This window comes from Boleophthalmus pectinirostris, unplaced genomic scaffold (assembly GCF_026225935.1).
Source record: "Boleophthalmus pectinirostris isolate CB_2022bp ecotype Guang Dong unplaced genomic scaffold, ASM2622593v1 HiC_scaffold_12, whole genome shotgun sequence".
NCBI classification, from domain to species: domain Eukaryota; kingdom Metazoa; phylum Chordata; class Actinopteri; order Gobiiformes; family Gobiidae; genus Boleophthalmus; species Boleophthalmus pectinirostris.
The window spans coordinates 16,545,239-16,660,232 of record NW_026571018.1 but is presented as its reverse complement, the minus strand read 5'-3'; the positions used below and the strand labels follow the sequence as shown (position 1 = coordinate 16,660,232).

General features: G+C 38.3%; 3 protein-coding genes across 4 annotated transcripts; 1 reads left to right on the top strand and 2 right to left on the bottom strand.

Moving 5' to 3' along the window:
* The first annotated feature begins 8,947 nt into the window (after positions 1 to 8,947).
* Positions 8,948 to 10,892, top strand: crx (cone-rod homeobox). Its single transcript, XM_055148586.1, has 3 exons — positions 8,948 to 9,044; positions 9,817 to 9,970; positions 10,259 to 10,892. The coding sequence occupies exons 1-3, from the start codon at positions 8,948 to 8,950 to the stop codon at positions 10,890 to 10,892; spliced, it is 885 nt and encodes a 294-aa protein (XP_055004561.1).
* A 2,718-nt stretch (positions 10,893 to 13,610) lies between these two features.
* On the bottom strand, positions 13,611 to 17,766 carry h3f3c (H3 histone, family 3C). Its single transcript, XM_020934609.2, has 4 exons — positions 17,623 to 17,766; positions 16,215 to 16,357; positions 15,649 to 15,802; positions 13,611 to 14,868 (listed from the first exon to the last, which is right to left on the bottom strand). The coding sequence occupies exons 2-4, from the start codon at positions 16,340 to 16,342 to the stop codon at positions 14,740 to 14,742; spliced, it is 411 nt and encodes a 136-aa protein (XP_020790268.1). The 5' UTR covers positions 16,343 to 16,357; positions 17,623 to 17,766; the 3' UTR covers positions 13,611 to 14,739.
* A 340-nt stretch (positions 17,767 to 18,106) lies between these two features.
* Positions 18,107 to 97,501, bottom strand: arhgap32b (Rho GTPase activating protein 32b). Of its 2 annotated transcripts, XM_055148583.1 has the most exons (24): positions 97,364 to 97,501; positions 84,832 to 84,937; positions 80,626 to 80,720; positions 79,632 to 79,716; positions 57,659 to 57,745; positions 53,524 to 53,661; positions 52,350 to 52,442; positions 52,096 to 52,218; positions 51,710 to 51,787; positions 49,829 to 49,910; positions 47,933 to 47,983; positions 46,824 to 46,898; positions 32,277 to 32,426; positions 29,985 to 30,087; positions 28,206 to 28,350; positions 26,796 to 26,878; positions 25,991 to 26,098; positions 25,747 to 25,892; positions 25,029 to 25,230; positions 24,655 to 24,800; positions 24,478 to 24,552; positions 23,408 to 24,208; positions 22,432 to 23,069; positions 18,107 to 22,104 (listed from the first exon to the last, which is right to left on the bottom strand). In XM_055148583.1, the coding sequence occupies exons 1-24, from the start codon at positions 97,456 to 97,458 to the stop codon at positions 19,900 to 19,902; spliced, it is 5,910 nt and encodes a 1,969-aa protein (XP_055004558.1). In that variant the 5' UTR covers positions 97,459 to 97,501; the 3' UTR covers positions 18,107 to 19,899. The 2 variants fall into 2 exon arrangements, with proteins under 2 accessions (XP_055004558.1, XP_055004559.1); XM_055148584.1 differs by lacking the exons at positions 46,824 to 46,898; positions 47,933 to 47,983; positions 49,829 to 49,910; ... (7 more) ...; positions 84,832 to 84,937; positions 97,364 to 97,501 and adding an exon at positions 40,579 to 40,825.
* Between the last annotated feature and the right edge of the window lie 17,493 nt (positions 97,502 to 114,994).

Genomic DNA, 114,994 nt, shown 5'->3' with positions numbered 1-114,994 from the left:
CGTTTGTTGCTGCAGACACAACCCACTACAAGCACAAGTCTGCCACCTACTGGTAAACTATCATACATCAATAATCAAGCAGAGGTTAACGTTGAATTAATTTACAGGAGTTAGTCATTTGAAAACAGTCATGTGAAAAGAAAATGGTAGGCTAGTAATGAAATCAAAATCTTTTTTATTTTAATGGGGAATAAATTGGCTGCCAGGCTCATGTTGATTGGACACTCGTTGTAATGATGCCACGTGTCCTCCAGGTGTCAGTAAAAATGCGTGTAGTGGCCAAACGGTCAGAAAACTCATTTGTGGACAAACGGAAAGATCTAAATAAATGCACTGCTTAAATACACATTTTCTTGTGGTATTTTTTATGCTGTCAGAGTGGTCTTGTAATTTGGAACAGTATTGGGCAATATGTACTACATATTTTATTTAAATTATTCAATCATTTATGTTAACCGTTAATGACTTCATATTTTTATTAGACGTAGTCCTTTTGTAGGACAGAATAATCTTAATCTTGTTTCTTGCTGTTGTAAAGTGTTTTGTATATTGGGGCTTACTGTTTGACTTCATTTGACTTGACTTGACTAAATGCTTTTTCATTTAAAATTTACACAACAATTTATGTGGGATTGCTCACATCTTTAAGAACAGACTTCGGTGTAGGCCTATAGCCTCAATAGGTTTTGCTTTTTGTAAAACCATTCATATGGAGTTGCAACCCAATCTTAGATTCTTTTTAAAGGGCCTACATTACTCAAAATTGAGCTTTAAGACATATTATTATATTGTTTTCTCCTCAAAAAACATACCTGGAGTTGTGTTTTGTTTCATTCACACTTGTTTGACTCTTAGTATTAGTAGTCTGTCCACATCTCCAAAGTTTAAAATGCTCTGTTCCACCTTGTGATGTCATGAAGTGGTAGTTTTTAACATCTACCTTTTGCTTTTAGTTTAGTAGAGATTGGCAATTCCAAAGCTGAAATTATCCAAATGATTCTAGTGAAGGTGTAAGAAGTTTAAAATCACACAGTGGAGCACTTCCTGTATTAACACTTGACATCACAAGGTGGAACGGAGAGTTTTCCATTTGAAAGAAGAACTCAGCCAAAATATGCAGGGTTTGTGAATGTGTGAATGAAACAAGATATGTTTTTGATGAGGAAACAACATTATAACATGGATCAGAAAATAGTGTGAATCCCCCATTTCAAAACAGAAATAAGATAATATATTCACGTTGTGTCACGTTGGCTATACACTGAAATCCTGACCTCCTGGGTGGTACCGTGAGTTTGACCCCTGTGTGAGTGTGTACCGGTTTGCTCCATATTGCGCGGGGTCAGAGGTGCTCTGTGTACACCCCCTCTTCTCCTAATACCACCTGATAATCCATTTGCAGGATTAGTGTCCACTGTAATCAGGCATCCTTCACCGTGACACACCTTACCGCAAACTCACCCCAACTCCTGACTCACACACAAGCACTACAGCCAGGAGAAAATACTCTACCAGTTAAAAGTTTGGACTCATATAGTGTTTTTTTTTTTTGTTTGTTTGTTTGTTTTTTTTCCCCCTTTAATTCTACTACTTTTTAACATACTTTTTAAATACCTCAGATACATGAAGTAAGATTTAAGGAAATATGTATCAAAGAGAGAAAAATAACTATATAACGCTACTCATTTTTATTATTTTTTTTATATTAAAGCCACCCTTTGCTTTGTCAAAACTTGTTTAGTAAAGTTGTTTAACTTTTTTTCTTTGCGCCAGAATTCCATATATCTTGCTTTCATATATTGTATGTATGTCTGTATGTATACAAAATGTAGAAAGTAGTAAAAATAAAGAAAATAAAACATTGAATGAGATGGTATGTCCAGACTTTTGACTGATGTGGTTTAAGCATGAACTCAATTGCAACAGAAAACGCACACCCAAGTTCTTGTAGAGGTGCAAATGCTAGGAACAGCAAGATAAAAGTGAAAAAATGCATAGCACACTCAGATGGCTGATGTCCAAAATCTTTTTTATTTTTAGTTGACTTACTTTTATGTTTAAGCACACTACCAGTCAAAAATTTGGAGTAGCCATCCTTTACTTTGGTGAAAAATATTTAGCAGAATTATCAAACTTTTTTCTTTGCTACATAATTTCATATTTGTTACTTCATATAACTGATGTCCACTGTAGTTAGAAAAACACTGAATGAGATGGTGTGTCCAAACTTTTGTCTGGTATTGTACTAGTATGTAAAAAATATAAGTTTGCCAGCTGCTAAACTTAAAGGTAAATATCTGGACACTGCCCACTTCACCTGTCAGGTTACTCCGATGGTGTAAAAGGATGGGTCAAATCTCGCTGTAGGACAATAACGTGTACCTTCGAATGTTCTGTAAAACCTAGAGTTTAAAACAACAAGCCCAGAGATTCTATTGACCCTTTAAACTCTTATGTTATTAAAATGTTCAAAATTCTGAAATGAAGGAAAATGGAGCCAAAGTGAAGCTGATATAATATACAGTATTTTCAGACATTAACAGATTTGAACAGATCTAAGTGCTGATGGTTTTACAGTTTGTTTTTGTGTTAAAATGTGTTCAAGAGTCTATATTGTCAGAGTATTTATTGCATCTTGTCAAAGTGTGCACCATGACAGCACAAAAACAAAATCGTTCTCTGTGGAGTTTGCATGTTCTGACTGTGCCTGAGTACGCTATGGGTTCTTTTGTTTGCCTGACCATTTTTCGGTAGCCAGGCTGGTGCCACCTAGCGCCTCCGCTCAATTTCATTTCTCTCCAGCGACTCGGTCAGGAATCGGAATACACTATACGGTTTGCAAGAACCCCGGAAGTGCGAGTCCGGGCTCTATCCAATCAGTGAAGAGCCATACATTCTGTGTTGGCAACGATTAACGAGATTGAGGATTTAAAGCTGGAACTATGAAAATGTTTGGTGAATTTTATCAAGGGGAAAGACGTTATTGCACTTCTTCCTATGGGATTTGGGAAAAGCTTAATATACCAGTTAGCCCCGTTAGCGGCGCATTACATACGTCACGACCAAATAGCAACAATTGGTTATGTGTCGAAGGACATAATATATTTCTGCTGGGTGTTTGATTGACAGATATTGTAACAATCAGATGTTATCATGTTTTAAGCTTGGTTAACAGAGCTATGTGTTTTAGTTGTTTTCAGTGCGTCGTGCGGAGCTCGTGGGTGCAAAATTTCATGTGCGTATTAAAGAAGTTGGTAGTGGTTTAAAGAAAGGCACACATATACATGAACCTGTTTACAGAGTGTTTTGAAGTTCTTAGCAGTAGATGATTATAGAAAATGTGTGTTCAAGGGCCAATTATATGTTTCAAGGAAATGCTAAGTGCTAGATGCTAAGTGCTGGCAAACAGCCTACTATTATTATGAGACGTGTTTGTTTAGCTACTTTATATAGTATATAAATATATATATATATATATATATATATATATATATATATATATATATATATATATATATATATATATTTGTTTCAGGACACAAGTTCAACATTATTAATAAAAGTCATAAAACTTCATCATCTCTCATCGTGCATTCTTACCGATGCCCCCTGGTGGTCACAACACTTATAAGCCACAGAACTAGTTTTCCCCATAACAGGTTAAATAAAAAAAGTACCCGCCGACCGTCAAGCGAACAAATCCTAACGCTGTGAGGTCAGACGATTTCCACAAAGTGAAACCGGCTGATCAATCAGACAAATTTTTGGACCATGTTGATTTATATAAAAAAATATATATATATATATATATATATATATATATATACATATATATATATATATATATACAGTATATATATAATGATTTCCTGGTGATACACAGAGACAAATCTATTGATACTTTGCAACTGATGTCATCAACTTTCCCTGGGAGTGTGGTGCTAACTGTAGGCACTTTTCTGTCTGGGGCTTTGTTACACTTTAATCTGAGTTTTATTTTAGCACAATCTGACCAGAAAAAACTGACTTAGCTCTAAGTACAACAGGTGAGATGATTTGTGCTGATATACACGTCCATCTCCAAATAACATTACAGTCACAAGCTAGTTAGTATTAGCCAACAGTTTTTCATTTAGTCACTCTCACATTTTGGTTAAAAATCAAACTCTCCTAAACAATGAACACTCGTATTACTCGTATCACAGACTCCTGAAATTCTGTTGTTCAAATCCATTTTGTATTTTATTTCTTGAGTTTTCAGATCTTAAAACTTATTTGGCATTGATTGCTAATGTGTGCATTGTGTCACCATGGTAAATTGTGAACATTCTGCCATACACATACATGTAGAACACTCCCAGGATGATGTCACTGGAAATAATGAATTCATGATTGGGGGGTTCGGGGTTATTATTTTGGGTTGGGTTTCATTAGTCACTTTAGACTAAGTTTAGCTCTAATAAAGTCCAGGATTAGATCTGGTGATACTTGGAAAGCCAAATATTATTTTAGGCGCCTCTTGGTGTGAAAGGTTTGAGAACCACTGATATTATATTTTATGCCAAGATTAGCCTTAGTTGCCATGCTCCATATCTCTACCAGCTGAGATAACCTTTTAAAACACCTTAAAGTGCGAATGACCGGTTTGTGTGAGTCTTTCATTTTAACTTAATTTGGTGGGATCATAACTATTGTAAATATAAATTATAGTTTTACACAAGTTCGGTACAGTGTATACGCAAGAAATACATTTTGTTTGATACTTTAAACCTGATTTCAATTAAATAAAGGTGTTTTTTCTCATATTTGTAATAGATCATTTCTCTGAACATTAGCAGTCTTTTGCTTGGTAACACTTCATAGAAACCGTCTGACCTCACAGTGCTAGAATTCATTCGCTCGATGGTAGGCAGGTAAATTTTTTATTTAACCAGTCGCTGCTATTTGGTCGTGACGTATGTAATGCACCAAATCCCACAGGAAGAAGGGCGATAACGTCTTTCCCCTTGATAAAATTCACCAAACATTCTCTTTCTTCTGGCTTTAAATCCTCAATCTCGGGAATCGTTTCCGACTCAGAATGTATGACCTCGTCGACATCTATCTCGACCTCTTTGTTTATACTGTTGTGCTGTTCCACAAAAGGGACCCAGTCATGGCTTCACAAGCTCTTCGCTGATTGGCCAGTGCACGGGCTACAACTTCCGGGGTTGTTGCAAAACGTCTAGTGTATTCTGATTCCTGACCTAGTCGTTGAAGAGAAATTAACTTGAGCAGAGGCACAAGGTGGCACCAGCCTGGCTAATGATTTCAAACCAGGAAGTAACATTTTTAAATCAAGAAAAATGGCCAAACTGGGGAAACAAGTGTGAATGTTTTTGCAAAAATCTTAAATATAACGATCTTAACTGTGTTTTAGTAAAAATAGTAGTTGAACCTGTCATAGACACTTTAAATTAAATTGTATTTTTTGTTAGACCAGTGCTCAAGAATCTAAAATCCACAGTAATGTAATGTACAGTTGTATGTTTGGTTATCCAGATTATTCAATAAAGAAACTTCTATAGCAGACTTGAATGATGTGAAGGATGGGTCTGGTAGCAGAACTGGTCGGAGGGCAGTTGTAGAGGGCGGGTGGCACCTGGTCTCACATATGAGATTATTATTGTGTGTGTGGGCATGTATTTATCACACTATGGGGACTAAAATCTGCACACATGCTGCATTCTTTGTAATTAGATCAACAACATGATTTAAAGTTCAGACATAAGTTAAAATTTAATGTTTGGGTAGGACTTTTTTGATGGAGCGTCTGAAGAGATTTTAGGATTTATTTCCGGACAAAATAGAGAAACACCAAGATCATAGCGCGGGTTAATACAAACATTTTAAGAGCCAAATGACATGTCGCGATGCAGCAGTTACAGAGAGAAGGATGACGATTTTTCAGTGTAAAATCAAGTGGAGCTAGAGTCGATGGAGCCAGAAGTGCGTTCATGCTCACTTCCTATTTGCAACGTGGCATGTATACAGTCTATACATGTCGTAAACTATGATTTATGTTAGATCAGTGTTCAGAAAATGAATGTAAGTTAAGGCAATGTCCGGAAGAAACATGGAAAAGCAACATGTGCATATAAATGTGTATGTGCACGTGTGTGTTAATGCATTTGTGTGTGTGTATAAATATGTGCGTTAGTGCATGTTTGTGTGCGTACTGAGTGATTGGGCCTGACAGCAGCCTCTGTGTTGCTGGCTGGTCTGCAGATTTAGTCGACCTGTTTTAGACGCTCTAATCTGGATTAACAGCAACAGTGTGTCAGTGGGGACGAGCGCCGAAGCCACCCCCACACCCTCTGCCCCTTCACCTGTCTCTCTTACCATTATTCCAACAAAATTCTGCAATTATTCCTGGAAATCTATATACTTTAGTGCACCAGATACTTTATTTGAGGTTCACGATTTAGTTTGTTGATAAAAGAAGTCGCGAGAACCTGGAATAAAAAGCAGTTTTTCTGTCACCGCCTGTTCATGGGGGAAGGGCATCTGGACGGGGATTACGCCAGATCAGTCCTCTTGCCTACTTCCCTATATGCTGTTGCACTATTTGACGAAGATAACATCTACTTTGTGAACCTTTTACGGTTAAAGATGGAGCTAGCAGCAATACTTTTAATGTACTTTTACACTGCTCATAGTAACTGATCGTAAAAATAAAAATATAATACAATATAATATAGATTTGTAAAGTAATTCAAGATGAAAGAAACAAATTAAAGCAATTACAGCTAAATTACACAAATGATTTTCAAACGCAAATTAACCTGTGATCTGAAAATGCAAACAGAATAGTCCAAAAAATCCAGAAACATCTCCAAGTATTCCTCATTGTTTTGCAGTTTAAATCACGTGAATGTTCCATAGTGTCCATGAGCTGAGGCAGTCCCGTATCCATGACCCTCTCCTTTCTTATAATATTATTTGTATTTTTTTTCTTCTTTCTGCCCTTTGGTCCTGTTGTAAAAGTCTATACTGGCCTGGCTTCCCACAGTTGCCTTTCCTAGTGCACTACTGAACGGATCTGTGGGTCTTTCCTCCCTTTATCTGGAGATAAGATACTTACTTTTCAGATAAAGCATATTATGATAAATCAAATGAGCTTGTCTGGTTTTGTGCATCTGTGTTTGGGTGTGTGCTTGTGGGTTTACAGCATGTGTGAATAAAGCTGTTTGGGTTTGAACGGGTCACTGTCCTGTATGAGAATAATTAGACCTCAAACTTTGAAGAGGGGTATCAGAGGAGGCTTTGGTTTTATTTAAAGGTCCTGCATTACACAAAATTGACTCCTGTGAGCATCAAGACACATTATAATGCTGTACCTGTGTTTTGTTTCATTCACAGATATTTGAGTTATTTTGGTTTATTAGTCTGTCTATAGCTCCAGAGCTCAAAATGCTCTGTTCCACCTTGTGATGTCGTATAGTGACAGTTTTCAAGTTAACAGCTCCTTTTACCTTTTGTACAGTAGAGATGGGAAATTCCAATGCTGAAATAATCCAAATGATTCTAGTGAAGGTGTGTGAAGTTTAAAAACAGAGTGGAGCACTTCCTGTATTATAAAATGATTTCACCAGAGACGAACTCAACCTAACTATGCAGGATTTGTGTGTTAAACATGTATGAATGAAACAAAACAAAACAGGTATTTTTTTTGATGAGGAAACAGAATTATAACATTGATCAGACAATATCATAATATGTTCTGTTAAACTATAAGTGTTATAGTGTTCATACAGAGAGGTAGTCTAATGAAAAGTCATAGTTGTGACTCAGGGTACATTCACACTTCATGTAACTTGGTCCTATTGGTCCCATTTTCATTTTAGTCCTTATGAGGACTTAGTTTGGAAAAGCTGAAGTTCTTGTTTAGTCATGATTTAGGTTTAAATTGGTTTAGAGCAGAGATCGTTAACCTTTTGCAACTGGTGAGCTACTTTTATAAAATGAAAATGCCAGAGAGCTTCTCATTTTAGCAGAGTCAATATAAGAGGGCAAACCTTAGATGTACCGATAGATGCCTTTAAAACCTAAACCCATTATCCATTTATTAAAGCACAATGTCCAGAACAACATATTTACAATGGTAATTAATCAAATTTGAGTTATTTAGTACAATATAATTCAGAAATCCCTTGGCGAGCTACCTGTAAGAGGGTGGAGAGCTACAGGTTGGAGACCCCTGGTCAGTCATTTTGATGACTGCACCCCTACAGCAACATGAAGACCATTTCCTGAATAAAACACAAATCTGTCAAAGGGATAAACTGATCGACCTTATTGTCTCAACTTAACTACAACATTACTAACATTAACAACCAAAGTAAACACAAAGTACACTGTACATTAAGTACATTATATTTTTATACTCACCATACCAATACACAGACCTACAGACATAACTAAAATGTTTATTAAAATGTTACTGTCACCTTATCAAATATTTTTCTTCAGAACTCCTTTTCTTCAAAAGTGTTATAAACTTGTAGTGACTGTAGCCTGTTGCGCACCTCCCAGGAGGCTGTGCGCCGGTGTGTGTAAAGTGGGAGGGGTTTGTGGAGTCACTTGCCTCTAATTAGCCGCGTGCGCCGGTAAAGGAACTCAGAGGTGACTTGAGACAGGCGCGCGGACATCCCACTGGACTTCACCTGTGGGATGAGTTAACAGAGAGACATTCACAGTGAGTAAGGGAGCATTCAGCAGCGTGGCGTGCGTGAGGAGGCATAGTTGATCCTCAGTAAAAGCTTTAATTGCACTTTTAGAACAAACTCCAGAGGTTTGCGCAGAGACACGACAGAGGCGCACAGACAGTTTGGGGGCTCACGACTGGAGCGTGGCGCGTCCGACAAAACAAGTCAGCGACAGGACTTAGCAGACAGCCGCTGTGAGGATGATGTCCTATATAAAGCAACCCCATTACACCATGAACGGGTTAAATTTGCCTGCGCCCGGGATGGATGTGCTGCACACGACCGTCGCGTATCCCTGTAAGTACAAATAGAAAAATATACTTATTAAATTGTTATTAGTAAAACTTTGCTGTATGTATTTTTGATAGTAGAAATGTTTGACCTAATCTAAGGCTAAGCAAAACTACGCACAAAGATACTACGAGGTACTTCTGTGTAGATCTGTGAAACAAGGAGCGTTTTCTGTGCTGTTCTAAAGTTATCGTCTGCCCAAACAAATTCTAGTCTAGTCTTACTGAACAATATGTTATAATCACAGCGATACATGTCTTTTCTGTGTAGCCTGTTCGTTTATTAAAAAAAGATCGCTCAGTCATTGTCCTAAGTAAATGCTCCCCTATATTCATGTACAAATTAAACTTTACGCGCGTGGATATTTCCTCTGAAAACCCGAATTCTTCTCACTTTTTCCCCCTTTCCCGTATCATCAGCTCTAGTGTATTGCGTAATAGTGCCATCTTGCTTTTATTTATTTGATGACTTTATTTTTGAGTAGATATAGGCCTAACTTTATATGTTTACGACGATACAATGAGCGACAACATTTGATTTTGTTATGCTGATAACAAAAACGCTGGATTGATTATTGTTGTTGATGGTGTGATGTTTGTTACATACATTCATACATTCAGCCTTTATTTATATTGGCTAAGTAGGCTATATAAAATAAATAGCATCGAATTTTAATCATGGTTACTGGAAGTACTAATCTGGACCTTGGATACAACTAGACCCCCAAAATACCCTGAAATAGACCAATGAAACTAACGCGTTTGTCTCGGATGTGCAGCCACTCCGCGGAAGCAGCGGAGGGAGCGCACCACTTTCACCAGGACTCAGCTGGACATCCTGGAGGCCCTCTTCTCCAAAACACGGTACCCTGACATCTTCATGAGGGAAGAGGTGGCCCTGAAGATCAACCTGCCAGAGTCACGTGTGCAGGTACAACACAGTGGAACTGTGGAACCACTTACATCAGAATCAGAGAGAAGAACATAGGCCTTTCCTCTCCTACTGCCTCACTGCCTACTGCCTCCTAAAGCTTCATGTACTCATAATGCAGACCAGTTAATTAAAGCCACCATGAGGGCTAGAGCCAAACATGAGCACCCACAAATTTGGATAACCTCTGACTACCTTTACACCTTGTTACATACTGTATATATATGTGTGTGTGTGAGTGTATATCTATACTCTTGGGACCTGATATATCTTGTGTTTTCTGATGCCAGGTGGTTTAAAAACCGTCGTGCCAAGTGCCGTCAGCAGCAGCAGCAGAGCACGGGACAGTCCAAGCCGCGCCCCCCTAAAAAGAAGTCATCTCCACCTCAGGAGCCCAGTGTCCCGGAGCCCCTCCAGAACCCGGCAGGTTCCTACAGTCCCACCTCTGCTCAGTCGGGGCCCACCCTGGCCCCCAGCTCCAGCACTGGCAACACCTCAGTGTCCATCTGGAGCCCGGCCATCTCGCCCCTCCCAGACCCCCTGGCCTCGGGAGCTCCGTGCATGCAGAGGCCCTCTCCTTACCCCATGAGCTACGGACAGCCCTCGGCCTATGGCCAGGGCTACGCCAGCACCACCTCCTACTTCACAGGCCTGGACTGCAGCGCCTACCTGTCGCCCATGCACTCACAGCTGTCAGGCACCGGGGGAGCCCTCAGTCCCATCACGGTGCCCTCTATGGGGGGGTCCCTGAGCCAGTCTCCAGCCTCTCTCTCCTCACAGGGTTACAGCACTGCCTCTTCTCTGGGCTTCACCTCCGTCGACTGTCTGGACTACAAAGACCAGCAGGCCTGGAAACTGGGCTTCACCACCATGGACTGTCTGGACCACAAAGATCAGAACTCCTGGAAGTTCCAAGTCCTGTAGAGCCAAAACTAAGTGTCAACATTTTTCTGAAACAGCCCTTTGCCAGCAGTGTGATCTTGCATTATTATTTTCATGTAGTATTAATTTATTGAAATTTTTTTTTTTTTAGTTTTTTTGTATCTGTTCCTCTGTAGAGATGAATTTAGTTAAAATGGTTTGAAGATGAAGGGACCAATGACTGCCTACATCCTGACCCTCTATTATAGACACAAACGCCTTTAAAAGTTTGTACAGACTGAAACGCACCAAACCCTCTCTTCTTTGACTGTGACAGAACAACAGTGTACTTATGTACTTCAACATAATGTTTAAACTCTTTGTCTCAATGGAGCGCTGCGGTAACAGGAAGGAGCCCTGACATTCCATCAGCCTCCTCTTTCCTTTTACTCTAGATATTTATTATGATTTGTGCTCATTTAAGTTTGTCATTTTGACTTGTGTTTCTTTGACAGTCAGTAGTTTTACATCTCTCATCCTTCTTTAAATGTGTAGTTGAGTGTCATATTTATATTGTTTCTAACTTATTGATAGTTTATTGATAGTTCTGATCAGGTTGTGTGTAGTAGTGTGAACATGGATAAGTCTACTATAAGTCTATGGGTGGTACTGTCAGTATTGAGCTGGTACAGAGAGGATGTGAGGTGGCCCGGTGGTCAGTCTGGACCCTCATGTCACACAAACTCAAGGCTCTCACTGCTCCATCTTGGTTATTTTAGCTCATCTGTTTCTGGGAGTGCTCCAATCCTCTTAACCTCCCTTCAGCAATGCACTAAGTGAATTAGTTAGGATTATTGCCCTCTCCCCTATGTCTCTATAACTAGAACCCATCTCTTCTGTCGTCCTTATATCTTTACAGTTTTCTTCATAGCATTTTCTATTTTTATTCTCTTTTCCTACCTCCTCCTTTTTCTGCTTCTGATATCATTTTGGTTGCCTTTCGCTTTATTTGGCGAGTACTGGATGTATCTTGTATTCACCAGGCTTCTCTGCTAATTTCTTTTAACCTTAATAGTACTTTAGCAATACCAATTGTTTCATATCTCCTTCTGTATCACCACTATATCTATTTATCTGACTCCTAATCCTAATATGACCTGATTACTGTCACGCAAACTTGACAATGACAATAAAATGTGAAAAAATATGTGTTTAAATGTTATGAAACCAGGAAGAATAATAGAGCAATAATGGACAATTTTGGATTATATAAGAGATTTGTTAAATGACCTATGTTTTCCATGTTAGAAAGTGATAGGTTTTAATTGTACTATTCATTTTTGTGTTATCTAATTTAAATAAATGATCAGCACTGAGGCATCTGTTTTGTATTAGTATATAATAATAAATACAAATGCGATTTTCTTGCTGTTTTAATGTTAAGATGTAGTCCACATAGAGGAACGGCTGGCAGAGACATTTCAAAGCATTTTTCCACACTCATCACAGGCCTAATCCCAGTGTGTTTAATCCCCCAGATGCCCTCCCTCTCTGTCGTATGATTGGTTAATCCCTGTGTCCGTGAGCACTGATTGGTTAACCTGGCGGAGAGAACACTGCGGTGTAATCTTACCCAGAGCAGCATAGAGTTTGAGACAGACATTTGGGCGGTAATCCCAGGCAGCAGCAGATGTGATGGGGGATGGACAGGACCTGCAGACCTTGAGGAAGGTGAACCACTAAACAAGAACCTGTGTGGACAATAGGGCTGTTAAAAGTAATGAAAAACAAATAAAAGATATTAAAACTAGTATCGAAACTAGATACTAATTTGTGTTGGTATCGGTTTAATTCACTAAAACTTCCCTTAATAGCTTGAGAATGATTTTATGCTGTATCAGAACAAGCATAAGAACACATAAACTAGTATAGGCCCATAAACCAGTGTGGAGTCTACTGGGACGACTGAGGGATTGCACAGATATAAAACCACATGGTAAATACAAGAAAGCATTATTATTTAAAGTTTAAAATCACATTCTATTGTCTAAAGAAAGAGTGTTTATTATTATCATCATGATATCGGAAATAGTATTGAGTATTGAGTCTATTCTTAAGTACTGAAATCAAGTTTGAAATTTTTGTGTCATGACAGCTACACTGTGTGAAGAAAAGGGTCAGACAGGAGAAAAGGCCCATCTATAAAGCTACATGAGCTTTTCTCCTAAATTATTTTATAATTATATTATAATAATGTTACAAAGTACATTTTCAAAGTATCATATAATATTATTATGAACAATATAGCTCTAATACCTCTGGCATTGTCATTTAAAGCACAATACAATTTAAGAAAAATACAGTTAATGACACTTAAAAAAAAACAAAAAACAATAGGCCTCTAGATCTAGCTGTCTGACTCTGGCCAGTCTGGTTACAATATTTCTAGATGGTTAAGTTTGACAGTCATATAGGACCTACAGTAGGTCAACTTGATATGAGGTATGGAGTAAGTTTTGGATTGACAAATAACAGCAAAGGTGATGTTCTAACAGTAGGGCTTGCATCTAGAGCAGTATTAGACAAGCTCCACTAGGGGGAGATTGGAAACGATATCCGTACTTGACCCAATCTATAAGCAATATAAAAAGAGTTCTAATATCTGCAAATAATCTTTGTTGTTTTTGTTGTTATTGTGCGTCAGCCTCCATCTCATGACTCCTCACTAAGAGTGGGGTCGCTCAGGTTCAAGATGAGAGCATTAAAAAAATAGATCACAAGTTTATTTTAACATCTATTTGTTTATTACCACCATCATATGAGAAATTTGGAAAATACAAAGATCAGCTTTTAAACGTCTGACATTTCTGAGGAAGTAAAAATATAGAAGAAATTAAATGAGGTTATTTTGTGTATCACAAATTGGACTGGTTATTTCTCCTCAGATGTACAGATGTAGGAGGGACATACAAACCCACATGCAGTATGTGCTGTCATTATGAACGTCATAACTACTCAGATGAACAATGAGAAGCAGGCAAAAGTATAGCTCATGGACAGAGAGGGTTTTATCTGAAAAAATGTTACACAGCGCCCCTGTGTGGCTGCAAATGGAAAATTGCGAAGCTTCCTCAAACTGGAAAGCTAGTCACTCTGGGGGAAAAAAAAAAAAATCAAACTAAAAGCAATTTTGACATCCTCAATAATTTTGCACTTATTCATTACTGTTTAAGAAGAAAACAAAAGTTTGTCATTAATCATGTGTAAAAAATAATAACATAAACACCATATCCACATCAATAATCAAGTCTTGAGCAACCAAGAGATTCGTGTGTGATGAGTACAAGAAGTTAGACAAATCAAAGCTCACATGTTCACGAGTGGAAACAGTGAACCAGCTCCTCCTGCTCCCCCAGAGGTCAGAGGTCACAGGGGGGACTGGAGGTGAGGACAGGGGAGTCGGGGTGAGGGGGAGAGGGGAGGAAGGTTCAGCTGGTCTGAGGCCTTGGGACTAGTTTTATTAGCACCCTGCTGTGGAAGTTGTAGCTCCCCTTAAGCAGACTAGTCTCTTAGCCACGTCCCAGACTGGGCTGTTTCTCACACAAATATCTCTTCATGGTCTTTTACCTACAACAGCCTGCCTCCTTTAGACCATTAAGAGACACATGTGACCATGTTTACATGTAAGTCTGATCTGAAAAACTCTTAACATGCACAAAGAAGGTATCCTAAAACATTTGGTAAAGACAACAAAACTAGCAGAGACTAGACTTTCACAAGAATCTATCTCTTTAACGTGATTACTCTAATGTTTACAGAGAAGCCAGGCGATTTGGGGTGAGGGGTGAGGGAGGGGCAGAATACAGGAGCGAGGGGGGCAGGAGAGGTAAAGAAAACAGAGGAGGGGCATCTAAGCGCGCTCTCCACGGATACGACGGGCCAGCTGGATGTCTTTGGGCATGATGGTGACACGCTTGGCATGGATGGCACACAGGTTAGTGTCCTCAAAGAGACCCACCAGGTACGCCTCACTGGCCTCCTGCAGAAAGAGGACAGAGGACAGAGCAAAAGGTTAAAAAAAGGATGATTCAACGTAACCCAATAACTCAAAATAACAGTGAAGCATGATTTGAGGAGAGGGATGGGATAAGGCACAATTTCACAAGACAGGACACAAGATTGGATCCATGGAAAGACAAGATTTTTAACTTTTTTAAACATTTTTACATAATTTCAATTTATATCTTTAATCTGTAAATGTTTCACTGTCTTATGTCACAATTCATTGTTTCATGTTAAGACTGATGAGTGAGTGTGAGAAGGTGTTCTTAATTGACTTCCTTGGTAAAACATTGAATAAAAAAATTACAAAAAAATTTATTCTGTGTTCCAGTTCATAATTTTGGTCTCATATTTCTTAAAATTCAATATTTTTATTGTCAGTGTACCACTTCCTTTTCCAAATTACAGGTTCTCAAGAGGTGTAACTCACAATCATTCAACTTTTTATAATAATAATAATAATAATAATAATGATAATAATACTTCGACATCAAACTTTTATAGAGCTTTTTGGACACTCAAAGATGCTTTACAAACAAGAAATAAACGAAATACAAGTTAAATGTTCAGATGTGATGTTCTATGATGAGTCTGAGTTCCTGAGTGGTTGTGTGTTGTTTTGTCCAATCCAAATATAACACAAGGAAAAGAAAATCTCAAGTATTTTGTGTGCACAATGTAGTGTAATTTTAATCCCGTGAGATTTTATGGCACCAGATCTTGCCCCACCTCGTTCCATGGTCACACACACACAGACCTGCAGGGCTCCAATGGCGGCGCTCTGGAAACGCAGGTCGGTCTTGAAGTCCTGAGCGATCTCCCTGACGAGGCGCTGGAACGGCAGCTTACGGATCAGCAACTCCGTCGACTTCTGGTACCGACGAATCTCTCTCAGAGCAACAGTACCAGGCCTGGAGCAGAGAAATCACATTTAAGACAACCACGATAAGAGGTGTGGTACATATGGTAATTAAGGCAGTGATACTTTTAGTTGGTAAGTCGAATGATTGGTTTATTATTATTGGTTACAATTTTACTAATCACTTTATTAAGATTAGGAGGAGAAAGCATGGCGGGAGTTGGAGTTTTACGAGTGACAAGATAGGGAAAGGTTCTCCCAAAACCCCTCAAATCAGGAAGCAATAATGTGATTGAAATATATGACTGAAAAAGTTTTTGCACAAGATTTTAAGAATTTTTACAGCTTTTGCCAGTACCGCATTTCTAGTTAAATGTCTTTAATCAGCCAATGACTTCTTTAGTTGACTACAGCCCTAATAGTAATAGAGTTTTGTAAAAGATGACTTGATCTGTATAGTTTACCTGTAACGATGAGGCTTCTTCACACCACCAGTGGAGGGTGCACTCTTCCTTGCAGCCTTTGTGGCGAGCTGCTTACGGGGAGCCTTTCCTCCAGTGGACTTACGGGCGGTCTGCTTGGTACGAGCCATGGCGACAAAGGATCACTACACAAGAAAGAAAAGGAACATTACATTATATGAGAATGCACCAATGTTTAATGGGCATTAAAGAATTGTGCAATGTTTGAAATCAATAACTCAGAATACACAGATTACAAAAAGTGTATGAGGGTCTATATATCTGCTGTATTGCTGGTGGAGATGTTATTACTTTACCTAGAATGTTTGACACATTATGTATAACACAATTTTTCAATTGCAGGTGTTTGTACTGCTCGAAAATATAGTGAAAAACATTGTTACTGTAAGAGGCTTCACATTTCCACAAATCTGTCCTGCAACTTTGCCAGATGCGATGCATGCTTTCCTTCAAGGAGATACATTTAAAGTCATACTTTGGAACATTCCAGGCAAAACAATATCACCATATAGCCGGTAAATACCAGATAAGCCACACAGTACACCTTACGTAACTTTCTGGAGGTGGCGCATCATCTGCGTGATTCCTTGGAAATAGATAAAGTTTTCTGCCATATTGTGGAATATTATAGCCAAAATGAAAAAACGTTTAGTCTGTTTATTTGGTTAAAAAAAAGTTTCATACTGTGGCTAAGAGGCATTTATACTTCACAAATTGCATAAGAAAAATATGAATCTAAAAAATATCTCCACCACTATAATCTGAAGGGACGCTGTATTATTGTTTACACTTTTTTTTTGTGAGTCGCCGCTAAAAACTTTTGCTTTGGTCTCACAGCCGCTGCACTTGGTCAGACCAATGCGCCGTGACTCCATAAAAACACCAATCAGATTAGAGAGCTGGAAACGAACCTGAGATTTCAACCAATGAGAGCGCGTCTTGTACGATTTCAGGGCGGGATTTAGAGCACAGGCCCCGCCTCTTACCGCAAGGATTATGGCCGCAGACCCAAACCAATGTACCGATATACAGACACAAACCAGGACGGAAACTTTGACATTTTTCTCAAAAATTACACCACGTTAACACATGAAATAATAACAAAGGATAATAGACAAGTGTCACTATCAGTTAAGCTTCAGGGATCTTTAAAATACGATCAAATTAAAGCGAACCAGCGTGGTAAAGATAGCCATTGAATGTGGAGCACATATTTCGGTAGTGGAGAGCCGCGTTTCTCTCCGCTTGTGCATCGGAGCTTTTCTTCTCTCTCCAGCGTCGAGAAAAGACGCTATTTCAACACTAAAAGCACACCACTTTTGACAATTTCTATATTTAACAGTGCCTAGAGTGACTGAGCTAAAATATTATGATAAAAAATGTGACTTACCGAGGGTGATTTGGGTCTTTTTCTCGAAGCGAAACTAGTGTGTTGTGGTTGTGTGTCAGTGTCAGATATTTACTATCTCCACACAATGGAGCAGAGCTGGAGCAAAATGGCGGCGGTGTCAATCATCTGTCTCCAACAAGCATCCGCCAACTTTTGTAAACACTGAAGTGTACTTTGCATTATCGCAACATTTTGACACTATTAAACGCCTAGACAATAAATAAAGCCATAAAAATCTCTATTGTTGAAAAAATACTGCTTCCAGTGGAAATAAAACAAAACTTAACAAACCTTAGAATGTGGGAAAAATATCAAGAATTTACAAGTATTAATTTCCAATGTGTTGTACTTTATTATCATTTTTAAATAGCCATTTGTATATTATATACGATTTCTGCTCGTCACCTGCACATGTATAAAAAAATACGTAAATCTTACCCATGCAACGACGTGGCAGAAAAATATATGAAATGAATCATTGATATTGTATTTTCATTTTTTAAAATGCTTTATTTATCAGCAAAAAGACAATTTACCACACAGTAAATAGTCCATTATTTTACTTTTAAAATGCACTTACTGTTTTACCTAACGCTGGAAAAAAAAAGTAGCCTATGGTATATTATTACTATACATTTGTATGCTGTATTTTATTTATTATGTTCAAAACAAAAGTAAAAACACGCCATAATGTGTAAAAAAAACCGTTGTTCCAGTGTTACCTCACTTCTGATCTGCAATGAGCAATTCCCCTTGCTAAGTGCCTTCTTACCCCCAGGGGTCCCCAAACCTTTGGCTGACTTTGTGTTGTGAGTTACTCATTTATTACAGCGCGTTAAAGGAACAGTAACTTCCAGCTACACAAAATGTGTGATGTGAATAACTTGTTAAAACAGCATCGGAGAGTAAAAACAGTCCTAAAATGAAATTTATTTCTGAAGAGATTGCTTTATTTTCAACGTGACCTTAGATACTATGAGTTTTCACATTCAAGTACATGATTGAACCTTATGTCCTTGCCCCATTTGAGGCAGTAAATAAGGCAAGAGGAGCAACACCCGAGAGAGGTTAGGGACAGCCATTTAACCTGGATAATTACATAGTCTATTGTTTCTGATCAGCCAAAAGTTATGTTTGTTTAAGTACTAAGCACAAGTTAGAGCTATGTCTGTACCCAACAATGTCTTAGTATTAGCATAGTACTGTATAATGAGTTGTAATACCATGTGACACCCCAAACTGAGGAAGCAACAAAAGTATTTTAATGTTTGTGCATTGGAACAAATAGTTAACAGCAGTCAACATATACTTCTGAAAATATTTAAGGCTCACTGAGTTGTTTTTGATGGACAAAGCAGCATCTTTACCCTGCACTTTTAGGGTACACATTTTCAGCTTTATTCTTGTATTAGTCCATGCTACCAGAGTACCACCATCTAATGAGAAATGAAAAACAAAAACAAAAAACAAAAAAAGATCTTGCCACATGTAATAGTCTATCTCTCCCTCCTGTAGCGCTGTGCAAGTGGAGCTGAGACTGTGCCAAACTATTGGTCCCTCTTCCGCAGAAGAACAGACAAGCACCAAAACATCCCCCAGGAAAAACAACTCATTTTATAGCACACATACAAGTACAGAAATGGCACAGTCACAGAAGAAAAAAAAAACAAAAAACAACTGAAATCAAATAACTGCAGCTTGTTTCAATACTAAACCTGGATACTTGGAGAGAAACAAGTACAATATTTACTGTTTAACTGTATAACTGTTTAACCGTTTTATCAGGTAAAAGATCATTTATGTAGGTTTGCTCCTTCAATAAGTTGTGCTCTAACATCCAGCAAGAACGCAATAGATAGTGAAGTCCACAGAACTTTTCTGTAAGAGTGCATGCATTTCTAAAATGCAATCTGTAATCCCACTGATCCTCGCTCCAAACCTTTAAACAAACTGAAATACAATCCACCCCTTTACTAGTGTTTCTATCCATATACAGATCTCTATATAGTTTATTTATATTTTACATTTCTGTAGTGCCTAATCACTGTACCGTACATTTTTCATATACAATTAGGACATGTCGCAATAAATCACAATAAATTCAGGTACATCCAGGACTCTGTAAAAAGTCTTACAATGTTCTGTACAATTTATTAAAAATACAGAGGAGCAAAAAGTTTGGTGATTCAACAGTCCACTGTCCTGCAGAGGCTGCTCACCTATGGCTCCGTTCAGTCTTTTTACACAGATAAAGACCACACATGTCCTTAAAGCGCTTCACTCTGTTCTGATCTCAGTCTCTGGCCTCTGCAGGCCCAGCTCAGTCTGAATGAACGCGCCCTGCCCCAGTGCGGTGGAGTAGGCTCTGTTGAGGCTCACTGTAAAGCCTGGACCGGGATAGGAACCCGGGGCCCCACGTTTCTGAGCAGGGGCCTGAGGTGCGGGGTGATAGTCGTCCAGGTTATCATAGTGGGACTGTGAAGTCTTCACACTGTGTTTCTGATAAGCATATTCCCGTTCCAAGTCAGGCTTGCTCTGGCTGTAGTGCTCTCGGACACTGTGGGAGCGCTCCGGTTTGCGGGGGGCTTCTCGGGGTTGGTCTTCTGAGCTGTGGTAGCCACTGGCTGTTTTAGCTTTGCTCTGGGGGAGGTCTGGATCAGGGCAGTCGTAGCGTGACTGGAGGCTCCTCTTGTTGGGATACTCCTGCTGCCAATGTTTGGACCTCTCTTGGAGCTTGTCCTCTGGATGACGAGAGTCCTGATGTGAAACACTGTGACTCAGCGCTCCAGGGTGGGATTGCGAGGATGGGACTTTCTTGGTCCCACTTGGTTTAGTGAGACCATCAGACTTGTCCCCTACACTGTTTCCCTGTTTGTCGGTCTCCATATACATGAGAGCCTCAGGGTCGGACATAATGTGTCTTGGGAGGTAGCGTCCATCTTTGCTCTCGGCTGTAACCAGCACAGCCTTCCCTGGGTCTGACTTACTGCGCAGGTGCAGGGTCTCGTAGCCTGATAGGTCTGAGGGGGTGAAGAGGCCCACGTTGTCGTACTGGGAGAGCACAGGGCCTTTGATCTTCTGTCGCGCTCTGCTCTCTCTCCTTATTGAGTGCATGCGGTACCGCTCAGACTCCTCTGCGTCCCATGTGTGGTAGGCGGACTCCTTGGGCCCGTGGTTTGGCGGAATGTCCCTGCTGACGAAGCTGTGCTCTTTGGCAGGAGGCCCAGCGTGATGCGAGAGGTAGTGGTATCCTGTGGTCTTTGCTCTGGGTCGCCCTGGCCCTGGCTCTCTGAAGGAGTGGAAGTGACGCACACGAATAGTGCCATAAGGGTCTATGTCATAGAACGGGGTGTCCACAGGCCCTGAGCCTGAGTACGGGCTGTAGCGGTACTGGACACGGCCATTCTCAAAGTATGGTTGCAGCTGTGTGACATGGTAGTCTGCCTGTGAGGAGGACTGCTGCTGCTGCTGCTGCTGCTGATAGGCTTTACAGGGATACACAGGGCGCTGGCAGAAGTACAGCTCATCGTCTGGAGGGACCTCTGTCCTCTGGATGGGCACAGAGCGAATGGTGGAGGGCACGTGCATGGAGTGCACTCTGCGGATGGTGGCGTAGCTGTGGGTACGGTCGTGGCCGTAACCCTGATGCCCTGTCGTCATGTACACAGTCCTGGGGTTCCCTCTGGACTTGATGGAGTGGTGGTAAGAGCGTGGGCCTAAAGTGCTGTACCGGTCTAGTCGGGCGCTGTAGGGGATCTGAGGCTCAGACTTAGACACATAGGAGGGGTGAGGGGTCATGTTCTCTGCTCTGTAGTGGTGAGGCATTGGCTGAGGGCCCATTGGAGCAGGCCTCTGGTGGTAGTAGGCAGACCCGGGGGGCTCCATTAGTGGTTCTGCTTTGGTGTGGTACATGTAGGGGGGCTGGTGAGGGCCCGATTTACGTGGGGAAAGAGGATGGTGGGGCGCTGGCTCCTCTGGATGCCCCTCGGCAAGAACATGAAATGGGGCTTCGCTTTGGCTAAGTGCAGCTGTTGCTAGTTTGCTCTCCATGGTACGGACCGGAGGAGCTGGAGGTTTAGAGGCATGAGACTCAGTGCTGGGTTGGACTGGTTTAATGGCCTCCCAGGGCTTTTCCACAGGCTCCGCTGCAGTGGGGGCTATGCGAGCACTGGCCTTGGAGGTAAGCTGAGGTTGGGGCACATTTTGGGGCACATTTTGGGGCAAATGTTGGGGTACAGCTTGAGGGACTGGTTGGGGAAGCAGAGTCTCTGGGAGTGTTTGAGGAGCTGGGGTCTTCTCAGATTGTGCAGGAGGGGTGGGTTTGGTCTGAGGCTGGGGGGAGTTCTGGTTTTGACTCTGCATTGCCGTGGAAGTGAGTGGTGGTGGTAGAGACACAGGTGCCTTTTTGGGCAGTGAAGCAGGAGGAGGGCGAACATCTGTTGGTTTTGGAAGTGTTGGCGGTGGAACAGGCTCTGGTTTAACCTGAAAAGAAAACATTGAGTTATAGTATAATATATATTACATAGAAGTACCCAACATTTTTCCTGTTAAATGAATACATTCTGTTTTCCTGAAAAAAATCTTAAGTCTATCTAATGAGAAAACATTTTCTCTACTGCAAATTTGTAAGAAAGAGCTATGAGAAAGAGATATGACGTTTTGGGATGGAAAGTGGGGACTGCTGTGAGTCTACCCTGCTTTACTTTTCTGTCTGAGCAAGCTGAGAACAAATTAGATTTAAAATCTACTTCCTTCTTTCACTGTACTGTAAATAATTGTCTTTATAAGTTGCAAAAGTGCAGTAGTTACCTTGATGACCTCAGGAGTGGGCTGTGACGGCAAAGCCTTAAAGCTGCCACTAGGGGTCGTAGCTGGAGTGGTACTGGACGATGTGCAAAGTTGAGATGCCTGCAGCCTCTCTGGACTTTTGATGTTGGTGGAGGTTTCAAGCAACAGAGGGGAACATTTGTACACAGGTGTATCTGGGGGGCTTGTGTCCATTTGGGGTGGGATGGTGGAGGTCTCTGTGACGGTGCTGTTGACTGTGGGCTTTTCTGAGACAGGGGTGGAGGGACGGGGTTGAGATGATGGGACTGTGTTCGCCATAGCAGCACTGTTTGTTAGTGGAGAGGTTTCCTGTTCAGGTTTTCTCTCTGAGGCAGGTTGTGGTGGTTGGACCAAAGTGGGGCAGTCCTGAGGCGATGGGGTAAGTGGCGTCACTGGTGTCACTGGTGTTAGGGGCTCTGAGTGGGACTGGACTGACACTGGTTGTAAAGATTCAGATAGCGCCAGGGTCAACATCCGGGTTGTGTTTTTGGGAGGAGGAGGAGGGGCGGAGGCAGGGGCGGAGGCAGGGGCAGAGGCAGGGGCAGAGGCAGGGGCGGAGGCAGGGGCAGTGCTGAGGGAATGAGAGGGGAGCTCCTTTGAAGAGTCCAAAGACACAGCCCCTGGAAACAACACACAAATGAGGGATTCAGTTTATATGATTAAACACAGTCACGCTGGAAAGTGCTTTTTTAATTTTTAGGATTTAATTTACTGAAATACAGAATAATATGGAATCCAATAATCCAACAGTGGCTTTGTTTATATGTACACCAGAATCTATTTATTATCTGATTTATGTACCTTCCAAGATGATTTAAATGAAATGCAAAATTTGATGTGAGTAGTCAGAGGGACCATGGTCAGAATGACATATCTTTCGTATAATATTTAAGTGTGCATGTAACCACAGACACTGTTCTTTTTAGCGTTAGACAACGTTAAAGGCACTATACGGTACCTTCTTTGGTGCAGACAGGTGCAGACAGTGAGCCACTCTCTCCCTTCATATCTCCTCTGTCTTCACTGTCAAAGGCTGCCAGTTTGGACTGCAGTTCCATTTGAAAAGCTTCACTCAGCGAAGGCTCCACTGGCCTCAGCAGCACAGAGCCCATCAGAGGAGAGGAGTCTGTGGGCAGTGATGGAGGGGATAATGGTTGAGAAGAGACACACTGTCCAGATGCAGTTTTGTCAGCAGCTGCAGGAGAGAGAAGCTCTGAAGTGGCAAAGCCTGTCACACTCGTACTCTTCGCACTTTTGATCGGAGACACTGCCTGTGTTGGTTTGTCCATATATGAATAGGAGATCGTCATCTTCTTGTTTTCGCGCTTTTCCCCGGCAGTGGGCCTGTAGTCAACAACAGGAGTGCTCATATTCCCCAGAAATGAGGCAGAGAGCACTTCGGACACGTTAGTTTTGCTCCTCTTTAGTGTAGAGGCCTCTGCTCCCGTGGGTGACTCCTCTAAAGGAAAGGCGTAGGATGTGTCAGGCGCGCTGCACTGGAACGACATGGGGTCAAAGTCCAGGGAGGCCATTCCGATGTCCGGAGGGCTCAGGTCCACGTCCTCTCCAGCCGAGCGCGGGGGAGAGATGAGAGCAGGGACACAGATGGGCCCCTCGTCTCCGTCGCTGTCCTCTGTCCCATCCAGATTATCATAGGAGTTACAGTGCTGCCGAGTGTCCAGCAGGTCCCCGTTAAAGGAGGCGGAGAGTGCGTCACTGCTGGACCGAGGGCGCCTGGGACGGTACACTTTGGACTCTCCTTTAAGAACAAATGTATTATAAGAAATAGGATTTTTATACAAGATTACACAACACAGAGAAAGCAGTGTTTCCGACAGGTTTATACTGAGACTACAAGCGAACCATATTTGAATCATACAGTTAACAATTTATCTTTTATACAATTTACAATCAATATATTCTTTTATAAACTGTTCAGCCTTGACTATGGCAAAAGCTTTGACTATGCAGGCAAAAATGGGGACCACCATAGTCTCTCCTCTATTGATGGGAAAAGAAAATAATTACCTTCAACATTGTGCAAAGAACTCAAACTCTCTTCACTTTTGGCTGATCTTAAAGTGGCTGTATCTCCTCTACCTCCTGTAATAACAACATAAAATGCCAAAATAGCGTATTAATAATAACATACAATTAGTCTGACCATATTTCATGTTTTTATCTTGTTTCAGTCTCATGTCTTACCAGCCAGTGCCATTGCCTTCAGCTCATTGGGCTCACTGGGATTGCGATGTAACTTGCGCTTTGACATGGAGGACGATTTGCCCAGGTTGAAGAAGGAACGCCAGCTCCCGACTGGAGACTTTTTGGTCTTACTAGGGGGTCTCTTCCTGTTGAATGAAAGAGATACATCATTTAATACATTGGTTAGGTGCTAGTCTATCTGTCAATCCTGGTTTATGGTTAATATCTCAACAAACTCTCCCAAAAAAATTATGATATGGTTCAAAATGTGTCATGAGTCATGAGTCAGGTTATGTATTTCAAAAAAAGAAAATTTCCCATAGAGTTATACAGACCCAATCAAAATCTACAACATGTACAGGGATTGTACAAACCTTTCTGTTGGGAACTCGATGACAGTGTGAAACTTTCCCTGTAGAGCAGCCGGGCCCTCGCCCACCTCAATGTACTTGCTGTCTTCAGTGACAGGAGAGTTGATCTGGGCCTGGGTCCGAGCCTGCGCCTCCTCCAAGCTCAGCAGTTTAGTGGAGGGTGAAGAGACCAGCAGGGACTTTGGGCGCGACAGAGAGTTATGACCTGATAAGAAAGAGCAGATTATCAGAGGGGATTGAGCCAAGCGGCAATGTGGGTTTGTGTGTGTTGGCAGGTTTTTATCATATTAAATTTATCTGTGTACACCTCCCTGTCTCTGTCCCTGCCTCCCTTATGGGGATAAAACCAGGTCCCTATGACATAAATATTTTATTACATCAGATACACGATATAAAGGTAAGATTAGGGTTAAAATAGAAAAAAAAAAATCATGGTTAGTGTAGGATAAAGTCAGGCATGTAGTGACTATGTTATGTGTCAAGTACCGTATATAAAAGTTAGGACCAGTCTCCAGGAAATTAATACAAATTAATGTAATGTCTCAACAAATTATAGAAATATAACATGCAAGTGTAAGGACAGTTTTTATTGGGGAATCTGAATCCCTTATGGAGAAAAAAATCAGGTCCTCATTACAAATAAATCCTTTATTATTGATCAACAAAATGATTTAAAGTTGAGATAAGGGTTATAATGAAAACCCAAGGTGTGTGCATGTACCTGCTCCTTCTCGTATGAGTGAGCTGAGTTTGGGGCTGAAGAGAACATCCACATGATTCAGAATGAACTCCACCACCACAGACTGTATCCGGACCTCCATGAAAGCAGCAGTCCCACTGAAACAGGCCGACTCGATCTGTTTAGACCTGAGCAAAACCACAACAAAACCACAAGAACCACATATAAGGATATTGCACTGTTTGATAGCAAATTTTCATTCTATGGGAAAATCACAACATTGTACCTCAGTAGATTCGGAGCCCAGACGATGGCCAGGTTTTTGCTGTGCATGTTAGTGACATAGCTGAATGTCGCCAGGCGAGAAAGATGTCTCATCAAGAACTCCAAAGTCCTAGAATTCAAACATTTATTTAAATACAATTTGTTTACAGTTGTATTGACATATTTTTCTTATTTATGTGAAATACAGAAGTAGGATTGACAAAAATATATCTGTATCTTGATATATTTCTTTTTACTAGATCTCAATAACAATATTCAGACAATATTTTAACAATACAGCAGAAATTTGCCAAAAGTTGTCTGTTAAAGTCAGGGTGTTGTCACATCAAGTACTGCACAAAATGTGATCACACTGTAATAGTAAACACAAAATGTAGAGATATCACTTTATATCCTTTTTGAGATCATTAACATACAATAGACTCTAGACAATAGACTTCTAATTTAGCATATCTCGAGAACAGCTGTCCATTCATTTATTTACTGATCAATTTTTTTAACCAGGAAAACCTACGCAGACACAGAAGAACATGCAAACTCCATATAGAAAGGCCCATGTCTACCACTACCGTATATATTTATATATCGCTCTCAATAGAAGAATTCCAACGTTCAAACATCAAAACTAAGACAAAAGGGAGACTAAAAACAAAACTAAACCTGAACTAGATCAGGACTAAACAAGGACTTGAACATGACCAAACCAAGCCTACATCAGGACTAAAATGGGCTCACTTTAGGACCAAAAAACGTGAGCATGAAGTACATTAAATGACCAGAAGATGGCAGTGTGGCGCCTCCGTTACCTGTAATGCGGTGGAGGAAGCTGCTGGATGACATCATGGATCTTGATGAGCCTTTCCTCGTCAGTTGCCGCGGATACAGCCTCCTTCAGGGCCAGAGGAAATTGGGAGATGTTGAGGTTTAAGCAGCAGATAAACACAGATCAGTTGGTTCACTTTTGGGGCTGTTTAAAAGATCACTGAGAATACATCTGTCGAGGACCACAACCACAGCCCACCGCCCTCGCCGCTGCCATGACAACCACCAAACATTTACTTTGCACCAGAGACCAGACCGATGTGTGGACATTACAGAAAAGTGGCTTGTTGCATTGTAATCACAGGGTGTGGTAAAACATGCTCTATTATTTTTAAATGTTTGTGGCATAAATTCAGCCGATAACATTTGGAGAATTTGCATAACCAGTAGTTATGAAAAACAAACAAACTTCAACATAAAAAATGATTGGTTGAAGTACTGTTCTAGCACACAGTGTAACAAATGAGAAATGTTGAATATAAAGTTAATGATGCACTATGTAACTCCTAAGGTGGAGAGCCAGCTACTTGCTCCATGGAGATGTTATTTGTTTGCATGGAATGTTCCACAGTACAGCATTAAACTTATCTGCTTAGTACATATTTGACTGCAGGTGTTTTATAGCTCAAAAATACCTTCTCCAGAAATCTGACCAGTAACTTTATTGTGATAACCAAGTATATTTCCATACTGTGTATAACATTCAAGACAAGCAATGACATTGACCGAACAAATCCAACAAATTTTTCATTCTCAGCACTGATATTTGATACCAGTATTGATTATGGGTACTATTTCTTTGTACTAGTGAGGAATTTTTGCATTTTTCTGTTTTACAATAAGATTTGAGCTCTATAGAGTTTCATTATTGATGAACTAGCTACTAAAGCGTTTCATTCTGCTATTGATTCACTGTAGCTCATTCTTTTTAATGATATTGTACATTTAGTGTTTTTTCAGCACCGGTATTTGATATTCAACAATGTTTAAATCCACACAAGGCTTTTATTCTGCAATCTTCTCTTTTAAAGTTAATTTTATATTTTATTTGTTTGTATTGTGATTTTTATGTCTTTCTTATTTTGTAAAGCACTTTGAATTACTTAAATACATACTTTGTGTATGTATCGTGCTAAATAAATAAACTTGCCTTGCCTTTCTTGGATAATCAAGTTTTAATAGTGTTGTTTATCGTCTCTATTTTCTTCAGCAGTATATCACACTTCAAATTGTGTTATTGTGACAGGCCTACTTAGTGCTTTTCACAGAGGTCAAGGCAGACAAAAACGCCAATGAAACTAGAAGGTGCAGTTAAAGGTTGTTTGAGAGGATCACGTGTTGGTAGTAGAGACTAAGGTGAGAGTTTTATGAGTGTGCGTAGTGCAGTGACTTACGGAGAATTTCTCGTAGAGCTGGTAGGTGAGGAGGGGGTTGGGCAGCTCTCTGAAGTACAGTTTACACAGAGAGCCCACACAGTGAATGTCCTGGATGTAAATGTCTTTGGTCAAGTCGGGGATCTGCTCCGAGTCAAATTCATGTCTGAGGAGAAAATTACAAAGAAAATGTGTTGGTTTTATGGGACTATTAACATTTAAACAAAGTAGAATCCACATCAAAACAATCCCAATTTCAAATTAAGTGATAATATTTTAAATGATACACAGAATTATACTCCCCGATCCCGAAGGAAATTCTAAGTTTTAAAACCAAAATTTTCCCATGCCTTTTAGCAAAAAAAAAAAAAAAAAAAAAAAAAGAGTCTTTGACCCAGGGATATATTGTTAAAACAGCTCTTAAGGTTAAGGTTGCTGTGTACTGTCTGGACATAATTATAAAGAGTTTTATTGTCCTAGACTCAGGAAGTGTGGGGTTAGCATTGTAGTTAGGGTTAGCATTACTGTGACAACAAAACTTCGCTCTGGTCTCTGAAAGCTGTGAAAAGTGCTTGTAAACTCATCACATAGAATAATTAGGATGCTCGGAATGCTTAAGCCAAATCAGGAATAACTTTGGACCTCTGCTGTTTCACACTATTTAAAATGTTAAATAAGTTCTGTTTATTATATTTTAAGACAGTAAAAATAAGGTACAGCGCCTTTAAGTTAAATAATAAATAAAACAAAACACGCATTCATAAATTACTAATTTTAAAGAGAAAAACATGATGTCAACACTTAATGGCTGCCTCTCACAATAAAAACCAAATAACTGCAGGACTGAAGGGAGTGAGAGTTTCTTTGTAGTGGCTCTACAGACATTTGAAAACATATCTAACCATATCTTATCTTTTTAATGCGTGTTCACACATAAAGAGATGCAGATGAAAAGTGGCAGTAGCTAAATCTGGTACAAATTATCTTTTCTTTTGTAAGATTAATGAATTTGTTCATGGTCCCTGACAAAAAAAAAAGAATAAAGAAAAGAAATGTTTATTACATTTGCTACTTTCACTTAATGTTGAGAAACTAACTTTCTACTATAACCTATGTTTTTGTTCTAAATACCACACAAAATGGTTAAGTTATCTATCCATTTATTTGAAATGACAGCAAGACAGGTTTTCTACACAAGCCATAATTCAAGGTGGAATTTCTGCATTCACACTTGAAATGTTGTTTATGTTTCAATTAGATTTATGAGCCTCTGCTGCAGCCACACCAAATCTCTGAAGGCGATAAACAGATGGAATACTACAACACAAAACTATCCATTGGTTTCAGAATAGTGAATAATAACAACAGTAGCCATAGTGATTGACAATAAAAGCCTAAATCTATCTCCTATCTGTCCATCTGTCTGGCACTGTCCATATTTTTCTTAAAAACATGAAAAAAGCAGTTCATTTTAATTGGTTTGCTGTGGTCCAAAGTTATTCCTCACTTACCTCATACATTCAGGGCATCCTTATTCACCACGAGAAATTGATTGTAAGAATATTTTACAACTTTCACAAACCATAGTTGAAGATTCACCGTCATGTTAAAGCAACAACTACCATGTTAATGTGCACTTTCAGCTAATTGGGCGAAGACAGCATGCAGTGGATATATTTTGACCCCAAGAGCAGATTATACAATAAATCTGTACTGGTAAGACATACTTTAAAATAATCAAATACATGAAAATTCTGTTTTTTAATTTAAGTTTTTACTTTCAATAGTTTTTTAACATACCGTAGTTTCTGGATGTTCGATGCGATTCCAGAGAGCCGGTACATCCCATCCACCACGCCATGTTTCTCAATGAACTCAGTGCAGCTCTTGAGAACTTGGGGAACTGGGAAGAGATAGAGAGAGAGAGAGACGGAGAGAGCGTGAGAGAAAGAGAGATAGAGGAAGAAATAGAGCAGAGTGAGAGAAAGGGGAGAGAGATAATGTGTCATCATGCAACACACTCAGTTTGACAGTTCATGTCCATTTGTCTTTGAGCCGAGCACAGTGAGGTCAAGAAGAGGAAAGAAGACTTGTGTTTTTGAAGTGAGTTCTCGAGGAGATCAGACAGAGCTGAGAGAGGGAGACACCAGGCCCTGAACAAATTACAGACTTTGGAGGTTTGGGCAGAAATGTGGTTTTATGTTGATGGAGCAAAGTCAAATGAAAAGAATATGCATGTTTTTCTTTAAAGCTGCACTATGTAACTTTTCTGTGATGGATCCACTACCTGATAGTCTCCATGAAGGTGTTACTGCTTTGCCTGAAATGTTACACAGTATGATATTAAACTAAAGCAGGTTATGCCACATAGTAAGGTTACAAAGCAGATTTGTGGAGAGGCACTCACAGTAAAAATGCATGTTTTTCAAGTTATTTTCTTCTACTAACGAACAAAAACAAAGCAAAACATCTCCATGAAGTGCGTGTTTGTGTGGAGATTCCCAGGCCTCCTCCCACACCTCACGCTTCACTCAGAATGGACAGAAAATGGGAATACCACCGGAGCAGCTGTTCAGATGGATTCCACACATTCTGAGGAACAAACAAGGCCAGATCAGATCGGAAAAAAGTCGTGGGCTCTTTTTCTGTGGCTGAGGCGATTTGCTCCCACTCACTGCTCTGAACTGGAGATGTGTTTTGATCTCAAAACCACATGGTCAAATCAGAGCTGGCACCGAAGAATGTGTCCTTACAGAGACTAGTCAAAATATTAGAAGTCCTCATATTTTTTAAGCAGTCCTTCATTGACCTTGTTTAAGTTACGATTTGAAAGTGGTGACTGAAGCTTCAGTAGAGAATAAATATGTACTGAAAAAGTGTATTATTGATTAAATAAAATAAAAATAACATTAATTTCCCTTGTGAATCAATAAAGTTGGTCTAAGTCTAATCTTCCACAGTATGGCATAAAACATAACGATCACCATGGAGAATGTTCCAAAGTATGGTTCGTTTTAGGAAAGGGTATTAAATATTATTATATATCTTACCAATAAGGTATAAAGGCAGGATCCATGTTGGAATGGACCTGCTACTGAAGCAGCCACTGCTATCAGTAGTAGGTTGAGTAAACTAAAAGCAGTGTGAAAGCTGTTGCTGATGTGATCTGAATGTTATTTGATGAAGACAAAAGAGAGAATGTTTATTGCTGTTGTGACTAAACAGCCTTATCTGGGCTCCATTACAGTCCAGTGCTGCAGGTGCCATGGAAAAATCAATAGGTATTCCCGAGCTTTAATTAAGGTATGGACTTTGGCCCCAATAACAGACAAGAACAAAGAGCTGTGTTTATTCATCACTCTTTTCAGATCGCACATGAAACACGTGTTTCAAGTTGCATCAATGCTACACTTAAAAGACTTAAAAGCCCACGCATACAATACCAGCCAAAAGTTAGGACACACCGTCTCATTAAATGTTTTTTCCTATACATTCACTACTGTTTACATTTTGTATACATACAGAACACATCAAATATATGAAGGACGATTTCTGGAATGATTTAATAAAGAAAAAAAACATTAAATAAGATCAAAGCAGAATGAGGATTTTCTTAAAACGATATAAAAAAAATATATTTATTAGAGTTATTTTCTTTCTTTGCTACATAATTACATACATCTAACTTCATATATTTTGATGTCTTCTGTATGTATATAAAATGTAAAAGTAGTAAACATATAGAAAAAACATTGAATCAGAGATCAGAGGGCGAGTCCAAACTTTTGACTGGTAGTGTAACAATATATCAATAACTTGTCCCCCCGATATGCAGACCAGCACAGACCTTAGCCTGTCAGACTGTCTTTTTAACACTCAGTATTGCAGTGACCCTCCGCACAACTTGTTTTATTTCACTGTCTAATGTTTTGCTTTTTTTTATATCGTATTGATTTTAATGTGAAGCATTTTGGTCACCCTGAGTGTTGTAAAGTAAATATAGTTTGATTTACTGATTCAACTTGCCATAACAACCGTAGATACACGGTGAACTGAAAAGTGAATGTGATGTAAATATCTGTTTTTCCTCACCATCGTGTCCTGAGTTGAGAAGGTGCTCGCCGAGATCACAGCCGAACACCCTCTCTCTCAGGATTCCCCTTTGCTTCAGCTTCTGTTTGGTGGGTCTGGACTTCATGAAGGAGCGCAGGAACGTGATCAGCTTTCCGTGCTTCTTAGACACTGGGAGATGGAGAGAGGAGAGAGGAGAGGGACCTGTGTTAGATACAGATGTTCACTCAGTCACTACTGCTTTATACACAGAGCCATTTCTCACTGGAATAAGCTGCCTCAAGAAATGATGCTTACACATAATCATCTTGCTTTTAAAAACATCTCAAGAAATGAATGCGAAGCCAAGCACTGCGATTAACTCATGTGCGTCTCCCTTATTATAGAAGCTGCTGTTATGTATTGACTATTAATGTGATATACTGGTAATGTACTGTTAATGGGGATCCTTACATAAACAAAAAACATGCAAAAACTCTGCTCTGTAACCTCATAGCAGTTTGCTCCATTGTGTACCACCGCTTTATTCTAATGCAAACCTCTCCTTTATGCATGTGTAGTTTCCTTGAAGCGAAAGGCTGCCTCTTAAATACCACCTCCCGGGCAACTACAAAGGAATCCACCACATCCAATACCAGTATCCTCTGCTCCGCTTCAAAACAGGACAAAAAAGAGACTTAAAACCCAAAGCGCTTTAATCAGATAGTGGGTCTGGGAAAGGCGCATATAAGCTCTTTACTATACTTGTTTTTGCAGGAGGGAATATCAAATGGATCTGGGGAAATGGGACAATGGAGTAGGGCTAGACAACAACAAATATTTGCTCAAAATTCTCCACTGGGAATCAAAGAGGATCAGCTTGATGGTTCACTGACAGTAGCTGGTTTTTTTCACAACTGGGAAACTATTCACTCAAATTCCCAAGCATCCACTGCATATTAAAGGTGCACAGTGTAACGTTTTTTGGTCCAGGATGTGCCACCTGCTTGTCTCAAGTGGAGTAATAAAAGTAATAAAAACTAGAGCTGTAACAATAACCGAAATATTGTGATATCGTATCGTCAAAGTTCTCACAATAATATCGTGGACCATGACAATATATTGACTCATAAGTCTCTTTGCATAAAGTAAGAGTTATGGTGCAGTAATTGCAAAAAATAGACAGAGGGAACTACACAGACCACAATACTTTGCTCCATTTCAGTGCAGACTACAAGAAGACATAAAGGTTTTAAGCATTTTTAAGTCTTAGTTCTTTGGATTAAGTCTTGTCAAGGCATTTTAAGAGGAAAAAGTAGCATATTAACAGTTTTGTTAGCTCCACAAAATATCGCAATAAATTTCAAACCATGAGATGTATATTGTGAAAATATCGTACAGAGAGATTTGGATATTGTTACATCTCTAATCGTGAGCCTCCCCACCATATCGTGAGTTTTCCCATGATATCGCAATAAATATCATACCGTAAGGTTCATACCGTGACGATATCGTACCGTGAGACTTGGATACTGTAACACCCCAAATAAAAACACCTCTCAAGATAGATAAGTTCATAGATAATACTGTGGAACATTCTAGGGACAGAATCTCCATTGAGAACAGTGGATAGCAGATGCTCCACCAGAAAAGTTACATGGGGCTGCATCCTAAGCATTTACAAAACACTACCATGGTAATAGTCATTTTAAGAATGAAGAATGATTCATCAAATACAACACACAAACCCAGAGCAAGTTTAAAAATTTCACAGATGAAGCGCAATCAATTTCTTCTCATTTTCTCGAGTCTCATCACAACACTCTCCTAATTGTTTCATATTTATTTTAATTAATAGAATCGCAGTAATTTCTTTCATCTTGCCCAATCTAACATAATTTTACAGACATTATAAATCATTTCGCCCTGAGCCCTCCCTGTCTGATGTGGTTTGATACAGTTGTTCGCGGTTTTTCAATCTAAACATATACGAGCTTCAGTTAATCTTTATCAAAGCAACGTGTCCTCGTCGAGTTATCCCTCTGTGAAAAAAACACCGTTGTAAGCGAATTCCTCTGACTGATTATAAACAGTTAGGATTCCACCGAGCCTCCCTGTTCTCGGCCTTCACTGATTTACAAACATCACATTCATTTTCAGCTCTCAGAGTCGAGCTGCACAATATTCACCTGCACCATTTCAAATCAATGACGACAGCGACTTTGAAATGACATTTTTCTGGAGAGTGGGACTTTAGCTTTGCCAAGTTATTTCTAAGGCAACACAATGATAGGCTTCTGCATACTAAACAAACACATTAAAAGGACATGTGTTTTGGGAGACAATAAAAAGTAAATTAGTATAAATATAGACAGAGCTTGTACTTCACTACATACAGTTTGCTGTTCAAACAGTTCGTTTAAAAACAAGGATGTTTGACTTAATAGATGCATGTACTTGAAAGGCACATCATGTTAGCCAGGCTGGCGCCACCTAGTGCTTCCCCTCAATTTAATTTCTCTCCAACGACTAGTTTAGGAATTGGAATACACTAGACGGTTTGCAAAAACCCCGGAAGTGCGAGTTCGGGCACCAGCCAATCAGCAAAGAGCCATACATTCTGTGTTGGCAACGATTCCAGACATTGAGGATTTAAAGCCGGAACAAAGAGAATGTTTGGTGAATTTTATCAAGGAGAAAGATGTTATTGTCCTTCTTCCTATGGGATTTTGGGAGCTTAATATACCAGTTAGCCTCGTTAGTCGTGCATTACATATGTCACGACCAAATGGCAGAGATTGGTTAAATGAAAAACTAACAAATCCTTATTCTGCGAGGTCAGAATCAGGCTAGCATCATGTAACTTTTCAGGGAGAAAGTTTTCATCATTATCTACTTGTCTCCACGGAAATGTGACTGCTTTGCCTAGAGTGCCCCACAGTCCGACATTAAACTTGTCTATCCACATGAAGACCAGCAGGTGATGTCCCCAGGCCAAGTAAAACATTTTACTCCTGAACGCAGGTTTTTCAATTATGTAATAAAAACTTTAATACTTAAGAACTTTCCAGGCAATGCAATAACATCTCCATGGAGACAAGCAGATGGTAGACCCATTAGAAAAGTTACATATCGCCCCTTTAACTTCCAAATTCACAGTCACAAAACTTAAACCTATATCACAATAATCAGACAATGCAATTTTCACAATCAGAAACCATTACTTTAACTATATAATGTGCATTTCTTAAAATATTTTTATCTTTCTGATTCAAAAGATCAGACCAACAGTGAAAGAAACACAAGAAAACGGAAAGAAATCTGTTAAGCAGGAGAAAATGTTTTGTCCTTGGTGGAAGTAAAATTAATGCTGCTGCCTATTCCACAAATTATTGGCAACAGATTTCATTGACAGTCCAATAAGGGCTTAGGCGTAGACAAGGGGATTGGGGCTGTACTAATGAGCTGGTGAGAAACATATTCAGCTCTCTGTTGCTTCCAGGATGACACACAATGAATAAGCAAACTGCAAGACTATAATGTTCACATAGGAGTGGTGCTACAAAGGACTCACTGAGAAAATACGCCATTCTCGCAACAATATGAAATTTGGCACCTATGATTTGAGCCCAGTCCACGTCTAGAGTTTGTCTTGTTTATATGTTATAGTTTTATATGATACACTCTGAGGTTCAAAAAACGCTGGCAGCCTGCAGGACTGGGATGGTCTGACTAAGAGGAGGTGTGAGGTTTTGCTGTGAATGTTAACAATAACTCGCATGCTAACGTACACTTCCTGATTATTGGACAGTAAAGCACTCTATAATTACTAGTAGATAATTACAGCAAAACAACAGTCACAAGGAGCTTACTGTTGGTGCCAAATAACAATTAAAACAGAGTGTAAGCATCACCTGACATACATATGATAAAACATAAATATAAATAAACACAAAGATATATTTTAAAAGGATTTTTCCATGTGACTTGCTGAAAAAATTATACAATATATCTGTACGAGAGCAAGACATACTTTTCTCAAATATATGAGAAAGAATCATGCACAGAATCATTAAGACAATCGAAACACTTTCAGTCTGTACCGATCTACTCCAAAGTAATCCACTGGAAACAAGACCAGTCATTTAAGAAGCGGTGACCTTTGTAACTGTACGAGCATCTGTAAACAAGAGCCATCACTACATTTTAGAGTAAAGTAGACTCCACTGAACCCTGAGGGAGAAATTCCTTTGGTGCCCACAGACAAATGTGCTGATGCAGCTTTGTTTACTCACTGTGGAGGCATCTGACAGGGCCCTCGTCTCATAAGAGCTGGAGAGGGAGAGGGCTGTGCAATAGTACTATCTGCTGTACCACATTGCTTTTACAGAGTTTCTTGTAGGCTTTATAGAGACTATTTCATCTTATACAATCTGTGGCATATAAACAAATATTATATTATTATAATTATTGGCTACATTTAATCTTAAAGGTTGTTGTTATGTTATTGTTTTGCCTGGAATGTGCTAAAATATGGAATTAGCCTTGTCTAAGCTAAATTACAGGCCAGATCTATGGAGAGGTGAGCCTACTAACAGTACGAAGGCCTGTATGTCAAGGTCATTTTGAGCAATAAAAACAACTTCAATGTGGAATATTCCAGACAAAGCAATAAGATAATCACAGAGACAAGCAGGTGGCAGATCCTCCCCAAGGAAAGCTACACAGTGCTTCTTTAACGCAGTCCTCTTAGCTCAGTATAGTTACTTTTAAATGTTTAGAATAAGACAGCAGCAAAGTGTGACTTTGTGCTGCCAGTGTATAGTCCAGGTTGTTTTTAGACAGTGGGAGTGACTTTTAGACTATGGGGACACTATAGTCTCCTTTATTAAAGAACACTGCTTTTATTTATTAAGCAGGGCTGACAGGAGGAAGTGGGGAAGAGGAGGGTGGCAGATACTCCCATCTGCTCATGGTCAGTGTGATAAAGGCTCAGGGGCACAGATCTTGACTGAGCAAAGCATCACAAGAGCCAGAGGAGCCAGATCAGACCTGCTGCTGTGGAAAGGACAGAGGGGGGAGAGCCTGGATACAGATACAGCTGTGACTGGACAGTGATGACAGTGCTCAAAGCTACATGACAGCCATTTAAACAACAGTCTGGACTGTGTTATCACTTTTGTTTTGTATGAGCTACTTAATATATATGCCATGTATCGCATTTTTAACTTTCAGTCTGGGTTAATGAAATTATTCATTGGTTTCAGTTCCTGTTTAAAGGCAACTTTGAGAGGACTTCACACCATTTAAAATATATATATTATGTTTTATATAATTAATTATTATAACAACAGTGCTAGATTTCCATAATTTATAAATAAAAAAAATCAGATAGTGAATCGATTCTAAATTTTAGTAGTATTATAGTATTGAACTAGATACTCATTTGAACAAGTGTGTGTATGATTCTAAAATAAAAAACACAGAAAGGAAAAAATGTGACCTTTCTTGAATCGTTTTAGAAATATCACGATCTTATACTCAATCTTTGTTTAAAAAAAGAAGAGAAATCAAGTTTTACATTATAGTAATTTGACAACACTCGAAGCAAACAAACAAAAAACGTTATATATTATGTTAATTCAGTTAAGTACTACAGTTGTGGTAACGAGCAATGGTATCTATGTCATGTGGATAACAGCTGCTCTATCGTTCAAAACAACAGAACCACACATTTCAGGCCAAAATAACAGATATTTCTGACTGCAAAATAAGATGACCGCGATAATTAAACTATAGAGTAATTTTCATGTAGTACACTAAATACTTTTTGGTTGCTGTGACACAATAGACTCTCTCTTACATGAGGCCTTTTCAACAGGAGAGATTCAGTACTTGACAAACACTTGACAAGGCTTTTCCATTTGCAAAATGAAGCCAGGTAGTGACGAGACACAAGGCCAAACAAGCAAAGGAACAATTACAGGCATAATTGGAAACATCATGCCCTCTCTTCTGTGCTCCAGCTCTGTACTTGTATTCAATTAGTGAGACAGATCCCAAAGCCAAGAGACAGCTTCAAATATAGGGCTCAACGATTTTGGCAAAATGTCCAATAAAGATTTTTCTGACAAGCATTGTGATTGCGATTCAATTAGTGACTTTAATTAATACATCAATCCCATCTTTGTAATAGTAGGGAGATATTTTCCATTTATATCTAATAATGCATGATTTGAGCTGTAGATTGCAGAAAAAATTACATCTAACGCTCAATATTAGTTAATTCTGCTATTTATTTGTTACAGCGTATTATCGTTTATCACAATATTTTTCTATAACAATATATCATGCTTCTAAATTTGTTATTGTGACAGGCCTAACCAACAGCAGCAGTGATCCAACCTCCAAAAGTAGAGCAGTGAAACTGACAGTCTGTAGGCAGAGATATTTGATACAAGCTCTGTGTCTCTCATTTACTCCAAATAGTCCAGGGCCTGAGGAGCCGAGACCAGACCCAACTTCATCTGGGCTTTACAATAGTCTCTGCTCCCCCCTCCCCCCCCTGAGCCTCTGCACTGTCTCAGTGTGTAGGTGGAGAGGGGCGGTAAATTCAAAATGCCTTCCCCTGAGCTGTAGCAAAACCACCAAATTGTCATGTAAATAGACAGGATACAGTTACCACAACCACATCTGTTATAAAGACTTGCTTAGGCCTGAGGAAAACTTTTATGGGGAAGTAAAATCTAGGCCATTTTGTATGAACTTAATGCAAGTTAATGTGATTTGAAGTGGGATGGAGTCATTATTTTAATTGTCAATGATCTGCTTGGTCTTTTTAATAGAGGGATTAACAGTCATTTTTTGTGGTAGCATGTGGTTTGGAGCTGTATTCAGACTCAAGAAGAAAAAAATACTACTTTTGTGTTAAATGGCAATGATTAAAATCTGTATTATTAAAGTTAATATTGAAAAACAATTTGATTTTTGTTTAATAAGGCAAAACTAAATCAAGTAGAGGAAAAAAGAAGTGATTTATTTTGTCGTAATTCAATTTCAAAAGAGTTTCATCTGACTGGACCTGTACTGACATGGGCAGTCAGCACATGGTGGCAGGCCTTAGATGTTTTTGTTTGCCATGTAAACACCAGAACTGTGTGTGCTAAATGGAAGTCATAAGAGACAGTGACCTCTGTTCATAGCAATCACCAAAGTGTGTCCTCAGATAAGAGGAACAAAACGCCTTATTGTCCCATGTTTGACTGCATCACTGACCACAGATATAACAGGGAAGCACAGAGGAACAGGCACTTAAGAATTAAGGCTTAAGCTATTACACATTTATAACAAACCATCAAAGGACTAGAATTAATCCATATAGCTGTATCTAAAGTGCATTTTTCAACACAGGGTTTGTACAATTCAAAGGCTGATGACTGGTATACAGCTGAAACTAGGAAAAGTCTATCACACCAAAATATAAAGTGTAGATATGGAACTTTCCAAAAATCACTGACTCCAATATGTCAAATTTTGGGGTCTGGCCCATGGCCTACTGGTCTATGTAACCTAATTTTTGGTATTTTGTACCTGAATTGGGGCTGCAACATTCACTGGAATAATTGTGACTAGTGGATTATTAAAATATAGTACTTGTATATAATACTTTTTGTTGATATTTGTAATTGTCTGGACTACACAGATTGTAAAACACATGCCAAAAACTCTTTATAACAAAGACAGGGGAAGCACTATTAATAAGTTCAGATTTGTATCAATAATACAAATTATCAGCAAATATTCTGTATAAGTCAGCATTTTTAACCATTATTTTATTAATAATGAATCAAATCTCAATGTACAACAGTCAGAAATATCCCAACTGTTTGACTACCCGACTAATAAAAATAAATCGCTGACTACTCAATTACTAAAAGAATCGTCAGTCAAAATCAACTATGACCACACCAGTCACACTCAGATGTAGTCTACGCGTGTCAAATCAAACTTTGGGAGCTATAATTAATCTCTTGTCCTGCATACGTAGGCTACACATGATATTCCCCACAAATGAAAGAAAAATGGATACAGTCTCCATATGTGTGGAACTGGAAAGAACCTTCCCTTAATCTGGAAATAAATTGGTCATACAGTCACAGAGGGAACAATATTTTCCAGACTTCTTTAGACCAAAGTTTCGCATATAAAATAGGCTACCACGCTTAGCCTATCTAGCTATTTTTTTCCTGAAACCACCACGTGAACTGTGCAGTAAATTAAAGTCATAATTAACAGTCCATTTTCTAATTTCACAACTTGATCTGTTCTCATGCCGCTTTCTTACCTTGGCTCCATAGCGCGAGATAGGACTCAATGACAAGACTTAGTTAGAAAAAAAATCCAAGAGGAGCTAACTTCATATCTTTGTCGCTATCCCTCGAAGAGCACGTGGAAAAGTTAGTGATACAAAGTTTGACTTGACTTTATAAAGTATTTCGCGTCAGTTTAGTGAAGTTTATAGAGAGCGTGCGGCGCGCTGCCTCTCCTCTTTGGTGAGTCAGCTCAGCTCCGCTACGGCGCACTCTGCTGCCTTCAGGTGCTCCCGGAAATATGGGAATCCACCACGAGTTACCACAATAAATGCGAAACGGTGAGCTAATTTGTGTGCAGCGTAAACATCGTCGAAGTAATGCGAAATTAACTTATTCTGAACGTTTTGTGCTACTGATTGAATGAGAAAACACAAACTAGTCTCGTACATAGACGCATTCTTGTCCTACAAACTGGAATTTGGCAAGACAGCATTAATGTTTCAAACAAAGTGACAGTTCAATAGTTCACAAAACGCTACAAACTAATGAAATCTAGTAAAAGCTCAACTTCAATTGTAAATCATATTAAAGTTTTATTCTATTATAGTGGTGTTTTAACCTTCTCTGGTCTATGTTATAATGTTGTTTCCTCATCACAAACATACCTGCAGTTGTGTTTTGTTTCATTCATATATGTTAAACACACAAACCCTGCAAATTAGTTATTTTCTCAAACTCTTTTCTCAGAAAACACTCTGCTCCACCTTGTGATGTCACGTGGTAATGCCAGAAGTGCTCCACTGTGTTTTTAAACTCTATACAACTTCACTAGAATCATTTTTGATAATTTCAGACCTTACAAAACTAAAGCAAAAAGTATCTGTTAACTTGAAAACTAGCGTGAATCAGAGCATTTTGACATTTGGTGATGTAGCCAGACTAATAATAAAGGATTACTCAAACGTGCGAATGAAACAAAACAAAAGTCATGTTATAATGACATTACCTCATCAAAAACATAGTCGGTGCTGTACCGAGTATGTTTTTGATGAGGTAATGTCAAAGCTCATAAGAGTCATTCTACATAATATAGGACATTTATTACTTAACCTTAACTATTTGAGTGCTGTGTCAACCCATCTCCATTAATGTTTGTCTAAACTTGTCATTAGAAATTAGCAGGTGGAGTAGTAAAAGCCCACTCACTTGTACATAGGTGATTGCACTAGAGGAGCTGTTATTTTATCAAGACAGCATATGCATTAATACGTCAAACACAGTGACAGTTCAACTTCAATTGTACAATATATTATAGTATTATAATGGAGTAGTATAATAGCATTTAATTAACTTCAATCAAAACAGTTGTACAACCACTTAAAAACAAGACTGCCTTAATACGGATTAATCACAAATAGTATCTAGACTAAAAAGGAGATTTAAAACTATTGTGTGGTTATACAATTACAAAACATGTATGTTACATCCTATTCAAATATAAATGTACTGTTGCCCTGGGAACAAAATGCATGCAACTCTCAGCCCTTTCACCCCTCGGTCCCCTCTAAAGCATTATCTCATTAATTCTGTATCTAGCCTGAGCCCTGAGAGCACACAGTGAGTCAAAATAAAGTCAGACTAATTGAAAGTCCAGAATCACAAGACCAAAGTCAGGACTCTTCCTCTGTTGCATGTGACTGCTTCAACGGACATGTAGTTTACTTTAGTTTATTACTTCCACAGCGGCACACACTTGGTTACTGTATGAAACAAAACAAGCTCACAAACTATGAAAAACATCTATGAGGAATGGAAGGGTTATGTTGTAAAGAGGCTGGAAATAGGCAGTTATATGTGAAACTCTTAAATCTGAACTTTCACCTTGTGCTGCTTGAGCCATAGGTTTTGAGACGCTACAATAACACAGCTGTCGTGAGTTTAAGATGTTTAAGTAACATAGCACCGTTCAGATGATCTTGAATCATTTCACAATCTAGGTCAATGTAACTGCAGAATACATTTACGATACTTAAGGGAAAGATTAGGACTGCAAAATTACTCACAATAAAATTTTAATCGAAGCTATTAGCAAATCACAAAGGCTGCAGTTTTGAAGTACTATGATTTCTTCCACAAATAACAAAATAGCCCGTCTTCTTCTGCATAAAATGTGTTTAAATTAATTGTGAAGTGTCCCCAATGTGTTTAAAATGTGAACTTTGAACAGAATCCTATTATTAAAACATAAATCACGAAACAAATCGCAATGCTTGTTAGAAAAATCACAATTAAATATTTCCTCCAAAATGTTTAGCCTTAAAAAAATTACAGAAGAAGCTTGTAGTCTTAATAATGAGACAGCATGCTGATGTCAAATGTCCCCAAAACAAAGGTGTGGTCTACAACAACAGTCTGAAGTGAAGCCCTTGAGCATTACACAGGGGCCTTGCATAGTTTCACCGTACCAGGAAATGATCTGAAATCCTCTGAAAAAAGTCAAATCTTCGGCTGTCCCACAAACTCTCTCACCATTTCCCTTCCTCTCGCTCAAATAACCAGCTGTCTTGGCTCATATAGTGTGCAGCTGCCCAAATGACCGGTCCCCAGACATGCTCCGAACAGGCCGCGGAGGCTCTAGACATCTGGCTGCGGGTCACTAACTGATGGCTCTGTCTGAAGAAAGGAGTGAGCAAACTCTTTATTCAAATCTCAATATCTTTAATTTGATGTATGCCTGTCATAATTACTGTATCAATTTCAGTAAATGAGAGATGGGATAATTATTTGTGGAACTCATTTATCATGGGTACTTTTTATATGTACTAGATCCAAGCTGTAGAAGGTTGAATCAATAACTTTTATGACTCATAAATACAGACTTCAAGTGTTTTATTTTGCTATTAATCTCTGACAACTTATGTTTTTCATCATATTGTACATTCAAAGTATTTTTTTTCTGGGGATAATAGTGCTTTATGGAGTTATTTACCATTTGCACTAAACCTACATAAGAAACTGACTTTTATTAGTGCTGCTAATACTCAATCTGACCTGAACTGCACTGTACTTTACACTAGACTTTTTAGCTTTAATTTATTTATCTATGGTCACTGTCATGGTTAGAGATGATGTTATTTGTTGTGTCTGCGTGTGTAAATGTTTGTCCTGTCTTGTCTACACATGGGATAGAGAGAAATGTAATTTAGATTTCTTTGTATCCCTGGTACATTGTTTCTTAAAGACTGGAGAGCGACACTCAGGTGGATCGCAAGAGATTTTTTTTGGGTCGCCTTGTCACGATCTGCATGTACGTCTGCAATATACAGCTGTATAGACGGATCTGTGACCTTATCGTCATTCTAGATAAAAATTTTGTCAGAATATCCTGTCCTCAGTAGGGCCAGTATTTCTGTGTTTATTCCTTTCACTACTACATACTGTATATGTGTGAATAGGAGTTTTCTGTGCTCACAAAAATGCACACAGGCGCACTTATCTTATTAGAAATGTTGAAATGTTAAGACATGTTTTGTATAATATTTTATGGACTTTTTTGTTCCAGTATTGCTGGTTCAATTGAATGTTGAAAAGAAAAAGAAATGGGCCACATTTAATGTCCAAATAGGTGGTTTAACTTTATGGATCCTTTTATTGCTGGTCCAATTACTGTTTTTCATTGTTTAAAACTTGAGGAATACTAATTGTTCAGAGAGACACGATCAACAATAAAACATCCTCATTCATGTTCAATAATGGTCAAATCCACTTTTATTTTGTGATTTATGAATAATGTCTATTGACTTGAGTCACGACGGATTGTGACTTTTAAAATATGGGTCCCCAGAAAAAAAGTTTGGGAAACATTGGTCTAGTACATGTGAAGAAATTTAAAGCTAACTTTGAACTTTATTTTGTCAGTGGCATAAATTTGTTTCATTTCTTTTATTGTCTATATTTTCTTCACACTTCAATGTCGTTATTGTGAGAGGCCTAAGTGTATATGAACAAATCCTGCTTCTGTTGTTAATAGCATTCAACACTGCGCTAACAAGCCCATGGAGTGAAACCCGCCTTCCCTCGGTTCTTGTGGCCTTCTTTAAAGCGGGAACACTGAATGCAGCATGCTAACAGTTTCCATCACCATCAGTTAGCCATGAAGCGGTTAGCATTAGCGGTAAGAATGGAGGGTCTGAGCGGCGAAGGCAGATTTTTCCGATGCTGTGTGGCTCCCTGCAGGAATGTGCTCTTTCAGTCGCCATGGAGAGGAGACAGGGATTCTTACTGTTGCAGGACAAAGCTTAGCGCTCAATGGATGGGTTTACAGGCCCCTCATTGTAGAAGGATTAAATAAATCAAGGGCAGTTCAAACCTAGCACTAGCTCCCCTGCAGTGGTCTTTGAGCGGGCCCCAAACAGACACAAACACAAACCCAAGTCACCCCCAAAATCATTAGCATACACCTTAAGGAGGGGGCTGAACAGATGTGCGGTACACTTGGCAAATCTAGAGTATTATTTTTCCTCTCAATAGAAAACAAATACAGCGATTTAAAAGGTGAACTATGTAACCTTTCAGGAGGATCTGCCACCTGTTTGTCTCCATGGAGCTGTTATTGCATATATTGTATCAACATATCAAACTTATTTATCCTGCTTTAAACAATTATTGGCGTTTTTATTTATCAAAAATATCTTGAAACACTTGCAGTAACCAGTAACTTGGCCTTGTGGTGTCACTTGCTTGTCTCCTTGCTTTAAAGCTATACTGTGGGACATTACAGAAAAAGCAATAACTTTTTTGTTGTTTCACTTTTGTTTCGTAAGAGGAATAACCCCTTGAGAAGTTAAATTTTTATGCAGACACTACATCAGAAAAGTTACGCAGTGCTTACTTAATGTTTGCTATATTTGTTCTAGTGCTTCTTTTACTTTTCTCTTCATTCACGGTTTATTGTCAGAGTTTCGAGATGACCTTAATGTTCCAACACACTTGAGGGACCAAATCTTGGGACTGGCAATATTACATTATACACATACTTAGGCAATTCACAATGGGTAACAAATACACACAATTACAAACTAGAACACATTAATTACATGTTAAAAGTTTTAGTGGTATTAGAGAAAGATGTTACTTAAAGGGCCCATGTTAAGCTGTTTTCTGATCTATGTTATAATGTTTCCTCATCATAAACATACTCAGAGTTGTGTTTTGTTTCATTCACACATGTTTAACACACAAATCCTGCATAATTTAGACTGAGTTCTTCTCACAAACATAAAAGACTTGTGATGTTATAATACAGGAAGAGATCAACTATGTTTTTAAACCTTCACTTGAATCATTTGGATGATTTTAGCCCTGAAACTGCCAAACTCTACTCAAAAAAAAAAAAAGGTAAAAGGTGGCTGTTCATTTGAAAACTACTTCTTCATGACAAGGTTGATTAGAGCATTTTGAGCTTTGGAGATGATGACAGCCTAATAATGCAGGATTACTCAAACATGCGCAAATGAAAGAAAACACAACTCTGGATATGTTTTCGATGAAGTAATGACATTATAACATGGCTTAAAGATCACAAAAGTCAACTTTAAGGACCTTTAAATAAATATGTATTTCTATGCAAGTATTTATAGGTTTACAAACTACAAATGTTAGGCCTCAAACACTGGATGCATCACCTCACCATCATGAACTGTCACAGAACATTTCCCTTTTCAGTTTCCTTTGCGTGAGATGCTAAACTCCACAGAGAAATGATTTGTGAATCAGTTCACAATATAACAATGGGTACTTTTACATGGCCAGTAAAAATCAGATAACGAGAATAACCAGACAATCCAATAATTAGATCTGATTATTGCTGTGTGTTCACATACACAAAAGAAACCTGATCATCAAAAACATCTGGAGGCGTGTTCCAGTTTATCAATGCATTTTTAGAGTAACTGTAACTCAATTTAATTTTTTTTTTCTCATCTTTGCCACATGAGTTTGTGTCTCCTGCACAGGTGTGAACAATCCGAAACAAATGCGATAGCTCACATCAGATGTTAGTGTTTACGTGACATTAACATAATCTGATAACTCCACTAATCAGATAACAATCACATTTTTGGTGTGCACGTGACAGAGCTCATTGTTGCCTGCTGCTCGTCAGATCTCACACTGAGGTGGAGCCGTGGTGCATCCAGTGTGTAGGAGGCCTCAGACACAGAGTGGAGTTAGGTTTTGGTTAGGGGCAAATGAAACCACAATGTTTATTTTGCTCTACCTGAACTTATGCTGTAGTGGTTTAGCGGGTCGGCCACCCATGTACTGTCCTGTGTAACACTCTCCATCTCCAAGTCTGTGCACAGCGCCATGGACAACAGACACGAATGGAGCGATGGATGAGGATGGATGAAGACATAGAAAATCAAGAGAAAAAACAGTTGACGTTACAAACTAAAAATGTAACAGTGATTCAAATGTTAAAAACACAGTTTTGTTTAGGTCAAATTTGTTTTAAGGTTTAAAGGCGTTGTACCTGATTTTTACTATGTTAAAAATTTAGAAAAAACAAAACTGGAATTTCACCCTTGTGGGATAAATAAAACGTTCTCTTATTTTACGTATCCCTCACTTTCCCATAATTAGCGTCTTAATTTATTGCAGGGATGAGTTACGAGCATGGTAAGTTAAATGCAGACAGCACACAGCGGTTTCAAGAGATGGTTTTACAATATCTGTACTGGGCCTAGACAAACTTCGCTTAACTACACTACTGGTGAAAAGTTTTAGAACACCACACTTTCTCCAGTTTTTTACTGTTTACTGTTGACCAAAACATATTCTAAACTTTTGATTCAAGAAAGTGTCCACCTTTGGCAGATATAACAGCTAAACACACTTGTGGCTTGCCTTTTTACAACAAAAATCAAATATTCTTCAGAAAGTTCTTCCCAAGTCTATTGCAGAAGTTCCTATAAATGTGTGGCAATTGTAGGTTGTTTCACTCTTCTGTCCTGTTCATCCCAAAAACCAGCTCGATGGGGTTTAAGTCTGGAGACTGTGCTGGACACTCCATGTTTTCAAGCTTTACCATCTTGTTCTTTTTTTCTGAGGTAGTTTTGGCAGAGCTTGGACTTTTATCTTTTTTTTTTTTTAAACTTCTGGCTGTTTAGTACTTATCTTTGTACTATTTCAAGCTGTTTATTGGATGTTGGATGTTGCAATAAATAACTGGAAAAATTAGGGTGTTCTAAAACTTTTGACCGGTAGTGTACATGGACAAAAATCAGGTACAGCAACTTTAATAGAGTAAGTCAAAGACTGAAGCATTATAGCACAGTGTATATGTGTTAGTGGGCGGGTGAATGATGTGTGTATACCAACACGCACACGGAGGGAAGAGACTCCAAGAAGCAGGCTGCAGGCCAGAGCAGGGGTTGGCTGAGGCAGAGGAGTCACAGTCAGATGCAACAATCAAAGACATGTGAAAACTGTGTGCGAGTTAAACATGCACAGAGCCACTGGACACTAGCACATATTATTCATCAGTGCGCCTTTACAAACAATAAACCTTTAGTGATGTTAGTCATAAAGGCAACAAAGCAATGTTAATTTCATCACTATCATCTTTTTGCTGACTAAAAACAAAAGAAAAAATAATTGTAATGAATGATAAAAACTCTGAGTACAAGGTAATATTTTATCCAGTGAACATATTAGTACCAAATGAACCTTGAATAAATGAAAGGAACAAGTGGAGACCAGATCCAAGTTCCATTTTTCAATTCCAATTTCCAGAGCCCCAAACCAGACCATAAAAATGTCCAAGTAACACGTCTGTAATGGAATTTATCATAACTAAAATGCAAAAATATATTATTTAGTTAACTAAAACTATTATGGAGTTGATCGACTAAATTAGCATGGCATTTTCATCAACTAAAACTAGACTCGTTAAAACATGTTCTATTTTCAATGGTTAAAATTAACACTGCAACAGGGAATCTGAAGATTTACAACAAATTCGAATTAAACCATGTTTAGTCTAGTGCGAAAAGATGAAACTCTACCTGCTTTCTTTCTGTGTAATTGTATAACATGCAAAACAGTGGCAAACCCAAGCACTTTGAAAGCAAAATGGACAGGCAGGGCAGGATGACACAGGGCTTTGGTCAGGAGAGTGCTTTACTGAATTACGTGCTGTGAGCTACACAAAGGGAACCCAGCATCCTACAGACTGTTATTAATCTGGTCTTAAGTTTTAGTAATTTTCTTCACTACAAAACACATTTCAGTGCCTGAAAGTGAGTGGTATAAAGTGAGTCATATTGGATGAATCATGTTTTGGATGTGAAGGAAAATGACGTGGTCTGATTGATCTACAGTCTGGGGTTATTTCTGCACACGTGGTATTTCATCTGGATTGCACTATGCCGTTCAGTGTCAGTTCAAAGTTCAAACACACCTCATCTTTAGCTCATAGCCATAAAAGACGCACAAATATTTAACTATACGTGTCCCTAACACTCTGGGTCTGTGTCGTCTTTGAGTCATTTGCATAGTTAGCCAGTCAAGTATTAAACAGCACTTCAAAAGGAAAAGGATGACGATTACTTTTAAATACTAGGCTAGTTAAGTTTATGACATAACCTGTATGCAAATAACGAGAAATGAAGGGAAGATAGGAAAGAGAAATGCCAGTGCTACTTTCAATGTCTAAAATAAAAGCAGGAAAAGCAGAATTTCCAACTTCCATAAGTTATTTTGACCACTATTGCTACAACTAAGGTGACCACCTCAAATAGTTGATAAAGTTGAGCAGTGTGTTAAGACATGGTGGGATGGGCACAATGTTTTCTTATAAATACTATGAATAATAATATGATGTAATAAAAACGTATGATTTTTCAAAATCCTTTACAACACTGTTAGTTTGTAATATCAATAGATTACATCAGATTACAACCAGAAGGACTGGTTTTCTATGTAAATAACACAGTTTTACACCTTTCATGTGGCACTAGTGAAAAGGTGGGACATTACCTAAGGGTGCGCTCACACTTGTCCTTGTTGGGTCCAGTTGAGTCCAGCTTAGTCTTGCATTGGCTTAGTCCTGTCCTAGTCCTGGTTTAGTTCTGAATTTCATAGTCTAGTCCCAGTTTTGATATGTACAAGTGGGACAAGGGACAGGTGGTCACCACAGCTACAATTAGTAAAGATGATAAACCTCCATCTGTGATCCTGTCCTTAACACATTTCCTGATTCTGATCGAGGAGCAGTCGTACCTGGTTTTGGCACAGAGTTGGTCATAGACTGTGGCACTTTGTCATTTATGAGCTCCACACACTCACTGGGAAAGAAGCCAACCTGCGAGAAGAGAGGGAGGGACAGGCAAACAGGCAATAAGAATTCAACTTCACACCTCTTATATAGCCTAGATGTATAAAATATAGTAAATATAAAATATAACTTATACATATACACATCAGTTTAATTGTATACTCAAGGTAAGCATTTTTTGCGGCCTTGATTATTTAGATTTATATTTTTTAGATATCTTGATTACTTTTCGCAGTTTATTTTTTTGCTGTTATTATAGTTTGTACTTACATTATTAAGACTTTAATTAAGTTTTAAGGTGCAATATGTAACTTTTCTGGTGTAGGTTTTGTCACCTGTTGAAAACATTATAGGCAAGGCAATATCATCTCAATGGAGACAAAGTATGGTATTTATTTATGTATTTTGATGGAGACTAGCAGGTGAAACCTGTAGGCCAAGTTACAGGTCAGATCTGTGAAGAGGTGACCCTTCTTACAGTAATAATGTCTGTTTTTCGAGGTGTTTCTGAGTAACAAATGCAAGATAGACAGACGTTTAATGCCACACTTGGACACAAGCCAGAAAAGTTACGTAGAGCAGCTTTAAACATTGAAACTCTATTCACACTCCCTGTTGCTCCCCCATGTGAGGCCCACTATCCCAACAGTTAAACTTGATAGTACACTCATGACAGTAAACGCAGCCAGATGTTGCCCAGTCCACCCCTGCACACTACATACTACCCCCAACTGGCCAGTGGTGGTTCTGCAGTTTTAAAACAATAATATGTGCAGTGGTTAATATGATGAAAAGCTTATAGTGCATTTGTGTAATGTCTAAATAAAAGACTGCATAAAAGGGCATTTCTTGCTCGTGTGAAACAGTAGGGCACAGAGAGAGAGAGCTGTTAGTACCAGCACACTGCTCTGCGTGGGCAACAGGCCAAAACAAACACAGGGGCTGCTGCCTGTGAAACCTACTACAGAGGTCACATGGGGGTCACACCATTTCAGCGTATTGTCTGTGTTCAATAAAACCTGTATATGGGTCATTCCACATCAGTGCATTTTATGTCCCAAAGAAATTAATCATAACATTTCCATCAAAGCTAATTTTTAGAAGGTGAAAAGAGAATTTAGGCAGTTTTGTTTTATATCCAATAATTTAAAACCCCTTTAAATAATAGTCAAGCAATTAAAATATAATTTGTTTTTGAGCTTGTCCCTAAACAGTGGCTTTGAACTACCTAACATGGATAAGTAATTTTTGTTGACTACCGATTTTGAAAGTCAATCCTATTAAAAAATTAAACAGGGAAGTTAGAGGTGGTTAGAAAAAAGAATTTTAATATGCAAATTAAATATGCAAAATTAAATTTTTCATAGCTGAAAAGGCATCAGTTTTGTGGAATGACCTACATACTTGTCTGTATAGTGACGTAAGGATCCCATTCCACTTTATTGGCTAAAGGGAGAATATCTAGGCAGGCACTATATTATGAAAGTTAAGTTATAATGTATGTTTATTATATTTTCAACACGGGTTTAACTGATTAAAAATACTTGATTTTTGTTTTACTGTAACTCTTCTGCTGGTCGACTGCACATCTGTACCAAAAATATTTTAAAAGCAATTCTGATTCTGATAAAATCCCCACTGGAATCCTCAAAGAGGGAACTGCTGCTGCTACAAAGTTCAGCCCTTTAAGTGTGAGACAGTAAAACTACTTTCCACAGTAGGTGAAGGCATTCATGTTTGATGTGCTCAAAAACACTGTGACTCAGAAAGAGAGAAGATTTGTTTTAGAGTTTATCTTTGTCATTGAAGTTTTCTAAAGCGCACACCTGAAATCCATGTTTGCCCCTCCACCATGTGGTGTCTTCCTTCGGAGGCATGTCAATCACAGACACGATGTCGCCCACCTGCAGAGCCACACGGGGGAGAAAGATGAGTTAACAGAGCCACAGTTTCTATTGGGAGCACTGATTGCAGAAACTGGGGCACTTTCTAGTAAGGGTTGGCAGCCCCAGTGATTTGCATAGAGTTCTAGTGTAAAAAAATCCCTATTCAGCTGCTGAGCTGTTCACAGTCGACATTTGTATCGGAAAAACAGATCTCAGCGTTTCCGCTCATCACTTATCACTGCCTGAGTCTCCTGAATCCTTTACATTCTTTTGTATTTAGCACAAGAGAAAAGTAGGAATAGAGAGTGTGATGTAATCTTTCTGACCTCAAAGGACAGTTCATCAGAGGCCTGGGCGATGTATCGTTTAATGACATGAGCAGCAGCTATAGCTGGAACATTGATGGATGACTCTTCATGGACCAATAGATGGTTCCCTTTATTGTCGACCTGGGAAATAGACCAATAAACATATTTCACCCTCTGGTTTTCATCATCTTTTATTCTGACATAAATATGCAAAAGAGAATAATAAAGTGCTCATATAGTGAAATAGAGGACTATTCCCAATCCCGCCTCACCTCCATCCATGTGAGCGCTGGCCCACAGTTGATTTTGTTGTCAGCGATGGCTGAGAGCCGCGAGAGGTACGCCAACAACATCTGGGAAACTGACTAAAGAGAAGACAGCACATAGGGTCTTTACATTAGCCAAGAGCCATATGAGCCATACAGTACAGAGTGTATGCAGTCCTCCTGTGGTCATGTTGACAGACTATTTTAAACTGTCAATAAGCAGAGAAATGGTGATTCCAGGCATATTTGAGATCAGATTACTTTTCAGCCACAGCAGTTGGTGAAGCTTTTATTCCCCAACACAATAGTCCCAAGAGACAAACAGGTTTCACCAGTTCACTTTATACCTCGACATTCTTTTAGTCTCATTTGGACATAAAGGTTTGGGCCACTCCAGTTTTCATTTCACACACTCAACAACAATATCAGGTTTGCATTCTACAAACATCCCTTTGACAGACCTAGTGCAACCTGAACTGAGGTCATCAGGGGTGAAAAATGTGTAGCATTGTTTTGTACTCATTATAATATTACTACAATATGAACTTGATGACTGTGATGGTATCATCCTCTCAAAAAGGGGAAGGTAAGAGACAGTTTCCTCAGTTAATAACATGGTATTCTCATGAGAAATATCTAAAATTCAAACATGTTGAAATTGACCATTTCTATTCTGGACACTTGAGCTCACTGTATTACAAAAAAACTCAGCATTTTATTTTAACTGCCCCCATCTGTATTACATATTATTAGCATTTAGTATTTTGATGTTGGGCTGTTCTTGGTCAACTAAAGACATGTCCTGCCGATCGATTAGAAGAGTAAAATGTTTAGAAAAGTGCTACATAAATAAAATGATTTATTATTGATAGAAAGGGGCATGTTAAAACTATTACACATCTTTACACTCACAAAATGCACTCAGAAAGCTACAACTGCATGGGACGTCATGCAAAAACAATGATTTAAACTGAAAAGTTAATAGGAAACAAAGTATTCATAAGCAGATTCACTTACAAATCTTCAAGTAACTCGATCCATAGCTTCTTCTTTCTAATGTCCCACATAAATTCTTATAGTCTAAACACAATAACTAGTTGACTAATACAAATAATCAAATAAACGACTAAACTACTACAGTCCTCTTGTGTTGTGAAGCAATGACAGATTCAGAGCTTACTTCTGATTGGTCGGTCAGACTGTCCACTCGGGGTAACTCAGGCAGCTGGGAGAAGCGGCGGTCGTAGATACAGAGGTGCAGATGTTTATCCAGGACTCGGAAATCCTCATAGCTGCGCTTCACAATCCAGCTCCGACCCTACGAATATGACAAATACATAAATGAATGTAGCACTTTGCGATACTCCAACAATAATTCAAACAGAGCACCAGTGTAAAACTAGAGCAAATAAATGAGCACTTTAAATAACTCGCACAACAAATCTCTATGAGAACTGCTTTGCACTGTTGTAGGGCTGCAAAATGAATCACAATTGAGTTGAAATAGCAATTTGAATGGACGCAGTTAGCAAATGACAAAGGCTGCAACTTTGAAGGACCATAATTTCCTCTACAAAAACTAAATATTGTGTCATACTCTGCATAAAACTGGTATCCCTGTAGTTTAGTTTAATTCATACTTCCCTCTTTTTGTCAATTCTTCTGGACAGATTTAAATTGTTCTCTTTAAACCAAATCCTCTTATTAAAACATAATCTAATACTTATATACTATCTAATATTGCAATTAGATATTTTTCCCAAATCTTTCATTAAGTCTTAAACTGTTCTTGCTCATATTGTAGAAATTATATATACTACACTGTTTTTTCTTCTATTTATAATGTTTCTTCACAAAAAACATACCTGGAGTTGTGTTTCATTCACACATTAACACACAAATCCTGCATATTTAGTCTGAGTTTTTCTCTCAAACGGTAAGCACTGTGTTCCACCTTGTGATGTCATGTGGTAATACAGTAAGTGCTGCACTGTGTTTTTAAACTCAGTAGAATCATTTAGATAATTTCAGCCCTGCAACTGCCAGTCTCTACTTAACAAATGGCAAAAGATGGAGAGATGTACACAGAATAATAATAAAAGATTACGGAAATGTGTGAATGAAACAAAACATAACCCCAGATATGTTTGAGGGGGTAACAACATTCTAACATGACTTAAAACACACAAGAGTCAGTTCTGTGAAATGTAGGCCCTTTAAATTCATCCAGCCATCCATCTATTTTCTTTCAATTATCTGACCTTTAAATTTATCCATTCTATTTCTATCAAACACCTTACTGAGCGCATATACATGCACATCAGTATCCTGGTTATTAGCCATATCCCGGTAATAGTAGTATTCGGGATACTGTGTATACATGCCACAGTATCCCGGTTACCATCAGAATATACCAGCTAGAGTATCCCAGTTTCTCATAACCAGGATACTGCTTTATTCAGGATACTGAAACTGGAATACTGCGTATACCCGATCGGGATACTGATGTGCATGTATATGCACTCATTATTTGCATGCCTTTATTTTATGTTATCATTCTTTATGTTCACTATTACTATTCCTTGTTTTATGTTGTACCATATCACCAAAGCAAGTACCTAGTTTGTAAATTGTGTTCACTGGCAATGACAATAAAACTTCTGGCCTTGTCCCAGGCTTTAGATGTGCTATGGCCTTCAAATTTTTATAGACACATTCATTATATATTTGGTGCACCTCAGTGAATACAGTGTCACCTTCAAACTATTGCAGAAGCCTATTTCTGATTATGTGTACATCATTCTACTGTGAACCCACATGTTTTCAGTGTTTATACAAGACACGTCCCACTTTTACAGGATGTTTATTATGGCATAAATTCAAACAATGGGCAAATAAAAGAATGCGGTCTCTCTGTGAAGTTAGAGTTGTGCTGAATGATTTGGGGAAAAATATCCAATAGTGATTTTTTATTTTTTTTTACAAGCATTGCCACAAGACTTGTGATTTCTTTTGATACTAGAGTGCTGTTCAAGTTCACATTTTAAATCAAGAAGAACTGACAAAAAGACAAACCAAAAATTCAACACGTTTTGGAGAGATCAAACTACAGGGTTAGCAATTTTTTGTTTGTGGAAGTGAATTGATTTGCCAATGCAGTTATTCCTTCGTTGTGAAGTTGGAGTTGACGTTCATTCATTGCAGTAATTACTATTTTAAGTTTACTTTGCAGCAACTGCTAATAAAAAGTGATATATAAATAAAGGGGAATGGACTGGAGTATTTCAAATAGTACTTCAGTGTATTATCAGAGACACCGCTGGGAGAACTGTGTAGACATGGGGAACTCTCTGCCTCCCTGCCCCACTTTAAAATCATGTCTCTAGTTGTGGTCCCTCTGAGCCAGTGGAAATGATTCAATCTTTCTGTGCTACTTTCTGTGTTTAATAGTCAAAAATCTCTCCCCTTAAAAGACAATTTTTTGGACCGGTTAAACAAGAAAGGGTTTGAATTTAGCAATTTTCCAGTGGTTACGAGACAGAGGTGCTGCCAAGTGCGGAGAGGGAGAGAACTCAGGCGTTGCCAAGGTCACTCAAAGGAAACAGGATCTTTGCAGAGGAATGCATGAAACCCCATCAAAAATGCCACTGGAGGAGATTAGGCTTCACCAGCTGAGGAGCATGTACAGGCTGGCTACGGAAAATCTGACAAATCTACAACATGTAAACATAATATCTAATTACGTTTTCTTTTTGGATAAACATTTGCGATTTATGTTTTAATAATAGGATTCTGTATAAAGTTCATATTTTAAACATGTCCAGAAGAATTGATGAAAGGCTGAAATATGAACTGACAAACTAATACAAAAATCACATTTCAGAGAATGTTTGTACAGATCTAAATTACAGATTTAGCAGCTTTTATGCAGAATATGACAAGATGTTTTGTAGTTTATTAAGGAAATTATGGTCATTTAAATATTTGATAATTGCCTCCAGTCAAATCGCGATTTCGATTCAGTCACAATTAATCTTGCAGTACTAGTAAACATATTGTACAGTTGAGGTATTTTAAAGGTACACTAAGTAACTTTTTTGGTGGAGGGTTCTGCCACCTGCTTGTCTCCATAGAATAGCATTTAAGAATAGCATTTAACTTATCTATCTAGCATTTATTCAATTACAGGTGTTTTATTGTTTATGAGAAATATGCATTATTTCAGTATTTCCATTTCACCTCTCCACAGATCTGACTTTAAATTGGCCTGATGGTGTCACCTGCTTCTCACAATAGTTTAAAACTGTACTGTGGAGCATTCCAGGCAAAGTAATAAAAGTTACACCTTTAAGATAGCCAAGAAAACTACATCATAAATGCAAACATCTATTTACTCTGAAATTACTTCATAATCCCAGAAACAAATAACTTACTGCCAGCGAAGCCTAATATCATAAATTGCTTTGTTCAGCTCAATATGTAGTTGGAAGCCTTCATTTTAAAGTCTTAACACACCAAACCCCTTTCATTTTCCATTCAGCACCACAGTCCTGGCAATCATCCATGACTCCATTTAATTCAGTCCCAAATTCCCACATAACTTGGATTTTTTGTAATAAGTAAGGGAGGCTGTGAGGTGTTAGAAAATGTCTGAAATTGAGCCTGCACTCAACACTGCATAACTAAACAGGTTACACAGAGCCAACCTTAGAGCAGTGGTTCCCAAATGTGGGGCATGAGGCACTAAGATGAAGAGCCACGAGATGATCTCAAGATATAACTTTGAAATTACAACACTGTATTTAATACATTCTCAACATTAATCAATAATCTATAAGATATTAAAATAAACAATACTAAAACACATTGAAATTATTATTGCTTTCAGTTTCATTCTGCAGTGGGGGTCGCAAGTGCATTACATGGTTATTTTGGAAGTCCTGAGCTAAAACACTTGGGAACCCCAACTTTAGAGTATAGGCTCAATACATTTTTGTGAAATTTTAATACAATGAGGTGAGGGGGAGGCTGGATGTAAGTTAGGATTAATTGCAATCATAAAACTCTGCATAAAAGTGCTAAAACAAGTTCTTAAATGTGATTCTAGTCTTAGTTTGTCAGTTCATATTTCAGTTGTTTTGTGAATTCTTCCTATTATTAAAACATAAATTCCAAATCTAATCGCAATGCTTGCCAGAAATATCACAATTAGATCTTCTTTCCCAAATCGTTCAGCCTTAGGTTAGACTTAGACAAACTTTATTGAGCCACATGGGAAATAAGAAAAAGACATTGAAGAACTGGCCTAACTTTACCTGGCAGTAAATATGAACTAGGTAGACCAGCTCCTTGGATTCATAGCCGTTGCGGGTCACTTCGCACTGTTCATCCCCGAGGGACAACTGTAAAACACAAACAATACAAAGGGTCAGATTCATAAAAGAAAAACATGTTTTAATTTCCGAGGACAAAAAAAGAACATTTAATTATAACACTTCCTCTTGCACGTGCGGGCTCATTTCCTTATTAAGGAAATACAATACCCCTTTCCTGTGTGTAGACTGCAGTGTGTCACGTGGAATATTTGGTTCATAGTCAAATGTCCTGGGGTGTCATTTATAAAACTTTACATGGAATTCTTATTAAAAGTCTATGTACGGACTAGTGTGTCATAATATTAAAATTTAGTTTCGATACTAAGGAATCCACTCCATACTTGATACCCATTATGACACCACAAAGATAAAAATATTCCTTTTTTAGTAATAGAATGTTACAGAATAATAGTACTTGCTTTATCTTGGCATGAGGTCTTACGTTTGTTTTGATAAAGCTCAAAATCATACTAAAACTGTATAGAAAAGCATACATTTTGTCCTGGTAATGTGATTTTTTTTTGCTTCAGTATTTGCTTGAATGAGTATCTAGTTTTGATCTTAGTTTTAGTGTTGATCTAGTATCAGATTTTCACTACTTTGGACAACAAAACAAAACTCAATTATTTCTCATTTCTCTCAGCACTGATCGCTTTTCACATTATCTCTGAAATTCTGACACAAAGTTCAGAGTTTGCATGCTCATTTGCACGTTATGTCATCTTTTTATAGATCACTAATGTACCATAGAAAGTCATATTTTGTTTGTACAGGGTTTATAAATGAGATCCCTGTTCATTAAGGTCATATAATTTAAAAAGCAAAACAGCAAGTGGAAGTGCAGTGTTTCCAATTAATATGAGACTATGGTGGCGCCCCATAGTCTAAAATTCTCCCCTGAAGTCTAAAAACAACCTGGACAATATTGACTTCACTAAATTACACTTTGTTTCCTATTCCACAAGCAAAAGGGTAAAAATGATTATTTTTAGATTAAAGATGGACAATGAGAAACATTAATCTCAAAGGATGAAAAAAAAAAAATCAAATTCAAATTAAAAACTATTGTGTTGGAATACTGGAAGTGTATTTGAACTGAAAAAGCATTTTGTTCATTATGGCTGAGTGGTATATACTAGTACAAAAAATACAAAAACTTCAAAAGTGTAATTTCCCAGATTTAGAGTTCAATACAAAATGGAAATAATCCTTCATTATGATCTGTTTTTATTATAATTAGTTTACACTGCTCATACAAGAACTGAAACAGACTGACAGCTTGAAAGACCATTATATTATGGAAAAGTGTAACATGGAGCAAAACTAAACAGAGGCTAGTGAAAATAAATAGCTCAGCTTAAGATGATAATTATACACATGAGTTCCAAGTGGAGCACTGCTGACCGCCCACATGTTGATGAAATATAGATGAGGAAACGCGGATGGAGCTGGAAAACGTTGGCACAACTCACATCTGCTTCAAAACAAGATCGGAAAACGAACAGACGGCTTGATGGAAAAAGGGACAGGTGGCAGGTGCTTTTGGAAATCTGAGAATTCCGAACCACCACAATGCCAAATTACCTGTCAAGAAACTTCAAACCTGATACTAGTTTTCCATTTTCCACCGAAAATGTATTGACAAAGGCAATGCAGATGGCTTGCTGAAGCGGAAAAGTGGGTAGATCTTTTCTCCCCTGACCATTGTACAATTGGACAAAGGGAAGTACTTTTACTGAAAACCTGAGACTGGAGAGCACTAAAAGATCCAGTACTGCAATGTCACAGAGAGAGGTACATGGAAGCGCTCAGTTCCCATTAACAGCATTCTCATGTATTGAATGCCCTTGATGGAGAGGCAGTGGTGACATGTTTTTAAGGCTACAACTCACAAATACTATCAAGTCAGCAAATATTTTTATTAGTCAAGTGATTTATTACAATTTTAAAACAAAATAAAATGTTCAAATTTGGTGACTGAAGGCTTCTAAATAGAGAATATAGTCTAAAAACTATTATTGGCCAGTTAGTCAACCAGTCACAATAATTCTGACAAATCATTATAATACATGTTTGTCCAAATTCTTCAGCTTTAAGAGTCCTTGCAAATATTGGGAGTATTTCAAAATGTAGTATTTTAGGGCTACATGATTTTGACACAAATCAGAGTACTACATAGATTAGATTTGCAATATACGTTTAAAAAGTAGGATTCTGAGCGTATGTAGTAAACAACTCCTGGAGGAATCTAAAATATCAATAAACCAATGCAAGAATCTAATGCATTTCACATGTTGTAAAGGTCTAGACTACAGGTGCAAGAATTTCCAATCAAAAAGCTGTTGTATAAAAACAGTACATTTTGTTCTTTGTAGAGGACAATCTATTATCTAAACTATAGCAGCCTTTGTGATTTCATTATTATGCCAACTTGAACTGAGATTTCAATTTGATTGTGATATATTGTGCATATTCCATTGCACTGACTTGATGAACGCTACTTGATTACAAACAATAACTTATATATAATGAATAAGAAGACCGACTAAATCAGTTGTTTGAAACTCAAGAAAGGAAGGAAAATAAATCCACATGATGAAAAAGGAGCAAAAGTGAAGCAGCACTGAAGACACTCTCTAAAGCAAAGCAGTGATGGATTACAACCTTACTGCATTATTTATGAACAGTTCTCCCGACCTCGAAACCTCGTGGAAATATTTCATGACATAATTTAAAAGCAATTAAAAGTGACAGTAATTTTGTTATGGCTGTCAAAATATATGGATTAGCTGTTGGAAGTTGCAGTGGTAAGTAGCGGTATTATATAAGGAACAATAGAAGTAGAGCCAGGAGCACAGCATGCTCTATTGCTATAGCAGCTTCATGCTATTATCATGGTAGACTGCTGCATAAGGTAAATACATGAACTACTGTATTTTCGCAGTTATGGAAAGAACAACACAAGCGTTCTGTTTTTAGCCTGTATTTTCACCAAATTACCACTTATAAAGAAACCATGCTGTGTAGCCCTTAACTTAGTGGCATACCAGACAGGCTTTCCATCGCAGTACGAGCACAATAACATGCTATACTCATCATGTGTCCACTACATGAATACTGCTTCACTGGACACAGCAAAAGACAAAGAAAACTGTAATATTTTGAAGATTAGGATTGCACAATGTAGGAAATTGCATTGTGATTTGGTAAAGTATAGTGATATTAATCATAAATTCCGATTTGATTTATTTTTGTATAGCCTGAAATGACAACAACAGTCACAATGTTATCAGTTATGAAAACAAAAATGTACATAAGTCACTGGTGTCAAAATAAAACTTAACAGAGACAAAACCAGCACTGAATGAATGCTATTTAACTTACGTCATTTTCATTTTAAAAACACTACATTTCTGTGATGTTATTGAGAAATATTTCATTGCGAAATCAGTTATTGCGTGATACTTTTGATACTTTTACGATGTTTTGTGCAGCTCTATTGGAGACCTAGAATAAAAATGGGAAGACAGTGCGAAGGAAAGAAGTTAAATACTGAAAAACTGATGTGTCCTCATCCTAGATCTGTGTCTCTTTTTGGCAAAATCACATTAAACATGAATGGGTGGTCTGGGATCCCTTTGTTTACACTGGTAGCACTATCCTTAACTGAAACACAAAAGCGCGTTCGTGGTAGTTAGGGTTATTCCCAAAACGTACAAAAGTCAGATGTAGACAGATGTTAAGTTGCTCTGAACAAAGCACTGTGTTGAGGAGGGATTTCCTTAGCAGTATGGCAGACTAATTAAATAAGTCTAGCAGGAAGACAAGCTCTGCAGTGTACATGTAAGTCCATATAAAGTAGCAAAACTCTTATTGTTGATTTTTTTAGATAACCATTTTACTATCTGTCCAGAGGCTACTGATGAAAAATAGCATTCTGACTAACTCTGAAGAAGTCTGTTAGAAATACTGCTTAGTGCACACTCTCCCACTTCAATAAACTAAATTAAGAAATAAACATACTTCATACTCACAGTGAAGATTAGTCTGGCTGCTTGTTATAGCTCGTACTCTTTGCAATGGGCTCCACTTTGCCCCCGCCTTAACCCCCTCAGCACCTGTCCATAGGATCTATCTCAAGTGTGAAGTGAACATCCCATCTTGCAGAGTCCAGTTTCCTTCTAACCCACGACACAATCTCTGCGCTGGACGTAAATGTCAGCTCTCCACTTTCTCTCATGTACACACTGCTTCCAATGGCACAGAGAGAGGACTACAGAATCAGCAGTAGCAGGCAGTAGCATTAGCAGATGAGAAATGCAGGACTGGAGTATTCCTCAGTAGGACAGCTTCCATGTTTCTTAGTTTTTTCCCAAGTGCATCCTGGTTTTGTTGCGTTTATGAGGACTTTTAATGATCCAGACAAAATCCAAGTAGTGTCTTTCTTTTGCGGACCACTTTCTTTTTCGACCTTAGCGTCTGCTTTGCGCCACATGCTATTCTCTCCCCCCTTTTTCTCGTCCTCTCCACTGTCTGACAGGCTGCTGCTGGTTCCACCCCTCCCCCCTCTCTCCTCCTCCACCCCACCACCCCGCAACCCCCCCACTTCTCTGGTTTGGTACGATCCCGGGACAAAGAGCAGGGATGGACAGAGTGCGGGAGAACAGAGGAAAAGGGCAGGAGGTAACAGAAAATATAATAAAGGGAGGGAGGGGGTGTAATTTAGCTGTGAAAGGGTAGTGCTCTTAGGTGGAGGTTTAGTCTGGCCGGGCAGTGGTTTATGGGACAGCAGAGCTAATGTGCAGACAAGGCTAAAATCAGAGGACAAATCCTACACAATTCATCAAATCTGACAAGAATTCAGATCAAATTTTTTTTCTACACAATCATACTTTACAGATTTAAACATAGTCCAGTAAGTTAGCGGGAAGATATGTCTGTACTGTAACCACAAGCCACAGCTGCTCTGGGGTAGGAGGCGAAAGTGAGGCTGTCCAACTGCACCATCGGTCCCTCTGACCACCACAAATCCCTCACACACATTCGTTGAAAGCGCCTTGCCCAAATACACAACTACAGCTATCAGGTTTGATCTATTGACCTTTGAGTTGGTGGATGTTTCCTAAATATAATTAAGCAACATGGCAGTACTAATTTTTTCATTTGGTGTACAGTGAAATTTTGAGAGGAGAGATGTAGCCCTAACCAAAATATCGTGATATTGTATCGTCAAAGTTCTCACAATAATATCGTGGACCATCACAATATATCGAATTACAAGTGTCTTTGCTTAAATTAAGAGTTATGGTGCAGCAATAGCTAAAAAAAAAAAAAGACAGAGGGAACTACATAGACCATGATCCTTTGCTCCATTTCAGTGAAGACCACAAGAAGAAATAACAGTTCTAAGCACTTTTAAGTCTTAGTTCTTTGGATTAAGTCTTGTCAAGGCATTTTAAGAGGAAAAAGTAGCATATTGACAGTTTGTTAGCCTCCACAAAATATCGCAATAAATATCGTACCATGAGATGTATATCGTGAAAATATCATACCAAGAGATTTGGATATTTTTACATCCCTAATCGTGAACCTCCCCACCATATCGTGAGCTTTCCCATGATATCGCAATAAATATCGTACAGTGAGGTTCATACCGTGACGATATCGTATCATGAGACTTGGATATCGTTACACCCCTAGTTGAGAGCAATCTGATAAAAGAGATTTGTGTGCTAGCTGGGTATGTTTGCATATTTTTGTATGGGGTATGTATTTAAGTGAATCCAGGCATGTGAATTTGCTGCAAAACTATTTCCCCATGAAGTCTTCTACCTATTTCATCAAAGCTAAGTCTGTTACTGAACCTTACTGCACAGCTCTATATTTTGTACTTTTTTCCTGTTAAAATAATTTGACATTTTGGATACTCTACGCGTTTGTTGCAAAACTAGAATCAAAACAACTCATTAGTATTCATTTCTTCTCACAGACAAAATTAGCCTAATGCTTTTGCCTAAATGAGTGTCAGGATTCACTTTAACATGCATTACTGTGAGGAGTTATTCCGCCCTGTCTACCACATTTGCAAAGTAGGAATACAGACCCCCAAAAATATAACTCGTAACCTCTCCTCCTCTGAAGCTAAGGCTCTCAGGTTGCAGCCAAATACCTCAAATGAAAAAAGGGAAAGAAAACTGTAGGTTGCATCAGCTGAGATGACTTCATGAACCATCCACACGAGTTGTATTAAAAAGGACTCGCGATGAGGGTGGAAAGTCAAGCAAACAGCCAGTCTGACGGACGACCCAAGGGAGGGCAGAGGGGCCGCAATAACACAGGACTGTGAGACCTGCTGCAGTTACTCAATTCCTCCTGTTACTGTGGGACCAACTGCACATTTATTCAAGACAAGTTGCCAAGACCTACTATTTATGCAGCATTTTAAATAGGGCTGCACGATCTAGCATATTTTCTGTTACGATACCAGTGTCGATACTTTGGCTTTAAGTATCTGCTGATATTAACCAATAATAGGGCAAAGACTGAAAGTATTATTTATTTCCTTTCAACACAAACTGCAAAAGGTAAGAAAAAGTGATCCAACTGTGTTTAATAACTTCAGAACAGCTTTGTAGACGTTTTAGGTTAAGTTAGGGTAGGTTGCTTTATTCGTACCTATAAGTAAATTTGTTCTGCAGATTTGACAGGATGGTCAATCTTAATACACCAATCTGACCAACCCAAATGCGATATCAACCAAAATTTTCAGTAACAGCGCTGATATCCAGTACCAGTACTGTATCAGTGCATCCCTAATTTTAAACATAAGACATCAAATGCTTTTTTCAGGTATTTTGTATTTAACTATACACAATTAATATTAATCTAAAACATCTTAATAATAGAAGCAGGTTCATCAACTTTCTGTTCTAACGGTACATGGTATATCGCTCTTTATATAGCGCAATATTCTACCCTCAAGGCACTCAAACCACATCAAAGAAACACTCTCACATTCACACACATTCACATACCATTGTACGCACACAGTGGCATTAAGTTGGCTTAAGTGTCTTGCCGAAGGACACAAAAGCATAGTCATCATCTGTGGGAGCAGGAACCTGTGGGCCAGTGGATCTGACTGTTCTACTATTGAATAATGGCTACATGACATTTTTAAACCCTACGTGTTTTACCTGAAATCAGATTTTTAAAATAATAGGGGGCAGATGAAAACAAAAATGACTGAGCACTCAAGACTCAAAAGCAAGAATAAATGACCACTCAAATATGCAGAAATCAATCAAAATCAACTTCGAGTAAGTTAATGAATAGGGAACAGCTTTATAACATTAAAAGTTCATTAAAGCCTGTGTTACATAATGTCTCCCCTTTAAGACAAGTTCGAATATAGCATCAACATTTTTAAAGAGTCGTATTGTGTCTAGACTCTCCACAGACTTTTATGGTTTGCTGGGACCTCTGATCATGACATTGAATAGACAAGATGAATATAACATCAAATCGTCCTCTCCAGTGCTCTGCTTATGAATATGAAACTGTAATCCAATGGTGACCCAGTTCATTCAGCTCTGCACTCGGCTGTGGCCACAACAGGTCAGACCGATTTATCACAACACACGAGGGAAGGTCAGGAGATGTCCAGGAAATAGGACCAGGCATAAAACCCCAGTATTTATGGGTAGAATTCAGTCAAGTTTTAGTACCCTTTCAGTTCTGGTTCAGTTCCGGTTTAGTCCTGGTTCAATTTTGGTTCAGTCCTGGTTTAGTCCTGGTTCAGTCCTGCTGTAGTCTTGGTTCAGCTCTGGCTCAGTCCTGTTTCAGTCCTGGTATGGTATTGGTTTAGTCCTGGTTTGGTTCTGGTTTAGTCTCAGTTCAGTCCTGGTTCAGTACTGGTGTAGACTTGGCTCCTGTTCTGGTTCAGTTCTGGTTCAAAACTGGAATAGTCTTGGTTCAGTTCTGGTTCAGTCCTGGTTCAGTCCTGGTTCAGTCCTGGTTCAGTCCTGGTTCAGTCCTGGTTCAGTCCTGGTTCAGTCCTGGCGAAGTCCTGGCGAAGTCCTGGCGAAGTCCTGGCGAAGTCCTGGTGAAGTCCTGGTGAAGTCCTGGTGAAGTCCTGGTTTAGTTATGTTTCAGTCCTGGTTCAAAACTGGTATAGTCTTGGTTCAGACATGATTTGAGTCCTGGTTGAGTCCTAGTGTAGTCTCAATTCAGTATATTGTAGATATTTTCCAACACAACCATGTGGTCTTATATTAGTTCTATTTAAGCACAAGATCATTCTCAAACTGTTCTAGAAACATCATATATTGTCCTCTTTATTATTTATTTCTTTATCAATATTTGTTCATATGAGTCCCAAGCTTCTGTACTAGCTTTAGCATTGATTTTGACAACCCTATATGAAATGAAGAATGAATAAATGCTTTGACAATATGGACAATGCTTTTTTCCGCTTAGTACCGCTTACAATTCAAATAATGGACTGACTGGAGACCATTCAGGTGCAATGGGAGGGCAGTAAATCAACTAAATGGAGAAAGGACTGCCTTTTTGAGCTTATTAAGACTGAAAAGTGCTCCACAATGTGCCTTGTTCCCCCATTCACACACTTGTCACACCGGAGGCAGCCTTCTCCGGGAACAGGTCCGACTTTCCCGGAGCGGCCAAAGGATATTTACAGCAGGGGCCACGGTTAAAGCTCCAACACTGGGAATTTCAACCATTCTTAAGCAGTTGTCATAGCAAAGGTTTGACCCAGGTTGACATTGTAAACAGGAATTTGTTCGTTAAAAAAAGGGGTTGTACCTGATTTTTTTCTCATGTAATAAAAGTAAAATTTGTCTCGCTCCAGCACAGCTCTTAGGTCAAAGTGAGACCCACTGTGTGCATCTAATTATAAAGCAAAGTTCTCATCTTAAACCAAGATGTAAAGCTCTTATAAACTAACCACATTTAATAATTAGGATAGCAGGAATGCTTTAGGAATATACACAGCTTAAAACTTCCTAAAATGAGCTATGGTAGTCCTGTTTTTCATAACAAACAATGTCTTTTTATTCGATTGTTCAAAGCATATGGTTCAGACTTGAGCATGAAATTTGAGTTTATTTTATTTTAAAGTGCAATGTTTTTGTACAGGCAATTAATATTGATAATTAGTATAAATATCAAATCATTTTTAAAAGCTTTGAATGAAACAATATCATAAAAATCGAAAATTGTGACCAATCAAAGTCACAGTCCTCATGTATAGCCAGGCTGGCACCACCTTGTACCTCCACTCAATTTCATTTCTCTCCAGCGACTTGGTCAGGAATTGGAATACACTAGACGGTTCACAAAAACTTGGGATATGCGAGTTTGGGCACCAGCCTATCAGTGAAGAGCCACATATTCTGTGGTTGGCAACAATTCCCAAGAGTGAGGATTTAAAGTTGGAACAAAGAGAATGTTTGGTGAATTTTGTCAAGGGGCAAGATGTTATTGCCCATGGGATTTGAGTATATATTTCTCTAATCTTCATGATTATTTATGTTTTGATTTGTTTTTATTATGATTTTAATGTATTTCTTATTCTGTAAAGCACTTTGAATTACTTTGTGTAAACTTGCCTTGCCTTGCCTTGCCTTTGGAAAAAGCTTAATATACCAGTTAGCCCCGTTAGCGCCACATTACATACGTGATGACCAAATAGCAGCAATTGGTTAAAAGAAAACAAGTACCAGTACTGTTGAGCGAATGAATTCTAATGCTGCAAGGTCAGACGAGGTCCACGAAGTGAAACCGACTGATGTATCTGGCTAAATGTAATGTGTTTCCCAAATTTTTTTTTCTGTGGACCCATTTTTTAAGTCACAAACCACAGCAACCCAAGTCAATAGACACTATTAGTAAATCAAAATAAAGGTGAATGTGACCATTATTGAACATTAATGAGGATATTTTATTGTTGACTGAGTGATCATGTCTCTCTGAACAATTAGTAACACTCAAGTTTTAAACAATGAAAAACTGTCAGTGAACCAGCAATTAAAAGAATCCATAAGTCGCCTATTTGGACATTAAATGTAGCCCTATATATTGCAGACCTACATGCAGATGATGACAAGCGACCCAAAAAAAAAAAATCTCTTGCGACCCACCTGAGGGTTGTGACCCAGTCTTTGGGAAACACTGGTATACAGTATTAAAAGTCCCATCAGAACCAATTCATGGGTTTCAGCTTCCTGTAATATGCAACAATTTGAGGGCTTTTTCCAATTCAGAAGATATATTTAGTTTTATTTTGTTGTTTATCGCTTCAATTACAGTTCTAACTTTTTATCATTCTAAAACCAACCGTGTTCTTTCTCCCAGCGAGGCATTTGAGTGATACATTAAGTTAGCATAAGGGCATACCACGCATCTACTCACACTGCACTTGAGTAAATGAAAAGTACTTGGGCGATAATGTGCGTTAAGTTGCTCTTCCGTAACATGGCGCTCTTAGTGGTATTTTGGTCTTTCTGTGGAGCCGGAGGGGCCTGGAGAGCGCGGATGCCTGCAGGGCTTTGCTGAAGGAGGAAGTTCTCTAAAATCATTACCAACGCTATAAAAATGGATCTCTGGGAGAGAGGGCAGCGTTGGGACTCAGGCGTGCAGACGGATCGTTGTAAAGGGATGAGATCATGACTTGGAGCGCGTTCACTAAACAAATCCCATTACGGGCTGAGATTTGCTTCCTGTACAGTGGAGGCAAGTTCACACATTTTGGTGGGAGGGGCCTCACACTGCAGCTTTATCAGGGAAAGACGAGCTAAAATGGATTTCGAAGTAACAACAAAGAATCCTTTTATAGTAAGGGCAAAATTTCAAACACTGGGGCTATGGATCATCAGTTTAGGATGGTACTGTTGGTAGGCCTGTCACCATAACAAGTATTGAAGTGTGATATTTTGCCAACATGATAGATAATATGGAAACTAATTTGTGTCCAAATTTCCCCTTTTTCCCCAAAACATGAACTAAATACATAAAAGAATGAAAATAACAAAAGTAGTTGCAGTAGTAGTACTAATAGTAATAGTAAAACAACAATTATAATTAATTTATTTACTGAAGTCAATATAGTAATTATTGTAAGTAAGTATTGTATCCTAAATCTCACTAATCTCATTTCTGAATTCAGTGACCTAGTTGTGTTTATGGAGGCCAGAAGGGTAAGTGTTGAGAAGCAGCTTTCAGCGCTTCACTGCAGTAACAATGTTCCCACGAAGTACAGTGTGCTTTTACCCAGCAGCCCCCAGGTGAGCAGGAAGAGGAGGGGGAAGTCTATCATGTGCACAGAACCAGGGGAGGCCATAAATCAGTGTAATAAAAAAACGTGTGACAAACGACAACCATGTCTAGTCCAGACATTTAAAACTATAGGAAAACCTTTAGTGACTGTACTCAAGTGAATGAGCATATGGATGCTATATAAGGAATTTAGATTAAACTATTAGACCAACCATGTACTTTAAAATGTTATTGTTCGGGAAGTTACGATATCCAAATCTCACAGTACGACATTAGCACGACATGCATCTCATGGTACAATATTTATTGCGAAATTCTAAAGAGGTTAATATAATTGTAGATGGGACACTTTTTTTTGCTTTTAAAATACCTTGATAAGATTTTGGTGTGAATTATTACTGTCATAATTTTATTAAATTAAAAGTTAATTAATTAAAGTAAAAAACATATTTCTTCATGTTCTCTGCATTGAAATGAATCAAGGGACAGGTTGTTCCCTGTGTTTATAAGCTGTTGCTTCTATAAAGCCATGCATTTAAGCAAAGAAAATTGTAATTCGATATACTGTGACAGCCCACGATATTATTGTGAGACTTTTGACAATACGATATCACAATATTTTGGTTATTGTTACATCCCTACTTATTGTGAATGTATTGTTTAAAATAGAGCTGCAACAATTAATTGGAATAATAATAATACACACTAGTTGATTACTGAAATATCATAATCATGTTTTGATAATACTTATTGTTATCTGGACTATACAGACTCAAAAAAACACAAGCCAAAAGACCTTTTATAGAAAAGACAGTGGCATGATAAAACAGTCCAAAAGAAATAAACAATTATATACAATAATAAAAAGTAAAACATACTTTGTAAATAAATATATGACAATACTCTGGCTTTAAGTATCAGCCTGTCCACTGATATTAAGTGATGCGAGTGTAGAGACTGAAAAAATGTTTTATTCCCTTTAAACACAAACAGCATAAGGTAAAACATTATCCAAATGTGTTTTGTAACAACAGAGCAGCTTTGTTTTGGGCCAAAAGAGAAAAAGAAATCATTAGTTGCAGCCCTATAGTCCATAAGTATTCATCAAGTTTATTGCCCCAAAATAAAGTATTTTTACAAAGTTTGCGGCAAATTAAAAAGTGCAGTGCCAAGAATAAGCTTTTTGTGATTAAGAAAGTAACCATGGTCTTCGTGCCAGCAGGCCAAATGAAAGATGGGTCTAATTTAATAGTAGCACATTTACTTTTCAAGCATCAACTTGCATTTATATTTGGCCACATATAGTAATTCAATATTTAAATGATCCCACCTCGGCACATCTCCCAAAATGTACATAAAAGGTCAATTATGTGGCTTTGTAACCAAGATCCTCAGTAATCTTTCAGGGCCGTCTACAGTAACACAATTAAAGGAGTGGGTTGTTTTTCTTTGCTTTGGCCGGTCTTTTGTTTTCATTTAACAAGGGCGAATGAATCAAGCAGTTACATCATCACTGGCTCGCAAGGTTTTCTGAGCGTCCATGTAACAGAATTCTACCTCATATCGAGCCAACGGTGTCCACAATGGAATTACAGGAACGTTCAAGGTGCTGTACCTGATTTTTATGGTCTTAAAAATGTAGGAAACATAACTACATCCTTTGCTTTGCTGGGAAGTGGTCCAAAGATTTCCTCACTTACCGTACCTTATGCATTCCGAGCATCCTAAATATTCACTGTGATGCATTTTTCACTTTCATGGGCATTTTTGGAGGTAATGCTAGCAACAACTAGCATGCTAACTACACAATTCCTTATTCTCAGACAATTTGCCAAATGTAAGCATGCACTGTCTGAGGCTTTATAAGACTTAAACTTTAACACAATCTGACCATAAAGAACTGACTTAGTTGGAGCTACAACAGGAGCGATGATTTGTGCCGTTAAACAAGTCTCTCTCACATATAATTACAGTCACAAGCAAGCGAGCATTAGCCAACAGTTTTTCAGTTAGTCCCTCTCATCTTTGTGTTGAAAATCAAACACCTGGGACCATGAAGGCTCACAGTGATCACAGGCTCTTGAAAATGTGTTGTTTGAATCCATTCGGCATTTTTTCAGATGATCTTAAAACTTATTTGGCTGTTTTTGTGTCCATTCCACCAAACACAAACATGTAGATGCCACTGCAATCAATACAACGGCTAATAATCAGAATTCAGACAGTACACAGCTGACTTATTTTGACTTCAAGAGCTGCTTATAAAGTATATCTGTAACACAATCGGGTACAGATCTCACTGTCCCAGCCAATCGACTTTGCCGTTGTTCATTGGGCGAAAACGTCTATAATATCAACTGCTTTGTGCTGGTTGCTTTGTGTGAGAGGCCTGGCTGGCTGTGTCCATGGTGTTATGCAGCAGTTGATGGATTAGGTCCCATCGAGGGGAGGGATGTGTGGAGGGAGGGGTGGAGCGGGGGGAGTTCATCTGCATGCGTCTGTCCTGGTCCATTGTGTGCGCTGAGGGGGGAGTGGGGGGCTGAAGCGTATGGTGTCATGATGCTCAGCTCACGGGGCGGACGTAAAGGCCGTGATGAGAGAAAGAGAGAGATCGAAGAGTGGGAGTGTGTGAAATAGAAATTCGTCTGGTCATCGTCTGCTCATGGGCGTTATAGCTGGGGTTCAGATGACAACAGTAGTGGAATAATATTGAATAAGAGAGGGGGTGAATTTTCCTTTTGGATATTTCTACGAAAATAAATAGGAAACAGTATGACATGTATGACATAATCACAGTCAGACTCTGAAAACTACCAACAGGGCAATAATATTTACACTTAAAATCAACACTGTTAAAATGCAGATTCATGTTCTAAGGTGTAGTAGTCACAAACACATTTTATGAAAAGACAAAGTTATCAACAGAAAAAAGTGCCTCTTCCTCGTCCATCTGGAGGTATGACTTCATCACATAGAATCTGAAGAGCACCAATTGCTTGAAGAAGGAGGAGGAGCTGTCAATCTTCATCACATGAGTGGCTACTTGTGTTGTATTTGAAGCAGCAAAACTCTGCTCCAATTCAGCAATCAAGCCTTTAAAGTGCAGAGCCGTCGCAAGAATCAGAGCAGAGACACTCCTGCACAGCTGTTAGCACACAAAAACTATTGTGTGTGGATAGGTACATATCCTGATGCATTTTAATACAACCAGTTTGACTCTGTGCTTGCGCTGCTTGAAAGACAAGGCTTTAAATAAGGTCAAGGACATAGCACTATACAAAAGTGGTGCTGAACTTGACTTTGGTATGTTTGACCTTATTGATATCTGCAGTGACATCGTGCTGGGTGTTTTCTAATGTTGTGACCACAGAGGCACGGTCAAAAAAGTTGTAAGATACTCTGAAAACTCAAGAAAAACACAAAATACATTTAAACAACACATTTTCAGGATCCTGTGATTTTGCCTGTTCAAGATCATGTTAGGGAGTGTGATTTGTAGCTCCAGTTTTTACAGTCAGGTTGTAAAATAAAGCACAGATTAAAGTCTAATAAAGCCTTAGAAAGATCAGAGCTACAGTTCAGATCGTGGGCAAAGAGGTCAGTGTAACTCTACGAGAGATTTACTGTTATTATTATTACTGTTACCTTATTATTCATTATTGTTTGGATGCACTGCAATATTAGTCTCATGGTTTAAAGTCCTTTCAGCTCACAATCACACCTTTAGAGTTGAACAATAGCACCACTTTGTGAAGCTATTGTAAAAAATAATTTCGCTTTTGTTCAATTATGTTACTGACACAGAAGAGTAATTACAGAGATATTAATCATAAACCAGGTCAACAAACCTGCAATCTGACAATTTAACAGTGAATTCCACCGTAGAAGTCTGACCTGTCTTCACGCTCAACTTTAAACTACAGGGATTTTACATAGTTGTGATGTCATGTGAACCCAGCCTATTACATAACCAAGTGCAATGTTACAGAGAACATTGACAAGTTTACGTTCTATGTTTTAATGTTTCCTCATCAAAAACATATCTGGAGTTATGTTTTGTTTCCTTCACACATGTTTAACACATGAACCCTGCATATTTAGACTCTATTCCACCTTTGTGATGGTACATGGTAATACAGAGAGTGCTCCACTGTGTTTTAAGAGCAATTTGGATGATTTCAGCCTTGGAATTTCCAATCTTGACTGAACAAAAGGTAAAAAGTATCTGTTAACATGAAAACTACCGCATCATGACTTTACAAGGTGGAACAGAGCATTTTGGGCTTTGGAGATGTAGACAGAGTAATATCACAAGGTTACTCAAACACATGTGAATGAAAAAAAAACACAACTTCAGGTATTTCCTCCTCAGGTTTTTGAGGAGGTAACGACATTATAACATGGCTTAAAGCTCACAAGAGTCAATTTTGTGTAATATAGGACCTTTAACAGACCTGTACCTAAACACGGGGAAATGGCTGCATGCAGTTAAACCATAGGAAGGACATCACAATAGTAACAGCATTACAGTAGCAGTTCAGTCAATATAAAGTTATATTGGTGGCGTGGGCCTAGCGGGTCTGTCATGGATTCAGTGGCCCATGGAAATCGAGCTGGTATAGGAAAAGCTGGAGACTGTTCAAGTGGCACCAAGCAGAGCAGAGGCCGAAGGACGAGTGGCTTCAAACTGTCAGACTGAAAATACTCAAGAGATGGAATAAATATGCCAGGCCGACTAGTATCAAAGATACACAACGTCAAAGTTTAAGTGTCCCTCCTCACTTCTGAAGAGGAGAGAGAGGAGCACAGACAAAGTTCAGCTTAAAAACATTTTCTGCTCAAAACTAAGTCAGTTTGACATGTTTACAGCTCCTCTACTGTCACTACAAACATAAATTAAGCTACAAAACATCCAAAAGCAGAAAGCTACGAAAGAGCAACAATTATGTCAGCACACACAGGTGGGCTCCAACATTCTGTAAATTCCTATCCAAAACAAAATTGATGAATGCACTATGAATGAACATTTATGATATTTGAACCAAGTTGAACTACGGTACAAAAAAACAGTCAAGAGTTTGGACACACCTTCTCATTCAATGCTTTTTCCTTTATGTTAATTACTTTACTCATTACAGATACAAACCAAAGACAAATATTTGGAGAAAGATGTAGGCTTAGAAAGAAAAAAAATTATGTTATATTTTAGGTTCCTCAAAGTATACCATCCTTTGCTTTACTGACAGGAAAGCAAACCCTTGGCCTTCTCTCAATGAGCTTTATGATGAAATCTCCTGAAATGGTTTTCACTTCACAGCGTGCTTTGTCAAGGTTCATTAGTGGAATGGAAAGTGCGTGAAAAAATGTGATCAGAGCTATTTTTAAGAATTAAAAATAAACATATAAACAATTTTTTGAGTAATTTCATACTTTTTGTACACTATATTCCAAATGTGTTTATTTGTAATTTTGATGCCGTCATTGAGAATCTACAATTTCAATTTAGATTTCATTATTTCATCCACAAAGGGCAATTTTAAAGCAGCCAGCAACTTAAAACACTCACATAAGAACATTATATAAGGAAGAAACAGGAATAGATGAAAATATTGTCTATAAAAAAATCATTACATGAAAAAGTGTGTCTTAACTTGTGACTGACGGTGTTTATATCTAAATTAGTTTGCAGAGCTGGAGAGCATGCTAGTGTGAATAACAGAATGATTAACAGCAGCAATCAGGTGTACTGTGTGGAAGATGTCAGGTTTGCAGAGCTAAGAATAGTTTCTCATTATGAACTGAACAAGAAGTTTGTGTAATTAGTTGCGTTATTGTGTCGTGATAAACAATGCTGTGTGCTGTGTATGGTTATCTCAAACAGAAACTTTACAGAGACAGTGCGATATTCAAATGGTTGGCTCTAGGCAGAAGAGAAGTATGCACTGACAGCTGATTGTGTGTGATGGCACAGCTAATCATTATGTCTTATTCTTTCCATGGGTCCTTTCAAACGTGCATGTGCAGTGTGGGGAATTTAAATTACAGCCCTGTGAGCTATTGTCATACAGGATTTTCAAATGAAAGGGCCCAAAATGTTGAGTAACTTGACATGGATATAAACAGTTGAATAGCACCACGACTTTCCTTTCTTCCATAGCTAAAATATTAAATAAGCCGAAATACTGCATGATATTCAAAGGTGCATTGTGTAACTTTTTGGTTGGGAGCCCGTCACCTGCTTGTTTCTATGGATATGCCATTTCTCTGCCTGGAATGTTCCACAGTATGACATTAATCAGCTCTGCTTTACATTTATTCAATTACAGGTGGGTTTCTAGCTCAAAACAATTTAAAAAACAAGAATTGTGACTGTGAGTGGGGTTGCCTCTCCACAGATCCAACCTGTAACTTGTCTGGGTTGGTCTCCATGAAGATAGAAAGGTTTAATGCCATACTATGAAACATTCCAGATGAAGCAATAACATCTCCTCGTAGAAACTACACTCCACCAGAAAAGTTACAAAATACACCTTTAAAAACCAATATGAGGTATGATTCATCTTGTTACATTAATCAATAAATTATGAAGTTTGGCATTACAAGACCTATTCTAATCCTGCAAGTGTAATTAAAAGGAGCAGGATCCATCTTAGCTTTCCAGGTAAAATGTTCTTTGTTGGCAAAATTCAAGGAAACAACTTTCAACTGAATTCAAGAAAAGCTTTTAGAATATTGTTAAGAGAGAGAAAAAAGTCTGGGAATTGTGATTTTGAAGATTTGTGCTCAGGAAAAAGCTGTTACATGGCTAAATACATACCCAACTACAAGTTCAACTATCATTGTCAAATTTGCACTTAAGTAAAAGTATAAATGAAAAAACTTCTCAAAAGGTAGTTACTTACTACTTTTTCGCTATTTAGTAGGATTTAAGATCAGTCTACTCTATATAAAACTTGATTATTTGGCTGTTTAAAGCATAACTAAGTTGTTTTAAATGGCAATCTGTACAGAGAGGAGCAGTGAATTTTAGGTTAGGATTTCAATCAATTACAATATACTCTTTTAAAAATCTACAATTACCAATTGCCCAAAATATCTACTCACAGTTACAGTAACGTAGAGTATACAGTATTTTAATTGCTTAGTTTCCACCCCTGCATATTTCTGTGTACTTTGTTTAAATCAAAATAATCATAAGGTTCAACACACTCCATTATTTCTGCGTGCCTATGAATTTTAACCTCCATCCCAAATGCTGAGTCACGCTGGCCTTGTGCAAAACATAATTTGAATAATTTTGACAAATGTCCCTATCACGAATGCTTCTAAGTGGAACTCTCTTCGAAGCAGAAAGAAAATAAGAGGAAAAATCTTGTAAATACAGCCCAATTTAACATTTCTTTTTGGCATTTTGTGACGATGAGGACCTAATGTTTCCATAACAGAACTCAGTGCTGACTCACATTCTCCTCTGGCAGTTTTTTTTATAGTGGAAATGAAATAATAAGTCTCTGTGCTTCCAGCTGAAGGCCGTGTGCCAGGATGAACCCGAGTTACAACCTCGCTCTTAATATCTGCTATTGTGATTTCAGAAGGATTTAGCAGCTTAGGTAGGTTTGTCAAAAGTGTCAGAATTCAGATATTAATCAATACTAAAACTCAAATCAAAACTTGACTAGTATACGCTCATGGACCACTGTGGAACATACTTGGATGGCTGATGGATTATAGATACAGCCACATGGCAATTTTAAACGAAAGTATCATGATTTAATGTTGAAAATGAAATTCTCTTGTCTAAATAAGGAATTGAAATAGAGTTTGAAGTTTTAGTATTGAGATAACACTACAACTATGGCTGGGTAATAACAATCTAAATTTTTCTTATATTGCTTTTAGTTCGTTTTGTCTTCCACAGAAAACATTTAAGAATGGCTTCAATATTAATTTCCAGAATGACTTTAAAACATTGCCATTTAAAAAGGTACTGCATGTAGCTTCTGCTCTTACAGTTTAAAAAAAAAAGATACTACAACCACGAGTGAATTTGGGTTGCCATTTCCCAATGCCTTTATAGAGGACACCATACACATTTTCTCAGTATATGAAAAAGTCGTGCCTCATGTGAAAGCTCAGAACTTCCAGAGTTCCCTTAACACAAACAATAGTCAAATATCCAAGATCTGAACTCCGCTCCAACCCATATGCTTTTACTGATGAAGGATTGGCTGTAGCCCTCTCAAACAAAATGACCCAAGAATATTATGATTATAAATGACTCAATTAAAGTGTGATCAATTGCCAAGCCTTGTAAACATGAATAAACAAAAGTGAAATGTTTTTTACAATAGCCTCAGAAAGTGGTGTCATTATTCAACCCAAAACATATTGTTGTTGTCAGCTGAAATTGCATTAAGACAAAAAGATGAGAATAAGACAATTTGCGGAGCCAATCTCAAACAAATGATGACAAGATTCTCCTACAGAGTTATACAGGTCCCTACTCTCCATCTGAAGTTATGACATAATCAAATTTTACAACGCAAAACTACATCGCAAACAAGATATTATCAACTGGCAGAGTTTATAGACCATTGAAATTCAATAGTGCTTCTATCACATCACATTATTCGCACTGATCCAATTAATTAGACAAGTAAACATGTTCAGGTTGACACAAGATTAGAGCGAAAATCTACCGAGTGACACGAGGAACAAATACTAAATAATTAATCCCATGACACACAAAGCAGACGTGAGTTTAAGCTTTGGGCCTGTATTCATTTGAAACAGGGCGGCCATGATGAAGACTAAAGCCAGACAGCAGTGGCGATCCAAGCAAAACAAAAAGTCACTGCTATTTGTAAAGTATGAGAAATAACACTTTGCAGATGTCATAATAGGGGAGGCTAATGACTTGAGTCAATATTTGGGTTTATAAGTGAAACCTGAGTTATATAATTAGATAATCTATAAGTATAAGAGCAAAGGAAGCCAGTATCCTCATGATAATAAACCTAGATGCATGCTGACCCCTGCTGGTTTCATCCCATAATGACAAATTCAAAGTGGAGGTGCAATTTGAAAACACTTTCCAAAGGCTTTTATGCTGCGTCTTCCTGACAGGGGTAATTTCACATTTATTCGATCTCGGAGTTTCAAAGAAGGCCGTGTCAAAGCTTGTTTAATTCAAAGCGTGAATGATCGGGCTGCACTGTAACTGTGCTGAAAGATCCAAGAGGACGCTATCAAACAAATGCTAATCATCAGCCATTTTCATCAACAAGGGAGCCTGTTTGACGTCACCCAAGTCATGTTTGTGTCTCTGAGAACATCTATTTCAGTCAGGAAGAAAAGAGTGGAGAATAAAGCTCAGGAAAATCACCAAAGTTTTAACAGTGACGCACAGAAAAGCTCTTCTAGAAAACTTCATTATAGGTCAAGGACAGGGGGAGCTTCATCATGACAACAAAATTATACTATGTTTAGAATTATGACTTTTGTAGAGAGTCCTCAGGTAAGTATAACAACAATTTTGAATAAAAGATGTTGCATAGACCTATCTCCTGGAACAGACTACCAAATCTGCATGACATTAATATTCAAAATCCAAAACATCTCATGCATTGTGTGTAGGGCAGGGTATCATTCAAAAATTGCAGATACCTCGATACATAAGACACGAAACAATACATATCTCGATACAGTGAGCTTATGATTCGATACGACTCAATACAATACATTTCAAATCGATTTAATACAGTTCAATAAAAAATAATGGCTAAATCATGGTTGTGATACCAAGTCTTTGTTAAACCACTTCTTCTGTAAAGTTCATATGAAACACCCATTTTAATCATCAAAAAAATAGTCAAAATGTCAAATGTGTTGCATGAACGAGTTTCCTTCTTCCAAACAAGCAACAAAACTGTAGCACTGTAACAAAATAATTTAGTAAAATTATTCCAAAAAATACTGTCAACAGAGCAGCCCACGATATCGCTACTGTATCATCACATTAAACAACACGATATATTGATATTTCAATATTTTTGCATACTCCTAGTTTTTTGTGTCAAAAAATTTAAGAGTAAAAATCAGCAAATGTAATTTTTTTTTTTTTTGTGTGATACAGCTTATATGATGAATAATACACAATAAAGTTAAAGGTGCACGGTCTAATTTTTCTGGCGGAGGGCACAGCACCTGTTTGTCTCCCTCTAGATGTTCGTGCATTTACTGAAATGATCCACAGTATGGCATTAAACTTGTCAATCCCCATCAAGACGAGCAAGTGATGTGAGCTGCCCAAGTTAAAGCTCTGAGAGGGGACTCATTCATAGTAAGAATGCATTCTTTTCCAGGTATTTTTGAGCAATAAAACCACACATTCAACTCATCTCCATGGAGACAAGCAGGTAGCGGAGACTTCACCAGAAAATCTGCATGGAGCCCCTTTAAGAGTTTTCCAGTATCTACCGGTAACTCACACACTGCACCTCTCACTGTTAGAACCAAGGCTTGCTATAAAGGGTCTCCCATTTTTCAAACAGACCTTCCAAAAAGCACTAGTGACAGGGATGTGAGCAGATGTGGGCTGAGAAGAGGTCTTTACCTGGATTGTGCCAAAGTCCACATTTTCGTAGTGGAAGTGGGCGCACTCTGCCAGTTTGGGAAAGTGTCCCTTGGTAAAATTGAGTCTGAAACATAAGACACAAGGCACAGTTTGGTTATCACCTTATGTTCGCTCAAGATAACGCCTCCAAGTGAGGATGACGAGGCGAGGAGGCAGAGTGCAGTGTAAGCAGAGGGAGCGAGGGATAGAGAAGACACAGAAATAGACTGAGAGGAGCTGAGGCAGGATGCACAGACCATAAACTGTGTGTTAAAGGGCCTGTACCTGATTTTAATTTATTCTTCTCAAGTTAAATTACATCTTGAGTCATCTGGTAAAAGCAGCTAAATAAGATAATGAGGCTGTCACATATAATCCATTCATGTAATCCATTAATTTTACATAGCATTTCCTCTAGCAATAACTCATACAGAAGCTACAGGGTCACCCCTTTTTGTGATTTTAATGTCTTTTGTTATACTTTTTGTTATTATCTGCACATATAAAGATAATCAGGTTATCTTATATCAGCACTGGAAACTGTCTTGTTTATAAAATGTACTATATAAATAAAGAGTATTTGGATTTTCGCCCAATCAAGCACAATGTTACTAAGAATCATGGGAAACTGGTTCTGCTTGACACTATCCCAGATATTTGATTCCATGGTACATTATCAGCAGTGACAAAAAAGCTTGCAGTAGGTGGAGATTAGAAGATTAACTATATGCGAACAAACACAATTGTGGTATGTGTCATGGTGCAATATTCAAATCAAAGTGGACGGGCCTAAAACTTAAATCTAGCGTTGTCAAAAGTAACCAAAATAAGGCCAGGTGGTAACATAAAAAAGTAAATAAAAAAGTAAAAGAAAATCAAATCTTGAAACACTAGCTCAAACTAAAATCCTGACTCATGGTTCAAAATCAGGTATACGCCTTTAACAATGATAAATAGCAGGATAAACATGACAAAGAGGACAGCAGGTACTCACTTTTTGACATTTTTGACCTTCATGCTTGCCGTACTGCTGCTGCAAGATCTCATGAGAGGCTCGGACCGCAGCTCGGGAATCTCTGCACTCCGCGCCTGAAACCAACAAAACAAAACAATGGTGCTCTCAATTACAGTGTACATCTTCCACAGTGACACTTCCTTAATTGAAGTCGGTGAAAACAACACTGCAAAACTATTAAGACTTACGTCTATTTTACACCGGGTCATGTTTGTTAATTCTGCAGCTGTTTGTGTAGTGATTCCTATTAAAAGACCTTGTAAATGGTGCATAAGGAGATGGGAGCATCTGCGGATGTAAAGTGCAAATGAGGAGGCCGCCCTGAATGGCATTTCATTATTTTCAAGGTGCAGTGAGGCACAAGTGTATGTTTAACTTGTTGACTGTTTTATGAGCCCAGTACAAACAGTGGGAGTGCTGACTTCTAGTATAATGAGTGGCCCCCTAAGCAGACAGCTCAAAGCAAAGCAATGTTTACACCTGAGAAAAAAACTGGATCCGACCATTTTCTGTTCCTATAAAACATGTTGTGGTTTACAAGCTGGATCAGAGGAAGGACCTGTGGAAGATCGAGCAGGATTTGTGTACTCATTCAAAATAACAGCGTCTTCTTTTTTATCTGTTCCTTTCATTGGTGTTTTGTCTGTTTTGAACTGTGTGAAGTGTATTTGATAGTCATGATAAGAGCTATACAAATGTTATGTATTATTATTATTATTATCATTTGATTGTAGGGATGGGACGCAATAAAAAGGTAAATGTTTGTTATAGATTTTGTTTGACTGTGATAAACACTAATAAAATTAACTGCCATTATACCACCAGATTGTTTTAATTTAGGCCTGTCACAATAACACATTTTAAAGCATGACATACTGCATTAAAATATTATATTGAAACTACATTATGCCACTGATAAAACTATATGATGATGACTATGATTAAAACTATGACTACCTTGTAAAAGTGGTAAACTTTGATGCTGCTTGTGGCTAGTGAGGTCAAATACACATAGCTCACATTTACAGGAGGGAAAACGACAAAGAACTGAGAAGGACCAAAGATTTCCGGGCATTAACTTTTAAATACAGATAGACAACTAAATTCCCTGTTTGATTAGATTTGTTTTACAGCATCTTAAATATTGTATTCCACTGGGCAAAGAAGCAGGAAGAACCACTTGGGTTTCAAACAGTCCATATTATCTTAACCATCATCCCGCTGGGAATGCAGCTTGCTACTTTAATAATGAGTGGTTGTGAATTGCTCCTGGAAGTGACTCACCTGCTTTATTTAGGTTAAATTGTGTTGAAAATTGAAAGCAGAAGTGGCCCATAAACATTAAAGGAATCAAAAAGAGGATGCAATATAGTGGTAATATGGTGATGCTGTAAAAATACGTACTTAAAAGCCCTGTACCGATTTTTTACAGGTACTTGAGCAAAACATGTCCGCTGTCTGCATCCAATTAGAGAATACTTTATTGTCCGATAATCAGGAAGGAGGTTAGCATTACTGTCAAAGGCTAGACTACACACTGGTCTCAGAGAGTTGTGAAGAGTGATTGTACTCTCTTCATGGTGATTAATTTGGATGCTCGAAAAGCATAAGGTAAGTGAAGTGAATACATTTGGCTCACTGCAAATTGTTTAAAATGAACTGCTTCAGTTTTTCAGTCAATAAAAATCAGATACAGCACCTTGAAATGTGAGCATCATGGAAAGAGCTGAAAAGATCAGCAAACTAAGCTGTGAGGAATGAGGTGTAAATATAAAAAAGTGTGGAGAGAGTTTGCTGTGTACAGGCTCTCGCTGACAGGAAAGGAGCTATGCAGATGAGGTCAGACTTTATGGGGCCTCTCACAAGATTCACAGCTTGCTTTAAAACTGGTGAATCAGAATGACGAGGTGGACCCTGAACACACCAGGCTCCTCAAAGGTTATTCTAAAGTTTATCATCCTTCTTCTTAAGTTGAATTTGCATTATGCAAAGTGAGTAAAGAGACATGCAGGCCAGATAGAGGTGATGTCATTTCTTGTATCTTGAATGTCAAAAGGTAAATACATTTTAATTAACCAGTGTGAATGAAGCTCATACAATTCTTAAGCACATGATCTACAGTGATGTATTGATTTTGTTAAAGCAGACCTATTAAGCAAAATGTACTTTTCAGAGCTTATAGCCATGTCATAGTTGTTTCCCCTGTCCTGGAGTTGTATTTGGAGTGATTTGTGCATGTTTAAGTAATCTTTTATCAGCTCTCTTTGGACACAGCAGGAAGTCAGCGGACTTGTTTCTTTTATTAAGTCATTTTAGATGAATACATGTTCAAATGATAAAATAATGATCCATGGGTATCATAGATTATAACTACACAGAGACACAAGTACAATGTCTTCTTTAAATTACTTGTCACTGTTTTATTGGTTTTTAGTTGAGGTACATTTTATTAACCCCATAGAGAAACATGTCCTCTGCATATAACCATCCTTCAAAGCCACTGGGGCACCTCATAAAGACATGAATTATGAAAAGATCATCTAAACTTAAGGCGATGTTTGGTCAAATTTGAGTCCAAAGCCAAGTTCCGTTTAGGTTCAGGTGACTTTATTTGTACCTGTACAGGAAGATTTGTTTGCAGCAATGTTCAGGTTTGGCATCAATGAGATTATGCTCTCCATCTTCCACAGAGCAACAGGGCGTTGGTGTGAGGACTAGCACAAGTTGCTCAGAGGCATCGGAGTCATCGCAGATATCTATAATGCATATGCTGCTCCAGTGCAGCTCCTATCAAATATTGAACAAAGAAGAGCAGACACGCAGCGTTTAGACCCCGCCTCTGATCAATATTCATCATCCCGGTGAGATTGTACTTCCTCTTCCTCTCTGACTGTTGCCTGATCGAAGTGAGCACTGGGCTCCAACCACGCACCGTCCATGGGTGGCTCGGCATGTTACCATGGAGACGGCCTCATTTTTACCGTACTGTTGATGCTAGTTGCCAGACTGCAACCAAAGAAGGAAGGAAGGGGGCAGTACTGAATGATGCATGGTAAAAGGCCTGTCACGATAGATGTTTTTAAGTGCGATATATTGCTGAAGAAAATGTAGATACAAATGTTACTACTGAAACCAACATAATAACCAAAAAGCAGGATTTGCCCAAAAGATTATTCTAAATGTACAGTTTCGCTAAAAACACTGTCTCTTATAGAATGATAAGTCGATAGGTACTGTCAATCATTTACTCATCTTTCCACTGTTTCTCTTAAGTCTAATTTAGTGATTTTCATGGCAGAGCAATATGGTAGTGAATGAAACAGGTGTGGACAATAAAGAGTTGAGATGACAGTAGAGATGGAGCTGGCGATGGATGGATATCTATGCAGTGAGTGAGGAATAGGGCAGCCTCAGGGCAACAGCAAGTGTCTGCATTAGTGATGACTGTGTGATTGTGTTCCAGTGAAAGACAGACACAGTTTCAGTAGAGCAAAACACAAATCAACAGAGAGGACAGAGACATCAGCTGATCTCTGCACACCTGCTATACTTAAATGTGATAAAAGGAGTATCACAGTTAGATCCTTAAAGGTGAGCCAACAAATCCATATTGTCCTTAAAGGGACTATATTATGCAAAATGAATTCTTGTATATTCTTATATCATATAATGGCCTTTTCCTCATCAAAAACATACCTGGAGTTGTGTTTTGTTTCATTCACACATGTTTCAGTAATCCTGCTAGTCTGTCTGTAGACAGACTCCAAAGCTAAAATGCTCTGTTCCACCTTGTGATGTTGTGTTTTTATTGTCTGAGAATCAAAAGTGTAATTAGCATGGTTGTTATTGTTAGCTTTACTGTGACAGCAAAATTCTGAAAGTAAAACTCTGAAAGTCTCTTAAAGTTGCGAAAGGCGTTTACATGTCATTGTTGTGAATAATTAGGATGCTACGAATTAATGCGTTGGGAAAGAACTTTGGACCACTTCAAAACATTTAATATGAATGTGTTAAGCTTTTGATGTTTTAAGATGTCAAAAATCAGCCTCTTTAATAACCTGGCAACAAAGACATACTTAACATGAACCGTACTTAGTATGCGTAGTCATAATAATAGTACGCCTGAAATTAAAATGGAGTCATTCCTGCAGCATGACAGTGTATTTAGAGCTGTGCACTTCTCACCATGGCACTGATGGTCTCCTCCCAGTCGGGGCGTTCTCGGGGATGGATGTGAGCCAACTCCGGCACAAAATCCTCGTCGTCCAGGTGACGGCCAGACCTCAGGCCCCTATAGACACAAAACAAAGGCTAAACAGAGCTGAACTAGAGAAACACAAAGAAATTACTTTTTAAACGGTGTTATAATGATTTGACCTGTGATATTTGAATGCTGTTGGAGAGAAAGCTATTGATTTACAAGGGCTCGGAAATAACTTGCACTGTTGAAAAGCTGGGGCTAAAATCAATAAAAGAATCAAAGACTGTACAAGAAATGGACAGGTTTAAACTAGAACTACATTTGGGACTCTATGAACAAAGCAATGGGAAATGTAGAACTAACCCAGGACAAAGCCAGTGTTCCAGCATACACCACATAATTAAAATATTGACAATATTGATTTTAGGCTTTGGTGAGGCAATTATTTCTAACATGTCAATCTCTATGACACACACACAAAAAGAAAGACCACAGAAATGTATTCACCTAATTACAGAGGAATACCAACTCTACAGTGGCAATATTAGTTCAGTTAAGTACACTATGTCTCACAGAAAAAAATCCAACTCAAAAACTTAATTTAGAGATAGCAACCAGGCTAAAGAACAATGTCCACCCATAAAAACACTCACTCTAGACTTTTTTCAAAAGCTGCACTGTGTAACTTTTCTGGTTAGGCATATTGTCTATTCTTCTCCATGAAGATTATTGCTTGAGCATTCAACTTGTCTTTCTTGCATTCAATTACAGCCTGTTTATATCTAAAGAAATACCCTGCTCAACATGCAATCTTACTGTGAGTGGGCTTGCCTCTCCACAGATCAGACCTGTAACTTGGCCTAGTGGCATCATACTACATTACATTTAAGTTATTTACTGTTTGATAATTAGGAAGGGCCCATATTATTTATGACTATTTTTTGATCCGTGTTATGATGCTGTTTCCTCATCAAAAACATCGCTGGAGTTCTTTGTTCAAAAGGAAAACACTCTGTTCCAACTTGTGATGTCATAATACAGTAATAATACATATGTGATAATACAGGAAGTGCTCCACTGTGTTTTTAAACTCCACACACCTTCTCTAGAATCATATGGAGAATTTCAGCCATGGAATTAACTTGAAAACTACCACTACATGACATCACAATGTGGAAAAGAGCATTTTGAGCTTTGGAGATGTGGACAGATTAATAAAAAACTTTATTACTCTTTATTACTTACATTACTTAAACATGTGAATGAAACAAAACTCCAGATATGTTTTTAAGAAGGTAACAACATTATAACATGGCTTAAATCTGAGTCAAGTTCAATCAAAGACTAAATTTTGCTTAATATAAGAAGTTTAATAAAAAAATAGGATAACTACAGAAAGAGTTTGGTGCAATTAAGTTTTACTAGTTCCATAGTGAGACACATGGGGGGTGGATGAAACCTGAAGTAAATAGGACATTTTGTGAAAGGCAGAGAGGCTGCTGTAGTCTCTGTACTTCAAAGTCCTGGCCTTGTTTCCTCACAGTCTGAGAGAGGCAGTGAACTGGGGCTGCTCTCAAACACACATTTTGCACAAAAACATCTCAGCAGCCACAAGTGATACGCATTCATAAAACATGCACCAGACAACACAGCACTCGCCCAAGACTTCAGAGCTACAGTTTTACAGTCAAACTTAAAGGGACCATATTACACTGTTTTCTGCTCTATGTTACAAAGTTGTTTCCTCCTTAAAAACGTACCTGGCCTTGTGTTTTGTTTCATACACACGTTTAACACAGAACAACCCCAATATAGGACCTTAAATAAAAGAATGTGAAGACAATAGCAGGAAAAAAATGACCCGTTTTAGTTGAAGAGTATAGCTACAACATCTTCCAAACAAACCATGCCAGTGATTTGAAATAATTGGTCATTGGGGTCTTGGAAAGAGCTGTTTTTTAGCTCAAACCTTTTAAAATGATGCTCGGTGAACTCAGCTCACCCTATTAAGCCAGACACGAACACTGAATCACACCAAGAATGGTATTAAAGAAAATGTAAAATCACCGAACCCAAAATACCTGATTCTCTACGGGTCGAAACTTATAGTTATGTAGCGTCCCAGTGGGTCTCATTAAATCCGCCGGAGACCTAAAAAAGATTGTGTACGTACTCGCCAAACCCACTTCAAAGCTTTGTTACTAAAAAGGTCAGAAGATGTCACCTGTATCTGAAAAGAGTCATCCAGTGGTCAAAAAATAGATAAGGTTAGACTAGGTTAGAGACATCAATGCTTAAAGCAAGGGTCGTGACAGGAACACCTAACAGTAAGAGCAGCTCTATTTTTGGGAACTGCAGACTGAAAATACAACTGCGTACATGCGGCGCTGGATTCAAAAATACTCCTGCAACTCAACTAGAATGGCTTGGGTTGAAAAAAAAAAAGATAGATACATGGAAAACCTTTTAAGGTTGTTTATATGTAATAGTTCAAATGACATTCTTATAAAAGACCAGGTGAAAACAAGTGTTCTGTGGTTATATTTTAAGATGGACCTCACAAGAGTTGAGTTGACCCACAGGTCAACAAAGTCTATAAAAAAAATAAAATAAAAAAAAAAAAGTATTATATATATATATATATATATATATATATATATATATTATATATCATATATATATATAAATTTTTAAGATGTTAACTACTAGGGGTGTGCAAGAATATGGAAATATCAATATATCGTATGGTTTAATTTGATGATACAGTATTAATATTGTGAGCTGTTGTATTGATATATCGCCAAGAGTAATTTTTAGGTATATTTTACTAAACTATTTTGTGTAAGAGCTACAAGTGTGTTGACATTTTCATAGTTTTGAGTAAATGGGTGTTTTTCATATTCACTTTGCACAAACTTAGCGGACTTTTAGTATCACAGGCATGATTTAGCCTTTTTTTACACTGAATGATTAGCCTGATTCATCAGCCGGTTTCACTTTGTTTCACTTCGTAGAAACAGTCTGACCTTGCAGTGTTAGAATTCGTTTGCTCGACGGTAGGCAAGTACTTTTGATCATTTAACCAATCACTGCTATTTGGTCATAATGTATGTAATGCACCGCTAACAGGCTTAACTGGTAGATTAAGCTTTTCCTAAATCCTGTAGTAAGAAGGGTAATAACGTCTTTCCCCTTGATGAAATTCACCAATCATTCTCTTTTTTCTGGCTTTAAATCCTCAATCTTGGGAATTGTTGAAAACACTGAATATATGACTCTTCGCTGATTGGCTGGTGCCCGAACTTGCACTTCCAGGGTTTTTGCAAACCGTCTATTGTATTTTGATTCCTGACCTAGTTGCTGGAGAGAAATGAAATTGAGCGGAGGAACTAGGTGGCACCAGCCTGGCTACTGAACTATACTGAATAGATTTGAAATGTATCGTATTGAATCGAAAGCTCACTTTATCGAAAAGTCTACTGTATCATGGCCTATGTATCGAGGTATGTATCGTATTGGCAACTTCTTAATGATATCCAGCCCTATTAACTACTCAAGCTACATTCACTCACTTTCTAAGTGTCTGAGTGAATGCAGAATGTCTTTCAATTTGTATAGTTTTGGTTTGATCGTATCTGCTAGATGATGCTCAATGCTCATGTCACTCACTACTATAGACTACTCTTGCATGATCACATAGAAATTTACCTAATAATCCGTAGAGTTTTGGGGAAAATTGTTTAATTCTGGAGTCAAATGGTTACTCACAATTAATGTCAATGTCATGAAATAAAAATGACATGTTAGTCATTATACTTATATATGAGGGTTGGCTTCACCATGCATTTGTATCTGATGGAGCGTTTGAACTGATATAACTATGTAGCATCATCTAGCCAAATGATCGCGCTATTCATTTGATTAATAACGCTGTGATCTTAAACTCAATAGAATGTCTGAAAACTGGCACAGCCTGTACCGATGGTGAATGCGTGTCCATACAAGAGTTTTCTCAGTTCCCATCCGCTCTCCTCACAGAAAACATCCATCATCTTTAGCAGGATACAAAGGACATTTTCCATATGACAGGGACAGGGAGAGGCTTCGAGGACTTGCTGACTTTTCTCTGTCTGGTCATGAGCTGACATCTTTGACCCACAGTGACTTAATGACTATGCTCATGCCTAAAGCACCACTCACCGCTGCAGCCTGAGTCCGGTATGACGCAGTGTGAAGCCTCAAGACATGACAACACCACTGACTTCCACTCACCAAGCACGTATCACCTCTAGCCCTGTATATCGACTTGTCATTCAATACATGATAGATGGGGCAATTACTTTCACGGTCAATATTTCTTGTGGGTACTGTTTCTTTGTACTTGTGGAGAACTTTTTGCAATTTTTTGTAAACTGATCAAATTTGAGCTGCAGAAGGATGAATAAAGAGCTTATTTCTTTATTGCAACTCATGCTCCTTAACAATACTGTACATATAATAGTTTAATAATCATGAAATAAGGTTATTGTGTCAGTGGCAAAATTTCATTTAATATTATTGTTTATCGTCTATATTTTCTTCAGCATTTTTCATCAGCAATCACACTTCAAAATTTGATGTGCAATATGCTGTTCAAGTTGTTCAAATTGAAACTACTTTATGTCACTGACACAATAACCATAAAGCAGGTTTATCTCTCAAAACTATTCTATATGTACAATGTTGTTTAAAAAAACATGAACTGTAGTAAATAAAAAGCAGAATGAAACTTCAGTAGTTAGTTTGTATCTACAATGAGTCATGGAAGTTATTTATACAAACGTTTATACAAATGCTATCGTAGCGCAGAAAAATAACTAAAAAAGCTCCCCACTGGTACAAAGAGAAAGTACCCACAATAAATACTAACCACCAAAAAATGAATCTTCCATTTACAATTTTTTTAACGATAAATCAATATCGTAATAAACTGTAGCAAGCCAAGTATCACCTTCCCATTTTTGAAGAGCAGTGCACTGCCGGCATTCCCAGCATTCCGACATAAAAATGTGCGTAAGGAGAAAGGGTCAGCTCCTTCTGCTTTTACTGCTCTACCATGAACTCAGAAACCAGAAAACTTCACAATGGTGTTAAGCAGCACTTTCTTGAAACTCTGCTATTCTCCTCTTTTAAAAACCAGACAGAACAAGACTGAATAAAAAGGACAGTTTTTCTATGTCAGGGTGAGTCATGGGGTTTTGTAAGGTTCATAGAATTGTTAAAAAACACAAGGTTAATCCAGTTGCTAATAGAAGGAAAAAAGTGAAATATCTTATTTTCATATCCAAAATATGGTATAAGATGAACAAAGAAGCACATTCAAGGTCTCTGAAAATAGTGTATGAATAACTTCAACTGTCAAAAAGCACCACAGGTTACAACCCCAACCTAAGCATTTCATAGACAAAGTTCATAAAGCTGATTTAAAAAAGGAAATCTTCACTACAAACAAGATTAACACAAACATATTAAAAATATTGCTCCCAGTTTTTAAGGTAACACCATGGAACTTTCTGGAAGTCTCACATCATCTGCATGATTATATAGATATAAAAAGTTAAAAGATTTTCCATAGAGATAGGAGAAAAGCAGGGGGAAATCCTCCAGGCTGAATACAAGCCAGGAGCAAGCCCACTCACAGTAGGATGCAGGTTTTTTTTTGTCTTTTTATAAACATTTTGCACTCTGACAAACTGTCTGGCCATCGAAAAATAAATATTTTATGTTCTTAAGCCTGATTACTATCATAGCGTAATTATTTGGGTGAATTTTAACTGGGTCTTCGAGTTTGGACGGCAGTGAAGAGTTTGTATAAGAGCAACTCTTAAGTGTGTCGCGTGGTTCCCGTCCTGGACACACACATGGACACATGCCACTTTTAGACCTGCCAATGATACTCTCTGGAGAATATTATGGCTCTGGTCGCTTGAATGAGTGGTGGCCCCAGGCTCCTGCTCAACAAGGCTGTTCCTGTGTTTGGGTTTAGAAAGTATTAGGCCGTGAATCATTTATTCCCACATGGACTGTGAGCAGTCTGCTGCTTTGAAATACACTGTGATAAAAGGGATCTCAAATCAATCTGGTTGGAAGGGAAGCCACTATTTTGTCCCAATCCCAGATGGGAAAGCAATCTCCCATCTATGATTGTGAATAACATGTGTCTTGAAGTCTGGATACAGCAGCCTAAGCCTTATAGAAAATATAGAATACAATATTGTTTTATGGAAGTAGGTTATAGTGTGTTCACTGTGTAACTTTTCCAGTGAAGTCTTCATCAAAAGCTTATCTCAGTGGAGATGTTATTGCTTTGACTGGAATGTTTCACAGAACGGTATTAAACCTTTCTGTCTTCATGGAGACCAAACCAGACCAAATTACAGGTCAGATCAGTGAAGAGTCAACCCCGCTCACAGTCAGAATGCCTGTTTTTCTAGGTTTGTGTGAGCAGTAAAACTACCTGTAATTGAATAAATGTAAGGTGTTTAATGTCATACTGTGGAACATCCCGGGCAAAGCAATGACATATCCATAGAAAGAAGCATATTAAAGACAAGACCCTCAACCAAAAAGTTACATAGTGCAGCCTTAAGAAGTAAGACAGTTTGTTTCTTTTTAATAAGACAGTATGGAATCTAATTAAATATCAGGACCGATCAGCATGAAGAAAAAGACTGTAATTCATTATGTCATACTGCGTAGCCTTAAAGTGAAACTAGGCCAAGCTATCCAATATCACTTGAATTACCACTAAAACTCATTAGGCAAGCGATTGTCATAGAAGTGGGTTTGTCCTGAGTGAAGCCATGACAGCAGCATTTTTGAGTGTGTAATTTAAAACTGGTTTCAGGTCCACAGGAGACTAGAGCTGGTTTCACACTGCAGAAACCAAGCAGCAGAAAGAGGTCATGAGGGGAACAGTTGACTCAGGGTTAGTATCGTCTAGCATCTTCTCACTGTTTATGACTAATGAGGGAAATAATGATAAAGGGTTATTCGAGGCCCATTCATTAAAACACACACACACACACATGCTGTCTACACTTCAGAGGCAACAGATGCACTCTATGGAAAAATAAGAATCTAAAAACACACATGGTACAGTCAATCAATTACTGTCCATCAATTTAAGTTCCTGGTGTTCAGTGGTCTTCAGTGGTCAGTGGAGGTGTATTGGGGGCTGTACATGTATGTCTATCGGTAGAATGTTCACCAGTTATTATTTGGCAGTGTTTGCTGATGTGTGCATTGTATAATTTTTAAATATACTTCTATTACTACTTGTTTACTTTTATTACTTTTTTATTTCTGCCCATTGCAGTGGCAGCTAGAGTTGTCAAAACGTCCAGATACTAGGGATATAACGATTTCCAAATCTCTTGGTACGTTATTATCATGATATGCATCTCACGGTGTGATATTGAATGCGATATTTTGAAGAGGCTGATATAATTGTAGATAGGAAGCTTTTTTGCTTTTAAAATACCCTGACAAGATTTTGGTGTGAATTATTACGGTCATAATTCAAAAAATTAAAGTAAAAACATTTCATTGCAAAACTGCTGTAAGGTACATATTTGTAGCCTATATTTATTTTCAGTATTGATCAAAATAATCATGATAATGATTTTTTCCATAATCGAGCAGCCCTAGGTCAGAATGTGTTCAAATAAAGCTCTGATTAAAATCTGAGAGGCATCAGACAGAGAAGTGTTTACTGTTAGCATTACACCTCCAGGGAATGTTGATAACATCAGCAGTATCAAAATTGCTGAAGAAAATAGACAATAAACAACAATACTGAAACTCATTTAGAAACAAAATCAAACTTCTCTCACCTCTGATTAACATTGTGTGAATTCTGTGGGCTTACAACTACACAGAAATATACTCAGTTAAACAATATAACAAGGTGTTAAATTATAATGTATGTACCAATGAAATACTTCCTACTTCCAAAGAAGTTACAGCTATATTTAACTCAATAAAAAATTCAACATACAGTGGACTTTCTATCCTTTTTCAGACTACTGTACTGGCAAAAGCAGCTTAGCAATGGTCATGAAAAATAATATTCTGAGAGCCCTACAAAGAGGATTAACACCTAAAGCATCAGATGAGACACCAACAAATGCCATCATGGACATTAGAGTCACTATTATGTCTGTGGGAGATTTGGCTTAATACACATTTGTGACCCATTTGTGTCACTTCACCTATATTCCAGTTGAACTGTTATCTTTTGACAAGCTTTCCAATTGTTAGATTTGAAATTTATGTTTTAATAAAATTATTCTGTCCACTCTAAGGGGAAAACAACTGGACTTCGAAGAGACATGGACACTGTTTTCGAACATTGGGGTTGACAGGACTAGACTGGACTTGATTTGACTGACAATTAATGTTTATTTGCTCAATGTTTTTGTGCAGTTTTGTGTGTGTGACGAGTATGGACAGAGGGGTGTGTCGTGGGAGGGTTTTGTTTTTTGTTTTCATTTTGTAAAAGTTTTTTTTTTTTTTAAATAAAAACGATTCAGTTCAAAGTTTCAAGGCATACAGAAGAATTAAAAAACTATGAACAGACAAGCTAACACAAGAAGGCCATTTCAGAACATATCTGTGCAGTTCTAATCTACAGGGTTCACTGTTTTATCAGAATAAAGCAGGATATTTTGTTGTTTGTGGAGGAAATCATGGTACTTAAAAAAAACAGCCATCGCAATTTGCTAATTTCCTCCTCTCAAACTGTGATTTTGATTTGATTGAGATTAATTTTACAGCCTTACTCTATTCCCAAGAGCCTAGCCTCAAGTGAAACCTCAATTAGTTTATAATGAAAACAATGGCTGACTACGCTCACATTAAGTGCCTGTGTAGCTGCAAATGGAAAGCTGCTCTTACCAGTCTGTGTGTGCTATACATTAGTGGCTACTTGATCTGCTCAGTTACGGAATTGGAGGACATATTTGTGCTGCCCATCATTTCTGGACTGGATTAAGGTTTCTCAAGCTCTGTGGTGTCCGGCAGCTGTGTCACCTCTGGGTCTCTTTTTGTCTACAATCCGCCCTCACTTACAGCAGTATAGTGGATGGGCCCATTATCCACCGAGCTCCAGGGTTCTAGGGCTACAGTCAGCTAAAGAAATTCTTGTTTAACTAAAGACATGTCCTGCTGATCAATTAGTTGACTGAAAAGGGGGTGTGGCAAAAGCTCAAAACAGATCTGACCCAAACTGCTCTCACAAGGATTTCACACAAAAACAACTATTTAAACGGAAATGTACTGGAAAACGGAGCATTTAAAAAAAAGACAGTACATTTGTGAATCATGAATTTAATCTACTTTTACAAATAAATACAAAAAAAACAAACAATAATCTTCAGCTAACTCTCACTCTCTCCTTCTCCTACTCCTTCTCACGCTGTCAGGCCTCTTGACCCAGTCTACATACAGGTTAAAAAAAAAACTAAGTGCAAACAGGGGGCTATGAGGCGCTCAGGTGCTTCTAATAATTCTAGTATTTGCACAAAAACTTTACAGCTATAATTACTAATAAAAAACAACTTGGTAGAAACAGATAAGCAGCCTTTCATTTACGTTGATAATTTGTTTTTCAAATATGCAACCAAGTATGTTACTCAGTAATTTGCGCTCCACAGCACACACGCTAGATTGAAGCTTGACAGTTTTCGCTTTAACACAGCGGACAAAAACAAAATGTGCTCGGTGGAGAGGCCTATTTAAATAAGTGAGTAAATGTCCAAACACACCATTATTTTCCTGGCTGTTTTTTACACTGTGCATTTGAACGCTTCAGCTTTTATACTCAGCAGTATCTATCGGCTTCTTCAGATGTGTTACTGGAATTGGAGTATTTCAGATTCAATTTACGACATCTCAAATTGTAGTTCAAGAGTTTACATACATTTTGAAAAATCGGTTTCAGCTGGACGCGGCCAGTCATCCAGTTTCCCTACCGTGCATGTCAGCATTGTGACTCACTTGGAGCCTTAGAGAAGCTGACCAGGAAAAGAACTCTGACTGTGTTTAAGCAGACAGCTGCATTAAATGACGATATGACCAAAATAGCAGATCGTCACAGGAATGAAATCACCATATTGCTCAGCCCTTATACATAGATAATAATAGTGGGTCTATACAGGAAAGGACCAGCTTTGAACAATTAATGCCATTTGATTTCTCTAATGATATGCTGGCTCAAATTAATCTAGTTTGATAGCAGTTTAAGTACTAACAATTAGTATCTGGTAGGGATGCAATAATAACCAAAATATTGTGATATTGTATTGTCAAAAGTCTCACAATAATACCGTGGGGTGTCATAATATATATCGAATTACAAGTTCCTTTGCTTAAATGCATTTTTTTAATAGTAGGAACAGCTAATAGACATCGGGAACTATACATCCCATAATTCATTTCAGAAGAAATATGTTTTTACTTGAATTCTTGGAATTATGACAAAAATAATTCACACCAAAATCTTGTCAAGGTATTTTAAAATCAAAAAAGTGTCCTATCTACAACTAGAAAAGCACTCAGAGAGCGCAGACCTCCACCAAGGACTGCCCCCATTTTTTATATAAATTGCGATAAAATCAGTCTTGTGGATCAGATCCGGATCAGCCTTTGGAATATGAAAGAGGATCCCATTGTCCATCCCTGAGTCAAATTTCATGGGGTTTGGTCAATAATTAACCGAGATATTGAGAAACAAAATTTTTGGCCCCATTTACCACAATGTTAACTAAAATTTCAAAGTGATCCAGAATCCAGGATTTCTTCCAGATCACCCCCAAAATGAAATAAGTTCTTCCTTTTCACATTTCCAACAAATTCTGAAAATTTCATCAAAATTGGTCCATAACTTTTTGAGTTATGTTGCTAACAGTCAGACAAACAAACAAACAAACAAACAGACAAACGCCGGCAAAAACATAACTTCCTTGGCGGAGGTAATTATATCAGCCTCTCCAAAATATTACAATAAATATCGTACCATGAAATGCATATTGTGATAATATCGTACTGAGAGATTTGAATATCATTACATTCCTAGTATCTGGAGTTTTTGACAACTCTATCTGCTACTGAAATAAAAAAGTAATACAAGTAAACAAGTAGTATTAAAAGTATATTTAAAAACTATACAACTTACACACGCATATATTCACTTTATAATTTAGACTCTTCTCACTGCATTATTTTATTTTCCACTTCTTGTTCAGTTGTGATGTTGGACCGCTGTCTAATGTATGCTAAGCTGCCGCTGCCATGGTAACCTGGTGCAGGATTTAGACCCAGTTTACAACTAGAGTGATGGGCAAAGGGAGTACGATGCATTTTAACAAAAAGACAAACATATAAATTACAAAACCTTTTACGTGGCAATTTAACAACAGGCGATGCCAATTGATAATTGGCTGCATTTCCTGGTAATTGAGTGGAATCGGCCGAGAAGGAAAAAGACCTCTCCTCCACAGTGCAAACGAGTGGTGACTAACAGAAATAGTAAGGCAATCACAGCTCAATGAGTCACAGTGCCAGCCTTCATTTCCATTTCTGATTGTACAATGTGTCAGAGGAGATCCCCTGGATATGGTGTGGAGATTAGTGAAAGCTCATGGGTGTAATATGGAGGAGCTCATGCTATGCCAGAAGAAGCATGCAGAGAAAACCCCACCAGCAGAGGGCAATGTGCATTCTGTGGGCGTTTGTCACCTGCACATGTGACAGTTCTCCTCAAATATCTCATGAGAGTGCTATGGAGGATGTGCAGTATCACAGTGAGAATCTGGATGGTGTGTGAACATTTGGACAGGGGCACAGCTGTAGCACTGACGTCACTGGCCCAGAGCACATTCATTCAGCCTGTACAGGAGGCAGTGGTCGCGTAGCTTCAGGCAGAAATGTGAATGAGGGTTTCCGGCAGCGACAGCCCTCATGGCTAGTAACTGGTTGCTATGGTGGTCGGGGGGTGGGTGGGGGTTTGAAGGGGGTGGGGTGGTGACTATGCAAACCGGTCCTATCGGCACAGCTCTAGCACTCAGGCACGTTTAGCAAGGGTGCCCCCTCCCCTACATGCGCAAACCCCGCTGTCATTTCTCCTTGAGGCATGGAGGAAGCCAAGTAACACCCCCAGCATCATCAGCACATGCATGCGCTCACATGCACACAAAGGTATGGCAGACACACTCACCGCTGTCAAACGTGACGGTTTGATGCACTAACACTCAGAGTAATGATGGAGGAACACAAGCCCAGCGCTCTCCTGTACGTGGGCATGTCCGCACACTGCCACAGTCTCACACACTCCACAGCTCTACTCTGACTATAAACAAACTAGCAGCATACTAACAGCAGTTTAGGTGTGGTCCATCATGTTCTCCTCCTACACTCTCCAAGTGCTCCTGCTTAAGTCGTATCAGAACAGAGGTGCGTGTGTGTGTGGGCTCTTACCTGTCCAAAATGTCATGACTGGACGTGGCTGTGGCTCCCAGCAGTCCTAGTGCTGCACTCCCCACCGCTGCGGCAGCCCCGCTGCCTGCCTCCATGATACTGACTCACTGCAATGTGCAGCCTGCCAGAGGAGCTGAGAGGGAGGGGGAGGAGGGGAGGATGTGAAGAGGTAGATCAGGAGGGAGCGAGACAAATGAGATGAAAGAAATCACATGTAGAGTCGAGTGGGAGAATGATGAGGAGAAAGAGTGAGGGCTGAAGACACAAAAGTGTGTGTTCAGAGAAAACAGAAGATGGGCATAGAGGCAGGAGGAGGGGGAGAGAGGGAGAGAGGAAAACTGTTAATTGTGTGTTTAGTGTGTAGATCAAATAAGTCATGGTGATGGAGCTTTGCAAAGCAGCGTTTCACTTCAGTGTTGGAGCTGTTGGCTCAAACAGCAGCAGCGGCGGCTCTATCCCTCCACAGGCTCATTCATTACTTAACACTGGTTTAAATGGGCTGTTCTCACACTTTTACAGCAGTGTTGTGGTCAAACAGTGAAACCCGTCAATATAATAGAAATTCAAATTAATGCAAAGTCAGCACACACTGTCACAGTTTTCACAACAAAAATTAATTAAAAGAAAGGACAAAAGCTTAAAATAAAACAGTGATTAAAATACAATTGTGGTGCAAATTGTAAAGTATTCAAGGTGCATTAACAATTGAGAGAAGACTTACATATTAACTGATAAAATAATACAAGAATCCTATGCATTTCACAACATGTTTTTAGAGGTATAAACAATTGTGCCAACTGAAATGGCTGCTTCGATTCGATTGCAATATTGTGCAGCACTACAATGGACTCTCTTCTGGCTGTTGACAAATGTTGACAGCAACAATGGGATGAGGACAACAAAGGGAATTTCACCATTCATCCAGCAACAAAAACATTCTAAATATCTATATCTGAGCTGACTGAAATAGATGTAGAGCAGAGGAGGGATGACCCAGTAAAAGGGAAACAAAAAGAGTCTGAGCCCTGATACTAGCAATAGTCTGTGGCTATGTGTAGTATTCCCAGGAGTATGACAGAGGAATAGGACAGAGAAGTAGGAGGATGTAGGACCCAGTTAAAGCAGCTGCTCCTCTATGGTGAATGCTAGATAGTATGCTCCGGAGGGACGCTCTGCTGTGATTAGTCATTAGAAGTGGGGCTGAAAGGTTTGGGAAAAATATAACCTTTTTAAATGATAAGTGAAATATAGTGAAAAGATTTGCGACAAGAGGATTCTAGTTGAAGTTCTCATTTTAAAAGCGTCCCCAAGAATAGACAAAAAGACTGAAATATGAACTGACAAATGCATACAACTTCTGAATAAGGGTATTTAAAAGTGCACTGTGTAACTTTATAACTGCTGGAGGTGGCCCACATCCTGCTCATCTCCATGGAGGTGATGTTTGGGTATGAATTGTCCACAGTATGATATTAAAATGATCTGTCTTATACATGTGCCATTTATTGCCCCCCCCAAAAAATGACAAAGCATCCATTCCTACCACAAACCTAACCTGTAATTTGGCCTGCAAGTCTCCATGGAGAGTCATGTGTTTATGGCACATCTCCACAGAGACAAGCAGGTTCGGGCCCTCCAACAGACAGGTTACACAGTGCACCTTTAAAGTGACATTTCTGGAATTTTACCGTCACTTCACCATTATCTGATATAACTCATAATTCCAATGTTTAAAATGAATTACTCTGACAACTGATTGACATTTTGGACAGTAGGGCTGCAAGATTAATCACACACAGTTCGAATGGTGAACATGGTCTTCATACTTTTTGTAATTTCTTCTGGACTTTCAACAAAATCCAGTCATTAAAACGCAAATCCAAACGTAATCCCGCAGGAAATAAAATAACATCACAATGCCGCATGTCTTACAAATTGTAGGGATTTATGGATCAGTGTTCTAAAAATATCCAGCGCATCAGTGTCAGTATGAGTGATTAAGCCTCCCCCTGGTCCAATCAGACGCTAATACTTCACCTTTTATGACCTAGTCTCCTCCACAAGAAGAGACTAAGCACTAAGATAAGCAACGTTCATGCATCTTCATACTAGGACCCCACCGATATATCGATTAGCCGATATTATCAGCCGATATGGGCACTTGGAGACATATCGCCAAAATTTAACTGATATGGGCCAATAGTCCACGTGGGCATATTATACCTTGTCATAAAGCTTAGATTGTCTATATTATGCCCACAGGTAAATGTCCTAACATGTGGCGCCATGGAGTAATTTGTCTGTGACGCTGTACTTCCTCTGAATGCATCCCCAGAGTCACGTCAGACTCACATGCTCTTGTTTACACCAGTGCGATCTCAGCATCTGCTCTAAAACAGCACTGAGGTGATGGCTTTGAATGCACTTGTGTCTGATTTAAGATATTAACTATAAATAAAAGTGAACTTCACTGAAGTTTAAGCCAGCAACAAAATTACTGTTTGTTTTTAATCAAAGTGCGAGTGCGGAGAAGACAGGACTGTACCACAGACAGAGGACACACGCAGCTGCTGTCAACATGCTGGATTATATTATTTTTATGCACAATCGTTTTGAGTCAGGATTAAAAGGACACTTCTTTGTGAAGCCTTGTGATCTGAGAGGAGCCTGTGTGAGCAGTGAGTGTTGCAAATGTGTTGGTTTTGAAGCTACTTTTTGTTCTTTCTCATTAATTATAGAGTTATAGAGCTACCCTACATAAACAGCCTGTTTTCTTACATTGTCCTGCTGTAAAGTCACTCTAGTGGCTGTACAGATATTCATGAACCTTAACTGATATGATAATCACACCTCTATTCACGATGAGCCGTGAACAGAGGTGTGAATGGTCTGCATTTATGCATATAATTAATTACCATGGCGTGCACACGTTTACTGCTAAAGGAAAATTGCAGTAGTTTACTTTGTTTACTGGCTAGAATGTCATGGAAAAATGACATTAGGTCTACCTACTGTCTTTAAATATGACCGTAAAGAGGCAGAATAACAATACAGGTAGCCTAAATAAACCCAATTTAAACTCTAATAGAGCCAAACCTTAACTATAATTGAAGATTTAGAGTCAATTTTTACACCACTAAATAGATCGGCTGTTATATCGGTTATTGGGACTTCCAAAGCCTCCAAAAGTTTTATTGGTATCATATCAGATCCAAAAAAAATCCATATCAGTTGGGCCCTACTTGTTACATTTACCGTTATGCATTTACACACTTAAGCATTTAGAAAAGACTGTATTTTACATACAAAATTATAGTAAGTATAATTTTGTATAGTATAAGTATTTGTTTATTATGCTGCTGATAAACTGGACCTGAGTACAGTGATTCGTTTCTGTGTATTTTTTTACACTGAAATGACACATTTCTGTTCTTTTTAAGTCCACAGTTAGTCTTGTCGGTAAAAAAAATAAATGGAGTGAAGAATAGTTCAGACTCAGAAGGAAGAAACTGAGTATTTAGATGTGTTGAAACTGCAATAATTAAAAGTCTGTATTGTTTATGTTCAGGAAAAAAAGCACGATTCAATGTTTTTTAGAGCTGAGATCACAATCCGTTTTATTTGAGTGATGCAGTTAACATCTTTTGCCAGCTTTGGTCAGATAGAAGAAGACCACAGAGCAGACAAGATTTTGAAGTGTTTATAACAGTTCATGTAATAAACGAAGCAAAGTATCATGGAATAGTTACTGTATATTGCTGCACTATAACTACTAATTTAAGACACCTGTAATTCGATATATTTTGACAGCCCATGATATTATTGCGAGACGTTTGACGTTACAATACCATGATATTTCAGTTATTGTTGCATTCGTAGTTCCCATTTGACTGGTTTTGTCTACATCTACCTCCATTGTGTGAGAGAGGCTGACCAATAAGAAAAGTGGGTGGGGAAAAGTATCACAATATGGCGATCAAGAAATTTGCATATTGCCACTAGATTAGACTTTAATTCACCTTATGCAAACAAAATAAAAATATTCCCCATATCTAGAATGTCCTGCTCTCAGTAAAACCATAAATCCATTTGCTCAATGCAGTAAACTAGTCTGCTTAAGACTCCAGTAAACATCAGAAACACATCCATAAATATCTGCAGTAACAACTCTCCAGTAACTGTTCAGAATTTAAGCTTTTACATCAGTTGGAAGAGTTTGTGTCTGCCAAGAATCTAGGCTCAGGCCAAGGCAGATGGGAGCATACTGCAAATACCTGATGCAGCAGAAAAAACATAAAATGGCCGACCTTGAGAGGACAACTGCTCAGCTCTGACATGACTCAAACAAGAATGAATGTATACAAAACACACAGCGAGGTATTTCACACATTCACACACGGTCACATTTCAGTGCTACAGTTATTGTAAGGAGAAACATAAACATTTTACTACTGCATGATTATTGACACCATGACCAAACAGTTGTGGCCGTCTTAATTTTGTTTCAGTTTTATTCTCTGCACTGGCTTCCTGTGCCTCAGAGAATAGACTTTAAAGCAGCTCTGCTTGTGTATAAGTCTCTCCATGGCCGAGCACCAAAGTACATCTGTGACATGTTAGTGTCATATGAACCATCTCGCACTCTGAGGACCTCAGGGACCGACCTCCTGCTGGTGCCCAGAGTCAGAACTAAACAAGGGGAGTCAGCGTTTCAGGTTCATGCAGCTAAAACCTGGAACAGTCTTCCTGAACATGTGAGACAGACTCTTCTGTGACGCTGTTTAAATCCAGACTCAAAACATTTCTGTTTAACTGTGCATATAACTGAAAGGTTTTCATTCCGCACTCTTCTCTCCAATTTATGTCTCTCTTTTTTAAATTTTAATCTTCATGATTATTTATGTTTTGATTTGTTTTTATTATGATTTTAATGTATTTCTTATTCTGTAAAGCACTTTGAATTACTTTGTGTACGAATTGTGCTATACAAATAAACTTGCCTTGCCTTGCCTTATTGTCATGTAGAATCTGAGTGGCTTTATAAAGGTAAATGCATCTCAATTATAAAGTTAGGTTAATGCAATATAAATTACATGAGAGAACAGGTTTACTTTTTGGAGATTAAAACCATGCCACTGTTTAAGTCAAGTTAAAGAAAGCTGTTTACACCTACACAGAAATTATCCAGATGCAGTTCTCCCAGTGTCAGAACGTTTCATGCTACCACACATCTTGAGTGTTATTGTTGTTTTATTACCACACTCCACATCAGTCCTCCACTTGCTCTTATAGCATTTGTTTCCAGTTTGTGTACTGATCATTTGCTGCAGAGAACCTAATGATGTGTAAATCTGTTGATATTCCACATCACAACATCAGAACATCAAGTGTTTTTCCCAAAGCAGCTGAACAGAGACAGGCCAGTTTAGAGTTGAGTCCAAACTCTAAAGTAACTGGACATGCACAGACCCGGGCAGCTCATCCCAGGAGCCTTTGTATTCTCTCACAATCATTTAGGAGCAAGCCCCATTCAAATGCATTGACATGCAAATAAGAAGCTGACGTCAGCGCCACTTGTTGGCTGTTCACTGGGCACAGAGCAACAGTTTTCTCTCCTCATTTGAAAATACCACTCAGCCAAGCCTTTAGGCTGGATATCTTTTTGAATATATTTTACATCCTGGAAAAAAGCTCAATGACATTAAAGATCATGTAATTATAAATTTGTTCAGCCAATTTCCTCCAAAAAGGGAATTAATTACTTTAAGGTTGAGAAAATGTGTGATTCTACATTAGTGCACTGTAAGAATAATTGTTGGAGCCAACATTTTAAGGTCTGAAGAGGGAGACGCAGCATGAATAAAATAAGCACAAATAAAGAAAACTAAACACTCCAATGAGAAAACAACATTAAAGATGCTTAAAAGCTTTTAAGTCAATTTAGTGTGCTGTGCTTTGGCCAAGGGCTTTGGTACCTGTTGTGAAAAGCTTGAGAACCACTGTGCTAACGTTTATGAAGAAGTTATTTCACCAATCATGTTGGTCTAAAATACAGCACATTTAACTTTCTCACTTTCAGGTGAATAAATCTGATGAACGTCCAGGACGGCCTAAATCTTTGATACACATATTTCCTGTGTATTTTTCTCTTGTCACACAGTTGGCTAAGGCTATGCTAGCACAGCCAAACACTCAACATTCCTCTTTTTGTGGCAGACTCCATACGCTGTAGTTCCATCAGTATCTCCTGCACCCTTGAGTTCTTCTGTTTGTGCCAGGCTCGAAGGGAACAAAACGTCCTTGTTAGATACAACGTAATGAACATTGAGAAGGATCAAATCTAGCACTAGGGCTGTGCCAAAAATCAAAAAATCGAAAGATCGATAGATCGCGATCTCTTCTTAGGTCGATCTCAATAAGGCATGCGTATTTTAAATAAACAGGTTTTCAGCCAGTTGTGTGACAATAAGAGCGCATAGAGCTGACGAGGATCTCTTGTTTAGGAAAAAGGAGCCTGAGCCACAGCTCCAGACTTTTTCTCCTCTTTCTCTCCTCTGGTGCTTCTCATCTTTATAATCCATGTTATAGAAAGTAAATGACTATTTTCTCACAGATTATGAGTGAGATGTAAGACCTCATTTAGCACATTTTCACGTGTTTCTGCCGCTAGGGGTAACACACTCATGCATTCAGGTTTAATGTATTGTACAACCTCATTCCAAACTTTACATGTGGATTTCTCTGTGATTATCAATCCGATCAACACAAAACTAAAACTGTTGTGGTTCTGACACTCTGCTCTTTATGTCTGAAGTATGTTGGTCTATGTCTCACTAGAGGGGGAAAAAAATATGTTTTTTTTCCCATATCACCCAGCCCTAACTTGCACTGAACTGAAAAGCCTTCTGTCCTCAACCCAGCACCTGTTTACCAATGACAACCATCAGCAATACCAAAATATGTCAAATAACATTTTTTTCTCTATCTGGGAGTTGTTGTTACTTGTTAATTTCCTTTCTAGGCAAAAAGAAGTCTTATCTCATCTTATGAGAATGCGTCATCAAGTTACTTGTGTTTTATTTGTACGTAAAACAAACCAACTATCACTGAAACCATCAAACATGGAGGTAGTAAACTTTAGCTCAGCAAAAAAGAGGAATGCATCAATAATAGGGATGGGCATTCGATGAAATTTTCTTAATCGATCGTCGGAAGAATTAACGATCGATTATCGATTAATCATTAACGTTTTTATATTAAAATGATCATCATTATTATTACTATCTGCACTACTAATCTGCATAAATAAATTATAATGTGTTTAATTCAGTTTTGCGCAACTCTCACAGAAACTAAACTTAAAACAGCATCGCTAATTTGCATAAACTAAGAGAAGATAAAACTACAGCTCTTGTGTCGCTGATGCGGTCAATTTCTGTCGGATTAAAAGACATGATTCAGTGGAATACAGGTTAGTGTGACCATATTTGCGTTTGTCAAAACCAGGACACTGTACGGGGGGTGGGAGGTTGGGACTCGTCATCGACATTGCGCGACTCTCACCTGGTAAAGCTTTTTCCCACTGGACACCGAAACATATGTGCTGCTTTGTACACTGCACATGGACTCCCACTTGTCCCGAACGCAACAGAAAGCGTGGAATTTCTTGTACAAATCATCGTTAAATACACATTTGTGCTTCGGTACGCTGCAGGCTGACCTACTGTTTGTGTTTGCTCGCTCCTTCTAAGTGCAGAGAGCTACATGTACAGACCCCTGTTTGGTCACGCTACGCACAGCAACCTACATTCGGTTTGTCGATTAAAATTAACGTAATCGATGAAATTCTTAATGATCAATTATCGATTAATTAATTAATCATGCCCATCCCTAATCAATAATATGAATAAAACAAAGTCTGAAAGGTAATCTTACTCTAATATTATTATTCTATTATTACAGTGCAAAGGTGTATCTCTTTTTTAACATAAAAATGCATACAAAAACAGTTTGCGTTTGTCTTTATGCTACAAGGTATTTACAAGATATTTACATTAGTGGTTCATGGTTCTTGTTTGTAACATCTGCATCAGTCTGGGAATTTCTAGTCAAAATCTCACTCAACTCAAATCAAATCCATTTTAACATGAATGCAAATCCCTACAGCTGCTGACAGTAATTATAAAAACATAAAAATCTGTGACGCATGGCTCCACCTTCGTCTCCCGCACACATCCATAGCAGATGTTTACACCAACAATAGAGCACAAATGTGGCACAATAGAGTGAAATGCAGGCTTGACTTACGCAGCTGTTTAGGGAAGAGCATAACATAGGCCCTCGTCTGAGCTGTGTGAGTGGAGCTAAGGCTGGTTAGTCAGACAGGCCTGTTTAATGCACTGGCATGTGTTTAGGTCTCAGGAGATGGAGACGGGGATTGGATGAACTCAGCTACATTTGGGCTAGCATGATGAACGCTAATCCTGCAGGCAGCACAACATGTCAGGCTGCCAACAACAGCGTGGAAAAAAAACATTGGGGCTGCTGAGTGCAATGGCTTTGTTTGGGGATGCATTCTGACAAGTGAGATGCGATGTGTCTGAAAAGGCACATTCCCACATACGAGTAATGACACATGGTCGAAGACTTTATCTGCATGTGAATCATCGGAGAGTTCAGTCTGTAATCTGTCAAAGCTTCATAACTCAGTTAGCCCTCCACCCACAAAACACTCAACCATTTCATCTTGGCAGCAACTGAAAAATGCATCCCAAAATCCACAGTAAAAGAATGTGAGATATGATGTGATGAATGACCTCGGCACAGAAGAGGGAGCCTTAATGCAGACTTAGACTTAAACTGGTTTGGATAATTAGCAGTCTGTGGTAGTTCTGATAAGGCAACATGCTCACATTTTGAAGAATGAATGAGATATTGCTAGAGTGATATACCGAAACTATTTTATGCCATTGATACAATTAAAATAAAGCGACATTATCACATTTTTTAAACAGGCAGTATAATTAAAAGGCATGAGCTGCAACAAATAAAAGGCTGAATGAAGCAATAATAGAAGTAACTTATTCAACCCTCTACAGCTCAAATTAAAGTTGATAAAAAAAAAAAAAAACTGACCTAAATGTTTTGTTCCAACTTTTATATATTCAACAATAAGTTGATATAAGTAGTAATTATTGTGACACGAAATAGAAGGTGAACAGAGCATCCAAATAATCACACCAGAAACTGAGCAGGACAGACCACAGAGCAATGATAGCCATTTGAGTCTCAAAAAGCAACTTTCAGACTCTGCATGCTGCTATGTGCTGCTCATTATGAAATACAATTTAACTTGTGCTTGATGATAGACCAAGTAACATCGGAACATAAAACAACCAAAGAAATATATGGAAAACCAGGTCTGAGGTCCAGAGCCAATGAAAAAGTGCCTTTAGAGTGCAAAAGGTTGAGTTTGGCGTTGACATCAGCTGCCTTCAAGCTGCCATGCTGACTCACTGTGACAAACACAAATAAAGAAGGCATTTATCAAGGATAGCGCAACATAAATCTCTGACAAAGCACTCGCCATTTCAGCTGAAACTAATCCCCTGCCCGAGTGGGGCATCTACCCTGCCAATTATCTTTGACAGTGTTTGCAACAACAGGACTTCAGGAGCTGCCCAAAGTGCCCATGGTTCAGTGATTGGATGCGTCTCTGCATGTCTTGTCTTCATTAGCCTCCTCCCTGGCCTGATTAATGGCACAGCAGAGCCGGTCAGGGCTGCAGCAAAAGTTTAAATACAAAAATTCCCAGGTTCACTCCACAGAGACACAGAATCCCAAACCCCCTTAATGAGGGACAATTTATTCTGCATAGTGCATATAGGGAAAAGTGAAGAAGATACTTAAAAAAAAAAAAAAATACACACACAAGTTTCATCAAAAGTCCCACAGGCTACAACAGGCCTCGCCTCATATTTTCACTGTTTAGAGGTCAAAGTTTAACTTCAGACATAAAAACATGACAGGTGCTGCAAGAGGCTTTCACTGGCACAGCTGTTAAGGGGAGTGTAGCTGCTCTCTTAAGCATTCAAATGTCTCTCTGTACATGATTAGCCCACTCAAGACAGCCATGGACAGAAGAATCATGTCTGCTTGTCTTTCTGTCAGTCTCAATTACACACAAATTCCACCAGGAAAATGTGAATAAGAAGTTGGTAAGCCTTGGATATAAACTTATTTCAAGATGGATTAAACTGTGGGATTAAATAGAGTAAAATGACTTCATAAAGTGTTCCCAAAAAAGGACTGAAGAATCACAGAGAATCTTCACATTAATACACTTTTGTAAAGAGTGTACTGTATGCTACCAAATAACAACGTTCACAGTCGAATATACGGCTGACTGGTCCACTGCAGGCTCAGTCTTCATTGCCCAATAACCTTAAGGTACGTTCAGACAGAATGTGGCTCGCACGTAAAACAGTTAAAAAATACAATTTCTCGACATCTGGTACATTCCCTGTGAATTGTAACAAATAAGTTTGGACACGAAAATAAATAAAGTCTACAAGGGTGAACTGTAATGTCACGTTGTACTAACATTTAATTCATCAAACATTGCTGGTTCTTTTTCTAACCTACTTTATTACATTCTCCAGTAACAGGGATGTTGGAAATTAGGGTTTTGTGCTTCTACACAACTCTGTGCAATACACTGTACATCAAAGCTGCTGAGGGTTTTATAATTACAATAAAAAAGGCTGTCAAGTTTAAGGTGAATCAACAGTTCAGGCAAGATGGGTAAAACAAGTGTAACAATGATTTATGAAGCTAATTAAAAAGGTTGTCACTTGTAAATTTCCTTTCTAGGAAATTTCCTTTCTATCCAAAGACCTTTTCTAATGGTCTTTGGATACAACTTTAAAAGTCAGAAAAATAAGATGTGCGTATACAATCAGGCATTGATTCTGAACGTGATGATGTGTGATATTCTAACATTTTCCTCAAGAACATACATCACAGACACATGCAGGCACAACAGGCAAACAGGGATTGGATTGTGAAAAGCTTTCAAAAGGCCACAAATAAAACTTCCTACTGAGGCAGACACTTCAACAATCAATGAGTGGAGCTTTCAGCGCAGACAGAGAATGAATACAGCTGTGAAACAATGTGCCTCAGTGATCAGATATAAAGCTGTCTGCCACCAGATAAGGGAAAGAATGGCCCTGACTGCCAACAAGTTTACAGGGAAATCAGGTGAGCTGGACACTGGACAGTGCATGCTTGAGCTTTTTAGGAAGTAAAGTGGAGCCAGATTTTAACATTTTTACAAGAAAGCACAAATAAGAAAAGGCAAAGTTAAGGTGCTTCAATGAGGAATCCTATTAAAGTCTGACATTTCAAATAATCAGCTAAAATACTTAATACTTGAGCCATATTTAACTGATCTATGTTTATAATGGAAGCAAATAGCTACTGTGGATGGGAGTTGGCCCAAACAAGAAAGAAGGAAAGCTTTGGAGTTAATAATGTATGAATTAATCAATTGATCAACAACTTTATTTATCCCTAAAGAGCACTTCAGTTTGCAGCTCTCTGGTCATGTCAACAATAACCATAAATAAAATCATGTACAGCCATTTGCAACATCTAACCTGTGTATCAGGGGACACTACAACTATCATGACAAATATTTGCTGAAGCTCAGACTGTATTATACATTTATTTTGCTCCCTGGAAATCCATTTTTAAAGTCCACAAAGACCAAAATGTGATTCTTTTATATAAAAATGTATTATAATGGTCAGTTCCTATTAGATTTAGTGACATTTCCCTGACATTTCCCTGACCATGATGATGAAACTGAACTGAGGACTACTTGCTTTCTAAACCAGGTGGTGACATCTTGCATCCTGTAAGAAAACAAGTGATACTGATGGGGCGACATTATGCTGGGGGTGTTCTGCATATGGGTACAGCAGTTACCATGGTGACAAAATACACACATTAGTAAACACTGCTAAACAAGTTTTAAAATGAAGAATAAAATACAAAATGAATAAAAAAAACCTAAAGTTTCAGGAGCCGGTGATCAGTACGGGCATTCATAGTTCTGTTCAGGTGCCAAAAAGGTGAGAGAGACTAACTGAGAGGGACTTGTTAAACAGCACAAATCTGCTCACCTGTTGTAGTTCCAACTAAGTCAGTTTTTTCTGGTCAGATTGAAGTCAAAGCTGATATTAAAGTCTAACCTGAGTAACAGCGCTACAGACGGAGCAAAGTATCAATAGTTGAGTTTGACCTTAACACACTCAGACAACATGACACCCATCAACCTAATTAGTTAAATGGCAGAAGGGAGAGTGGATTGCCAAAGGAGGGTCCGGGGGTGACCCAGAAGACGCCGAGGGTCAGATTGCGATCTGCCTCAGTGAGTCTTTGGTGTGTGGTGCCCGCAGGCTTCAGAGCGCCCTAAAAGTCAAACAGACACAGAATGGGAAGAGGTCAGCGCCAAAGTCTGCTCCCACAATGCCAAGTGACATTCAGACATTTCACTTCATAGTCAAGTGTTTACAATGCTTCACTTCACCCTTAAGTCTAAGCTCACTGCATTTAAAAGTGCATTGTGTAACTTTTCTGGTGGAGGGTCCTTCAAAAGCTTTTCTTCATAGCGATGTTATTGCTTTGATAGGAATGTTTCACAGTAGACATGGCAGATGAAGTTACAGGTCAGATCTGTGGAGCGGCAACCCTACTCACAGTCAGAATGCCTGTTTTTTCTAAGTATTTTTGAGCTATAAAATCACATGTAATTGAATAAATGTAAGGTGGAATACTGTGGAACATTCCAGGCAGAGCAAAGATATATCCATAGAAACAAGCAGGTGACAAATCCCCAACCAGAAAGTTACACAGTGCACCTTTAACTCAATCTTCAAACAACAGAAATAACCCCTATTAGATGGTCAAGGTATTTATTAAGGTAATATATGAAGGTTAGAACTATTTTTTAGGTCAGTATTACTACAAAAATATACAGTATAGCACTTCAAAAATGTATACTGTGAAAGGCCCAAGTAATAAAAACTACTTGTCAATATCTACCCAAGAACCTCACCTTAACCCATAAAAAGTACTAAACTACACAATCGATCTTATCTTAAGTTTTACTCCCAGTTTAACATGCTGCAGTGACTCAAAAAGAGATGTCATTTTAAGTCTTTAACTTAGCTTGATGAGATCTTCCAAATGCTAAAGGTCAAAGTGAACAATGTGCACTTGGCTTTATTTGAATGTCACTAGCTTCAAAACTAACAGATACATAGATTTAGGCTGTTTCTCTACAGGCAAAGACAAACACACACAGGCTCTACACACTTGTTACATGCTGTACTACTTTACTCTTATGTGTTTTTCCATTACAGAGAAGTGGGTCCTCGTAGTGGTGGCCCAAGCACAAAACAACATCAACAATGTGCTACTGGCTGTGCTGATACTGATACTCTGTGGGAATGTATTGGTGTTCTGTCAAATTTATGGAGATTGGAATGTTTCGCTTTCAAGTCAGATCTGTGGAGAGGCGACCCAACTCACAGTCAGAATGCCTGTTTTCCTGAGGTATTTTTAAGCAATACAATGACCTGTAATTAAATCAGTGTTCCCACTCTGTTTCCACTGACGTTTCAAAACTTTTCCATGACTTTTTCATGATCTAAAGTGAATTTTCCATGACTTTACGGCACCCTACTTATGTAGAATTGATCATACTTTTAGGGCTAAATATGAAATGTTAATCCTTTCCACTCACCTTGTGTTATTATTATATTATATTATAGTTTTTAACATTCAAAATACTGTCAGTCCATTTATTGTCGTCTGTTTTAAACAAAAGGCACACACGTCTGGAAATAATCATAATAGCCTAACATAATGCTGTAATTGCATGAAAGAGATACTAAAATTCCATGACTTTTCCAGGCCTGGAAAATTACATTTTCAATCTCCATGACTTTTCCAGGATTTCCATGACTGTTGGAACCCTGTTAAATAAATGTAAGGTAGAACTGTTTAATGTTATATTGTGGAACATTCTAAGCAGAGCAATGACATATCCATAGAAACAACCAGATGACGGACCCCCAATCAAAAAGTTACATAGTGCACCTTTAAGCTTTGAGTTTATTTTTATTTAGGCAGCAGATTGAGCAAAACTAAATAAAGAGTCCAAATATTGGCCCAATGTATCTGTAGTTTAGTCCGCTAGATCAAATTTAATCCAATTTATTTAGTGCTATTTAAATGTTTCCCAGTTACTCCACATATGCAAAAGGTGAAAGTGAAATGTATTCACTGAGTCCTGGTCGCTGACAGAAAACAGGAGAGGAGCCACTGTTGGCATTTTCAGCACTTTGTCAGAACAATGTGTTGAAGGCTTTTTGAAGGACAGCAAGATAAACTTTCACGGCTTTGCATTTCTTAAACACTTGGGTCAACTTTTACACACAACAAGATGATAGCATTATTGTGAATGGCAGCTCCACTTTGTCAATGTTTTAGGAGGTTATAGAAGGTTAGCCAATGTAGGAGCATCTTAGCAACCCGGTAACCAACACTTGTGTCAATGCCAGGGCCTGTTGATGGGGAATGGCATCTCTTTTGGGAATGTGGTGCTTTCCTCTGAGCTCGACCGCAGTGTAAGACGCTCGTAGCATGAAGCTCTTTGTCACTGCGAATGAACAGTGTCCTGTAGATGTATGTGTGTTATGCATAGTTAATGAACGCACAGAAAAGCTATGACAATGACTGCCCGGCCCCACACAAAGAGGCAGTATCTGGGGCTGGGGTCAGAGGTCACGTCTGGTTTTGTGCGTTCCTGCTAAGGGCTGGAACAAACAACGGGAGCTTTGAGGGCATGACGCGGACGTAACAAGCAAACAAAACAAAGCATAGGGTTGCATAATGAATGATACCAAAGTTACAGGGCTGCAACTGACAGTTATTTTCAGTAGTGAGCTGGAGAGCTTTTATTGTTTTGACATTTTTGCATAGCCCAAAATCAAAACAGCACTTGTTTCACTTGGCTTAAAAACGGTTGATTTTGCCAACAGTAAGTTAGAAAATTAAACAGTGAAACAATAATTCAATAACAGACAAGCACATTAACTAAAACACTAGTCAAAACAATCATTTATATGCATTTTTAACCAAATAAAAGATTAAATATGATGACTGAAGGCCTCTACATTAGGGGTGTAATGATGTAATGATAATGATAAGTCTCACTATACGATATCATCACGGTATGAACCTCACGGTATGATATTTATTGTGATATCACGAGAAAACTCACGATATGGTGGGGAGGCTCATGATTAGGGATGTAACAATATCCAAATCTCTCGGTACGATATTTTCACGATTTACATCTCATGCTACGATATTTATTGCGATATTTTGTGGAGGCTAACAAAACTGTTTTTATACTACTTTTTCCTCTAAAAATGCCTTGATAAGACTTAATCCAAAGAACTAAGACTTAAAAATGTTTAGAACAGTTATTTCTTCTTGTAGTCTACAATGAAATGGAGCAAAGGATTATGGTCTAAGTAGTTCTCGGTCTTTTTAAAGATCCTGCTGCACCATAACTCTTAATTTATGCAAAGACACTTGTAATTCGATATATTGTGATAGTCCACGATATTATTGTGAGAACTTTGACGATACGATACGATCACAATATTTCGGTTATTGTCACATCCCTACTCCACATAGAATATATTTACAAAGTGTATTACTAATTTAACAGTTTTTTGACCTTTTGGTGTAATAATAATAAATAATAAGTCTGTATAGTTCAGTTATGGATTCAATTAACAAAATACTATTACAATATCTTCATAGGCGGCTAGTCACATTTAATCAGATTTGTTGTAGCCTTAAAAGCTGGCAAAATGATTGAGAGATCTTCTATTTAATTTTTTATATTTTGTCTGCTTTTGTTTTTGTATAGTTAAATATTAAAATCAACAATTGATTCAGTTATCACATACTTTACTCACCCCCCCTTATATTTGTTCACTCAGGGTAAAACAAGTGGACTTACTATGGCATTTGTGGCCATGAAAATCAGGCATTGTTCAAACATGACAACAGAGCAAAAGAGCTGATTCAACAATGAGACAACTTACTTCCAATGAAACCAACATTCCAATCTCAATTTATATCTCCAGTAAAGCACATCAAAAATATTTCATCAAGGTTACTGCAATGCCAAAGTAAAAAGCTGATTTGTAAAAACAGTTATCTGGTAATGTGATTTCCCTTCCTTTGACAGAAACGCAGGCGTGAATCTTCTTGTTTGATTATCTGTAGCATCAAAGGGTGTATTGTGTTGTTTCAGCTGCACACAATGGAAGTTCAGACTTGCACTTTTGTTCTAGGTCTTTCACAGGTACAGGCGAGACAACAAACTCTCTATTGTGAGTTTTGCACTCACAGAACAGGCTGCGCTTAGGAAAAGTGGTTTAAGCAGAGAAAAATGTCATGGAGTTGAAGCTCCACTGTGTCACTTCTTTCAAAAAATACAAAACACATGTGTCCTTTACTTGATTTAGAGGAGGCTCTCAGCTAGGCCTGTCATGATAAAAACATTTGGAAAACAATATATTGCTACAGAGAAGTATCACAATAAATGATAATATTGAAACTAGGGGTGTGCAAAAATATTGAAATATCGATATATTGTATCGTGTAATGTGATGATACAGTATTGATATCGTCGGCTGTTGTATCAATATATCGCCAAGAGTATTTTTGGGGTATATTTTACTAAATTATTTTGGTACAGCCACAGTTTTGTTGCTCGTTTAGTGGAAGAAAACTTGTTTATGCAACACATTTGACATTTTCACAGATTTGATGGTGAAAACCGGTGTGTTTCATATTCACTTTGCACAAGAAGTGCTTTAACAAAGACTTTTCAGCCATGATGAACCTTTATTTTTTATTTAACCATATCGAATCGATGTGAAATATATTGTATTGACTTGAAAGTGCACTGTATCGAGGTATGTATCATATTGTGGCCTGTGTATCGAGGTATGTATCGTTTTGCAACTTCTTAATGATACCCAGCCCTAATTGAAACTACTTTATATCAACTTAGAATCTTTTTCTAAGTGAACATTATTGTAAAAATGTGGCCAGCAATAAACTTAAGTAGTTAATTCTCGTGTCTATAATGTGTCATTCATGTTGATTATTCAACCATTTACAGCTCAAATGTTACCAGAGAGTACACAAGTACTACACTAGTGCAAAGATAATTATTGAGCCTGAAAAATGTCATCTTTCTTACATATATTGAAGTCGATTTTGTAGTTACCATGACAGGCCTAGTCCCCATCTGCTTCTCTCCATGGCTCTGGGTTTCCTTTGTCATTAATATTTCACAAAATGGTAAAAAATATCTATATCTTGATGGAAAATCTTCTTAGTATAGTTTTAATTTGCTATTTCCACGGAGTCATGGAAAATTTCATGGTGTTGCTTTAATGGAGAAAGAACTCTTGGTATCAAATCAGTGGACATTAATTTATCTTACAGTAGGCCACACACCTCTGCTGG

What these genes read in the sequence shown, in the direction of transcription:
- crx (XM_055148586.1), top strand. Translation starts at nt 8,948, where the DNA reads ATGATGTCCTATATAAAGCAACCCCATTACACCATGAACGGGTTAAAT. An exon ending in CACGACCGTCGCGTATCCCT is followed by an intron (nt 9,045 to 9,816) that starts GTAAGTACAAAT and finishes TCGGATGTGCAG; the next exon opens with CCACTCCGCGGAAGCAGCGG. An exon ending in CCAGAGTCACGTGTGCAGGT is followed by an intron (nt 9,971 to 10,258) that starts ACAACACAGTGG and finishes TTCTGATGCCAG; the next exon opens with GTGGTTTAAAAACCGTCGTG.
- h3f3c (XM_020934609.2), bottom strand. Translation starts at nt 16,342, where the DNA reads ATGGCTCGTACCAAGCAGACCGCCCGTAAGTCCACTGGAGGAAAGGCT. An exon ending in AAGAAGCCTCATCGTTACAG is followed by an intron (nt 15,803 to 16,214) that starts GTAAACTATACA and finishes TCTCTGCTCCAG; the next exon opens with GCCTGGTACTGTTGCTCTGA. An exon ending in CCGCCATTGGAGCCCTGCAG is followed by an intron (nt 14,869 to 15,648) that starts GTCTGTGTGTGT and finishes CTCTTTCTGCAG; the next exon opens with GAGGCCAGTGAGGCGTACCT.
- arhgap32b (XM_055148583.1), bottom strand. Translation starts at nt 97,458, where the DNA reads ATGGAGGCAGGCAGCGGGGCTGCCGCAGCGGTGGGGAGTGCAGCACTA. An exon ending in AAGGTCAAAAATGTCAAAAA is followed by an intron (nt 79,717 to 80,625) that starts GTGAGTACCTGC and finishes CTTATGTTTCAG; the next exon opens with ACTCAATTTTACCAAGGGAC. An exon ending in CTGATGAACTGTCCTTTGAG is followed by an intron (nt 51,788 to 52,095) that starts GTCAGAAAGATT and finishes GTGGCTCTGCAG; the next exon opens with GTGGGCGACATCGTGTCTGT.